This window comes from Periplaneta americana, chromosome 2 (assembly GCF_040183065.1).
Source record: "Periplaneta americana isolate PAMFEO1 chromosome 2, P.americana_PAMFEO1_priV1, whole genome shotgun sequence".
Classification (NCBI taxonomy): domain Eukaryota; kingdom Metazoa; phylum Arthropoda; class Insecta; order Blattodea; family Blattidae; genus Periplaneta; species Periplaneta americana.
The window spans coordinates 59,036,130-59,180,308 of record NC_091118.1 but is presented as its reverse complement, the minus strand read 5'-3'; the positions used below and the strand labels follow the sequence as shown (position 1 = coordinate 59,180,308).

At 35.9% G+C, this 144,179-nt stretch overlaps 1 protein-coding gene across 4 annotated transcripts; it reads left to right on the top strand.

Moving 5' to 3' along the window:
• Positions 1-83,334: 83,334 nt before the first annotated feature.
• On the top strand, positions 83,335-135,188 carry LOC138694037 (zinc finger and SCAN domain-containing protein 2-like). Of its 4 annotated transcripts, XM_069817728.1 has the most exons (5): positions 83,694-83,840; positions 84,298-84,456; positions 93,360-93,670; positions 100,029-100,372; positions 127,174-135,188. In XM_069817728.1, the coding sequence occupies exons 1-5, from the start codon at positions 83,724-83,726 to the stop codon at positions 127,344-127,346; spliced, it is 1,104 nt and encodes a 367-aa protein (XP_069673829.1). In that variant the 5' UTR covers positions 83,694-83,723; the 3' UTR covers positions 127,347-135,188. The 4 variants fall into 4 exon arrangements, with proteins under 4 accessions (XP_069673827.1, XP_069673826.1, XP_069673829.1 ...); XM_069817726.1 differs by lacking the exons at positions 83,694-83,840; positions 127,174-135,188 and adding an exon at positions 83,335-83,605 and having other exon boundaries at positions 100,029-101,048; XM_069817725.1 differs by lacking the exon at positions 127,174-135,188 and having other exon boundaries at positions 83,692-83,840; positions 100,029-101,048.
• Positions 135,189-144,179: the final 8,991 nt, after the last annotated feature.

The window sequence follows — 144,179 nt, the reverse complement described above, 5'->3', positions numbered from 1 at the left end:
GATCACGATAAGGACCATGACATGAACCACGGAATAATCACCATAAGGACTTCGTCAAAGACAAGGACGATGTTAAGACTCATGACAACAACAAAACAAAGACAAGGACCACGATAAGAATAACGACATGGGTCACAACAAACACTATGAAAAGTATCACGACAAAGACCATGACAAGCACTACCATAAGGTTCATAAAGACCAAGACAGCGATAAGGACTATACGAGGGAGAATACGGACCACTATAAGAATCACGATAAGGGTAAGGACGAGGACTACGATAAGGATTACGACATGGTCCACGACACGCACCACAAGGTTCAGGATGATAAGAACCATAACATGAACCACTTTAAGGACCGCGACCCTGACCACTTTAAGGATCACGACAAGGACTACGATAAGGACCAAGACCATGACAAAGACATGGAGTAAGATAAGGGCTATTAAAATGACAACAAAGATCACGACAAAGGCAACAATTATCGCGATAAAAAACATGACAAAAGGAATTAGGGTCACGATAAGGACTATGCCGGAGACAACAAGGACCAATGTAAGAAGCGACACATGGACGAAGACAAGAACCACGACAATAATCGCGACATGGACCACGATAAGAACCATGACAAAAACAGAAAGAACGATAATGGCCATTACAATGACACCTAGGACCACGACAAAAACAACAATGTTCACAATAAAAAAAATATGACAAAGGCAACAATTATCACGGTAAGGACCATGCTAGAGACAACTAGGACCAATATAAGGACGCGAAATGGACAAAGACAGAGACAACTATAAGAATCACCACATGGGCCACGATAAGGACAAAGGCCACGATAGGGACCATGACAAAACAAGATTGAAAAAGATAATTACCATTGAAACAAGCACTGTGATAAGGACCCAAAAAAGCAGAGAATAATCATAACAGAGACAACAATGACCACGATAAAGACCATGGCAAACACATCAAGGACCACTATAAGGACTTCGATTAGAACAAGGACCACGATAAATATCATGACATGGACCATGACAATGATCGCAATAACACACCATGACTTGGACTACAATAATAACCACGACAAGTATTACGACAAAGAAATAACGACCATTATAGGACCAACACAAAGACAAGAATAACAATGACTGCACAAAGGATCAGGACATGCATCGCGATACGGATAACAATCAGGACTACGACATGGACACAACAAGGACCATGACAAGCATTACGACAAGCACCAAGTCCACGATTAGAACCATGAAAAAGACAACAAGGACCATGATTAGGACTACAACAAAGGCAACAAGATGGCGGTAAGAATCACGAGAAAAACGACAAGGACTACGATAATCATTACAACATGACAACGGAAAGCATCACGGGAAGCATTACAATAACGACTATGATATGGTTCACGACTAGGAATACGAAAGAACCATAATAAGTACCATGACAAATACAAGAATTGTTACAAGGACCACAACAAGGACAAGGACCACAACAAGAACAAGGATCAGAAGAAGGATCACGAAGAAGACAGCCACTTAAGGCCACGATTCCACAACATAGCTCGGGTCATAAAATATCATTGCTTCTCTGTACCGAATGGCAAGTGCCTGCTGTGAGATCTAAATTTTATTGTCGACTGCTGCTGATGACACTGTCCTGTTTCGGTAGCTCATACGAGCACAGTAGCGAGTCGGTTCCACTGTATAACCGAAACGTCTACTGTTTTTACCGTCTTATAGTATATAGTACAATAAATGTTATTGACAACTTAAACATTCAAGATTTTGCAAAAAAATACTGCAATTCGTTACTTAACAGATGCGTTTAATAATTAGTATTAATATATCTAATTAGCCAATAAGTGCAACAATGCTTTTTCATTCAATCATAACATGAATGAAATTGAATGCACATTCAATTAATCATTATTGCTAACACGTAGATAAAATATTTAAAATCAACTGAAGGGGTGAGAATGAAAAAGTCCAAAGCCACACTTTTAACAAAAATTGTTTTATGCGAGTGCATTTGTTACACATATGGGAAAGCTACTAGGAAAATATTGTAATAATAACTCAACAAATGGCATAGCCTAAGGACTCTAACCCTTTGGAAAAGTTTGTCTGTGTGGCTTATGAATATTTTTTTATTTCATTCTAATTGTTAGTATTATATATGGTGTAAATGCATTCATTAGATTAACGTTTATAATATTATAATTTGCAATTTTGTATCCTTGGCGATCATTAACACTTAATCTCAGGGCTTTGTAAAACTCTATTTCAACGTTATTTAGCGAAAAAAAAAATCGTTGTCTAGACTAAAAATCGAACTCTCACTCTTCTACACAACACGCAGAAGCTTTGGCGTCTGAGCTATTGAAACAACACGAAAGTTTTCATGTCTGTGCGGAGTGTCGATCTTGTCATGAAGGTTCAAATGTCGATTTAAATACATGATTTATGTATATATTTATCTATTATTTATGTCATATTACCATACTTTTTGCAGTTTTTGAAGTGAATTTCGGAACGATGCTAGTAACAAACCAAATAGCTTGAATCTAAGTAACTCAATATTCGTTATCTTGTGTATCAGTGCTCTGGTCTCCGATCATGCGCAGTGTCTTACATCTGAGAATATTCAATCGTCTCATTCTTTTCTAGGGAAACTGTACTTTTTTGCCCTTTTCTTGCTTTTATATATACCTTTTTGCCTTTTTCTTTATATGACTACTCACTCAACAATACTGCATTTATTTCTGCGTTCGAAACTAAGGAAATTGCAGTTATTATAGATATGTGACACCCTGTTGCAATGCAGTGTTGTTGTTTCGCTTACTCCAGAATCGCCCTTGTCCTTACCCAGCACTGCTACCTGATTCCAGCACTGACATACCCCATTATTTCCTGGCTTAGTTGCCTCATGAGTGATGCCTTATTGATGTCACTTGTGAGATTAAAACCTGTCTGTTGACTAAACAACAACAAACATCAGCTATTAGTCGAATACATGAAGCGTTGGATTTCCACGCTGATAACCCGGTTCGAATCCCGGTGAGTCCAACTATAATTTGTGATGGACAAAAAAGGTGCTTGCTGGTATGACTTCGCGGCTCTACCGACGTCTCATTATTGTTACATTAATCATCGTCACACTGATTTTGTCCAATAAACGTGACAGAAGTTTGTGCGTTAATCTTGAAAAGTTGCTTGTTATTTATTGCAACTCTAATTATGGACGTAAAGTTGTGGATGAATAAGTACACGTGAAACAAGTCTATGGAACAGAGAAACTAATTTTCCAGTTAAGTTACTTATGGTCTTATGGATGTTTACTGTATGAATTATGGGTGATTCATTATAACTTCAATGCCTTTTATTGCCCTATATTTGTTATTTTTAGAGCCGTTTTAGGCGCTTAAAATACCATTTTTAGTGCCTTAACTTCCGATGTCTACTTATCATACAAAATGTTGGATAAAAAGTAATGGCAACAGTTCGATAATTCTGACATGGCTTTATTCACAGCGGTACAACATTTTCGTGCCTTCAATATATTCACCCCCTCTTATTTATCATCTTTTGCAAATGTTTGGAAGGCGTCGTACACCATCAGCGCGTCCATGTTTATTGATGTTCCGTATTGACCGCTCTATAGCACAGACAAGTTCATCTCTGGTATTGTACCGGGTCCCTCGCAGTGGTTCTTTCATTTTGGCGAAGAGATCATAATCGCATGGACTCATATCGGGTGAGTACGGTGGATGTTACAGAATCTCCCATTGTCAGCGGTGCAAGAGGTTCTTGACAGCAGCAGCGGTGTGACTTCTTGCATTGTCATGAGGAATGATGGGGTTCTGTACCACCAAGTGTCGTTGTTTTCTCCTGAGCGCTGGACGAAGGTGGTAGTGCTTCACGCAGACCCTGAGAACATTCTTGTGCACTACGACCTCGCACCACATCAATTTTGATGCAGGAACGTTGCTCTAGTTTTGTAAACATGATCTTAGGGCACTCGCACTATCCCTATGAAAGTCAACATTCTACACACTGCAGTAGATTGACAGAATACTGTCGCCGCTGGCTGCACTATCTCATCTAACAGTCCTTGTTCATGTCCACACAGCTGGCAGCACTCGAACGCAACATCGTCATGTGACAGCAGTGTTGCCATAACTTTTTATCCAATCCTTGATGATGTTTAACGGTGCGGCAAGTAGATTCCTCGTCTGGAAGCTCGGCAACGAAAGAACTATCTACCTAGACTTAATAGAGCCTTCACTTCCTAAGGCGTAAGCAAACAGGAGGAGTCACGCCGGAAATAACAGCGACGCGACTTATAGTGGTAACATAGAAAGTACGAACATATTATTAACTTAAATTGAAAATACATTTACATCCCTTCTATATAATCACCAGCGTGTTCCTTTATCTTTTGCCAAATCCGTGGTAACCGCTGAATGCTGAGGTTGTTTCTGTTGATCTCTCTGATGGACTGCCCTACTGCATGAAGCACTGATGCAATATCTGGAAACCCCTTGCCTCTAAGTGACACTTTAGATCAAGCTCGTATGTCCGTGCCACGTCTCGTCAATGGCAACAGTATGTTGCAGGAATACGTCCTCCTCGTTGTGGTATGTCTGTTAGTGGAGTTGAGTTATTGCGTATCGGTGTCATTTCTGTCAGATTATGACGAACCCAACTTGCTGCAATTTTTCTCATGTGTAAGGTTTTCTTCAGGATGTGCCACATAGATGACAAAGTCCAGTCCCGATGGATAATTTATTCTCCTACAGTCCAGTGATGGTCAACATCAAGGAGAACTCACACTAACTCCAATTGTTCGTCACAAATGGACGAGCGACCTGTGCAAGTCACTTGTGCCTTCTCATTCCGACCCGTACGAAATCCAGAGACGCATTTGCAACCTTCCGATATGTTGCTACAAGCTTTAAGTGACTCTTGATGACATTGGCGTGTATTTCTACTATGGGGTATCTCGATTTTTATCCACGATCGGTGTTCGAGTTTAGTAAACATGCTTTGGAGGAGTTAAAATAGTGCTCTACATTTAAACATGCACAATAACAACATCGGTTGTCATAGCAAACGGTTTTATCATTCAATACTTTGACAATATCTCCAACTACGATCACCAGTTGCCTCGTATCGCATGTGAATGACCATGATCCATTCGCGGCAATGTTACCAATACTTAATTTACAACGCATGTATATGTGATCAGGGATTATAGTTTTAATGCTGAATATTATTATACATTCTGCCCTTGAAAGTCACTTAAAAACAATGAATACCCACGATGGTTCCTTATGGAGGCAGACTAAAGCAGTGACCAAAGAAAGTGACAGAACTCCACAGTTGGTAATACATAGTTCTCAAATCCAGAACAAAAGATTACACTTTTTTCTGAACCATTACGTACTCTCTTTCAGTCTAATCCAATCATTAACACTGAATTCAACAAGTATGTTCAGGATTATGTTCTTCATCCTCTTCAGGTGTCACCCTTACTTGAATTCTTCAGACCTGCCCATAAAATGTTATTCGCTGGCAAGTTGAAGCTAAAATATGACGTGCTATTGGTTTATTTGGCTCTGATTGGCCAGTTCAGATCGAGCTTATTGTTGAGTTGTTCCTTCAGTGTAGCTAACACAAGTGTAGCTTTCAGCGTGTAGAGCCGGCATTAGTTTAAACTGGAGGGTTGTCATTTAAACTAAATACTAAAGTTGAACGGGTTTAATTTTGTACCAAATTTAATTTAATTTGAAGAAAATGCCCTTATATATTAACAATAAACATAAAGCTCTCAGGATTCAGATTCATTCTGTTGTCTATGTTCATAGGCGGAGAGAGAACCTTTTTCTTGGGGGGGGGGGGCAAAGCAAAACCATAGAATCACTATATAGGCTTAACGGTGTTATAGGGGACATCATTTACTTCCACGCCCGTTATAGCTTGACCGTATTACAGTATATCGGAATATGATCATTTAATAAAGGTATTTTCGGGGACCATGTTTATTACAGTGTTACATCCATATCCACGATGTTTAGGGCTTGAACTGTAGGTCTACTACAAATTATAATAGGGCGTAACTTAAAACAATCTCCCTCTTTTTCTCTCTCGTACAGAAACACATGCATGCATCAATAAAACTACGTAACAGTGCTAACAGAAACTTTTTATATGAAGTTTACCTTCCTGAAGATATCATATGAAATATAAATTCTAATTATTTTATTTAATCTCGTCTTTAAGTTTACACATTATACCAGGATCACTTTTCTTTTTTCTGCATTGTTGTGCAGTATGTTATTCATATTTCTCCAAGTGGCGGCCTGAACAACTGCAGACTTCTAACACATGAGTACAGGCTGTTACAAAAGAAACAATTCAGTGCTTCCATTCCTCAAAGAGGTATAGAAATTCTTATACATTCAGACGTTTAAAATAAATATTACAGTCCAGACACATGATATGAAGACATTAATTCATCAATTTAAGCACAAAAACTTAATCATAGACAAAAGCAAAAAATATCTTTTGAATTCAATATTTTCTAACGTTAATAGAAAAAAATGGAGTTCAGACAAGTTTGGGGGGGGGGCACTGTCCCCCATCCACCCCCCCTTAATTCCGCCTATGTCTATGTTTATGCATGTGTGTAAAGTGCAGTTAGAAAAATATACAGATGCCTAGACAGAAATCATGAAAGAGTATAATTTGAAGGAATGTCTTTTCACGGGAAAATATCTTATCCCTGTTGAAATTGAAATTAAAAATAAAAGTAGGTTTAGCCGTGCTCCACTAATCTTTGTTGTATGTGCAGCGTTTCTTCTCCGCTTCCAAACAGATAGTGACAAACAAAAGGCAAAGCTTGACAGTGAAAAATTTGGAAAAGCTGATCTTTATGTATTGCAAAGTGAATTATAATTGCACATTTTGAAATTTGTTTACCTAAATTTTGTTTATTAGGGAAAAAATAAAATTTTGAGGGCCTACTGTACTTATTTCAGCTTCAATATTGTACAAGCTTATTTCACATATTTTAGTGCCCTAAAATCCCAGTATCCTCTTACTGACATTCTGACTGAAACGTATAGGCCTATCTATTGTCAGGCAGTTGAGGAGGAAGTGTACGAGGTGTACGATCATCCACTCCTCTACATTTCTTATAGTGGCTGTTATTCGCCAGGTGGATGGTACATTGGAAGATTAGATGTGTGCAGTGGAAGACTTTTAGAAATAAATAGTGTACATTTGTATAACAGATATAATTAACAATAATGGATAATAATATACATGAATGATAAATGAAATAACAAATAAGTATGAAATAAGCGAATGAAAATATCACAAGTTAATCTGAACAAATATCAAAGCGATATCTGAATCGTGAAAGTTTAACTGGACTGGGCAAACATACTTATAGGTCATAATGCAATTTAATATGCCCATCTCTCAATAATCAATAACTGACCTATTAATCATCTAGTCATTAAAACATTCTCTGAATATATATATATATATATATATATATATATATATATATATATATATATATATATACGGTGTATGATAAGTAATCGACGATAATTTCAAATCCCAATTATCGTTCGAATAGCAACGGAAAGTCAATGCACTTGACTGCTAAATAGCGCCATGAAAACCAATAATAATCAAAATGGAGCAGGAAAATACTAGAATAAGTAAATAAGGCCCATACTATTCTAGTTCATTACAGCCTCAAATACGACGTAACCCAAAGATCGTAATCGTTACGCTACCACGCAAACCGTCTTGAAACATCAAAACCTCACATATCAAATCATATTTCATCACGTAATCCCCAATACAATATAACTTCATATATCACATTATATGTTACTCCACGTAATCACAATTACTTGACCCAAGGCGTATCACCAGCGAGCGATATCCAATATACGATCCAGCACAACCTCTCAAACACATACAACCAAAAATAAGAATATCACAACCCAAATTTACCTACTCCACTGATTACAAATCTGACACAAGTTATTAGCACGCTAAATCGCAAGATATATATCTGAAACAAGGTTCCATATAATCCGTAAATACTCAAAAGAAATATAATGACACCCTATTCTCGAACAATCTATCACGATAAACTTAAGTTACGAGAATAGAAAACAGTTCGAGCTCCATCTCCCGAGTGCACGTCAATTGCCTGAATGAAACTATCGATGCGGGCTGCAACTCCTTAGTAATGTTACCCATACGGCTTCCAACTCCTGAGTGATGTTATCTCTATGGCGTCCGAGTCCTGAGTGATGTAACATATGACTGCGCGTAGCCAAGTAAACTCGCTTTCCCCCTCTCCTCGTGAGACATAATCAACCGGCCGATAGGATAATTTGGATAAGAAATGAAAGGATTCGTCGCGCTATCTATAATATGTCTGAGAGCACTCTATCGGACAAAGTGACGTACTAGATGAACAGCTACGATGTCGGGCACGGCTCACAGTTCATCTCACTTGACGATATGTGTCTAACTAGTATAATATGTAGTTAGTCAGCGATGTGTGCAATAGAGGGGGAAAGAAACTGGCCACCCTACCTCATTATCTCCTGACCTAGTTGCCTCATAAGTGGTGTCTTCTTGGTATCACCTGTGAGGTTCAGACCTGTCTTCGGACAGTTGACTAAACAAACAAAATCCCAGGTCTAGAATATGACAGTCTCAATTCTTTACGCGAAACGATGTTTGAGGCACAAAAGATACGAATTGTAACATTTTGACGTGAATATTTTACTCTGCCGTCACTAGTAGTACCATGGAAACAGAATTTTGTGTGATTTTCAATAATATTGTCCGTGTCACTCTATACTCCAATGTTTCTCGAGGTGTTAAAATAAATTTCGGGATGAGACCTGAAAGAAATGGGAAACGGACCTAAGATTTACTTTCACATGTTAATCTACTCTTATCATATTTTCTATCCTGAAGTCTCCTGAGCGACTTATCTTCTCCAGGTTCTTGCGTCTGCTCACAATATAAAATCAAATTATATTCAAAATTACAAACACTATAACGGTCCAATTAATAATTACTTACTATTTTTTTTTACATTCCGAATGCGGACTGCTTTACATAAACTCGGAGAATGTAAATTAATTGCAAGTTCATAGGGCTAACAGCTCCAGCAACTGAGAACTGGTACCTGGTTCTAATGAGTGTACTGATTCTAAAATTAACATGGAGGCATAAGATAATTACTCTGCCTGCCATTAAAATTCACTCTGGTTCCATCCCCATTTTGATGGATTTGCTTGCTTGCTTGCTTCATTGATTGATTGATTGATTGATTGATATTTCCACACAATAGACATAGAATATTTCTGGTGTAAAATTTGAGTAGGAAGGCTTTAGTCCACCGCTATGGGGTAACGGTTATCATGTTTGATCGTGAAACCAGCGGGTACGGGTTAAAATCCTGATAGGGGCAAGTTACCTGGTTTTTCCGAGTTTTTTCCTTACAGAATTGAAGCTGGCTAACTTCCGGCATTGAACCCCGGACTCTTTTCGCCATAATTACACCTACCCTCTTTCATCATTATCATCTCCGTTACTTTTCCATATTTCTGGCTTCCTCCGATGTAGAAATGGCTGCGGGCTGCCTCCAAACTTGGTCATTAGTTGCTGGTGGTAGTGTTATATACCGTGGACTTATCCTTGGGACTCATATTGCTCGAGGGATGAGGGATTGAGGGACCGCGATAATGCCTATATGGAAAGGGAAAGGAATACTGTAAGCTGTTGACAGTTGTAACAATTCTTTTTTAGACCGAGTGTGGCCAATGTGCCCTTTGTTGATTACATGAGCAAATGTATGTTTATTATTGATTCAGAGATATAAAATATAGAAATATACGCGAATTATGGATTACAAACATTGAAATCAGATTATGATGATGTAGCCGGCACAATCAGACTTTCCTCATAATATTGCATGTAGGAAATATTTACTGATTTAAACTCATAATAAAACATTTGTTCGAATACTAAGTCAGAGTATTATTAGAGTCGCCTAGTGAATAGAAAGAAAAGCTAAGAAAATACATCATACACACATGCAAAACACTCTCTCTTTATATATTAGGGTATAAAAGATAATAATTAATAGGCAACAGTAATTTACGAATAAAACGCTACGATACATTCAGGTATAAACAACTGTGGCGATTCAAGGCTGCTTGACTTCGGGAACTACGGGAGTCATCAATTTCCAGTCTCGGAACACTCACAACCAGTCTTTACGTCAAGGACGCGACGTAATACAACATATTTAGCACCACCCACCTCAAAACTCCAGAGACCATACTGTTGTTTATGGACTCTGAAATACCTATTAATTTTTAAATAGAACATACATAATACTATGACACAAATCAAGCATTTGGCTTTGTGGTTTCTTCTTCCCATTCTTATGACAAAATTTGCTGAAATATTAATCACGCAGAAAATACAGTAACTGTTTCATATTGTGTCTTTCCTGAGCGTTATTACGAAAGGCATTCGTGAAAAGGATTCTGGAAACGTAGGATTGTTGGCACGTATGTAATATGCTGAAAAACATCCTCATTATAAATATTCTACTGAATCTTTGTCAATATCAGTCACTTTTTCTTGGGATTTCCAATGACATTTTGTAGCAGGTATTATTACACGTCACAGTTTTGTTAGACACTATAGTTTATTTTCTTACATCGAGAGTAAAATTTTCTTCTTTGAGGAAAGGTTTTCGAGTGAGATGCAAGGTTTTCTGTTCTAGTTTCTTACTCGAAACAGTAGCATAGATAAAGTGCACAGAAGAAAACAGTTTACTGTATTTTCTTATACCAAATATCATTGAATAAATATTAAGAACTTCATCTGTATATATATATATATATATATATATATATATATATATATATATATATATATATTTATTTATTTATTTATTTATTTATTTATTTATTTATTTATTTATTTATTTATTTATTTATTTATTTATTTATTTATTTATTTGTACAAGGTACTCTTACAATGAATAACGTGCAAAGAGATGAACACTACTTCGTCACTCGAACTTCTATATTAATCAATTCACAGCATCTTCATAGAGTGAATGTAGAGTGGTGCAGAATAGCAATCCATTGGGTTTGATTCACTATACTTGACAGTGAAGAAACACATATTTTCATAAGTACAAAATATATATATTTATGTTTCAAAGAAAGTCATACATTACAATATTACACTTAGCATATTACTAAGAACTAGGGCAAGGATTATGATGATTTTGCATATTTTTTCACACTGAATACAAATGTTGCTCGATATTACATTTACATATTTCACATAAAAATATGTGCATAAAACACATTTGTTAGTGCATTATTTTGCTTTTTTAAGTTAATTTGGTCAGAAAATGCATTTTTATTCATGTTTCAAATTTTTCATTCATTTCTAAAAGATTTTGAGAATAAGTATGAATTATTTGTTTGCATTTTGAAATAAAATGCATTCTTGAGGTTTGAGTGAAATTTTCTATCAATCTTAGAGCCACTCTCACCAAGAAAATGTATATGGTCATTCAAAGGTATCTTACCTACGAATTTATGTTCGTGTAAGCAAACTTTCTAACCACGGGATAAGTCTGAACCAAAGATAATAACAAATTGACAAACTTTGAAATAGTCCCGCTAGTTCTTAATATATGCCACCATTATTGTAGCGATTAAAAAAGTGTTGGGAAAATGTTGATGTAGATTAAGCACAAATTATTCCCATAATTGATAATATCAACAACGGTTAGCAGCTAAACCACTGTTGTTTTGCAGTCATCAGAGGGGAATGAAATATTGAATTCTATATGATGAAATATAAAAAGCCTGAAATCCCATAACGGCAACGGCCTCCCACAGGAGTGTAGGGTTAGCTGAAAGTCTACTACACTTCGGGAGCCAGTTCATGAGAGCTTACACTAGACTTACGAACTAAGCACATAAACAAACTATATAAGCTAAACACGAAAAACTATACAGACTAAACACATAAATTATACAAACTAAACACCCTTAAAAAACAATACAAACTGAACACATAAATTATAGTCTGAACACACAACTATCCACACTAAACACATAAATTAATTATACAAACTAAACACCCTCAAAAAACTATACAAACTGAACACATAAATTATAGTCTGAACACAACTATCCACACTAAATACATAAATTATACAAACTAAACACCCTAAAAAAACTATACAAACTGAACACATAAATTATAGTCTGAACACACAACTATCCACACTAAACACATAAATTAATTATACAAACTAAACACCCTCAAAAAACTATACAAACTGAACACATAAATTATAGTCTGAACACAACTATCCACACTAAATACATAAATTATACAAACTAAACACCCTCAAAAAAACTATACAAACTGAACACATAAATTATAGTCTGAACACACAACTATCCACACTAAACACACAACAAATTTTACAATTATACAGTCTTAACTCACACACAAACTAAACACACAAAAACCTATACAAATTGAGCACAAATTATAGTCTTAACACAGAAGAACTATACAAACTGCACACACAATTAATTCTATAATGCGGGTAGGCTATATTTATGTACGGCTGGCATCATTAACTATTGTCCTCACCATCTATTCATTGAAGCAATAACTAAAGTAGCCACACTTACACCAATAAATTATCGATCACCATCGATTAGTAGGGTTAGATATTCTTGATCGCCTGTGTACACGTAATATGAAATAAGAATAAATTTCATGTACCTACTTATCCTTTCATGTTGGCTATAGGAACTTGTCCATACAGTGTTCTACATCCATTTTTTCTCTTCTTCTTAAGCTATAACTTTAGAATGATGATATGAATCTCCCACAATGATTTGAACACCTGTTTTCCGGGGCCGGAACAATTTTTCCCTTGAAATTATTCAAATCAGCTTTACAGGGAGCATTACCTGAAAGACTAGATTTGCATAATATGTACGTCACTGTGTACGTTAACAGAAAACCACAATTCCAAGTCACACAGAGATTGTGTGCATTCGATGTGGGTCTCTGGCGTCTCGTCAGCCCACGCGAGTTGAGTGGATATAAAGGCAAAATTTGAGACAGTGTCGGGTGGAGTTCCCGGGTAGCTCAGTTGGTAAGAGCGCTGGTACGTTCAACCAGAGGTCCCGGGATCGATACCCGGCCCCGGAACAATTTTTCCCTCAAAATTATTCATATGTATGAATTGAATTTTTTAAAAGGGCTTATGTCGTCATGTTTTACATTTTCATTTTTATCGTATTTTCGAAAGTAGGCCTACATTGATGAACTCATCGTTTTTGCCTGAAAGGGTGCCAATAACATTGTTCTTTGGGTTGTTAGAGGCAAGTTAAAGTTACACTTTGTGTTAATTGTTCAGTAGTCAGTATAATATGCATCGTTTTAAAACTTTTCAGTTGACAGTGGAGATGAGTGCGAAAAGCTGAAAACAGAAGAAATATTACAAAAAAACAGCTGTTTCTGAAGAAAGAAGGAACAAAGAAATGAGATAATCAATTTTGCAATTTCTACTTATCCTATTCCACTTTGAGTACACACATGACAGAGTTGGATACATCAAAGTAACTAGTAGTATCAATTAATTAGCAATGCACGCATTCTTCACGACACTTCTGCGAGAATCTGTTCCTACACCAAACAAGTCCAGTCTACCCAGCAGGAATAGTGCCGATAAAACAGACAGAAGTCAGAAGTTTCATAATCATGTTGATGGTTGGCCGAAAGCGGAATAATTTATATATGAGGACCATCCATTTGCTTATCTAAGTACAATATAGTTTTAGGCTGGTATTCATAGTCGACACTTTCGATTAAAGTGTCCTTTGGAAGATGCAAAGTATCACTTTTCCGTTGCACAGTCGACACCTTGCTGCAAAGGAACACTTTGGATGAAAGTATAGTTCCGACCACACTTAGGCTGGTATTCATAATCGACACTTTCGATTAAAGTGTCCTTTGGAAGACACAAAGTATCACTTTTCCGTTGCACAGTCGACACTTTGGTGCAAAGGAACACTTTGGATGAAAGTGTAGTTCCGACCACACTTTGAGCCGAAAGTGGCACTTTGTATAAAAATGGCGGACGTCTTGGAAGTTGTCGATTATTAGAACGTGCGGAAGAAATGGCACAATTAGTGGACAATGTACAAATTAGAGATAGGCCTAAAGACAATCCCATGGAATTTTATAACGATATAGAATTAAAAAAAACGGTTCCGATTTAATAAAGAAACTTATTGAGATTGCTTATATTTTCGATGACTGGTTGACAAAAACGAATAATAGACGTTTGCCAGTGCCTCCAATAATACAGTTATTGACTGCATTAAAATTCTATGCTACAGATATGTACCATACATTAATATATATAATATTATATTTCAGGTATTTCTGTAGTAACATTCGTATATTTATAACCTCAATTCGATGAAGTGATATGTAGGTAGATATGCCTATATAACCTATTTTTTATTACTGAAACGAATTTTTTAACTTAAATAATATTAAACTAACTTCAATCTAAATTAGCATTGAGAGACCTCACGTGCCTGCCTTCTAAGCAGATTCCATAATTATATTGGGTTTAAAATGATTTTGATTTTTGTTGACTACCTGTGTTTTGAGATAAGATTTATCATGATGTTGATATAATCATTACTGTTTTGATACCGGTAATATATATTTTCACGCCAGTAAGCAATACATCTATGTCTCTAGTTCATGTGCAGTCATAACCTCACCATGAAAAGAGATCTCATACTATTAGGCCTATTTTGTTTTGCATTGTAGAAACATTTGGCATTCAAAATATTCCTGAACAGTAGGCAATAATGGAAACGAGAGAGAGAAAGTAGTAGTAGTAGTAGTAGTAGTAGTAGTAGTAGTAGTAGTAGTAGTAGTAGTAGTAGTAGTAGTAGTAGTAGTAGTAGTAGTAATGTGTTTATCTCATTCTTTTTTTTACTTCTATTCACTATTCACGAAAAAGACAAAAATGAAAATAACGATATATCAATGAAGCAGATACGTATAAAACCTAACCTAACGATATAAATTTAATGATTATATATACACAAAACTTACCTACTCAGTCCAACTTAACCTAACTATATAAATTAATAGAAGATATGTAGATTGTAGGCTATAAAAATCTAACCAAACTGTATAAATCAGTGGAACGGATACATACAAATCTAACTTAGCGACATAAATCAATGAAAAAGATATGTACAGAACCTAATCTAACAATATAAATTAATGGATCAGTTATGTACTGTACAAAACCTAACCTAATTTCACCAGCAGTATCACTAACTATTTAATAAAATGTTATATATCTGAATTGACTGAAATAATCTAAACTATCGGCAACAAAAACTAGAAACTGAAATAAAACAACTTTAAATATATATTATCTTCCTCGCGCAATCAATAGGCTCCCAATTCAAATCACAAGCATTGTAATTTGTAGGTTATACGTCATTAATTTGTTATTGTTTGTTCACTTGTTTTGAAAGGCATTGTGGGACTTCTATTACCAACCAAATTGTAACTCTACACTTTGCTGGCGTAAAGTGACACTTTGTGAAGTGCACTTCTTCAATCGTCTATGAATACCACTAATATGAAAGAGCCACTTTCGTCAAAAGTGTCACTTTGCAAAGTGGTGATATAAAGTGTCGACTATGAATACCAGCCTTAGAGCCGAAAGTGACACTTTGTAGAAAAATGGCGGACGTCTTGGAAGTTGTCGATTATTAGAACGTGCGGAAGAAATGGCACAATGTGGACAATGTACGAAAGCGCTACATTAGAGATAGGCCTAAAGGCAATCCCGTGGAATTTTATAATGATATAGAATTAAAAAAACGGTTCCAATCTGATAAAGAAACTTATTGAGATTGCTTATATTTTCGATGACTGGTTGACAAAAACGAATAATAGACGTTTGCTATTGCCTCCAATAATACAGTTATTGACTGCATTAAAATTCTATACTGCAGATATGTACCATACATTAATATATATAATATTATAGTTCAGATATTTCTGTAGTAACATTCGTATATTTATAACCTCAATTCGATGAAGTGATATGTAGGTAGATATGGATATATAGCCTATTTTCATTACTGAAACGAAATTTTTAACTTAAATAGATATGTACCATACATTAATATATATAATATTATAGTTCATATATTTCTGTAGTAACATTCGTATATTTATAACCTCAATTCGATGAAGTGATATGTAGGTAGATATGGCTATACAGCCTATTTTTATTACTGAAACGAAATTTTTAACTTACATAATATTAAACTAACTTCAATCTAATGTAGGCATAACTATCTTCCTCACGTGCCTGCCTTCTAAGCAGATTCCATAATTATATTGGGTTTAAAATGATTTTGATTTTTGTTGACTACCTGCATTTTGAGATAAGATTTATCTTGATGTTGATATAATCGTTACTGTTTTGTTACCGGTAATATATATATTTTTTTTTTTCACGCCGGTAAGCAATACATCTACTGTCTCTAGTTCATGTGCAGTCATAACCTCACCATGAAAAGAGATCTCATACTATTAGGTCTATTTTGTTATGCACTGTAGAAACATTTTGCATTCAAAATATTCCTGAAGAGCAGGCAATAATGGATATGAGAGAGAGAGAGAAAATAGTAGTAATAATAATAATAATAATAATAGCAGTAGTAATGTGTTTATTTCATTCTTTTTTACTTCTATTCACTATTCACGAAAAAGACAAAAATTAAAATAAAGGAAATAACACGATATATCAATGAAGGAAATACGTATAAAACCTAACTTAACGATATAAATTTACACACACACAAACACACACACAAAACATAACCTACTCAATCCAACTTAACCTAACTATATAAATTAATAGAAGATATGTACAAAATCTAACCGAACTATATAAATCAGTGGAACGGATACATACAAAATTAAACTTAGCGACATAAATCAATGAAAAAGATATGTACAGAATCTAATCTAACTATATAAATTAATGGATCAGTTATGTACTGTACAAAACCTAACCTAATTTCACCAGAAGTATCACTAACTATTTAATAAGATATCATATATCTGAACTGACTGAAATAATCTAAACTATCGGCAACAAAATCTAGAAACTGAAATAAAACAACTTTAAATATATATTTTCTTTCTCGCGCGATCAATTAGGCTCCCAATTCAAATCACAAGCATTGTAATTTGTAGGTTATATGTCATTAATTTGTTATTGTTTGTTCACTTGTTTTGAAAGGCATTGTGGGATATCTGTTACCAACCAAATTGTAACTCTACACTTTGCTGGAGTAAAGTGACACTTTGTAAAGTGCACTTCTTCAATTGACTATGAATACCACTAATATGAAAGAGCCACTTTCGTCAAAAGTGTCACTTTGCAAAGTGGTGATATAAAGTGTCGACTATGAATACCAGCCTTAAGTACTATGTTACATTTATTATGATATTAGCGTTTTCGGCATTATGATGCTATCTTCAGATCCATAATAACATGTAAAATTTATCGCGCTAAACACATGGTGGGTCATTCCATGCAAAAAAAAAAAAAAAAAAGTATGCTTTTGAACCATGATGTCTCAAAAGTTAAAAATATTATAGTAGATTATTTTGTATGTTCTACATATGAATTTCACGTAATATTATACTTCTATCCTTCAGCATTTAAAATATTGGTTTAGCAAAGAATACGGTTTCATTTATTGCAGTTTTCTTACTACGTAAAGCAAAATGGAAAAGTGATTTCAATGCAATTCGAAAGAGGAGAGCCCTATTTATAAATTCCCTCAAAATGAAAAAAATATATATATAATTTTTAAGTAGTTACCCGCCGTAAAATATTTTAAAATAATACAGAACACAAAATGCATGTGTTTCATTCTCTAGGGTATATTGATTCCACTGTGAAAATTTCAAAATATTGACTTACATGTCCTGTCAGTTTTAATAAAAATAACTCACCAGAACAAAGGAGCTCAGTAGTTAGGTTCTCCCGTCGTACAGAATATTGCGCAAACAAGGTCAGGGAGACGAACGTTTCATATTCAGGCTTCGAGACTTGGGACCCGAAACAATAAGTTTACTGTACGTGTACTATAGGTTGTTGACTCGCTGCAGGTAGTGAAAATGTAGACATGTGTTGATGTAACAACGTTGCTATTTAGAGTAGAGTAAGGTAGTATGGGGAAACACACACATATGCACATTCTGAAAGTAAATGTACATTATACAATGACGATGTCAAAAGAATGTGAAAAGCATTTATTTTCCTGTCTTTTATAAGCATTTGTGTTAATTATACACAGTGTTAATGGTGTAAATAAACGTGTAGCAATTTTAATTCCTTTTTTTATCCTATTGGTCGTCTTTATGAAGTGCAGTTACAGTACCGAATTGCAATGTACTACAAGATACATTTTCAGTGTCTCAAACGTAATCTTTTTCGGTTATCTGCCGAACACAGTTTGTACTGTGAAAAGATGGGCTCTACGTCGCATGACGTGATAGGAGCAAAACGAAAAATAAATAAATAAATAAATAAATAAATAAATAAATAAATAAATAAATAAATAAATAAATAAACCTAACAACATTGCAGTCTCTAAGAGACGATCCTTTACTCTCGGGTAACTCTATGTCCACTAATTTGCTGTTTATGTTTTACAATGTTCCATATCCGTTATTTTTAACCGGTGTACTTGGTGTGTCATTAATTCTCTTTGTATTTCCTCATCTAATTTGAGGGCTTCCGGCATCTCTTGCTCTGAATTTTCTAGCCATGTAATAGTTTCAGACCCACTTTGTATGAAAACCAAATTCTTCGTCAGAACCTTCAAATTCAGAGCGTTTTCCTTCGCGTATTTGTTGGCATTCATTCTACAGTTTACAATGGCGTCTCTTTAGTTTCGACGATACTTCATACACGGTGTCTAGAATATTTCAAATTATGGATAGCATGTAACTGCCACCCATTTTTCAGTCATCCGTATGACTAAAATATTAACGATATGGCGGTAATACTTGACAGTTTAATTTATTTTCATAATAACATTATTATATTAAAAGCTCAAAAAAAATCACATCACTAGCATATTCTTAAAATTTTATATGGAATGATCCTGGTTTGTTTTTAAATCAATAAGTAATATGTGGAATATGTACAATATAATAGAGTTAAAATATAAAATGTTCAATATTAAAATTACAAAAGACGTGACTGCTAATTTGATACATAGTGAAGATTTTGTAAATTTCTTCCGAGCTGCTACGAAGTACGCATCAAACTTCGTAACCACCATCATCACGTAAGTCTATATTTCAATTAAACTTTCAAAAATTTTAAGACAGACTAAAACTTTTATCTGATTTAGTTCATTTAACTCGTGTTACAGTAAAACTCGGCCAAGCTGACTTTCGCAACGTGACATAACTTTCTGCAGGAAGAACTTCACTTAGTATCATATAAATTATATTTTACATCAAGTTACTTCAGACGATTTAATTCGTTAATATACAGTACCTCCCGAGTCATAAACATCTTGCGCCGCTCCTTGTAGCGAAGAAGTCTGGAATTGGCAACGTAAAATAGAACTTCCATTATGAATGCAATGAAGCTGAAACAGTATCCTGACATCAGGAAATAAAATGATACTTTCAAGTGCATGAGCGACAGCTGCTGATAATCGCTTCCATCATCAGATACTTCTTCAAGGTCAGGATCAGTTATCGTAATATTCAGTATTTTTCGCATCCAAAGATTTTCTCTCTCCTCAACGACCAAAGAACTCGTGTAATCATTCATTACTTTGTCGAAAATACCGGCCTCCACCAGAGAAGTGACTACACTCGACAGTCTCTCCACCATCACGTCACCAATTCTCATGTACATCGTGAACAGTATTATGAAACCTCCGTCTTCTAAAGTACACATACGGTTGTTTTTGTTCCTGGCAATGTACAAGCCAGCTATAAACTTATTATCAAGAAAAGCAAAGTCACCCGCAATATCAACACGCCCAAAACAATAATTCCTGTCGTAGCATTCTTTCCTACGTTTTAACGTCTCGTTAAATTGAATGGTGTTCGAATGGGCGTAATGAAAATCATGAACAGGATCGATTCCAAATTCCATTCCAGAGGCCAATAGTTCGTCAAGACTTCTGATGTAATCTTTCATTCCAGGGTCCACAAGCAAACTGGTGAAAAATGTTTGGAATATCGTGCTGACGGCAAAACAGTAGCAAACAAAAAACAAGAATACTATTCTAAGTTTTGAAGTTCGAGGCAGTTCCGGCACTGATACACCCATCATCACACTCCACACATATTGCAAGCAATTAGAAACATACTTGTAACTCGTGAATTCATTTTGATGCACTTTCGCCAAAGAACGCATTACGAACGCAGAAATTATGAATGACGATAGCATCAGAATCCAAACAGATGAGGAAAACACTCTGTATATTGTTGTAACACGTGACTTAATTCTTTGACAAGGTACGTACCATATACCGGAATTGAAATAATATGGTGTGATAAATTCAGCCATAGCTACGATATCCGAATCCAATGGTATGTCTCCAATAGCGATATCACACCTATTCAGTAGTATCAAGTCCTCCAATGACAAATACAAATTCTTGAAATAGTCAGTTCTGACAGGTTTTGGAGGTGTATGTACTAATGTTACATTCAGTTTATCCAAAATAATTTCTAAGAAATACATCTCTGGTTCATCATAATACAAAACTTCCTCATTTTTTTCATTCTTTTTCCAAAGGTAATTCCGTAAACCTGTTGACACCCTCAAGGGGCAACCTTTAAACGTATACGGTACATTATCAACAATCACAATGCCTGTAGGCTCGGCCTTCAGATCATTTCCCAAAAATATTTCATTCGCGACTGTAGGTTCACTGAACACAAAACAACTCTCTTGTGTCTGTTGAGGCTTCCAGCTATATGTAATGATAACAGGATCAAGCATTTTTGAGTTCTCTGTTGGGACTATAACATGTGTATTAATTAGTTTATATTGTTCAAATAAATCCCACAGTATTCTGTAGGCAAGACTTCCTGCTTCTTTAACGTGAATTGGTACGACTATCAAGAACACAGATTTCTGGTTCCAGGATTTCATGACGGCAAGTTCTGCAAACTGTTCACTAAGACAGTCGAACCCTTCTTCAGAAATAACGTCGGCCGGAGTAACTATGAGGTAAATGTTGTGTTTTTCAATACTCTCCGTGTCCTCGTTTGACTGCGTTTCGTCGAAAGAGAACACTTGCAAGGACGTTTGTTCTTGATTGGATATGCTCCACAAGATTTCATCAATTATGTCTTCATTGTATGGAAGAAGATGTCGTGTAATATTTTGGCTTGTGGAGGTTCTGCAATACGACACAATAAGGAACTGGTTTGAGTTCACATTCCGTATAATTGTGTTTCTCACATATGTCACCAGATGCTGCTGTTCTCTCTTGAGGATCCCCAAACAATCCACTGCCTGTGATATTGCAACAGTGATTATTAGGCGGAATGCTTGCATGTCTGTAACAATATAGTTAATTTTATTATAGCGACTTGTCCTTATTAAGCTATACAAGATTAGTTTATTACTATTATATACAGGGTGATTCACTATTATATACAGGGTGATTTACCATCACTTACGGAGTTAATTTCCGAAGATATTCTGAGCAAAAACTGTCACGTACACATGTGTCTAATCTCGATATGTTCAGAGTTACACTAATTTAAATTTGTATGTAAAATATCATTATACTTTAGTTTTAAGGGTAAAAGAATATTGCAGATAAGGAATGAACTATTCAGAAATATCATTTCTTAAGTTAGCTGATATTCTGAAGCTAAAAAATGTGTTGAGAATTCCATAGTTGCTCTGTACATAATTTTCTTTTTCGATTTTTAACTACAAAATTACATTTTTCTTACCAATTTATCACAACAATTGTTAGAAATCACTCCGCTCTTGTAAATTTTTTACGACTGTACATTACGAAGCATAATTAAACTGTAAAGAATCAAGTTCCTAAAGTGGTATGATTTGTAACAATTTTTGTGATAAGTACGTGAGAATTATGTAATTTTTAGTTGAAAATTGAAAAACAGGATCTGTACAAAGCAATTAACAACACACTTTTAGTTTCAAAACATTGGCCAATAAAAGAAATATACTTCTGAATAGTTCATTCTCTATTCTTTTACCCTAAAAACTAAAGAAAAAAGGTATTTTACTAACAACTTCAAATTAGTGTAACTTTGAAAATATTGAGATTAGGAGACATGTTTATATGATATTTTTTGCTCAGAATATCTTCAGAAATAAGCTCCGTAAATGGCCTAAATCCTCGTGAATCACCCTGTATAGTCGCATGTCAAAACTAGCCAATCAATTAACTTTTAGCACTAAAGTCATGAATCATCCTGTATAGTCGCATGTCGAAACTAGCCAATCAGTTAGCTTCTTAGAATTAAAAACGTGAATAATCCTGTATAGTCGCATGTCGAAACTAACCAATCAAATAGTTTCTTAGCACTTAAGTCATTGTGGTCTATTTTCTGAAATTCACTAGTATTTCTAAATGTCCATGCCCAATTTTGTTAGACCATTTCATCGAAATCATTCCTAATATCTTTTTTTCTCATTGTTAAAATACAGAGTGCTAAATTTACAGAATAAGCTATATGTAGAGAAAAGTTTAATTTGTTCGTGTTTCTTTAGTCTTTATAAAAATTGACAAGACGATGGGTCAGCATTCTATCCACTTAAGTTATGAGAATGAATTTTTGTTAGGAAATTTTAGACTACCTAAAATATGTAGCAGGATTTGGACTATTGAAACCACTTAATTAACACTATCATGTACGAGTTTTTACACTAAGAGAACTGAAATGCTTTCAATTTTGAAAGATAACACTCAAGTTACACATTCACACACACAGCAATACAAATAAAACACAAAGCTGTTAGTAGCATAGTTTTTTTTTAAGTACGATAGATATGTAAAACCGAACTTGTACACAACTGTGGTAAGAATATTCAAAGACAGTATCCCTACAATACCGTGTTCGTTATCTTCCTAAAAAATTGCGAAAAACGGGAACAACAAAGAAAACATGTTACCAGACTGAAGAGTTATTATGGAAAATAAATATTAAACTAACAAGCAAACATTCTGTTGGGGGCAGATAAAAAAGTTATTTTTTTTCTTTCGCCATGTTAATAATGTCCAAAGAAGTGCTTATACAAATTTTGGTCACTTGACCGCAATTACGAGGGCCGTAAAGAAATAAGTTCGCCAGGGTTCGTTAACAGAAAACAACACAATTTCATTGGAACAGACGCAGCAATTGTTGAGCTATTTTTCAACATATTCCCATATTCCCCACCGGAATTGAGACATTTGTCATATCATGCGATTGATAGAGAGGTGCAGACGGCTGTTAAACGCTGGTTCTGATCCCAGGCGCCTGACTTTTACGACACAAGGATACAAAAATTGGTCCCATGGTATGACAAAATAATGTCTCAATTCCAGTGGAAGATTTGTTGACAAATAGCGCAACAATTGCTGTATCTGTTTCAATAAATCTTTTCATGCAATTGTGCTTTTTTCTGCAAACAGTCCTTGGGAAGATCATTTTCTGGACGGCCTCGTAATTGTGGTTGAGTGACCAAAATTTGTTTAAGCACTTATTTTGAAGTTATTTACATAGTGGAAGAAAAATATTAACATTTTTAACTGCCCTCATCAGAATGTTTGCTTGTAAGACATAAAATCAGCCCAGAAATTGTTTAATCATCTGGGAACTAACACTTGTTGACAAAAATTTTCTATACAGATGTCGACAACATGTTGCTGCTTATAGAATTTTCAACAATTCTCGCGACACAAGTTAATGGCCATTATTATCAGTTTATATTTTCAATAACAACAGGTTTACTTTGCGCGATATTACTCTCGGCGACGTTGGCTTCCTTTTCCTGGATGCAATTTAAGGTATGCAGCAGACACAGAAGGAAGTCTGGCGGCCCAGAACGCTATTAACCGCCATGCAGTAGACGCCTTCAAATTTCTTTCTTTTTTACCTTTTGAAATGTAATCATATAACTATTTTTGGATGTAATCTAAACTACACAAATTAACTACGTAAAGATTAAATTTTTGGTCCCACAGAATTATCTGTTACAGTTACCATTGGTTATTAATATCTTACTTTAAAAAATTCAAAATTATTTAATGGCTTTATACAGGCTGTTAAAAAAGTTTGTTTACAACATTTCAGGGATGATATAAGAGATAAAAAGAAAAATATTTCTTATGTGATCAAAATCTGCGGAGATGCAGCATTTTGCCAGTAGGTGTTATAAAAGAATAGGTAGCTTAGCTCCGTCAAACCACTTACCAGTTAGTTCTGTATTGAGTGTTTTATCTGCAACACGTTGTAAGGCGAATCGTGTTACAAACGCAGTGAATGGATTAAAAAGGTACCTTTGCATTCTACTAACATTATCATGGCCTCCTCCATCGCCTGACCTAATCTCTATGGATTCTTTTTGTTGGAGATACATGAAATGTCTGGTTTACGAGACCTGATAAATACGGTAGAAGAGGTGGTTGCTCGCTTTGTTGCAGCTGCAGCGATTATTCGACAAACATGTTTTGAGCGTAGTCTATCAGACAGTCCGTAGAAATCAGTTCTGTATATACATCTGTGAATACAATTTTTTCACATCACTGTATTCAGGTAACGGAGTCTGAACATAATCTCTTCACAACACTTATTAACTCGTGGCTCCGAAATGAAAAGTCTGAGAGATCTTTGTTACATTAAAAAGATGTTTGTTTTTACCTTTTCTATCATCCCTGAAACGTTATAAACGAACTTCGTTAACACTCTCTATAAGTGTTCAGTAATATTTAAGCAAATTCACTGTAAATTGAAATTGTATCGGTAACACAGCACAAGAACTGGATATCTGTCAAACGCTAGAAATGTGTAATGGAATGCAGTTAATTTTTATGAAAATTATTTTCAAATGTTTAAAGGCCTACTTAATCTCCCTGCATTTAATAAGATTCAACTATTTGACTTCAGATCACATGAAGTTTAAAATCATTTTTGATATTTCATTTATAATAAACAAGGAGAAATAGAGTTTGAATAAAACATTTGGAACGTATTAAGGAGAAACTTTGATTGTTTGACTGGATCTCAAAAGAAAATATCATTCAAGGTTTCTATTTTGCAATACTTACTTTGTCTAACAAAGTGACTCTTTGTACGAACCCCCTCTAACGTTAATGTCTTCAGTATTACCAATACCATTAAATTATCGTGCACTACTAGGACATATTCGTTCCCTCCAAACAGTCTTTGTCACAGACTCGTCGCTTATACGATATCGATTTCACAACAGTCCGGACAAATTAGAGAACTTTGCATGTTCTTTTCGCTGTTAATGACGTATGTGAAGCGTTTTAAATATTTTATTACTTATTTGTTGTGCATGCACGTTGTCTGACGTTCAAACCTATTTCACATTAGTAATCGATAGTGGCCAATAATTTGTTGGTATTTTTTTTTTTTTTTAAGTTTTAAGATGTTTTTATTAAAAGTACCAGGTCTCTTGGACACGTGCTTTTACAAAAATATGATTTTATAAATTGAAATGTAAATAGGTTTTGTTAAATAAAATTGATTACTAAGACCGTCAAGTCCACACCTGTGGAGTAACCGTTAGCGCGTCTGGCCGCGAAACCAGGTGGCCCGGGTTCGATTCCCGGTCGCGGCAAGTTACCTGGTTGAGGTTTTTCCGGAGTTTTCCCTCAACCCAATATGAGCAAATGCTGGGTAACTTTCGGTGTTGGACCCCGGATTCGTTTCACAGGCATTATCACCTTCATCTCATTCAGACGCTAAATAACCAGAGATGTTCATAAAGCGTCGTAAAATAACCTACCAAAAAAAATACCATCAAAGACGGAAGTATTTGTTTGAATTTATGTTATGTCTCTTAGTAAAGGATTGGCATGATGAAGTAGCTTAATTCTGTATGTAGTCTGTAGATCTTGAATATGCGCAACCAGGAAGGATATATGAAGTTCATTGTAGAGTTTGACATTGTTCGTGAGATAGTGTGCACCAGTGATTGTTCTGCAGACAGCTCTTTGAATTACTTCCAGACTCTTCAGGTGGCGAGGATGAGCTTGGCCCCATATCTCACAGCAGTAGTGGATGTATGATCGGATGACTGATGTATACAGCACGACTTTTGCTTTCCTTGAAGTCAGACTTTTCAAAAGTGGATAGAGTGCCATGTATATTTGAAATGCTTTGTCTCTTATGTTTTGAATGTGATGCCTGTAAGATAAACGTTTGTCTAGAAGTACTCCAAGATATTTAACTGATGTGGTAAAAGGTATTATTTCGTTTTGAATACTCAATTGGTCTATAATCCTGGGAAAACGTTTAGTAACGAGATTTTTCGCAGTTTACTTTTAACCTCCATTTGGTTGACCATTTTGTTAATATATTTAGGGCATTTTGCATGCTGACACAAGCTGCATGAATATTAAAATGTCTGGTAAATATGACAGTGTCATCAGCATAGAGACTATGTAGGCAGTCCGGTATTGTAGGCATATCCTGGACATAAATGGAGTAAAGAACAGATGCAAGAAAAGGTGCCAGAACAGATCCTTGAGGAACGCCTGCTTCGATGTTTCTGGAGATAGAGAGGACTGCTCCTATTCGAACTTGAATTTTACGATTTTGAACGTAGCAGATGAATGTAAATATCAGGGAAGTTTAATTGATGTAGTTTGTATATCAGACCATTGTGCCATACCTTATCAAACGCCTGTTCAAAGTCCAGAAAGGTAGCAACTGTATGACTATGTTTTTTTAAAGCCATGTTGTATAAAATATATCAATTTAAACAAAGCATCTGTGGTACTATGAAGACTCTTAAAACCAAATTGAAAGTGATTTATTCTTTCAGGTGAGTTTAAGATTGGACTGAGGCGATTTAATATTAAGCGTTCAAAAAGTTTACTTAGTAAGTTCAGCAGACTTTTGGCCTGTAGTTATGGGGATTTATTGGGTCTTTATCAGGCTTAGGAATAGCTATGATGTGAGCTGTTTTCCAAGTTAGAGGGAAATAGTGATAGCGTAGGCATACATTAAATATTTTAGTGATGTGTGTCAGTGCACGATTAGGTAGTCGTTTCAGTGCTTCAGTACAGATTGAATCTGGGCCTGGTGCTTTGTTATTTGGTAAGTTCTTAATTATAATTTTAACTTCCTTAGGGCCTACATGAGGTATGATCTTCGATGGAGGTCTTATAAGTATTTGTTTTACTTGTTGAGTAACATCCATAGTGAAATAAATTGTCATCTGAGAGTTGTGCATATGGGCGGAATCTATCATAGAAACTATTGGCCAGAATTTATGCTTTGTTCAGAGGTTCATAAATCATATTGCCTACATTATCTTTCATGGGAGTTGGAATTTTTGACTTAGATTTTCCAAGAAGTCTTTTAGTGAAAGTCCAAAAATCTCTTCTTCCCGGTGAAATTCGTTGAGCTTCGTTTGTAAATTCTTGAACTATGTAAGCTTGAATTTTCCTGCGTATTGCTCGCTGATAACGATAGTAAGCTCTCTTTGCCTGAACATCTCCAAAACGTTGCCAAAGGCGTCGTGCTTGATATTTAGCTTTGACGAGGAACTGCAATTTTGTGTTGTTATTTGTATTATACGTTTTAGGTAAGAAAGTTGTTGTTTCATCGAGAGTAGTCGTTATGGTATCAGTAAACATCTGTATTGCTGTGTCAATATCACATTTATTTTGAAATGAAGGATATCCTGGGATAGTCTCATGTAGGCGTTTGGTATATTCATGCCTGTTCATCAATTTAAAGTTTTTAACTAGTTTAAAATACCTAGTGATGCATCTGCCGAAAGTTATAAGCACCGGTATATGATCAGAATCTAGTGCTGTTAGACAATGTTATTGTATAGCAATGTTTTTGCCACGATATAGACATATCAAGAACGTCTGGGTGATGCGTAGCAATCCAGGGATATCTCGTTGGTTCCAGTGGTCCGAGCACAGTGTAATTGTGTGTTAAGGAATGATCTAAAAGAAGTTCGCCTTTCGGAGTATTGATTCTAGAGTTCCATGTCCTGTGTTTGGCAATGAGATCCCCGCATATAATGAAGTTTTTATGTAGCGAGATTAAGGAATCCAAATCATTTCTATCCAGACTATCATATAGTGGGTAGTATACAGTTGCATAAGACTTCTAAATCCTCAAAACTAATATAAATAGCTGTAGCTTCTAGTACATTAAAGGTGGGGATGATGAATAATCGATGTGGAATATCCGATTTGATGAAAATGGCTGTTCCAACACCATAACGTCGATCCCTGTCATTCCTATATATTATGTAGTTTCTGATTCTCATCTTTATGTTTGGTTTAAGATGTGTTTCTGAGATACATGCAATATCAATATCGTGGGAGTTTAATAGTTGTTTAAAATCAAACTGTTGACTTTTTATACCATTGGCGTTAAAATTAAGTATTTTCAGATCTTTACGAAACAGCTTATGCCTAAGGGCCATTTTGAGGAGAATTTGTGATCAGAGTGAACATAAATATACCAGAATTACAAAATTCAAAATTATATCTCACTCCAGTGATTATCAAAACAACACTATATTACCGGGAAACCGTTGGCACTGTCAAACATGAGAATAATACTTACTTACTGGCTTTTAAGGAACCCGGAGGTTCATTGCCGCCCTCACATAAGCATGCCATTGGTCCCTGTCCTGAGTAAGATTAATCCATTCTCTATCATCATAACCCACCTCCCTCAAATCCATTTTAATATTATTTTCCCATCTATATCTCGGCCTCCCTAAAGATCTTTTTCCCTCCGGCCTCCCAACTAACACTCTATATACATTTCTGGATTCGCCCATACGTGCTACATGCCCTGCCCATCTCAAACGTCTGAATTTAATGTTCCTAATTATGTCAGGTGAAGAATACAATGCGTGCAGTTCTGTGTTGTGTAACTTTCTCCATTCTCCTGTAACTTCATCCCTCTTAGTCCCAAATATTTTCCTAAGCACCTTATTCTCAAACACCCTTAACCTATGTTCCTCTCTCAAAGTGAGAGTCCAAGTTTCACAACCTTCAAGAACAACCGGTAATATAACTGTTTCATAAATTATAACTTTCAGATTTTTTGACAGCAGGCTGGATGACAAAGAATCTCAACCGAATAATAACAGGCATTTCCCATATTTATTCTGTGTTTAATTTACTCCCGAGTATAATTTATATTTGTTACTGTTGCTCCAAGATATTTGAACTTCTCCACCTCTTCAAAAGATAAATTTCCAATTTTTATATTTACATTTCGTACAATATTCTCGTCACGAGACATAATCATATACTTTGTCTTTTCGGGACTTACTTCCAAACCTGCTTCCAGTAAAATTTCTGTGTTTTCCCTAATCGTTTGTGGATTTTCTCCTATCATATTCACGTCATCCGCATAGACAAGCAGCTGATGTAACCCGTTCAACTCCAAACCCTCTCTGTTAACCTGGACTTTCCTAATGGTATACTCTAGAGCAAAGTTAAAAAGTAAAGATGATAGTGCATCTCCTTGCTTTAGCCCGCAGTGAATTGGAAACGCATCTGACAGAAACTTACCTATACGAACTCTGCTGTACGCTTCACTGAGACACATTTTAATTAATCGAACTAGTTTCTTGGGAATACCAAATTCAATAAGAATATCATATAAAACTTCTCTCTTAACCGACTCATATGCCTTTTTTAAATCTATGAATCACTGATGCACTGTACCTTTATACTCACATTTTTTCTCCATTATCTGTCGAATACAAAATATCTGGTCAGTAGTTGATCTATTATGCCTAAAAACACACTGATGATCCCCAATAATTTCATCTGCATGTGGAGTTAATTTTCTCAAAAGAATATTGGACAACATTTTGTACGACGTCAACAAAAGTGATATTACTCGAAAGTTACTACAGTTAGTCTTGTCCCCCTTCTTAAAGATAGGTACGATTATGGACTCCTTCCATTGTTCTGGTACAATTTCCTTTTCCCAAATAGCAAGTACAAGCTTATAAATTTCTTTAGATAATGCGCTTCCACCCTCTTGTATTAATTCTGCTGGAATTTGATCCATACCTGGAGACTTATAATTTTTCAGATTTTCTATCGCAATTTCGACTTCAGAAAGTGTGGGTTCGGGTATAAATGGCTCAGCAGTCTGTATTTCAATTTCGTCCCGATCGTTCCTATTTGTCCTATGTATATTTAGTAGTTGTCCAAAATAGTTTTTCCATCTGTTCAGGATTGAATGAGCGTCTGCAATCAAGTCACCATTCTCATCCTTGATCAAGTTTACCATTGCCTGATATCCATTCTTGAATTTCTTTATGCCCTTATATAAATTTCTAATGTTTTTATTTTTACTATTTGTTTCTACCTCTTTCAGTTTTTCCTTCAAGTAATCTCTCTTTTTATTCCTAACCGTAAGATTTGCTTCCCGTCTTTTATTGAAATAATTATCTCTATTCGCCTCAACTGGATCCTGCAAGAATTTCAATTTTGCCTCTTTCCTTCTTTCTACTACCATGCAACAATCTTCATCAAACCACGGTTTCTTTTTCTTAGTTTCATAATAACCTATGGTCTGTTCAGCTGCAATTTTGATATTATCTCGGATATTTTCCCACATGCTATTAACATCTAACTCTTCCTCCACTTCGTCGGAACTTGCTAATACGGCAAACCTATTTGAAATTTCGACCTGATAGACTAATGTTGCTTAGTTTCCTCGTCTTTTAATTTCGGAATATTCAATCTTCTAATATTAGCTTGTTGCTCTACTCGCTTGGCTACTGATAGTCTTTCTCTTAGTTCTCCAATTACCAAATAATGGTCAGAATTACAGTCTGCCCCACTGAAGCTTCGAATGTCTACTATACTAGTATGTCTTCTTTTATCTATCAAGATGTGATCTATCTGGTTATGTGTCAATCCATCTGGAGAAGTCCAAGTATATTTATGTATATCCTTATGAGGGAATGATGCACTTTTGACAATTAAATTTTTTGATATGGCAAAGTTGACTAACCTAACTCCATTGTCACTACTAGTTATGTGTAGGCTCTCTTTTCCAATAATTGGTTTAAAAATATCCTCCCGTCCTACTTTAGCATTGAAATCCCGCAATAAAATTTTCCTGTTCTATACAGACTTGTAACATTCCAAGTACCAAATCTCAAAACCTTATTTCTTTGCTGTTGTCGCGCCAGAGAATCAGTTCCATTCCGAGGCTTATTTGAAGGATTCGTAATAATCTGTTTTTTACGGTGATGGGTTGTTAGCCCTCCTCCCAACCCCCAAGCTGGAAGACCACCTCTCATCGGCTGTCCGCGACTACTTATTCAATATATTCACAGCTATCCTCCATATCTGGAGGCCGTCTCCTCGATGCGCAACCTGAGGACGCGCCATGCCGTGGTGATAGGGACCCACAATACATGGAACATAAGAATAATATTTATATTTAATCTACATGAACATTTTCCCAAATACTTTTTTATCCGTCCCAATAATAGTGTCACCTATTGAGAACTAGCCGTACTATTTCAAAGTTTGTCAATTTTTTTATATCTTTAGTTCTGAATTTTCCGTGGTTACTAAGTTCGCTTACACAAGCAGAAAATTGGAGTTCATATATCTTTGAACGCCAATGTACGTGAAGACGAGATAATTAGGTAGGCTTCCGATTTTAAACGTTTTCGTAAATTCTGAATGGAGAGGTTATTGATTCTAACTTTGCATTACATGCTTCAAGTCGTTTCACTTTCAGTTTAGTTCGTTCATTCATACAAAGCGATTTATTACATTCTGAACATACAGGCTGTAATTAAATTCAATACCCAAACTTCTAGGAAAGATAGAAGAGACCAAACAAAAGTTTGTTATTAAATGACTATAGGTTTGAAGCCTCCATGCGCTATTCGCTCTGAAAATCTGCAGGGTTGTTGCGCATAGTTGCAATTAAGATTGAATGAAGGGATTTTGACAAAAAGCTGAGACACGACAAACCTTATGTTTAGAAAGGAATAGTTTTATAGAAACAAAATATTTTAGGAATTATCACGCCTTCAAGAACACTTTCAAATGACACCCTATAGTTTTTTTTAATAAAATATCATCTAAAAAAAAAAACAAATTTTTTAATGTATAATATTGTATCCGTTTTGCTTAGAAGCATTATTGTTACGATTAATACGGTAACAATTTTATGTTTTGAAAGTTCCTGTGTTACGAAAGCAGTTTTTTTATGAAATCAACAAGATAATCTTACAACAAGCAAACGTGTCGAAATAGAGTGCGTAACTGATTCAGAGAACACACGCAACGTTTGGAATCACGCTAACGAACTACTTCAATACTCCGAATTTACCTCATATTTTAGGTCTAAAATAGTCAAGTGCGATAATAAACCTAGACTTCAGTATCGGTTGCAAAATACGTTTGGGGAAGAGGGTACTCAGAATTTGAAATTCCTTGTTTTCTCCTTGTAACGTACAATTTTTTTATAGGCTGAACAACCGTAGCCCTACGTATATAATCTAAATTAGAGTATTAGGTTAAAAAAAGCAAAAGTGACCCAAATTTGGCAATTAGCCTCATATGTAACTAATTTTTAAAAAAATACATCACTCAGTTCTTTTTTTAGATATATGAGAATTTTTTCTGTAGTAATCTCAGACCTCGAGTGACATTTTAGGATTACTTCGTGAATAAAATAAAAATGAAAATAATATATCCCTAAAAATAAATGAAGAGTCCACTGCAGGAATGATGGATGTCACTTTCTTGCCGAAAATGAACCAAGACTGTCAATGCATAGCTTAAGACATATAGAATGTACATAGAGAGTTATATGGCATTAACACTAATAGTCATTGTCCAGTAATGATCGGAAAATCACAGTTAAGCTTTGAGCGCTAAGCATTTCAAACCTTCAATTGTTTCTCCTGCAAAATGTATTCCAAATGACATCCATCATTCTTACAGTGGGCTCTTCAAATGTTAATAATTGTATATTTACGAATAATTAACCTATCCAGATATTGTGAAATTTACATAGATGAATATCGATTACTGCAATAAAGAAATTGGATGTCATTCAGTAATGCCAATTGCGAAAGCGAAATACAAGTTTAACAATGTTAATTAAATATCAATCTTGCATTCATTGCTGCATGCGTAAAGATAGGAGAAAGTTTAACCGTGTAGATGCATCTTAATGGATTCGTGCTCATCGATTTACGGGGAAACAGTTGGCGACACCGACTAAACAAAAGAACGACCAAGCGATAAATTGATATCGTGTTTGATCGTGAAACAAGTGGATACGGGTTCAAATCCTGATAGGAGCAAGTTACCTGGTTTTTTCCGAGTTTCTCCCTTACAGAATTGAAGCTGGCTAATGCTAACCGGCATTGAACCCCGGACTCTTTTCGCCATAATTACACCTACCCCATTTCATCATTATCATCTCCGTTTCTTTCCCATATTTCAGGCTTGCTCCGATGTAGAGTTGGCTGCGGGCTGCCTCCAAACTTGGTCATTAGTTGCTGGTGGTAGTGTTATGTACCGTGGACTTATCCTTGGGACTCATATTGCTCGAGGGACGAGGAGCTAAGGGACAGCGATACTGCCTATACGGAAAGGGAAAGGAATGCTGTTGACAGTGGTAACAATTCTTTTTTAGACCGAGTGTAGCCAATGTGCCCTTTGTTGATTACATGAGCAAATGTATGTTTATTATTGATTCAGAGATATAAAATATAGAAATATAAGCGAATTATGGATCACAAACATTGAAATCAGATTATGATGATGTAGCTGGCACAATCAGACTTTTTTCTTAATATTACATGTAGGAAATATTTACTGATTTAAACTCACAATAAAATATTTGTTCGAATGCTAAGTCAGAGTCTTATTAGAGTCGCCTAGTGAATAGAAAGAAAAGCTAAGAAAATACGCTATGCACACATGCAAACATTCTCTCTTTATATATTAGTGTATAAAAGATAATAATTAATAAGCAACAGTAATTTACGAATAAAACGCTACGATACATTCTGGTATAAACAACTGTGGCGATTCAAGGCTGCTTGACTTCGGGAACTACGTTCATTCACTTCATTCATTCATTTATTTTATTCCATAGATCTTACATGAGCAATGAAGCTTTAAGATGTGGAACATGTCAACATTTTACAATATTACAATTACAATTTTTACAAATTTTTATAGTTTTACAATTTAGTAATTTTCTACAATTTTTACAATGTTGTACAATTTTTTTTACATTTTGGCGAGATGTAGTGAGATGAAATGAGGTCCTAGGATTCGCCAAAATATTACCCGGCATTTGCCTTTTCGGTGGGGGAAACCTCGGAAAAACCCAACCAGGTAATCAAATCAAAGGGGGTAATCAAATCAAAGGTGTTGATGCCAAGGACTCGCCATAGACCATCCGGCTTCAGTCCCACGGCTGTGGAAAACCTCGGAAGAAACCAAAGTCCAAAGGGGGATCCAACCCAAGCCCGAACGCAGCTCCGGATCAGCAGCCCAGCGAGTCTGCCGACTGAGCTACATCGATGGCTCTACTAAAAGTATACAATACATAGCCAATCAGATTATTAAATTTACAAACGCAAACGATCATTCATAAGTTGAGCTATATTATAATACAAAACAATTTAATTAAATTTAAGGCATAAACAATTCAACCAGTTGTGATATACAGAAATTGATAATACATATCATGCAAACTACTTCAAATTACAAACACAAACAATATCAGTAGAGCTATATAGATTACTATTCAATTTAAAGCATATACAATTCATCGGCCAAAACTATACAAATATATACAATACAAAGTAGCATACTTTCATTAAGCTATACAAATTTGTGCAATTAATATCAAGTAGATTAATTCAATTTATAATCATAAACAATTCATCAGTTGAGCTATACATATTACCATTCAATTTACAGTAGGTCTATATACAATTCATCAGTAGAGCTACACAGACTAGTAATCATTTTAAGAACATATACAATTCATCAGCCGAACTATACAAACATATACAATTAAATTAGTTCAATTTACATACTTATTTTCGTTAAGCTATACAATTCATATGAAGTAGATTAATTCAATTTATAAGTTTAAACAATTCATCAGTTGACCTATACAGTATACTATTCAATTTACAGTACATACAATTCATCAGTTATGCTAAACAAAAAATACAATACATAGTAAACAGATTAAGTCAATATAAAAACATATTTTAGTTGAGCTATATAAAATTGTACATGTCATTTAAGTAGAATAATTCAATTCACAAGCATAAACAATTCATCAATTGTGTAGAAGGTATGAGTATGTAGAAATTTGGTTAATTCTTTTCTGAACCTTTTCTCGTTGTTCTTCGAATCTTTAAGATAATTAGGCAGTGCATTGAAGACTGTTATACATGAATAGCGAACTCCTTTTTTAAAACAGCTTAGACTAACAGAGGGTAGATGAAGATCTGATTTATGTCTTGTATTAAAATGATGAATGTCTTGATTAGTACTGAATTTATCTTGGTTCTTAATATACAGCATCATTAGGGAAAGAATGTATTCACAAGGTAAAGTCAAGATTTCTAAGTTTCGGAAAATATTTTTACATGAGGTCCTTTTATGCACACCGGTCATTATTCTTATAGCTTTCTTTTGTAAAACAAAAACGTGTTTAGCTTCAGACGAGTTACCCCAGAATATTAATCCATATTTCATTACAGAGTGAAAATATGCAAAGTATGACATTTTAAGTAAGTTTATATCACCAATAGTAGATAAGGATCTTAATGCATAACAGGCAGAGCTCAATTTACGAGTAATACATTCTATATGCGTTTTCCAGTTCGAGTGATTATCCAATTCTAAACCAAGAAACTTTGTGCTTATAGATTCTTTGAGATAAGTTCCATTTAATCGAATACTGTAGGAAACCTGAGCACTATTGTGTGTACTAAATTTGACTGCACTGGTTTTATCAACATTAAGTGCTAGTTTATTTGCATGGAACCATTCATTCATTAGATTCAGCACTGTATTAGAAGTGTTTATAAAATGATCGTATTGTTTGCTTGAAATAATTACACTTGTATCATCTGCAAATAAAATTACATGGGATGAATTGTTTATGGTCAAGGCTAAATCATTAATATAAACTAGAAACAACAATGGACCTAAAATTGACCCCTGCGGAACACCATGTTTAATATTTCTAAATTCTGAATAAGTAACTTTATGACTATTTGGTACATTACGGGAGTCATCAATTTCCAGTCTCGGAACACTCGCAACCAGTCTTTACGTCAAGGACGCGACGTGATACAACATATTTAGCACCACCCACCTCAAAACTCCTGAGACCATACTGTTGTTTATGGACTCTGAAATACCTATAATGTTTAAATAGAACATATATAATAATATGACACAAATAAAGGATTTTGCTTTGTTGTTTTTTCTTCCCATTCTCATGACAAAATTTGCTGAAATATTAATCACACAGCAAATACAGTAACTGTTTCATATTGTGCCTTTGCTGAGCGCTATTCCCTAAAGAATTCGTGAAAGGGATTAATGATACTTTCTGGAAACGTAAGATTGTTGGCACGTGTACAATATGCTCAAAAACACCCTCATTACAAATATCTACTGAAACTTTGTCAAAATGAATCACTTTTTTTTGGGTGGGGGGATTTCCAATGACATTTTGCAGCACGTATTACTAACCGTCACAGTTTTGTTAGACACTATACTTCATGTTCTTACATCGAAAGGTAAGATTTGAGAGTAAAATTTTCTTATCTGAAGAAAGGTTTTCGTGTAAGTTAACTTACTTACAAGTATTTGCGTTCTAGTTTCTTACTCAAAAGAGTAGCATAGACAAAGTGCACAGAAGAAATCAGTTTACTGTATTTTCTGATATGAAATATTATTGAATAAATGTCAAGAATTCCTTCTGTATTTATATATTTATTTGTACAAGATAGTCTTACATTGAATATCGTACAAAGAGATGAAAACTAGGTTGTCACTCGAACTTCTATATTAATGAAATTCACAGCATCTTCATAGACTGAATGTAGAAGATGGTGTAGAATAGCAATCCATTGGGTTTGATTCACTGTAGTTGACAGTGAAAAAAAAAAAAAAACATTTTTTTCATAAGTACAAAATATATCTATTTATGTTACATTACAATATTGCACTTAACATATGAATTACTAAGAACTAGGGCAAGGATTATGATGATTTTACATTTTCACTCTGGATGGAAATGTTGCTCGATATTAAATTTACATGTTTCACATAGAAATAAGTGCATAAAACACATTTGTTAGTGCATTATTTTGCTTTTTTAAGTAAATTTTGTCAAAATATGCATTTTATTTATGTTTTACATTTTTCATTCATTTCTAAAAGATTTTGACAATAATTATGCATTATTTGTTTGCATTTTGAAATAAAATGCATTCTTGAGACCTGGGTGAAATTTTCTATCGATCTTAGAGCTACTCTCAACAAGAAAATGTGCATTGTCGTTCAAAGATATCTTACCTACGACTTCATGTTCGTGTAAGCAAACTTTCTAACCACGGGATAAGCCTGAACCAAAGATAATAACAAATTGACAAACTTTGAAATAGTTCCACTAGTTCTCAATATATGACACCATTATTGTAGCGATGAAAAAAGTGTCGGGGAAAATGTTGATGTAGATTAAGCACAAATTATACCCATAATTCATAATATCAACAACGGTTTGCAACTAAACCCATTGCTGTTTTGCAGTCATCAGAGGGGGATGAAATATTGAATTCTATATGATGGAATATGAAAAGCCTGAAATCCCATAACCGTAATGGCCTCCTACAGTAGTGTAGGATGAGCTGACAGTCTACTACACTTGGGGAGCCAGTCCAAGAGAACTTACACTATACTTACAAAATAAACATATAAACAAACTATATAAGCTAAACACGAAAAACTATCCACACTAAACGCATAAATTATACAAACTAAACACCCTTAAAAAACTATACAAACTGAACACAAATTATATTCTGAACACACAACTATCCACACTAAACACATAAATTATACAAACTAAACACCCTCAAAAAAATGCAAACTGAACGCAAATTATAGTCTGAACACACAACTATCCACACTAAACACATAAATTATACAAAATAAACATCCTCAAAAAAACTGTACAAACTGAACACATAAATTATAGTCTGAACACACAACTATCAACAATAAACACACAAATTATACAAATTAAACATCCTCAAAAAAACTATACAAACTGAACACATAAATTATAGTCTGAACACATAACTATCCACACTAAACACATAAATTATACAAACTAAACATCCTCAAAAAAACTAAATACAAACCGAACACATAAATTATAGTATGAACACACAACTATCCACACTAAACACAAAAATCATACAAACTAAACACCCTAAAAAACTATACAAACTGAACACATAAATTATAGTCTGAACACACAACTATCCGCACTCAACACATATATTATACAAACTAAACACCCTCAAAAAACTATACACACTGAACACATAAATTACAGTCTGAACACACAACTATCAACACAAAAACACATAAATTATACAAACTAAACACCCTCATAAAAACTATACAAACTGAACACATAAATTATAGTCTGAACATACAACTATCCACACTAAACACATAAATTATAAAAACTAAACATTCTCAAAAAACTATACAAACTGAACACACAACTATCCACACTAAACACATAAATTATACAAACTAAACATCCTAAAAAAACTATAGAAACTGAACACATAAATTATAGTCTGAACACACAACTATCAACACTAAACACATAAATTAAACAAACTAAACACCCTCAAAAAACTATACAAACTGAACACATAAATTATAGTCTGAACACACAACTATCAACACTAAACACATAAATTAAACAAACTAAACACCCTCAAAAAACTATACAAACTGAACACATAAATTATAGTCTGAACACAATTATCCACACCAAACACTTAAATTATACAAACTAAACACCTTCAAAAAAACTATACAAACTGAACACATAAATTATAGTTTGAACACACAACTATCCACACTAAACACATAAATTATACAAACTAAACACCCTAAAAAAACTATACAAACTGAACACATAATTTATAATCTGAACACACAACTATCCACACTAAAAACATAAATTATACAAACTGAACTGCCTCAAAAAAACTATACAAACTGAACACATAAATTATAGTCTGAACACACAACTATCCACACTAAACACATAAATTATACAAACTAAACACCCTCAAAAAACTATAGAAACTGAACACATAAATTGTAGTCTGAACACACAACTATCCACACTATACACATAAATTATACAAACTAAACACCCTTAAAAAACTATACAAACTGATCACATAAATTATAGTCTGAACACAATTATCCACACCAAACACTTAAATTATACAAACTAAACACCTTCAAAAAAACTATACAAACTGAACACATAAATTATAGTTTGAACACACAACTATCCACACTAAACACATAAATTATACAAACTAAACACCCTCAAAAAAACTATACAAAATTGAACAGATAAATTATAGTCTGAACACACAACCATCCACACTAAACACATAAATTATATAGACTAAACACCCTCAAAAAACTATACAAACTGAACGCATAAATTATAGTCTGAACACACAACTATCCACACTAAACACATAAATTATACTAAATAAACACCCTCAAAAACTATACAAAACTGAACACATAAATTATAGTCTGAACACAATTAACCACACTAAACACATAAATTATATAAACTAAACACCCTCAAAAAACTATACAAACTGAACACATAAATTATACTCTGACTACACAACTATCCAAACTAAACACATAAATTATACAATCCAAACACCCTCAAAAAAACTATACAAATTGAACGCATGAATTATAGTTTGACCACACAACTATCTAAACTAAACACATAAATTATACAAACTAAACATCCTCAAATAAACTGTACAAATTGAACGCATAAATTATAGTCTGACCACACAACTATGTAAACTGAACACATAAATTATACAAACTAAACCCCCTCAAAATCTATACAAGCTGAACACATAAATTATAGTCTGAACACACAGCTATCCACACTAAACACACAACAAATTTTACAATTACACAGTCTTAATTCACACACAAATTAAACACACAAAAACATATACAATTTAAACACAAATTATAGTCTTAACACAGAAGAATTATACAAATTGCACACACAATTAATTCTATAATGCGGGTAGGCTATATTTATGTACGAATGGCAACATTAACTATTGTCCTCACCATCTATTCATAGAAGTAATAACCAAAGAAACCACACTTACACAAACAATTTATCGATCTCCGTCGATTAGTAGGATTAGGTATTTTTGATCACCATTGTACACGTAATATGAAATAAGTATAACTTTCATGTACCTACTGATCCTTTCATGTTGGCTATAGTAACTTGTCTATACAATGTTCTACATTCATTTTCCCTCTTCTTATTAAGCTACCACTTTGGAAAGATGATATGAATCTCTTACAACCATTTTCTCTTTACTTGTATACCTGTTTTTGTCTCAAATATGTAGACCAGCATCTAACTTTCACTTTCATTGTGTTGTGATTAGTCCCATCGACGAAAGTAATGTCACTTAAATTAATATTTTGCAAAGTTTCTTGGTGATGTACAAATCAAAGATAAATTATGCTACATCAAATCTAATTTCACATACCTTCCTACTTCCATAAAAGCTTTAGAAAATCGTGTGTTACTTAAGTGGAACAAATCACTTGTGTAAAAAAAACTATCTTTTAAGTAAAGTTGAAGGTAAAGTGGGATAAAGTGAGACGGAAGAAATGAATGAAGTATTGTCAAAGAATGTTGGGTATATTATTTTCTGTTCAATTGCTGACACTGTCTTGGGAAATCACTTTTCGCTAAATCTGAATCACGATATTGATTATAAATTCGAGACATTTCTTACTTTAAGTTTGCTCCTGCAGTGTCTCTCTCTATGAGGAGAGGAGTTGTTCAATAAAGAAGGAATTTTTGACCGGAAATAATCAGTCCTTTACGTTTTAAAATTTACATATCTCATGTTTGTGTATTGCAGTTCTGTGATTGAAAAAATAATTATTTAATCTTATACAAAAAATAGCAATATCCATCCAAAATAGACATTTAAATATAACACACTCTTTCAAATGAACGGCAATGACACAATCACTTTTAATACAAGAAATGTAACTATGCTTTAAATGACGTGTGATAATTTTGTATACAAAAGAAATTGAACATTTAGAATCTATTTTTGTTGATTTAAGTGCAATATTCACACTACATTTTTATTTCATTTTAGAATATATAAAGTCGCATTTTTATTTCCTTTAACAGTATTAAATTCCTAACGCTCATAATATTTCTAAAATTGAGTACCCTGACATTTAACATTTACCGATAAATTAACAATACAAACTGTGTTGCTAGATGGATAACATTACAAAATGTGAGTGTTCATTAGGGATTCAACATAATAAACCAATACACAAGGACATTAGAATTACAAATCAGACTTGAGTTCATCAATTAAAGGGATGGAAATTAGCTCACACAGACCTTGGTAGCGACACACAAAGAAACAAGATTAATGAAGCGAAATTGACCGCGAACACGTCTCGGAAGGAAGTTCCGATGATTGTTGTATTTGGGCTAGATACAGTAAGATCAGTAATGTGGGGAAGTTAGGCTATTATGATTAAAACTGAGAGTAGCTTACTGTATTCAAATTAAATAATATATTAACCTGGGAATTTAGGGTAATTGGCTACGTTGTTCCTTAATTTAAAAATGTTAAAATATGTTCTCGTTTCACGGAAAAACATTGTCTGTGTTGTTCCTCAATTTAAAAATGTTAAAATATGTTCTCGTTTCACGGAAAAACATTGTCTATGTTGTTCCTCAATTTAAAAATGTTAAAATATGTTCTCGTTTCACGAAAAAACATGCAAGTTAGTAGAGTTTTATAGTATCCTAAATTGCCTATTTGGGTTTATAGTGTATATTATTCCTTGGTGCGTTATGTGCTTATTAACCACACTTTAAGAAATTAAATTCTAAAACTATTTACAAAAATAAAGGACACAAACTCAACAATGCACATTCCTGTCATAGTAAAAATCAACAATCGACATTTTAAATTATAAACATATTTTTCAAGACTTCACAATTTGGGAACTGCCAATATGAAGCTGTGTTGGAAAGAGTGGGTGGAAGGAAGAGTGATGCTGAAACGGATCAGGAAGAGAAAAAGGAATTGGTTGTGTCACTAGCACTGGAAGGAATGGTGAACGGGAGAAGAGTTCGAGGCGGAAGAAGATGTCAGATGATAGACAACATTAAGCTATATGGATCATATGAGGAGACAAAGAGGAAGGCAGAAGATAAGAAAGATTGGAGAATTCTGGGTTCACAATGAAAAATCTGTCATGGGGCAGAAAAGTATGAATCAATTAAAGTAGTGTTGGTTATCAGTCAATCAAGAATAAACATAAAACTGTCAGGATTCAGATTCGTTTTGTTGTCTATGTTTATTCTTGTGTTTAAAGTGAAGTTGAAAATATATATGAAGGTTTCAGAACCATAGTGGGCCAAGCGCCATTTACTAAAACCGTAGAAAACAAGGTTCAAATGAAGTTATTACCATAATTTAATGGAAACATATAGCAAGCAATATAAAGTGTACACATTAAAACTGAATGATATATCAATCTGCATTAAACTATGGTATTCACTTAACTTTAACCCTTGCTTTCTCCGTTTTTAATAAATGGCGCTTGGTCCACTATGGCTCTGAACCCTTCATATAGATGCCTAGATAGAAATAAAAAAAAGAAAGCTTATGTGACAGTGCTTCCTATAATTCCAAGGGATAACTTTTCACAGGAAAATCACTTATCCCTGTTGAAATTGAAATGAAAAATGAAAGAAGGTTTAGTGCGCTCTTCTAATCTCTATTATGTTGAAGCCTTCCTTCTCCGTTTCCAAACCGATGTTGACTAACAAAGGACACAGTTTGACAGTGGAAAATTTGGAAAAGATTATCGTTATGTATTGCAAAGCAAATTATGAATTAATGTTTTGTATTCTGTTTGCTTAAATTTTGTTTATTAGGAAAAAATAAAATTTTGAGGGCCTACTGTACTATTTAAGTGCTTATTTCATTATCGTACAAGCTTATTTTACTGTTGGTGCCTAAACATACATATATTTGTGTTCTAAAATCCCAGGATCCTCTTATTGAGGTTTGACTGATATGTACATCTATTATCAGGCAGTACATCTCACTTGACGATATTGGTGTCAGAGGAAGAACAATGGTTTGTATGCATCTGAAGTCGGCGTTGTATGCAATGTAGGGGAAAAGAAACTGGTCACCCTACCCTATTATCTGCTGGCCTAGTTGCCACATAAGAGGTGCCTTCTTGGTATAACCTGTGAGGTTCAGACCTGTCTTCGAAAAGTTGACTAAACAAACAAAAGTCCAGGTCTAGAATATGACGGTCTCAATTCTTTACGTGAAAAAGGCACAAAAGAGAAGAATTGTAACTTTTTGACGTGAATATTTTACTCTGACGTCACTCGTAATACCATGGAAACAGAATGTTTGTGGTTTTCAATAATATGGTCCTTGTCACTCTATAATCTAATGTTTCTCGAGGCGTTAAAATAAATTTCGGGATGAGACCTGAAAGAAATGGCCAACGGACCTAACCCTTTCTTCCATATTTTTTATCTACTCTTAGCATATTTTTCTAAATTACTGACGTTCGCGTTATTCTTTGTAATGGAACTTTTTCTGGCATTGGCTTCGCGATCTATCCTGAAGTCTCCTGAGCGGCTTACCCTCTCCAGGTTCTTGCGTGTGCTCGAAATGTAAAATCAAATTGTATTCAAAATTGCAAACACTATAACGGTCCACTTAATAACTTACTATTTCTTCACATTCCGAATGAGGACTGCTTAACATAATTTAGCCACATCCACTTAAAATATTCTCTCTTAGTTATAAAACATCAATTTAAAGTCGGGGAATGTAAATTAATTGCAAGTTCACAGAGCTAACAGCTTCAGCAGCTGAGTACTGGTACCTGGTTCTAATGAGTGCACCGATTCTGAATTAACATAGAGGCATAAGAAAATTACTCTGCCTGCCATTAAAATTCAGTCTGGTTCCACACCCATTTTGATTTATTTGCTTGATCGATTGATTGATTTTGTTTTGATTTGAATTGGTAATAATAATAATAATAATAATAATAATAATAATAATAATAATAATAATAATAATAATAATAATAATAGTTTATTTAACCTGGCAGAGTTAAGGCCATACTGCCTTCTCTAACACTCAACCAGTTGATTGGTTGGTTGATTTATTTATTTATTATTTATTTATTAATTCTTTTATTCATTCATTTATTCATTCATTTATTCAATTACTCATTTATTAATTTATTTATTATTTATTCATTCATTTATTCATTCATTCATTCATTTATTCATTCATTCATTTATTCATTCATTCATTTATTCACTCATTCACTCATTTACTCATTTACTCGTTTACTCATTCACTCATTCATTCATTTATTTATTTATTTATTTATTTATTTATTTATTTATTTATTTATTTATTTATTTATTTATTTATTTATTTATTTATTTATTTATTTATTTATTTAATGTAACGATGGAAGAAGATTATTAATGGAAAGAAAAGCTATTGCAGAGTCCAAACCTTTGGAGTAACGGTTAGCGCGTCTATCTGCGAAACCAGGTGGCCCGGATTCGAATCCCGTTCGGGACAAGTTACCTGCTTGCGGTTTTTTCCGGGGTTTTCCTTCAATCCAATTTCAGCATATGCTTGGTAACTTTCGGTGCTGGACCCCGGACTCATTTCACCGGCGTTATCACCTTCACGTCATTCAGACGATAAATAACCTAAGATGTTGATACAGCGTCGTAAATAACCTACTTAAATACAATAAAAAGCTATAGCAGAGGCAAGGGCTGTTATCTTGAGAAGAATGCACAGCGTTCGATCATCTGAAGACTCTAGGTCCATATTTTATTTGGATGAAACATGGTTAAATAAAAACTACAGTATTCGTTGAAATACATATTGCAGGACTCCAAATCATGAGGTGTAACGAGGATATCTGTTGAAAAAGGGGGAGACTTATTGTATGCCGTGCTGGATCGGACAGGGCTCGTTTTGTTCCCGAAAGTAAATTGGTATTTGAGGCTAAAAACAACATAGACTATCATTCATACATTAATTCAGAACTGTTCAAAGAGTGGTTCGTGAAAAATTTCTTTAACATGCCTACATTTATGGACCAATGTCTCGAAAATATATATTTCTGATATTTTAAGAATGACTGTTGCACTGCTGTTAATCTATTTTGTGAAAGCGTATATTAAACATTAAGGGTCAAAGTCTTCATAATGTGCATATTTCTCATTTTTTTAAACAACGGTTTATTACACAGAGATGTAAACTATTTTTTGCAGGCACCTTATATTAAAAATTAGGGGTCAATGTCTTCGTAATGACTATATTTCTTCAAGAACGGTTATATTGTACTGGGGATTAATTTATTTTATGCAGATAAAACTTACGTAGTAAAAATTATATAGGTCAATGTTTTCATTCATGGGTATAGCACACAGAGCATGAAATTCACTGGAACTTCTCTTCCTATAAATATCTTATGACTGAACCAAAGCGGCAACTATGCATTGACCTTGATGTGAATATTCAATTAATTCTGACTTTAGTAACGTATTACCACAGTCTAGTATATACATTCACGAATCTTGAATTATGAAGGTAGTAGGAACAATAGATTGTGCCGGTACTATTTCGCATTGTCTGTGATGAGGCGATAGTAGCGATCCTAGTGGTGAGCAAATATCTATGGATGCATATTCCCTACGTATTGAGCTTCGTGACTGTAGTGTACTAGATGTGGTATTACACTAATCAGACTTCAGATGCATACAAATAATTTCTTCTTCCTCTTCTAACTCATATCATCAAGTGAACGTAGGCTCTACTGCCTGATAACAGATATATACACTAATACATTACAATGTTAAAGACAGCACATATTGTATTGCATTTAATTCTAGTATAGATGTTTCAAGAAATCCTTGGTACTTCACTAAATTCCTATCAATTTTTGTCTTCGACTGTTCAACATTTTCAACAAATATTAAATTTGCATGTACAAAAAATAAATGCAATTGAAAAATATAAATGACATTAATAAGAATTATACTGCAGGCTTCTAAAAAGTAAAAGCACTGTATCCTAATCAAGGATGAGTTATTAGCCATACTAGCATTGTCTACATACGTGTCTTCTTCCGTTTTGAAGCCACATTCGTTAATAATTCACACGTAAAGACGCACAAACTTAATCCAAGTCCAATGAGCAAGAAAACTACTGGTGACTGAAGATGCTCCAAGGACATAGGAACATAGTCTTCATCGTCGTCTATGGTTCCCATTCTTAATCTCGACAAATGGTTTACATCTTCAATGATTTTCCCTGGTATCCCGGTCTGAAGCAGACGACTAACAACGCCATTGATCATCTTTTGTAAAAGGGGATCAAACTTAGGTATGAGCCCCACTGGTTGCATCTTCAACGTTTCAGTAAATTCGTGAAATTTAGGTTTGTTACTTGAGCCACATAACTGACCGATTTGATAGTAGAGTTGTTCTGTACTTGAACAGAATGCAACTCTTGAAGCCGAGTGGATGGCTAATATTAAACCATCCCTGCTTGAGCTTGTAAAGTAACTGAAATCCGTAAGGTTAAAATTATCTCTCATATACGCATAAGGTCCGACACTGTCGAAAACGAATTCAAAACCTTCGTCAATGAGCTCTTCAACGCTGTTTATTTGATATTGTCTTCCAGGATTTATGAGATAAGTGGTGACGAATGTCTGAAAAACAGTATTCATACAGACGGAATACACCACCCATGAGAAGAAGAACAGACGATTTACTGTGGATTGAGGCCCATTTACTCCAATACACAGCATCACACTCCAACATATGATTATGCATCTTACAAAATTATTGTAATTGTCTCGTTCCAGTGGTTTCCAGTAAGAAAACAAACGTAGAACTCCGCCTGCAACGAATAGAGCTGCAATCCCACAAAGCCAAGTGGAGTATGTAAACACTCGAGACATGCTTGACCATCTTGGATATAGATCTGCAAGTGGCACAAAGAATGTCACTTTCACTGAGTAGTAATGTTTCACAAGGTACTGCGCATAGTGAATATCTCTCCAGGTGATACTGTTCGTGAAATAAATGCGATTCAGTTTGTCCATATTCTCACAATCCTGTGTTTGTATCTTCAAATAACTTCCTATTTCTCTCAGTAGCCTTACATCCACACCGTCATCTACTTTTTCAGTAAATGTAGTAGAACCAGTGTCTGTAATGAAGGGTGGAATAGACAAACCTTGGAGCGAGAGGCAGCAGCCATTAAGATTCTTCGGTAACTTATCTGGGTGCAGATCATTGTTAGTAACAAACTTACCTCCTTTTCCGTCATCCTTCCAAATGTCGACGAGCAAAGCCTTCATAATGTTCCCACAAACACCTGAAGGCTGCTCGTATGGGAGCCACGTATATAGATGTATAACTTCTTTGTCGGTCTGAACCAAAAGTAATAAATCTTTCAATTGAAAAGCAAACGTCACCTGTAGTAATTGAGGTAGCCTCTTCTTCCATAGCGCATCTTGTTTCGTCACGAGCAGATATCGAGCAGTTTTGTTCAAAAATCCACTGTTGTATATGAATCTGATATGTCTGAGTAAATGGCGCCAGTGGGAATCTTCCACAGTTTGGTCGTAACATAGTACTATAATACAGTACGAATAATCTGCCACGTGATGTACTTTGTTTGGAATAATGAATGAAACCGGCCACTGGGCCGCTTCTTGTACTTTTCTCAGTATATTAGAGGCATCGTAGTAACATTTTGCTTGTGGAAAATCTTTCCGTTGCTCATTAGTCGAATGAATCGTGTATCCTGTACCAACCATTGTTACTGTGATATTTGTTTCACTTACTGGACATACGTTTCTCTTCTTTAAAGGCATGTGTTTAGGCAGCACATCCTTCAAGATGAGAGATGCATCATATTCGTATTTAGTATTGGGAAATGAAAAAAACAAATGTTCATTTTTTGGAAATAATTTCTTGCTTGTATCTACTACAGCTTTTCCCAGAGCGTCATTTGAGTCGAAGTTTAGGCCTATTGAAACAACGTAGGTGAGAAGTGTCAGCCACAAACAGATCTGGAAATTAGGAAAATTATGAAACTTATTTACAAGGCGATTTAGGAGGGGTAGTAAATATATTAGGAAATAGTATTATTGGTCACTCAGGAATGTGACCTTCCTGACTGTGGATGCTGATTATTATAAACATCACTCTGATAAGCAATCCAGTAACCAGGTTACTACTCATGCCGAAAACATTAGTAACAATATGAGTATGGAAATTAAAATATACTAATAATTTTGGGTCCAGAGGAATAACGATCAAAGTCACACTTTCTTCAAAAAAGTTTATTCTATAATCTTTTCGCTGTAAGAAAAATCCTAATACAAACAATAGCACGTGACTGAAGTGAGGCTTCATTGGCTGCTGTTTGGCGCCATAGATTCTCAGTACATGTTCCCGCCTACTGTTGTACATTCTGTTTCATGTTAAACATTTCCCGTTACTCATCAAGTAGGCCTAACCTCACTACTATGCATTCATTTGCTTAGGAAACATTTACTTTATAATTACTGTAATTAAAACTCACATAACTTATTATATACATTTAAGACTATTTGTTTTTCTCCGCTTTTGAGAGGGTTTCTACTCTTATGTTTAACAACTACACACACCGAGGATGCAGAAGCCATACTTCAGTACCACGTGCTTATGCGAACAACTAGGAGCTCGAGTGACGCCAGCTTGTTACAAGAACAGACTACCTCGGTATTACTGTTGGTATTCATCCGCGTTCATAAGACTTAACAAAATATAAAAGTAGCTTTTCTTTTACATATCGTTTTACATATGAGTGAAGTTATATGTTTCATTGTATTAAACAACTAGAATTCAATTGTTTATTTTCAAATAATACAAGATGATAGTTTCCAAATACGCACAATATTTTCCTGCGTCGTGTGAGTGTTTCGACTGTGAGCCAATCACGGGTATGACAGCCACGTGCTTATGTTTTCAGTAGGATTTTTCTTACAGCGAAAACAGTATAAGTTACCGGTAATGCTGTGCCGTTTATTTTCTGGCAACTTGTGTTTTCAGTATTGATTTTTTCCTTTTCCTTATTTCCTGCACTTGTTTGTTTTACTTTCTAACTTTTCTCATAGATGGCTCCCTTTTATACGCCATTTTCTGTCTAACTTTTTGATCGATATGTAGAGCGAGATCATTCGATTAGTGATTCTTGATTCGGATTGGTTGATTCATTTCTGATCTGTTATTGGTGTATTTTGATTTGAAATGTTTCTGTTAATGTCGGGGTTTCCGACTGATCGGACCGGGAGAGTGATGAGTTAGCAGCGTTGCCAGGTCTCCGGAAATTTCCGGAGATCTTCGGAATTTTTTAACTTCCCGGAAAAATAGGAAATAATGTTGTAATCTCCGGATTTTTTAATGTAGGAAATTATTTACTTTTTTAGAAAAATCAATCTCTGGCATACATTAAAACTGATAGATGAACATTATATAGTTAAAGTTTTGTTAATATTTTAAATCTACGTATTACTCTGTGAAGAGATTTATTAAATCTACATACTTAGACTTCAACAAACAAAATTTGATAACACAATCCCAAGGGAAAAAATGGAACTCTCTGCATCAAAATCCACAGTTAATTCCCGATTTACCACGAAAGTCGTCTGTAGCTTCATTTAGATTGGCAACAGGCCATGATTGTTTGGCTAAACACCTGTATAGAATTGGAATATATCAGTCCCCTAACTGCCCATTGTGCAACTCAAACCAAGAAATGGATTCGGAACACCTCAAAATCTGTGCTTCATTGGCTGGTCATTATAATATCTTTGAAAAATATTGGAGTGCAAGAGGTCAAATGACTTTATTGTCAAACTCCTGGCATTAGAAAACAACAACAACATATTTTATAACTTGACTACTAATGTTTCCCTAAATATAAAATATGTAACGCGTAAAAATGAACATATCTGGTCTGGAGAAACATCTATGAGGAGAAGGTGGTGGTGACTACCAATCAAATTGGTGATTAAAAGAATTAAAGTAGAAATCTTTTTATTATAGGTTCATGTATTGTAATAGAAGGTTATAATAACATTTTATGTGATTTTCGAAAGTGCCTCCGGAAATTGTGGACAAATCTCCGGATTTTTTTCATTACGACCTCCAGAAATATTTTTTCAAGATCTGACAACACTCAGTTAGTCAGCGATAGGCGGTCGAGGGAGCGAGTTGGTAGACTGGTATGGCAGTCTGTCCGCGAGAGCAACCTGGAGGAGTAACTTCGACGTGGTCAGGCTGGGCCTGGTCGAGATCATCGGGCAGGTGCCGTGATATGAAAAGGATTTTGACCTTGTTGGGTCTAAGCGGTTACATGCGGATGGAACTTGGATAGGGGTTGCTGCCCGGAAGTACGAGATGCAAGTCAGACGGAAACTGCTGTGCTTGCGAGAACATTCTGGCCTCAGGAATTTGTGAGATTGTTATTTTTGTTCATGTTCTTTCTCTAAATTAATTTCGTTCATTTTCTAAGATTAATTTCTTTAGAAGTCTTCACTTACAGTCGCCAGTATCAGGTTTGATTTAATTTATATTGATTGCATTTCCTCCTGCTTGTATATAGTTCTATTGTGTGTCAGCTGACAGCAGAATTTATGATTAGTTACATTTGCTATGAAATTTTGTATGAAGTTCTAGATCTCCTCGACATTTGTGATGACTAATGTCAGTGAAGTTTTGTATTAATTTCGCAGTTCAGTTTCCGGCATGTTAAGAGTTAGTCTATTGCTACCTGCCGCATTTGACTATATTAGTCATTTACCTCTCGTTGCGTTTCATTTCTAGTCAATTAATTATATTTATATCTATTTAATAAATTTGCATTATATATATATATATATATATATATATATATATATATACTTTCGTGTTGCTTTTGTTCAGAGTTTATTATTATTACCTTTTTGTTAATAAATTATTAGGTAAATGTTTAACTTATATGTTGTCATTGGTGATCACTCTCGCCCACTAAGATGATCAGCCTTATTGAAACGATTTACGGCGGGGTTAGCCCGAAGGCTCCCGTCGCAACGCTTAGAAGCTCATTTACACTGTTATACTTAGGGATAGTACAGGGACATCACTTTATTTTTACCAACATTTTTGACATTAACCTGGCTATACTCTGAAATACTGTTTCCCCCTTCCATTACAGGAGTTTGATGTTACTAGTGCAATATGTAAACAAATCATTTTACTAGGTATAGGAGGAGAGAAAAGTAGTGTATCCATTTATGTTGTAGGGAAATACGATATTACGATTTTCAGTTTGATCATTACTTTTACGGAATTTATCAAAATACAGTAGAGTAGTAACATTTTTTTTCAAAAACTCAACTTTTCAGGCGGCTATGTTCATTTTGTAATGTCTACTTTATTTAGCATAGTAATTATTGATGTTAACATACAATATAGAGAGTGCATTTAAATTGAGGGGGGTCATAAGTAAAGGGCTATAAGTGCACTTAAGTTACTTTTGAGAAAATAGGGTTTAAATATTTAAGCTTTCGTAAAATCGGTGAATTTTTTATTTAAATTTTAATATGTGATGAGATTAAAATATCCCTTTGCCACTAAAATTTTAAATACTTTAGCTTACACTGGATGCACTTAACTCATGTTATTACAAATGTCACTAGCATTCCTTTGCTTCTAGCCACCTCAATTCAAAATAAGCTAATCTGAATTTTTAAACAAGTTGCTGAAAATGGTTGCCGTTCATTACAATGCAGGCTTCAATTCTTTACGCATATTATTAAAATAATTTTGAAGCATATTCTCTGAAATTGAATTTATCATTTCTCGAATATAATTTTTAGTACGATATTATTAATATAGGTTCTTTCTTCTATAGAAAACGCAACCACATTTCTGAAACACACTATACACTGCAGTGTTTAGCTTGAAGACTTTGAATGCAACAGCGGCCGTAAGTTTGTGTGTCTGACGGGAGCAAGGACATTAGTGAAGGGGTGGGAGTGAAGTACATTCAGAAATGCAGGTACAATAAAAATGCAAGTAAAAATAAAATGATGTCCCTGTATATATATATATATATATATATATATATATACTTTCGTGTTGCTTTTGTTCAGAGTTTATTATTATTACCTTTTTGTTAATAAATTATTAGGTAAATGTTTAACTTGTATGTTGTCATTGGTGATCACTCTCGCCCACTAAGATGATCAGCCTTATTGAAACGATTTACGGCGGGGTTAGCCCGAAGGCTCCCGTCGCAACGCTTAGAAACTCATTTACACTGTTATACTTATGGATAGTATGATTGTTATTATGAAACTGTATGAATCTTATATACTGTTTTTCACAAGAATTTCCCATTGAACACAATGTAACTACCTACATTCTCTGATATGGAAAAACGATCAATGTTTGTAGTCATTTGACACAAAATTGTGCGAAAAAAAAAAGTTAAAAGTTTGAGTTTTCATCTTACATCTTAATTTGGTGGTGGATATGCTTCATTATCAAAACATTGTGATAAGGCATTGTAGTACTTCTCGCAACTTCAGTATTTGCAAGTCTTTAAATTTGGCCTTTATTAAGCATTAAAAACAATGGTAACAAAATTTAATTCAACACCAATATAGTTTGGTCAACCTAACAGCATATTACTAACAACATACGAGTATTAGGTTCCTTCAAACATGTCAATAAACTATGTTCTTATTTTGTCTCACAAAAATTAAAGGACTTTGATCATTCTTCCATACAATTCAAGGACTTTAATCATTCTTCCATTTGGATTCAAATTTGTACTCCTTATATTCAGGACTCTGATCGCTTTTCTTCAATGAAATGACATTCAGAAGACAATACTTTACCTCCTCTAACAGATGGCACCATTAGCTCTTTTCAAAATGGACTTAGATCGTTTTTCCCTTGGACCCTTTAATTGCTTAATGTAATTTGAATTGTATTTAATAGCGTAACTTCTCACTTCCTAAGCACAAGAGCAATTAACGAAAGCTAATAAAGCATGCATATTTTTAGTGCACAGTATCGCTGCATCACATAATTTAACATTTCATATCACTAACTACCTTCCCTATGCCGCCTCACTTCCCGCTCTTCATCTCGTGAGTAACAAAAAATAGTATGGACAATTCTGAGCACAAACGTCCATAAAAACGTAGATCCAATTTTCAGTGGGTGTGGAGATAGTTTTTTTTTTTTCAACGTTACACATAACAAGCGGTACAAGTGGCAAGAAGGAAATGCAAACGACCTAATGATTACATTCGTTGCCTAATTACATGGTATCAATACATTTCAAAAGTTGAGTGTACTTTTCCGCTCTGTTGCAGAAATACAAATCAAATTAGTCCCTGATCACCGAACGGTCGATTTCTGATTTATTTTATTCATTGCGTTGGACGAAAGTGAATTTCCAATCAACTTGTCTCTATTTACTATACCTGTTTTTTTTTTAAGATAGGACATGGCAGTTAAGCGGCCGAGCTTGGAACTACCAGAGCTATGTTGCCAATATGGACTACCAAGCTGTTAGCTGATGGGAGCTAGCAATTGACGTTACATGACTGACATTAAAACATTCATTGACAACTGACGCGAAGGTAAAAAAAATCAACAGAAAATGAAAGTCGAAATGTATCAATGCTAACATTGTGTGCACAGTAAATATCGCCAAGAGAGGTATTAATTATTAAACTGTAAAGGCTGGTTTACAATAAACCGAGAACGAGAACTAGAGCGAGAATTGGATGCGGAGGATATGAAAGTGAAAAATTTTTATTCACAATAAACCGAGAACGGAAACGGCTATATATCGATGTATATCTTAGTAACGATATATGTATAAGTCGATATTATGCATTCTGATGTTATATGTGCATAATTGACCATTGACGTTCTATCATGAGAACAAACCAGCCCACATAAACGCAAACCAACTATAGAATTTATGACACAATATTTAAGAATTAAATTCATGCGGCAATTTGGTCACATATTCACGTAGCATACATTAAAAGTAATTCTACTGAATGTCCGAGTTAGTTTGAAACGATGGATGAAGAAGAAGTTCTATCTTGGCATCCGTGCTATAAAATACACGACAATCAAATAGCTTTATCATGGCAACAGAATGAATCTAGTAGACTGTGATCGGAAACGACAAGGCTAAAGTTGAAATATGGGCAACCTAACGTTCCCGTTCCTGGGCTCCGGCAAGCTTCTCGTTAATTGTGAATGCTCACATTTAAATATATTACATTTTAACAATTTTTCCGGTCTCGTTCTCGTTCTGATTCTCGTTTCCGGTTTATTGTGAACCATCCTTAACTTTGGCAACTCAACCGTTGTTACCATAGCAACGTTATGTGACATTCAGTTTTTTTTTTTTTCCGATCGAAACGCTACTGCCATGTCCCATCTTTCAAAAAACCAGGTATAATTGCTGATTTAAGAAAGAAATGCATTTGGCATCAGCGCTATTTAGAAACCATGGCCAAATTGATTATCTTTAAGAGGAATGAAACGAATGCATCGAACGGGCGTTGATCAAGAAAACAAATGAATCCTTTGCCGTTTTGTTTTCTATAGAAGTAAAAAAAGGCGGATTCCATTTGTATAGACTACATAATAAAGTAAAAGAAATGAACCAAACTGAAAACATGAGATGGCAAAATTTTCTGATAATAATAGAGCACTCTTATTAAACATCGTAGAAGACTTTATGAATGTAATATCAAATACGAAGACGGATGGTGTTCGGTTGAAGCAGAAAAAGAAAGTTGTAATTTTTCGGTCCCGATCGGAAGTCACGTCATTCACCATATGACGTCAGACTCAGATATCGCTTATAAATATTTATCGAACATATTATTGTATATTCATAATATCGGTTGAAAATTCTTCTTTTCTATAGCAGTTTTTAAACATCACTTGTATAGCCATATAGCTCATAATGTTTCATTTCGTTGGTTTATAATTTTTGTTATAGATTTCTGCATGATGCTTTATTGTTTTGTCATTATTAATTTATTCTTGCTCAGCATTTAAGTCAGGTTAAGGCACTATTCATTTTGTTAAATTTCTTTCTTAGGTACATCTTTTTTTCATTATTTTTTGTCTTTATGGCAACTTCTTGTAGAAGAAGAAGAATAAAATGATATAAAAGTCATTTTAAACAATATAACTACTTTAATTATTTTCTATATAAATTAATTTAACTTCACTATAAACAATATATGCTTAATCATTGATCAGTCATTAATCAGGGAAATCATCTGCTGATGAAATCCTATGGAAAATTGATTTCCGATCAAATACTGGTTGTTCTTTCTGCACCGAAAATAGAACTGATGGCCAATCAAACCCTCCTTGACCGCTGTTCATATCTGATCGGTTTTTCTGCAACCGGGACGAAGTGTTAAAGCTTGTCCATAATAAACAGTGAACAAGAACTAGAACCGCAGAACGTGAACGTGAAGATGTTTGATTCCCTATTAACCGAGAACGGAAACGGCTACGCATATTGATATGTTTGTCAATAACGATATGTAAAGTCGATATTATTTATGTATTATTTACCAATGGCATTCTCTCATGTGTACAAGCCATGCAACAGAAACACAGGTTAACCAACTTCAAAATTTATGGCATGCAATATTTAAGAATTCAATTCACGTGATAGTTTGGTTACAAATACAAGTAGCACATATTGAAACTGATTCTACTTAATTTCTGGGTTAGTTACAAGTAATGAGTGAAGAAGAAGTTATGTCACGGCCTCCTTGCTACAGAATATACAACGACCAAATAGCTGTTTGATGGGAACAGAATGAATCTAGTAGGCTGTGATCGGAAACGAGAACGACAGAGTTAAAACTAGCAAAACTTCAGGTTCCCGTTCCTGGGCTCCGGCAAGTTTTTGATAGTTGTGAATGCTCACATTTAAATATAGTTTTTATTTTAATAATATTTCCGTTCTCGTTTCTGTTTCCGATTTATTTTGGACCAGCCTTTACTTCTCTGTGATCGTCTTGTCATAATGCGAGAGACCACTTCGACCCCTGGGGTTTACTTTGTTTTTGTACACTTCGCCTTTCATCCATCTCCACAGACAAAAATCTTTCTGTCGTACATATACACATGTTCGCAAATGTTGATTTGCAAGGTGTTAAAGGATTGAATATGTGGTATAATAGGTTGAATTAATAAAATCTATTAAAGTTGTTAGCAACTTACCCGAAGCCACATTCTGTTCATTCAGAGTCCAGACGCAGGATTGTATTAAAACACTGCAATGAGAATGTTCAAATTCAATAAGCTTATACATAAATATATGAGGAGCATAGTATCAAGATTAGACAACTGCATTTTTTGCAATTTCGAGATATTGATTGTTTCTCATAGAATTTTGTGTGTTGAATGCGATTCTGAAACTGTTTAGGTTCAAAAACGGACAGAAAAGAGCGAAAATAGCACTTAATTGTGCGCTTTAGAATCGAAGTGTAGACAACTCCACTGTGGTTTGGTTTCAAATTAGGACAATTCATTCAGTAGCCAATGAGAGCCCAAATTCGTACCACCTATTCCCATCACGCATCGCGAATCCAACATGGCTGATTGTTTATATAATCGGTTTGTGGATGAATAAGTACTTTTTACGTAACTTTACTTTGAAACCGAGTTAGAAGAGACTTAGATTCAAAAGTAGACAATTTCACTTTAAATATGACTTCGTTTGGTTTCAAAAACAGACAACGCCACTTCAAACACCGCTTCATTTGATTTCAAAAAGACAACTCCATGACGAGTTTCAGAGATGGACAACTCCACTTTAAAAAACTTAAATTTCGACCTGAATATAAATTTTAATCACATTTTGAGACTAAAAAATATATTTCTATGACCCATGAGAATGTTTAAAAAAAATGTACGTATAACGATGACATTGGTTTCCAAGGATCTAGTTTTTCGCCTCTCCTGTAAAAAAAGCAAAAGTGGAGTTGTCCAACTTTGATACCAAGCCCCTCATACACATGCAATACATAAACCCATTATACGCAACATAATAGCGGCTGTAAACGACATAAACTGCTCAATTTTTATAGGCAGTACATTTCTGTCTACTGAACAAAATGACTAGTGGAATTTAATTACTTCTTATAATCGTATTTTTAATTTGTGAAATACCATGTTTTTAAGATTGATAGTAGTATAAAATTCAGAGAATACTGTTTACACTTAAAAATGATATTGACACTATGTCTATGTCACATATAAAATCATTATACATTCATATTGATTCTCAACTAACATGGCAACCTCATAGTCCTATAGATGCTGTTTGTTGTAGATTTTCAAGGGTTATTCATTTGTTGAGATATTTAGGATCTCTGGTATATAAAAAAATACCTGAAAAGTGCTTATTTTGCCTTTTTTCATAAATTCTGTTATGACATACAATATAACAATACGAGTAATGGCTCTGGAATTTCTAAGATTTTAAAATTACAAAAAGTGATATTAGAATAATAACCAATTCACCATATGATGCCAGCTGTAAACCTTTGTTTATAAGGTATTTTGATTGTAGTGAATGATGTTTGATATATAGAGAGTGAACCGTAGGTAATGTCATTGATTTCAGAGGGTTATTCTTTGAGGTATTTTAAACAAAAAAGTTAAATACAATTTTGAATGTTTTTGCTTCCTTCGAAATATTTCAAAGAACAACCCTCTGAAATTAATGATATTACTTACGGCTCATCATGTAAATAAGAAGAATCTTAGTATTTTTAATATCGAGTGTGATATCAGGCTGATAGTCCTAAACTCGTTACATTTCTTGGCATTGTTCTTCTTTGGTATTGGAAGTAACACTGTCTCCGTGAAATCTTCGGGCCAGTCGCCTTGCTCATATATTTCGTTGCATAATGATAGAATTTCCTTCTTGTCTTCACCCAAGTTTTTCACTAATTCAATGGAGATTCCATCAACTCCTGTTGCTTTCCCATTCCTCATTTCCTTAAATTCTAGTTCAAGTTCTTGCTTTAAAATATAAAATCCTTTTTTGCCTTCTTATACCGTTGCTTCGTCTTCTATAGCCAAGCCATTCGGACGATTCCCTATCTCATATAACTCGTCTACATATTTCGTCCATTGTTCAGTATTCCTGGTCTGTCTGTTATTTCATTTCCGATTAGCCAAGGATATTTCTTACACCATGAAATTTTAAATTTTCTATTTTGTCTTTCTCCATCTGCTATTTTAATATGTAAATGTAGTGTCGATATATCTTTGTAAGCTCATTTTTTTTTCATACACTCAACTTGAACTCTTCTAATTCTTAATTAATATTTGAGAAGAAATATTCGCTCCGGCGCCGGAGATCGATCCCGGGTCCTTGGTTCTACGTACCAAGCGCTCTGATCACTGAGCTACGCCGAATTCAATCCACAGCACCGGATCGAATTCTCCTCCTTCAATGTTTCACTTTGTGGCCTGACTCCAAGTTAGGCATATATGTTGACGTATATGTCCAAAGTCAACTGCCATTATACTAGGAGCGCACTCAGCTGAGTGACTTGTTTGGCCGGGATTCCGCAGTTAGTGGACAGTAATCTGTACAGACATATGCACTGCAGCTATGAGAATATTATAGATTTACTAATTTGTCCTACAGAATGATATCTGTAATATTGACAATTAATATTTGAGAAGGACGTAGAACCAAGGACCCGGGTTCGATCCCCGGCGCCGGAGCGAATTTCTCTCCTCAAATATTAATTGTCAATATTACAGATATCATTCTGTAGGACAAATTAGTAAATCTATAATATTCTTCTAATTCTGCAAGTAATGAGCTCAATGTTCTCTCAGTATGAGCCATTTTACACAAAATTAATAGGCACACACAGGCATGCATTTTTTATTAAAGTAACACTCAACAATGCAGCGCATTCACAGAAGACGAGCATAGCGCGGCTTATATCGCGGTTGAGGCTAGCCCCGCATCCTGCTACTGAGTCCTAGCGAATCGATACCACCTCCTGATCGGTCTTCCTTCAAGCTTGCGAGTGGCGCTGCTTCTGAAGGAAGGGTTGGAGTGAAACCAAATGTTACGATACATCATTATTACGAAATTACACTGTTACTAGGATAATAACTCAATCTTTTTGGGAGTAGGCTAAGTCCGAAAAGCCTCTTAAGAGCTTCGCCACTGCTGACCATTATATTTTTGACAAGATTAGTGCACTCGGTCATAAGATATAAAGTTATTTCTTTTATGATTATGATACATGACTTTCATGAAGCAGATACCTACGATTACTTGCAATCACACAACCACCAACCAGTTAGACGTTCCACGTAATTGTAGGGATATTACGAATCCCCTGCCTTTTTTTTTTATTTTTTAAACAGTTTCGGCTCTATAAATAAAATTGTTAAAATTGTTTTTCCATTTGAAGAGTCCACTGCAAGAATGATGGATGTAATTTGGAATACATTTTGCAGGAGACGCAATTGAAAGTTTGAAATGCTTAGCGCTCTAAGCTTAACTGTGATTTTCCGATCATTACTGGACAATGACTATCAGTGTTAATGCCATATAACTCTATGTACATTCTATATGTCTTAAACTATGCATTGACAGTCTTGGTTCATTTTCGAAAGAAAGTGACATCCATCATTCTTCCAGTGGAGTCTTCATTTATAATCACCCTGTGATTAAATAAAGGGGTAATCCATTAATAAATTTATATCTGACAATTTAAAAACCTCGACTCCTGGATTGCGTGTCCTATGAAAAATGCTATTAACTTGAACTGACAAACATCCCAAGTCCAAAATTTACCGAATTTTATTTTCACCTGATATATTTTGAATTTTGCATAGGCTACTATCTTGAAAAAAAAGATTATCCCAAGTCCAACTCTAAGCCTGTGTTTTTAATCATGCAAATACATTCCAGTGCTCTTAAGGTAAGCGTTCACTACATCGTATCGCACTCCTCGGACGAATCGCACGCAACGGATATTTTAAGTGCAGTGCGTTCACTGTAACGGCTCCATCTCATCGCCTCATCGGATTCCCTATCAGCTGTTTGAAACATGACGTCGTACGATATTTACATTGCTGAAATAGAGGAGTTGAGGTTAGGTCTATTAATTATGACTGTTAGCGAATAAGAATTTGTAATTGTTTCATGCGTCTTAATTGAAGAGGAAGAAACGAAAGAAATATTGGTTACATAATATATATGTAAGAAACGACTTGATTACTGTAATGGGAACGCCTCAAATTATATAATTCTTCGCAATTTTCTTCACGCGAAATAAGTTTTCCATCTGCCATTTTGGCGCGACACTGAACATGGTACAACATAACAGTAACAGTTGAGCAATTAAAATTGATTTATTAAAGAAGGCCATGATCGCACGCTTCGGAAAAGTTGCTCATCCGAGAAACATGGACGGATTTGCCGAGAGACGATGCGTGCGATACGATGTAGTGAACGCGGTTATGTAACAATTACACCAAAGATTGTCTTTTTCCGATCCGTGCGATACGATGCAGTGAACGCTTACCTTTACAATGCAACCTATTGAGTTTTCTTGCTCCCTTGAACCATTTACATCAGTGATGGACTTGGAATGTTTGTCATTTCAGATCTTAAATTATAGAAGAAATGGAAATGTAAGAGAACTCTGAATCACAAACCTTGAAAACAGATTATGATGTTGCTGGCACAATCAGAGTTCTTCTCACTAATTCAAGTAGAAAATATTTAGTGATTAAATGCCATAGAACATAATTCAATTCTGTTGCAATTCCAAGTCGTATGTACGGTTGAGGGATTTTACTCGAGTCGCTTCGTGATCGTAAATAAGAAGCAGAGGAAATGTTCTGAGATACAAAGAATAAGAGTATGCAATTACGAAAAACTTAATGTGCTGAAAACGCTTATTCTTTCAGTGTTCGAACTTTTCCATTTCTATGTGAAGTCTGAAATGACGACATTTGCAAGACATTTAAAAGTAATATAGAAATAGACAACTTAGCGATCATATTATGTCAATTGTTGTAACACATAAGTTTGTGTGCATTAGTACTCAAAGTAATATCCGTAAGTAATAGAACAGTAAATATAATCGTATAACTGTGAACATTATCCAACCAAGAAATTAACAGCATTAACTTCATTTCTTTTTTCATATTCAACTGTTACGTTCATTGTGTTATTCAATTATCGTGTAATTTTAGTGTTTTTCTTTTCAATTTTCCGGTAATTCCCTCTCAGAGTTAAATTTTTCGGCTCGAAAAATGTACAGCTTACAATATTTATGATGTAAAATTTGAATACCAAGACTTTAGTCCATCTCCGTGGAGTAACGATTAGCATGTTTGACCCTGAAACGAGAGAGATTGGGTTAAAATCCTGATTGGGACAAGTTACCTCCTTGAGGTTTTTTCCGAGGTTTTCCCCTCACTCAATTAAAGTTGGCTAAGTTTCGGCGTTGACTTCTGATTCTTTTCGCCATCATAATTATGCTCTGCCTCTTTTATGATCATCATCATCATCATCATCATCATCATTATCATCTCCGTTTCATTCCCATATTTCGGGCTTGCTCCGATGTAGAGATGACTGCGGGATGCCACCAAACTTGGCCATTAGTTGCTCGTAGTAGTGTTATGTACCGTGAGCTTTCCCCTGGGACTCACAGTGCTCGTGGAACGTGGGGCTTAAGGACCGCGGTAATGCCTACGCGGATAGATAGAGGGATCCTGTAGGATGTTGGACAGATCTTAAACCAATTAATTTTCAGACCGAGAGTGGTCAATGCGCCCTTTGTTGAATACATGAGCAAATGTGTAATTATTATTGTTTTTTTTTATTTTTTGTTATTTTAGTAGGTTATTTTACGACTCTTTATCAACATCTTAGGTTATTTAGCGTCTAAATGAGATGAAGGTTATAATGCCGGTGAAATGAGTCCGGGGTCCAGCACCGAAAGTTACCCAGTATTTGCTCATATTTGGGATGAGGGAAAACCCCAGAAAAAACCTGAACCAGGTAACTTGCCTCGACCGGGAATCGAACCTGGGCCACCTGGTTTCGCAGCCAGACGTGCTGTTACTCCACAGGTGTGGACTTATTATTGGTTCATAGGTATAAAATATATATATATATATATATATATATATATATAAGCGAATTATGAATAACAATCCTTGAAATCAGATTATGATTATGTTGATGACACAATCAGACTTTACTCTTAATGTCGCATGTAGGAAATATTTAGTGATTTAAACGCAATATAGTGTAAATAATGAAACATTTGCTCATTCAGAGGTCTTATTCGAGTCGGTTAATGAACAGGAAAAAAAACAAGGAAAACATTTTGATTCGCTAACAATAAAATTGTGTAATTATGCAAAAGTAAGAAAAATCTTATTCGTTGAGAAGACTCCTCCGTGAACGCATCGAAAATATCGTAAATTTGCTAGCATTTGAAACTTTAATTGCACAATAAATTGCAGCCGTAATTTACTCTAATTTTTACAGCGTTATAATGGATAATTTAGGAATATTTTAATGGTAATACATTTATTTCAGAAACGCAGGTTCTTTTTTTTTTCATTATTACATACTCTAAGGAAAAATGCGATATTCTTAAATTTGCATAATGTGGTTGACTAAAATTAAATTATGTTAGGAAGCTGAGGTTCTGTGTAGCTATTCAGAACTGCAGTATCATACGTTAAAGTTACTCTATTATTATTTTATTAACGTAAGAATTTCAATTATTTATATATATATTTCGGATTTATACAATTGTCGTTGCTTCTCCGTCCATTTCACTTTGTCTAAGCAGTCTTCTTGAAGAACCCTTTTCTTCATAGCTTCCATTACATCATCTCTCCAACTATGTATGTCTGGGCCGACATTATACCATCTTTCGTGGTAATATGTATACATTCTAATATCACAGTCTAGTATATACAGTCACGAAGCTTGATTTGTTGAGGGTACTAGGAACAATAGACTGTGTCGGTACTAACGTATTTCCATTGTCTGTAATGAGGCGATATTAGCGATCCTAATGGTTAGCAACTATCGATGGATGCACATTTACTACGTATTGATCTTCGTGACTGTATATGAATCGCTCCATGCAGAAAGGGCTTCAGTCACAAATTTTGAAAAAACGAGATATCGATGGAAATCATATCTTTATGGATGGTTCCATCAGCCTGTGCAGAAAGGAATTCAGTCCAATGCTTGGAAAGACAGAAACTGAAGCGTCAGTCTCAGAGTTATATGCAGAAAGGAATACAAAGTATAGACTGTTTTCCTTAGTTTTCTCAAAACCAGGTCTAATGGACTGAAGCCCTTTCTGCATGGGGCGATTCATATGTTATACTGTGCTAATATCTTCTTCGGGCATCTTAATTTGTCCATCCTTAACATTGTGTCCATATAAACTAACTGTCGTTTTTTGACTTCATCTATGATGGCTCTATTTATTCCCAAATGTTACCTTACTACTGCATTGGGAATTCTATCCATTCTTGTTTTTTATATCTTCTTAAAAAAATAATTTCAGTAACCAGTTGTTTCTTTTTAAATCTCTGTTTTAATCCCCATACTTCTGTCTCATTGCCATCACCAGAGCCCGGATTTTATGTACTTAGATAATTATTTTAATGCTACATATTTATGCACGAATAAAAGACAAATGTTGATGAGATACATATGTAGGAAGCTTGTCCATAAATTTTATTTTACATTTGTTTTAAATATTTGGTATAATATTACATATTTCAAACCATAATACATAATTCTACATATTTTGACATTATTTCAGAATATATAATTAATAATAATAATAATAATAATAATAATAATAATAATAATAATAATTTCTCGATTTATTTTACGTTTATATTGAATTATCAAATGCCGTAGCAAGAAACGAAAAATAATTTGAACGCTAGTACGAGTTCGATGCCACCAACAATGACTCGTTTTAAACGAAACTTCTTCCTTTCTTGTTCTCAAAACGCATCAGAATTTGTAGCAGTGTTGTTAACAGCGAGGGCGTGAGTAATAATCGGTGAGTGTGTTTCAGTAAGATTTTAATGATTTATTGAAAAAGAACCCAGGAGACACAACTTTTTCCACTCTATGCAAAATACTTAAAGGTAAGTGTGTGCAGTTCTCTGAGGAGATTGTTCCGAGTATCATTCCTCATCTGAAATACGCTCCAGTTACGTCGTGTGAAGTTGAGAGGTCGTTTTTCATTCATAAGAACATTCTATCAGACAGAAGGCAATAGGTGACCGCAGAAAATATGGAAAAATACTTAATTATTAATTGCGCCTAAAAACAACAATTAAATGAGGTTGAATCACATGTGCGTCTGTAATTTTTTCAGTTCTCTTTTTAATCAGTGTGCAAAAATATATTTAATAAAACTTAGATTTTAAGTTTCATATCGTCGTTGTTCCTGCAATAACTCCTATGTGACATATTTATTGATTTTCAGATTATTGCTCTGTTAAATAACTTAAATAGTGATACAGCAAATAATAAAATCTCTTATATGTAAATTATTTCTTTGTTTCGAAAATGTAAGAATTCACAGTCTCCTATTTACGGCTGCCATAGGATGAATAAATGTGTTTTTTTTCTTCCTGCTGAAAAATGTTATATTTTGCACATAGGAGTTATTGCAGGAACAACGACGATATAGTTTATTTATTACATATTTATCTACACGTTTTGCCATATTTATGTACATGTTTCTCATTTTCATATTACATAAAATCCGGGCTGTAGTCATCACTACGATTCGTATAAAGTAGCTGTATCAGGATAGGCATCCTTGGTCCTTGCGTTTTGTTTACAAACATTACCTGCTCGGAAGCGAGCTCCCCACCCCCTAGCTAAAACATCAGTAAATGGACAATACAGATGTTAATGTTTGTCAACAAAACGCACGGACCAAGGATGCCTATCTTGATACAGTTACTTAATTCGAACCGTAGCCATCACACTCTGGACCAAGCTCCTGTAAATTCTCCTCTTTTTACTCTTCCGTATATTCGTTTCTCACAAAATGAAATTTAAACATATTGTTAATCTTCTACCGCTATTAATTCTGAGCATAATCTCTCCATCACTATTTCCAACTTCATTAAGGGGGGATGTATACGATTTTACACTCGGATAAAAATTTGATCATAACACAGTTAGTTTTAGAGATAATGTATCCAAAATTTGCATGCATATAAATACACATTCAAGAACTATATCTTCCTGTTTTTAAGATGAAATGATTGTAATTTAATTAATTATGCAAATTTATATTTTTATTAAACCAATTTTGATAATAGGAACATTTTCTCAAAAACTATTGGTACTATGAACTTCATTTTTACACAGCATATATGAGGATAATAATGAAAACACCTGTGGAATAGAATTTTTTTTAAACTTCTTAGTTTTCAAGAAATAAAATTATAATCTCTACAGGTAATTAAAAAAAATAAAAATTTTTGCACTCATTAGTGAATATTTTCACTCAGGACAAATTTAGAAAAAATCTGTTCCACAGGATTCTTTAACTATATGCCTAAAATCACTGTACCAAATTTTATTAAAATACCTCTATTAGTTTAGAAGAAAATGTTCCTTATAAGTTAAAAATTTAAGTTACGGGGAAACAAAGAAAGAAAATTTAAACTATGATATACCTGACAAAAACTATTAATGCTGGCCATATCCATACTCATCTTCCTCTTGTAACTCTTCAGTGACCTTCCTTTTCAGCTGGTTCTCTTGTCTGGAGTGTCTGCTGAAGGACTGTGCTGATAATTCTGATGAAGCAATGCGGCGGTCTTCGATCATTTTCAGAATTTTCAGTGTATACACACCAGCATCAAATCCAAGTTTCTGAAGGGTCTTGATTCTTCCAACATTTCCATTATTAAACACAACACAAGCATCAAATACACCAATCCTTACTACATTAGATGAACAAAATGTTGTTTTGGGGCATCTTTTCCAAATCAATTGGTTGTAACTCTCATTAGGATTTTGGGTTTTTCCATGTGTGCACTTCATCAGGAGGTCAGGATTTGCAAGGAACTGGAATGTAGGCTTGATGGTCTTCGTTACTGCTTCAGGAAGACTGTGTCTGTGTATGTATGACTTGCCTTCTTCCTTTGCCTGCTTGAATTTGCACCACTTTATGTTGCAAAGTTCATGCGATGGCCTGTCATTGGTAGAGAGCTTGTGGAAATAAATGGCCCAGACTGCTTTCTGCATGGCTTTGACATCCAGTCCTACATTGTCCCTTATTGCTTTCCCATAATAAATTTGCAATGTGTGAATTTCTTTATCAGTGAGTCTTTGTTGGCCACCTAGTAATTTCCCATCTTCAAGCTTCTTTCCTTTCAGTTCACGTTTCAGTTTCATTAATCTGCCACCCATCCTTTTCTGTATGTGACCAACACATTCTAGCTTTTCAATTTTGCAATCTGGGCCATATGGTTTACTATCTAAAACAGTTTTGAATGAACTTGAATCCCCATCACCTAAATATTGTGTATATCTTACACTGTATAGTGTTGGGCTGCGTTGGAAAATTATTTTCATTCCAGCTGCTTCCATTCCTCCGCTACTACCTGTATGATTTCTCCCACAAAACATTTTATGTTTCTCTAACCACCTCTCTTCTTCCTGTATATCTGCAGTTGGTTTCCTGAGAGCACATGTACTGCAGTACTTACTCATTACCTGTAAATCTAGGATTTTTCCTGTATCGATACTTATTACAGATGTGACACAATGAAGAGAAGTGTGGCCTCGCTTCATCCAGGTGCCATCACATGAAACAGCCAAGTCAGTAACAGGACTACTATAATTTTCATCTCTGAGTTCACTGTTCATTACAACAGCTTCCTTAGCAGCATCTGACATACTGTTTCTACTCTCAATTTCTAGTGCATTGAGAAGATGATTGTTGAGTGCAGAGAACCTACTTGAGGGTGGAGGCATGTTCATAATACCACAAAATAAGTTTGTGCCCTCTCTTCCCACACCATTACATCTCATGGCATAACATAATCTACATTAGCTTCAAAAATATTATTGTGGGACGAAGAAGTTAAAAATGATGTGTCAGTTTGACAACTGTCACAAAACAAGTGAAGTTTACTTAAAACACCAATATTGTCTTCACTATCAAATAGTCTCAATGATTTTTTGCCACAGTTGGAACAAGCACATGATGAATTAATAATATTGCATAAAATCTCTAAATCAATAAGTCTGGTTGTCAGAGGCGGCTCCTCAGGGCAGGCAGGGTAGGCTAAGCCTACCTAAACACATTTAGAAAAACCTAAAAATGGATATTTATTAACTACCCCAACACAGTTGGAAAACCTTATATAATTATATACTCTTGTCTAGGTGCTTAGAAATTCTTCAATTAACTATGAATGGGATTCTTTGAGGGTTAGTTGGACGTTGCTTACTACTGGCAGTTCGATTTATGCGACAAGAATACACTGGACAGATCACGATGCGTCAGAAGGTAGGCAGAAGCGAAGTTAGCCGACCTTCCACGTAACTTCAAAGCTGGCCCTGGAGTAAGCATTAAAAGAGATCGCTATTCTAAATGCTTTCTTAGCGCATGCGTTCTATGCTTAAGCCAGCGCGCTAGAATTCTGCCTGCCCTAACGAGAACCCACGAGCATTATCGAACACCTACGATTTGCGAAATTTCTGTTTGAAAGTTTCACGAGTTGGAACCTAGATTGTTACGAGTAGTATAACACTTTTAAACAGTGTGTTTTAAAAGATGTTTTTTTAAACAATGTATTTTAGAAAATGTGATTTTTGCAAGTACGTACTGTATATTAATGTTATGTAATTTATGTGATTTATAGTTAATGTAAGTGATAACAATAATATTATATTATGACTGATATAATAAGTAAACTGTTACGTTGTCCGTTTTCGCGTCGTAATGACATTGAAAAGAGAAGTATTTTGGACAATGGACGACCCACTCCTGCATTAAGTACTACTGTTCATAAAGTCAGTGCTAAAGGTGCAAGAAAATTTAATCCTTCATGGTATGAAACACTATGAAATGGAAATATAAAAATTGGAGATTTATCTTTCGAAAAGGTGGAAAAATTTAAATATCTTGGAGCAACAATAACAAATATAAATGATACTCGGGAGGAAATTAAACACAGAATAAATATGGGAAATGCCTGTTATTATTCGATTGAGGAGCTTTTGCCATCTAGTCTGCTGTCAAAAAATCTGAAAGTTACAATTTATAAAACAGTTATATTACCGGTTGTTCTGTATGGTAGTGAAACTTGGACTCTCACTTTGAGAAAGAAACATAGGTTAAGGGTGTTTGAGAATAAGGTTCTTAGGAAAATATTTGGGGCTAAGAGGGATGAAGTTACAGGAGAATGGAGAAAGTTACACAACACAGAACTACACGCATTGTATTCTTCACCTGACATAATTAGGAACATTAAATCCAGACGTTTGAAATGGGCATGGCATGTAGCACGTATGGGCGAATCCAGAAATGCATATAGTGTGTTAGTTGGGAGGCCGGAGGAAAAAAGACATTTGGGGAGGTCGAGACGTAGATGGGAGGATAATATTAAAATGGATTTTAGGGAGGTGCGATATGATGATAGAGACTGGATTAATCTTGCACAGTGTAGGGACCGATGGCGGGCTTACGTGAGGGCGGCAATGAACCTGCGGATTCTTTAAAAGCCATTTGTAAGTAAGTAAGTATGGTATGAAACACATAAATGGCTAATAGGAAGTGAAGTTAAAGCTAAGCTGTAGGTGGTCACGTTTGTTATTGTAATCTAAAGAAGGTACTTGGAATCAGATCATATTTGTAACTCGGTAAGTCTAAAGAGACTTGAAAAGAATTTGAATGCAATTTCGGAAATGTTGTCTGAACAACAAGGGTTGCAAGACAACAGTATAACAATAAACCAGAAAAAAACGACAAATTATGAGACGGCCCATTGATGTAACAGTATTGTTATGTAAGCAAGAGTTAAGTTTTCGGGGGGCATGATGAAAGCGAGCTGTCATTGAATCGCGGGAATTACATAAAAATGTTCTGTAAATTTTGCCTACCCTGGACATTTGACTACGAGCCGCCACTGCTGGTTGTTTTGTCCTTCGCAGTGTCTTCAGTATGTATTCCACCACCAATTTTTTTACTTGAAGCACCAATATTGTTCACACTATTTCCACTTGTTGATTCCACACACGTGGGGCCAGTATTTGTTTTCTTCCGAAATCGTAAACTCCGGTTTTTCTTCACTTTTCTGAACACTCTTGGACTACTTCTAGGCATTATAAATAAAATTGAAAACTCTAATTAGAAAACTAAATGACTTATACTAAAGTAAACTGTAAAAACTCAGTTTTAAAGACGCATGTAACACCTCTGTTTACAAGAAGAACATGAAGTACACAGGATGCCATGTTACCACAGCCTTCTGGATGATAATAGCAAAGCTTTCCCAACTTCTGCATGTCAAATTGGAGAGAAATATTTGAGAAATCTTAGCATGCAGGCTTTCACGGCCGGTGTCTAGTTGAAACAGAGCTTCCGGGCTAAGATGCCGTGGTCTACTGGTGCTGACGTTACCAGACGTTTCGTCTAATTCTACGGCAGACATCTTCAGTGGTTAGGTATCCTCAGTAACACGTCCAATTACTTCCCCCGCCTATTCAGGGAAGCGATTGAAATCCATAAACATCCAAACAATTTCAACCGTAAAGAAGAGGGTCTGAAACTTAACAACTGCTGGCATCCTGTCCTGAAACGGACTCGTACAAAACCTGTGCACAGCGACGGTACGACGGATGGAAACCGAAATCCTGCGAGTGCTGTCCGCCACGATATTGAACACAACAACCAGCCCAAGGCCACCGCACTCTAGCGAGCGCGGACCGCCGCAACAACTGTGCGCCACGACCAGCCCAAGGCCACCGGGACCGAGCAGGTGCGAGCCGCCGCGACCAATCAACGCCACGGCCAGTCCAAGGTCACGATCTGACGGGCGCGGACCGCCGCGACAACGGAACACCAAGTCTCGGCGCTATAAATAAGGACGAGCAACCAGTCAGGTCAGCCCCCAACCCCTTGCAAGGACGCGTTTTGCGTACCTTTTAAATTTTCCTCCCAATTCTCCTTCGATTTTTCGATTTTTTTCGAGTCAGGTCAGAGAATCGGAACTTCTTTCTTGGACGTGAAAGGAGCAAGACGTGTCCTGAGACCTTCTGATTGGCGCACCAGCGAAAGCAGCTACAGCGGACAACCAACCAGATCCCTCAGTGCTACAGCAGCAAGCGAGCGCAGCAGCCAAGCAGCTCTCGGCCAGGGAGGCTCGAAGCGCCGAGCATCGTACTTCTGTCGGCCAGGCGGCGGACACCTACGTAATCGGCACTTCTTAAAGAGCAGCCTATTGGTTCCATTGCCGCACCGGCGCTCAGCGCGAAGAAAGCCGCGCAGCCTACGGAGGGCTGTGCGCACTAACTTCCCTAGGCCAGGCGGATCCCGGTTGGGGATTGGGTCCTCTCTCGAGGAGACCCCTAGCCGTCCTCGGCCCCTAGGCAGGCTTCCTGCTAGGGAGAGACTCTGTGCCTTCGTGCCGGAGTGACTGCCCAAAGGCAGGGCCTTCGGGCTAATTTGCTTTCCGCCCTCCACTCTTCTACTATTGCCCGGCCCTTCTGAGGGCTACGCAAATTTTCGTCCGGCCCTTATCAGGGCCAACGAAATTAGCGAACCAAACCGACGGTCCCCGGCGGGCTCCGCAACGCTTGTTGCGATCGGCTAACCGGGCTAGGCTTCGGCGACCGGTCGGGCGTAACTGCTGGGCTTCCACCCTTAGTGGGAAAGGGGCCTAGCAGGTTCTTGCACTGCGGACAGAGTGCCGCTTAGGTTCCCCCCCCTGACAGGATCGAATTTCTAATTCGAATGGCTCCAGTTAAGAGCAACAAGGCCACGAGCCAACCTACTGCAGGTGGCGTAAAGCGGTTGCTAGTTTGCACTAGCCAGACAGGGCCCACCACCTCCTACTTGCGCGTGTCGCGTCCCGCGCAGATTACTCCTCCGCCCAGGCGTCGGAACTTGCGATCGGCTGGACCTATACGGACACCGCCTGTCCCGGTTCCCGTTGCGGAGATCCTTGAGCTTCGTCCCCCTACCACCATCCCAGTCCCTTCAGGACTCCCACGAAAGCCCACCCCTCCCAAGTTAGCTCCCAAGGTCACAGAGGTGACACGTGTTGACTCGCCCGGTCCTAGCGGACTGAATAGCCGTGGTGTTACGGTCTTGGCTGATGAGGTGCCGCCGATTCCATCTGGGTCCGGCGCACTTCAGGTCATTAAGGCCAAAAAGAAGAAGAAGAAGGGCTCAGCTAAGACTGAGCAGGGCGGCATTCCTTCCGCTAGTGAGCTCACCAAGGAAGAGAGATCGGCTCTCTCTACCTTGGAGCAATTAGAGGCGGCGACTCTTCAAGTCGTGACCGAGGAGGCAGCACCCCCCGCCGAACCTGAGGCCCCACAGGAGACGGCTGCTGCCTCTGAGGTAGATGAGGCAGTTCCCCGCCCCCCTTCCCCAGCTCGTACTCACGTGTCGGAGAGTGAGGACGATGGAGATGATGTTGAGACTGCCCTCACTAGGCGACGTGGTGATATCCCACCCGTTATTATTACGCCAGCCTTCACTGGCTCGCTGGGCCGACTGAACTTGGCGTTCAAGGCCGAATACGAACCGTTGGGCTTATGCTCGTACAGGGCGCGCGGCGGGACGGCCGTGAAAACTGTTTGCGAAAGGGACTACGCAAATCTTTGCAGGTTCCTGACCGAACGGGGAGTAGCGTACAACTTGCTGCGCCCCAAGAACGACAAGCCTCTGCGATTCGTTCTAAGAGGAATAGATATCCACACAGATGAGGAGGACATCCAGGGCGACCTGGAATTCCAAAGCATAATCGTCCGGCGAGTGACGAGGATGCACTCATCAAGGACAAAGGCCAAACTCCCAATGGTCATTGTCGATGTGGAGAATTCCCCCGAAACCCGGGATAGAATGAGAGCCTTGCGTCAGTGCTGCCTGATGAGGGTAACAGTTGAGGACTACGTCCCCAGCAAGCGCCCGCCTCAGTGCAGCAACTGCCAGTGGTACTACCACACGCAGGCTAGCTGCAAAGCGCAGCCTATGTGTCGAGCTTGTGCACGCCCCCATAAGACTAAAGATTGTCGCAAGCCGCACTATGTCCCCGCTACATGCGCACTCTGTACTGGCGCTCACACCGCCAATTACGGAGGGTGTCCCGTAGCATTACAGGTTAGAGATGCCACGGAAGGAACGAGCAGGGCTGCCCGACGGAGGAGGGCAGAGCTCGAGGAACAGCGGAAGCTCCAATACGAGTGGCTTCGGCAGCAGCGGGTGGAGCGGGCTGCGAGGCAGCAGCAGCTGTTCCGAGAACAGCAGCCGCAGCCACAGGCTCGCGCCCCTGTGCAGGGGCCCCGTGCGGAGCGACGCACGGAACTCGGACCGGTCCGCCAACAGCAGCAGCAAACGCAGCAGCAGCAGGCGGACATCCCTTCGCTTTTGGAGGTGCCCGTTGCCGCGCCTCTGTGGTCCACCGTGGCAGCGACAGCCCCCCAAACTGCTGCCAATAATATAGGACCCCTTTCTCAGCGCCCTAAGCGCAACAGGGGCAGCAGAAAAGCTACCAAGGCTACCACGGTAGAGTCCATCTCCGCCCCTGTCCCACAGGCCCAGCAGGAAGCTATTGCAAGCACCTCGAAAGGCCCGACCGGTCAAGGCGCGACCTTGGACCAAGTTCAGCACTTGCCGAGGCGTTGCAGTTAGCAAACCCTAACCTCCCGCTCGCCCCAATATTAGAAGGATTAACCAGAGTGATAGTTCTCCTTATGGAGAATCCTATGTCTGCCCTCCCGGAGATATTTAAGCTCCTAACCTCCCTCGTTTCTCTCAATGGCCAGACGAAGTGACGGAGTTGCTAGGATGTGTATATGGAACGCCAGGGGCCTTAGACATGATAGACATGAGTTCAGGGCTTTCCTAGACGCTAATAATATAGACGTAGCATTTATAACAGAAACGTTCCTGACACCCCAAGTAAATTTAAGATGCGCGGGGTTTAAAGTCTATAGACAAGATAGAGCAGGTAGAAGAGGCGGAGGTGTAGCGGTGTTCGTTCGTTCTACGATCGCGCACTGTGAATATCTCCTTCCCCAGCTAGCGGCATTAGAGGCAGTGGCTATTAGAGCCTACATAGGCAGACTCCCCTTTCTGCTCATGGCTGCCTACTGTCCTCCGGGCATACTAAATGAACGCGATTTAGATATAGTGACAAGTCTATCCGATAGATTCGTAGTCGCCAGCGACCTCAATGCGAAGCACGCTAGCTGGAACTGTCAACGCCCCAATCGGCAGGGCGATAGGCTTTTTCTTAATTCTACAGGAAACGGATACGTCGTGATGGCCCCAAGGGAACCCACACACGTACCGGATGCTGCAAATCAACTGCCTGACATATTAGACATCGCTCTGGTGAAAGGTCTCACAACTAGAGCGAGACTAACAACCCTGGATGATCTTCCGTCCGACCACCTACCGGTGATAATGGAGATCATGCACCCAGTCGAACTCTCCCCAACCGCTGAGAAATTCAACTACAAGGCGGCAGACTGGGTGTTCTTTCAAGACCAGGTAGCCGCTACGCTTCCACCACTCCCCCCTGAAGTCACTCCGGCAGGGATAGATAGGTCAGTTAGCGACCTGACGGAGTGCATAAAGAAGGCAATGGTTGCTGCAATACCGAAACGGTCTTCACAACCGGGACGGATGCAGCTGCCAGCCTATATTAGAGACCTAAAGATCGCCCGCAATAGAGCAAGAACATTGTGGAAGCGTACTAGGTTAGATCAACATAGAATAGAAATGAACCGCTTGCGCAGGCGGATCAGTGAGGCGGTCCACGAAACGGTCGTGGATGCTTGGAAATCCAAGGTTGAAACGATGGACAGCAGAAACATGTCAGATGTCTGGCGTGTATCTCGAGCTCTGTCCAATCCGTCTCAATCTATTCACCCATTAGTAGTCGGTCCAGATGTCACGGCCTTTACTCCTGAGGAAAAGGCTACCGCACTGGCAGACGTGCTAGAGACCACTTTTCAACCCGTGGAACAAAATTTAAACTTGCCCCATATCAGAGCTGTTGAGGAATCGGTTCGAGACCTCCTTAGCAGGGAGCCGGAAAATGGGATACGACCTACGAACACCCACGAGGTCGCCCATTTCATTCGTCGCCTCGGCCCTCATAAGGCCGCAGGAGCCGACGGTATCCAAGGAATTATATTGCAGCATCTCCCAAGGTCAGCTATGAAGCGCATAGCAGAGATAATTAATAACATCTTGGCTTCCGGTCACTATCCCATTCCCTGGAAAGAAGCTCACGTAGTTCTCTTTCCAAAGCCCGGAAAGGATAAGACGAATCCAAGCAACTATAGGCCTATTAGTCTCCTCAGTTGTCTCAGCAAACTGGCGGAGCGAGTCATACATAGACGCCTCACTGAAGTAGTGTTGCCCCAAATCAGGAACGAGCAGTTCGGTTTCCACCCTGGTCGTTCCACTACACTCCAGGCACTCCGCATGACGGAGGACATTACCTGGGCTATGAGCACGTAGCGTGTAGTAGCTGCAGCTTACCTGGACATCGAGCGAGCATTCGACAAGGTCTGGCATGAGGGACTCCTCGTTAAGTTACTGGGCATGGGAGTCCCAGATGGAATGATACGCCTCATTTCTAACTACCTCCGAGGCCGTACATTCAAAACCCGTGTAGGCACTAGTTTCTCCACCCCCCGTGAAATTCACGCAGGAGTCCCACAGGGTTCCATTATCGGGCCCATACTTTTCAATATATTCATTAATGACCTCCCGTTTCGCTATATCCACGGCAGAAGTAGTCATCTGTATATCTATGCAGACGACACTGCCCTCTTGGCGATGGGCAAAACCTATAGATTAGCGTCCCGTAGGTTGCAGTCGATCTTAGATCACCTCCAGCCGTGGTTCCACGACTGGAGAATCAAGGTCAATGTAGAGAAATGTCAGGCCATACTCTTTTCACTAAGAGCGAGGCTCGAAGACATACCACCACCACCCACACTTTTCGGACGAGAAATGCCGTGGATGAACCAAATTAAATATTTAGGGATCATTATGGACTCTCATCTCAACTTCCGAGATCACATCCAATCCCTTCTTCGTAAGGCCAACGGGCTGATAGTTAGACACTATCCCATTCTGGCGGCCTTAACTCCTGACAACCTGAGGGTAGGACTTACCATGTATAAGGCCCTCATTCGCTCTGTCATTACCTATGCCGCGCCCGCATGGGGGTTTGCGGCAGTGTCCCATCTCCGTAAACTCCAAGTTGTCCAAAACCAGGTGATTCGACTCATTACCCATCTCCCCCGAGTCGCCTCGAGAAGAAAGTTCCATGATGAACTAGAGTTGCCAACCATAGACGAGTTCATTGCTCGACTGGCTAGGAACCTGTATGCGGAAGCTCGTGCTAACCCCAACCCGCTCATATCTGGCCTCGGCCAGTATGATCCTAGGTTACGGCGTAGACACCAGACAGGTCCATTAGCTATATTATTGAGACAGGAGGACAGGGAGGCTGGCGTTACTCCCAGGTTTTGGTAGCTACGACTCAACTCCATGAGACTCCTTGGATAGTGCAACCGCTTTAAAATGACCTTGTCTTAACTGGGCTAAACAAAATCCCTCCATAACATTATCTACTTTTGTTGATCGATGGAAATCTAATAGAGCCAATTGGCTAGTATATATCCATCGATTCATAGAGTCATTCAACCTAAGAGCCAACTGGCTAGTCTCTGATATTGAGACAACTCATCCTGCCTAAGGTTTTTCCGTGGTTTTCCTAAGGCGCTAAGACAAATGTCGGGATGAGCCCTAAAAGAAATGGGCCACGGACCTGCACTCATATCCCCATGAATCTCCCTAATTAACAATTACATCTCTCCCCCTTCTTCGCAATTGAGCCATCATATAGCCAAATGGCTGGTCTCGAAATTGAGACAAATCAACAAGGCTCATGACCTCCTACATAATAGCCAAATTGGCTAGTCTCTTATATGAGACAACTCATCCTGCCTAAGGTATTCCGTGGTTTTCCTCAGGCGTAAGACAAATGTCGGGATGAGCCCTATAAGAAATGGGCCACGGACCTATATGCCCTTCCCCATATATATTCCACCTTTATTATAAATTATGTATGCCCTAGTTCAGATAATATTAATAGTCTATTAAACATACGAGGTCACTCAATAAGTCGCAAATTGAAAGGACAGGGACCTCTCAAATTGCAGCTTAGATTTCACGGAGCTTATTCCGACGGCCTTCACCTGCTTTGTCATCGAACAACAGATGACAGCGTCTTGCCATCCTAACGGCAAACACCAGCCAACTCCTCCTCGCCCCGTTCCGTGATCAATTGATCAATCTCAGCCCCCCTCGCGTATGTGGTACCTAAGAGGTTACGTCCAATTTCGGCTTCCCCTTCAAAATTTTCTAGAGCTCCTTCAGTGGAGCAGCGTAACCCGGAGTGAGACTAGTGGCCAACAGGCTTGGAGCTCACATATTAGTTTTGTACAGCCCCCAACCCCTTGCAAGGACGCGTTTTGCGTACCTTTTAAAATTTTCCTCCCAATTCTCCTTCGATTTTTCGATTTTTCGAGTCAGGTCATCAGTTGCTACAGGTATCCCGAGCAGAAGACTTCGACCGAGGATACCTAACCACTGAAGATGTCTGCCGTAGAAGTAGACGAAACGTCTGGTAACGTCAGCACCAGTAGACCACGGCATCTTAGCCCGGAAGCTCTGTTTCAATATTTGAGAAACTCTGACTCTGGATGTCAAGAAGGGGGCGTGGCCCAGTGCAGGTTTTTACATAAATATATTTTAGATACATTTCCAGACAGAATTCAGACTTGAAATTTTGGGAATATATTCTCAACATAACAAACTAAATTATGAACCTATTTCTGAAAAATCGGTTTTTTGACACAAAACCGCATGCATTCCCCCCAACGAGATAGAAAGAGAAGACTATAGAGTGGCCATGTTGTCCTGTACAGCGCTCTTTGCGGTGCCACCGCGAAACACGGGAGATCTGAGCTAAGCGCCCACCTTTGTAAAAATTCGTCTGCTTACAATGTTGTTTAACGGAGGTAAGGAGTACAAAAAAACGAAGAAAAAACATGCCTGTTGTGTGTGCTGTATATAACTGCAATGTCAAAAGGAAAAAGACAACTGATATATCATATTTCATGTAAATTTTATGAAGTTAAGTCCATAGTTTTGTTAATTAGCAGCATTTTTTCATGCATAAATGTTGAACAACGCCCGGCATAAACAAAATAAATGGTTCACTGGTAATGTACTTAAACTAAATACGGATAAAACAAATACAATTCCGTTTCAGACCCAGTGAAAAACAAATAGCGATACAATATTAAAACTGTATTTCGTCACCGGCATCCTTTATTTCTGCTCCTTCTGTCCTTACTGCTTATACAAGAAGACGATGAGCTGTAGCTTATAAGAAGTAGGCCTATTTCGAAGACAAACGATTAATCAAATAAATGGTTCACTAGTAATGAAGTTAAACTAAATACTGATAAAACCGCTACAATTCCGTTTCAAACCTAGTAATAGCAATCAAATATTAAAATTGTATTTCGACAGTCGCATCCAAAATAACGCAAAACTCTGGGGTAGGTCGTATTGTTGTTAGTATTTTGACTGGAAGGACATGAAAGAACATAATTGAACACCCACGTGCAATAATGGGGTAAGTATGAATATATTTCGTAACTACTTACCCCATTATTGTACGTGGGTGCTCAATTATACACTAATAATTATCTGTGGTGCCACAGCCCTTGAAAGGCTCAGACAGACCAGCCGGCTGTTGGCCTCACGTTCACATTTCGATAATAATTATACTTTACTGTAACAAAAAAACTGAAAGCGTGTTTTGTCATGTTTCACCCACGTTACAAGCTTGGAGGTAAAGGTTGTTTACTACAGATAGGGCCTACTTTCATTCTATATCTTATGGTATAGTAAATAGTTTTGCAACGTGTAGAGACTGGGAAAACAATTTAATAAAATCATCCGAATCATACTCGTTCATTTTATAGGCAATCTTGCAGGTCGCATTTAAAAGAACCTAGGAATATTAACATTTTCTTCAGTATATTTGCTAGGACTTCTTGTCATACTACATGACAATTTTGCTTAGGTTATTCTTTTAAGCATTCCTTCTAGGAATAGCTCAAGTGTTTTAAATTTAGCGTACATAAGTTTAGATTAAGTTCCTGGCACGTATTTGACGAAATACTAGGTTTTTCCACTTCAGTTTAACTGATTTATGCAAACGAAATTAAGACAGCTGACGATTCTAATGTCAGTTATCACCACGCCCACTTTGTTTTCGGCGCATAAGTTCATTACCGACGGTCGTTCAATTTTCTTCAAACATGGCGGCGCAATGACCACTCTATATCTTTCTCTTTCTAACTCGTTGATTCCCCCTTAAATGTAACTCATAGATATTTGATTTTATTTCCTGTGATGAAACCTTCTCAATTTTTTAATTAATACTCAGTCCAGGTTTTTCGTATGTCTATTGAAGTTTTCTAACCATATACTTAATTTTATTATCCTAGTTAATCATCTTGAAGCCTCTATTATTTTAAAAAATGTTATTTATGTAATTAGAGCGATTGTTTAATCAAATGAAATTTTTTCAACATAACTAATTAAGGCCTATAATAATCTAGTTTATTATATTATTAAGAGCTGCCAGTAATTTAATAATGTTTTTTTTTTTTCAGAATGTTTCTTTGAGATTGTATACTGAAATGCGTAACAGCAAATTCAAAAATATTCCAATAAAAGTATATAATAGTAAGTAAAGAAATTCTATGTAACTGAAAAGTATATCTAACCTCTTAAAATATCCTCAATTGATTAGTTATAATTTTATAACGCTGTAAAAATTACGTAAAATTATGGCTGAAACATTTTGTACATCTTCAATTCAAATATTAATCGACTACATTCATAATTTTGTTATTTCTGCATGCGTTCGCATATGTACAAGTCACCTAAAGTATACAAACTTACTCATTTCTACGTAATGCTCTGAAGTGGCGTTTATTGAAGATATTAATAAGTAATGTAAGATACACAAGTGATCACGGTAAAATCATTTCCGTTATACAAAAGTTTGTGTGAATTGGGCTGTTACTGGAAGTAATATCCGTAAATAAGGAAGCAATATAGGCCTACATTTAACAATATGTAACGATATTCATGCACGTAATTTACTCACATTAATGTTGAAAGCTCTTTGTCTGATTATTTATTATTCTGATGTAATGTTAGAGTATTCTTATGTTTTATTTCTTATAACTCTGGTCTTCATTTAATTCTTCCTTTCTATAATACAGATTTTAAAAGATATAAACGACCAAAATTACACTGACAGTACATATCGTGTACAGAATGAAATGTCTTGTGAAATTTAATTATTTTTCATAATTTAATTTTTAATTTGTAAAATGTCATGTTTTTAAGATTGATAGTAGTCTAATTATTTGTTTATATTTCGACTGAACGTGAATACTATTTATGTGAAGATTAATTTTCTGGTCCTACTGAATAGCCTATGTCTGTTACGGTAACAATTAATATTCGAGGAGAAAAATTTGCTCCGGCGCAGAGGATCAAACCCGGGTCCTTGATTCTAATACCAAGCGCTCTAACTATTGAGCTACGCCGAAGTTCAACTCTCAGCACTGGATCGAATCCCTCTCCTCCAGTGTTTTTCCCTTTGTGGCCTGACTCCAAGTTTTACGTGTATGTTGACATTTTTATATTAAGTCAACTACCGGTACCATTATTATTAAATTGTTACCGGAACAGACGTATTATGTAGGACCAAAAAATTAATCTTGACGTAGATTCTTCGAGCAACAGTGCATATTACTGTGGAATCTCTGCCACCAAGTCACTCAACTGAGTGCGCTCCTTGTATAATGGCAGTTGATTTAATATAAAAATGTCAACATACATGTCGAACTTGGAGTCAGGCCACAAAGGGAGGAGAGGGATTCGATCAGATGCTGTGTGTTGAACTTCGGCGTAGGTCCAATGGCTAGAGCCAATGACGGTATAGTTAGTTAGAGCGCTTAGTACGTAGATCCCCGGCGCCGGAGCGAATTTTTTTCCTCTAATATTAAGTGAATACCATTGCCAATTACCTTGCGCCAAGATATATCAATATACAACCACAGTCTACTATATACAGTCGCGAAGCTTGAGGTGTTTTTTTTGCAAATCTCGTGATAAAGCGCTCCAAGCGGTTAGCAACTAGAAACAATAGACTGACAATGGTCGACTTTGGACTGTGTCGTATTCTATCGAGTGCTAGCTCATTGCGTATTTCACATTGATGCTTGTGAAATGTTCGTTATTGGTTGTAATGAAAATGTTAATGGCTAAAATATAATTGGAATAATAATATGGGACAAGGAGGAGACGTTTGTAGTGCTATGAATTGAAGCAACAGTAAGAGAAAGAGGCCAGAGTTATACTTTGTCCGATTTCCGAAAAATTCAGAAAGGTTCCTGGGTTTCCACAAGAATGCTGTGCAGAAACAAAACTCTTAATTTTGAAGTTCTTTGTGACTGTTAGAATACATTAAATTTCACAATGAAATGTTTCAGTCTAACCGAAAGGACAATAGATACCGGTTGAAGTTCTGTCACTTAGGCTGCTAAATTTCCAGAGAAATAAAGGTTAGGTCTACTTTTTTTTTCAGAGGATATATTTTTAATTGTAGCTATTAATTTTGTTATTATTTTGATGTGTTATTTTACTAAAGACGTAGAAGAATTAAGTTTGTTTTAATGGCATTTATTGATCACGTTTTATTTTCAATTCTGGTGGGATTATTATTGCTTAGGCCTATTTTTTTTCAAAGGATATGTTTTTAATTATAGCTGTTAATTTTGTTGTAATTTTTATTTGTTGCTTTACTAGAGACGTAGAAAAAGTCTGTTACAATAAAATTTATTGATCACCTTTTATTTCGAATTTTGGTGTGATTATTATTGCTTAACCTCATCCCACTTTGTTAACTACGTTAGCCTACACTACAAGTACCGGTACGCGTAAGTTACTCCATTAATTCATATTTCCATTATTATTGTTGTAAAGGGAAATGCAAATTAATATTTATTGGTTTCATAGTTAATTATCGCTATAATCTTGAATGAGTGAAACTATTATAGTAAATTTCAGTTCGTTTTGCACAAACAAAAATTGTATTACTTATTTCTTGCAGGTATCTTCGAGTTTAAGGTGGAATTTAATATACTTCATTAAAATAATAAATTAACTTTATGCATTTAATATTTCAATAATGGAAGGAAGGTGTTAATTTTTCCAAAAGAACACGACAACGAAAGTGTAACATATTTTCACACATCTGCTAGGAGAGAGATCTGCGATGATGAGGCGATAGTAGCGATCCTAGTGGTGGGCAACTACCCATGTTTGCATTTTTACTACATATTGAGCTTCGCGACTGTATATAGTAGACTGTGATACAACAGAGTAACAAACGACTGCTTCATCGTGCGTATCAGGCAAAGTAAATAAGGACTGTTTATTCTCATTGTAAAAAAGTTACATTCATAAAACACATTTCTTTTTCTGCGATAATCTTGGCATTTAATTATATAAAAATATTATTTGACTTTCTTCCGCAGTTATTTACGTTCTATGTTCGAGAGACCAATACCCAACGAGCACAGAATGTGCTCGTTGCCCATACCCTCTCTAACATGGCGTCGCTGCGTTTTTACCAACGAGCAATACCCTCTCCAACATGGCGTCGCTGCGATTCTACAGTCTCGTTTTCAACAGGAACTGCGTTCACCAACGAGTTAGAAAGAGAAACTCGTTGGCGTTCACGGATCATTCACAGATTGCGGGAGCTCACTGATGAGAAGTCAATTCTCTCTGGTTCGAGAATATCGTCATTCGAGAAAATCTCGATCTTTTTCGACGCCCTTGACCCAAGTTCGATTTCTCGAAAACTGAATTGTACCAACTACGTCAGCTTGGGTAATTTTTACGCATCATTTTACCCTAAAGTAATCATGTGTGATTACGGGTGAAGTAATTTAGGAGTTTTAGGATTCAAAGTATGGAGTGGGATTTTAGTTCCAATAACGTTTGTCGTCTTTGCGGATCTAAAGAAGAAAATTATGGATATATTGATGTGTTTGGTGAAATTGGAGAAGGGAGGTCATTGTGGCAGAAGATAAAGGATGCAGTACGAGTATTAGTAAGTGTTAATTTACACATACAAAGTATATGTACAAATATACATAAACAGAAGCATACAGTATAATGTACAAGATATGTGTGTCGTTGATGGAAATGTAAATTGTAGAAAGGAAGTAATGAACTTGTTAAAGAATGAATCACGGCCTACTAGATCGTACTTGTTACCAAAATGTCGGGGATTCCAAACGGATCATTGTGCAGTAGTTAAGTTCATACTTCTGAATGCAAGCGAAGTAGGCTGCTTGGAATAAATTTTGCTTTATTTATTTGTGTAGTTCAGAGAAACATATGGAGGATGCCGTTTGAGATGTATATAGACTATAGTAAACATTAGACCTAGTAGTGTAATGTCTTGCAGATGTTGAACTGACATTTTCCATCTCATGCTAAAAGTAACTTCAGAAAATAATATGTTAATCGTGAAAATATGGATTGTTTAAATTACGTATCTCAATGTGGCCGACCTATTTGCGGAATAGTTCTTAGTGGTTAACGCCTCCAATTATGCACAGAAACAAAACTAACCTAACCTAAATGACCGTGACGTCTTTAGGCAATGTACTGTAGGTAATTTCCGATGTCACAAGCCATAAGTTGGACATACGAGCTACGTAATCTTGATGATACATGTGTAATTATTACTTTACTCTGGTGTTTCAGGGAAAATTATACAATTATTTGAATTTTCAGGTACTAAAAGATGATCTGTTACCGAGATGTGTTTGCAATATATGCTGCGACAAGCTGGATTTTATATATGATTTTCAGCAACAATGTAAAGAGATACAAGAAAAATTAAGTAAAGCTTTGAGTGCTGTGTCTTCAGAATGGTCAAGTTTTGTGTCACAGGTACGTACGAGAAAATACTGCCAAAAGTTTTTTCCCCCACTATTGGTGGGTGTTTAACTGTTAGTCAATCATATGAAGATCAATTAACCGACAGAACCTTTGCCCAGGGTAGGCCCTACTCCACAGGAGACTGGTCTACGCTACACCTGCGATGAGATAAGATAATGATGGAAATTTGTTGGGATGCCACAGGGGAACCAGAGCTCTTGGAGACAACCCCTGTGTTATCTGGACCACGGGTTTACCCAACACAAGTTACAAATTGGAGTATGCTGGGGATTGAACCCGGATCTACAATATTATATCCAGCGCTCTAGCCACTTGATCACTTTGGCGATTCTGCTAGAAATATAAATTCCCGCTTAAAAATTGGTTAGAGTTGCTAACTTAAAAAAAAAAAAGTTTTGTCTCTTTTATAATTTTAATTTGTACCCTGGAGTGTGTTGCCTATTGCATGTACAGTACAGCAGGAATGGCAAAGAGACTCGTGCTACCTGTAAGGACTGTTTATGTATCTCATACCGAGGACGATGGAGGGATGGATGTACTGAGCAAGGATTGAACAATTGTGGCAGTGCGCTTTGTGTGTCATAGTTCAGGAATAGCTTTATTATTGAAATAATCTCAATAAATAAACAAATTGTGTCCCATCAGATTTATTTGCAGTATCATAGTAGTAGAAATAAATTTGCCTATACATGTACAAGGAATTTATTTTTAGAGACACGCATTTATTTTCCCAAAAATGTACAGACCTAAAGCATGTTACTTAAGGAAAATTAATTGAATCTTTGTGGCAAACAAAATTAAGAAATTAGAAGAACTTATATATATATATATATATATATATATGTATATATATGTATATATTTTTTTTACCAACAGAATATAACAAGACCAATAATTCTTATTCGATCAGAGTAAGTAGATATTTAAAATGGTTTGCACATTGGTCTAAAACAATAGGATTAAAAATAATACATTTGTTTAATTAAAACAACTGAAAATTTTTTCCATTTGTTTTTATTTTGGTAGGTGTCACACTGACTTCTAATCTCATGGACACTTTAAACATAAGTACCTTCTTACACAGCAGTAGGTTTGTTTGTTCCAGCAGGTAATTCAGAACGCATTCCGAACTAATACCGAACTTCTTTCGACGCATGTGCCAGTTGTGTATGGTGTCAAAACTATAGTTCGGGATTTTACATTGTTGGAACATTCCTTGAACTGTTCTTTCACGGCCTTCAGAGTTTCTTCTCGTATTAAAATTATATTCATCTTCCAAACTGAATTCGTCATAAAATATATCACTATCACCTTCCAAATTACTCATGATCGACTGTTTTTTTATTTTAACCTGTCTACTCTTGAAGCATTTTAACCTTATTTCAAATTAAACCATCTGCACATGCGTCAGCAGTTCAGAATTCCCAGTTCTGCTCTTAATTGAGAACCAATTTCACTCGTTCCGAACGACTTCTGAAACACATTGAGGGAAAGAGGGAACTGGGAGTTCAGTATCAGTTCGAAATCAGTTGTAGTCTTGTTGGAATGCATATTGAGGTACTGTGCATGAGCAGGCAGTTCAGAATCGATTCCAAACCGTGCTGGAACAAACCTGGAAGAATTGCTTTTTTGTTTCTTAATTTCATCTCATCAGCCATACAGGTTATAGTCCCAGAAGGATTGTTATACTGGTGACAGACTACAGTACTAATCGCGATTAGCACTTATCGCGATCAGGCCCGATGGCGATTACCGAAAATGTGGTGACACACTACTGTCTTCGCGCTACGAGTTGGCGCGGGGAGTAGATAGGCAGGACGGGGGAACTTTACGCTACACTCTGACCTGAAAACTTCGTCCACTTACTTGGTTACACGGGAACGGAGTCAGACATAAAAGATTCCGCATCTTCGGTGCTGTCGCTATGACTATCATTATCACATTTTTCAAAATTTATGGAGTATGATCTGTCCATGATAATCGTCTGTTTATGTTCCAGCCGTGTATATTAATTCGAATCTCTCAACAAAGCCATTAGCCCCACCGCCCCCATCCTGATGGACAACAATGAGGGTTCTGGACACATTTGCGGTAGTCAAAACTCCCGTAACATTTTTATCCTGCCAGAACTTGGGAAACGTTAAATTGGTAGGCCTATCTATCCGCATTTCGTCCAGATACAAAATCGGTTTTTCCACTTTCCTAAGCTTTCTTATTTGCTGTAGATATCTTCACGTATTCTAATTTACAGTGTTTTCCTCAATTTTTTTTGCTGCACACTTCTTCCACCTGAAATCCTTTTTCTTCAGTATTTGTCTTAATGTTGTCTTTCATTTCAAATCAATTTTCTCTTGTAAAAGGGTAGACGTTTGTTGCAGCTTGGTACTATTTTTTTACTTGTTATTTAACGACACTGTAATAACTACTAGCTTCTTCAGTGTCGATTGAATTGATGATGGCGAGATGGTATTTGGCGAAATGAAACCAAGGATTCGCCATAGATTACCTGACATTCGCCTTCCACTTGGGAAAACCTCGGAAAAAACCCAACCAGGTAGTCAGCGCAAACGGGAATCGAACTCACTCCCGAGCACAACTGCAGATCAGCAGGCAAACGCGCTACCTCCTGAGCTACGCCGGTGGCCCTCTTTCTTTTTCAAATAAAAATTCTCATTTATATCTTTTTTGTCAATCGAAGTCATCTACATTTGCGTTTCGGTAGTCTGGACGTTTACATTTTTTTTCTCCCTCAGGTGTCGACAACGCACTTTCTTCTGTGCAGTCTTTCATTTCATTCCTTATACGCTGTATTATTCTTGTGGATAGATTAGAGTACTTTTCTACCTTTGCTGTAGGTTTCGTAAGAGGAATGCAAAGGCACTGTTGTTCTTTTTCTTCATCACAGAATTATTTTGCACTTCTAATAATATTCCTTTCTTCGCTATAGATTGTCAATCCTTGTTTCCTCTTTGTCGACATATTTACAATAAACAAAAAACTGCTACAAACCTAAATAACAGTATACAATAACATAAATTCTATTAACTATATTATTATCAACACTATTAACACGAAAAGCAAAGGATAACTAAAGCAATACAAGATCTGTGGTATACTGAAAACAATTGTCGTGTTGAAACTAATAAAACACTACAGTAAAAACCCCACAATTATTTTCACAAAGTTGCAAAGACTCATAGACACGTGCAGTAGATGTTTGTGAAACAGGAATATTGCAGTGAACAGCGCGGTGCGCATGTGCGACTGTTTCCCCTCCGCCCCGTCTAAGTACCTCAGCCGCCTTCTCCTGGCGTGACAACAGTAGGTCCTGTCTGGTCAACAGCTGAATTACCATAGAGGAAACAATTTTCTCTATGTACAGCTGTCAAAAGAAAAAGTGGCCGCTCTCCTGAAACAAAGTTCCCTTCGGGTATCTTCGCTACAATTCGGAGACAGGCGATGTTACATGTTGTTGGACCACGTTGCCTGATATCTACAGTTATAATTGAAGTATTCTGTGTGTTATCGATAGCATAATGGTAGCGTTCAGGCCTCTTATTCATGAGGTCCTGCGTTCGACTACAACCACGTGCTTTTTTTATGTTCTTTTATGTTCTGTTTTTGAGAGAGACAAACTATACATAATGGCTCCTTTCTCTTTTACGATTATTTTAGTAATTAACATCAGGTTCATTAATATATTATGCCATGACTTTATCATTATGATATTGTGGCTGCAAATGGAAAGAAAAAAGATTTTATTCTCAATAAAAATATCTTTCGTGGCATAAACAAAACAAATTTACTGGCGTCAGCCTTAAAACATTCAAACAATTAAGCGTTCAAAAAACAAAACAAAAAGCCACAATTCAATATTTAGTCTATCTTCCTCTTATCTCGATCATCTTGCAGTCGAGTGGGCATGGAATTGACTAGTCTTTGCAAATAGTGACTGTTCTTAGACACGATATTCCAGGCATTCTGAACATACATACATAAGTGTTCTGTCCATGGGCAGGTCTTTCATTGCAAACCCAGCAATCTCCAATCTTTCCTATTTTCTGCCTTCCCCTTAGTCTCCGCATATGATCCACATATCCAATTGTCGTCTATTATTCTTTTCAACCTGAGACCCAACCAATTCCATCTTCTCTTTCTAATCAGTTTCAGCATCATTCTTTCTTCACTCACTTTTTCAAACACAATTTTATTTCTTATTCTGTCTGTCCACTTCACACGCACCGTTCTTCTCCACATCCACATTTCAAATGCTTCAATTCGTTTCTCTTCATTTCGTCGTAATGTCCATGTTCCTTCCCCATACAATGCCACACTCCACACAAAGCACTTCACTAGTCTCTTCCTTAGTTCTTTTTCCAGAGGTCCGCAGAAGATCCTTCTTCTTCTATTAAAAGCTTCCTTTGTTCATTTTTGCAGTTTTTCTTGGGAAGGATAGGCCTAAATGCGGTAACATCCCGTTGCTTTCCGCAAACCACTATCTCTTTCACATCTTATTAAATTCCAGGGGGCCCAAGCGTGGAGATGAGGAGAGTGGATTTGACTAATTGGGCCCACCGGACTTCACCAAAAGTCACAGCAAGGGTTAAATATTAATTCCATCAGGATATTTGACCCTATCAGGGATCGGGAAATCTCAATTAGCCTTTGCCCCCCGCATCCTGGACTAGCTTCTACGAATCATCAGAAAATCTTGGAGTGTGATTGGGCGAATTTTTCCGAAAATGTTTCCACACTTTTGCCCTCGTAGCTCAGCGGACGAACGTCGGAATTTAGATGTCAACGTCTCAGGTTCAATTCCTCGTTACTCCTTTTCATTTTATTGTGGTTAAAGATAGTATAATGTAATAATACAAAAAGAAAAACTAATAGCAGTATTATGCAACTGGATTTTTCCAAACCTAATATTATATTTATGTTATTTATATCGCTAAAGAACGATTACAATATAAATAACTTGAATATTATTTATATAGTATCACTAAAGAACGATAACACAATATAAATGATAAATATCGGTTTGTTTAATTAATATAAGATATTATATAATACGTATTTAATTATCTAAATAAAATAACCTATTTTACAGAGAAAGATGTTTATTTGTGTTATAATAATTACTTACATAAAATACAGATTATTTATATTGCGAAAGAACAATAACAATATAAATAACTTGAATATTATTTTATAATGCTAATGAAGGAAAACAGAATATAAATGATAACTTGAATATTATTTATATCGCTAAAGAACGATAACAATATAAAAAACGTAATATTATTCATATCGGAATTTCACAGATTTATTACAGATGTATTTAAGAAATTGTAGAAGAATAGTAATTAGTAACAGTGTCCTATTTATTCTTCTTGGAGCCAAATTTGTAACTTTTAAAAGTGTGGTTACTATGTTGAAGTGTATGTGTTGTAACGGATGCTTGATTTGTTATGTATGTGAGTCAGTTATGGGATGCTTGATGTCGTCGCAATGTCGTAATTATAGTTTGATTGTGTTTGTGTGACTATTGTGTATTAATTTATGATGTATGGTACGGAAAGATGCATATTTGTGTTATAGAAGTGTTACGTATGTGTGTTGTTAATGTTTTTGTATGTTTCAAATTGATAACTGATATTTGTTTTGCAATCGCAATGCCTAATTTACGGATTGTTTATGTTTTGTTTACATCGCGTAAGCTAATTTAATTTTCTTTTCCATTTCTCTTTATGCTTATCTTTTTTGTGTATAAAACTATAGCCCTAACATACATATTTAAATAGGGCTAACCCCCATTGGAGATACTGTAGCTACAATAGTAATAATTATTATTCATATCGTTATAAAACGATAACAGAATACAAATGATGACTTGAATTTTATTCATATCTCTAAAGAACGATAACAAAATATAAATAACTTGATATCCATCAAGAACGATGACTGGATATAAATGATAATTTGAATATCATTTACATCGCTAAAGAACGATTAAAAAATAAAATGAAAACTTGAAGCAGGCGCGAACCCAGAACCTTTGAATCATTAAACAAGCACTCTACCGCTGGTCTGCGAGGAGCAGATATGGAACACTTTCATAGTTCCGGAACTGCTTGTACAAGCACATGCATCGTGTAACATCGCCGCGACCCGAAGTGGACTTTGAAAATATTCGCTGTTCACGAGTGCGGCCACTTTTTTTTTTGACAGCTGTACATACATATATGTTTGTTTCCCTCCTGGACAACACCTAAAGTTCATACTTTCTTTTGATGTTTGTTCATTTTTTTTTTTTTCAGCTTGATATGGGAATTTATTTGTTAAAATTGTTATATGCTTTACAATGTAAACTGATACAATTTATATCATTACTATTTATATTATTTTGAAAAGAGATTTTATAACCTATAAAATTTATATCTTGCCAAAAATTTATATTATTTTGTTATAAAACATATTTTTAAAATCAACCTTAACCTCAACTATAGTGTCGTAATGGAGACTGAAATTGAAAATCTGAAAAAGAAACCAGTTCCAGTTTGTAATCCATTATTTATTGAAATGAAACATCCTTCAGCAGCCTTCTATTACTCTCTATATATATGAAATATGAATAATTCGTCTGTCATTTGTTAATATGTTTCTTTTTACTTTTCTCACATCTGCATTAAATTTCTCCACTACGTCTAATAGTAGCCAAATTCATTTTCTAGCCATTCATTTTCGTTTCTATTTCATATAAGACAATGGAAGGGGTAACAAAATTTCACAGCAGAAGCTATCATGACTTCCTAAATAATATAAATCAAGGTGATTCAAACCAAAGATTACTAAAATGTTACTTTCCTCCACTGGGCCGTGCCTCAGCACGAAATAGGATTTAGCTCCTGATCGCAATTGGGACAGTGATACACTACAAACCCGATCACGATTAGGTCGATAATTGCGATTAGTGACTGTAGTCTGTCAGCAGTATTACGGTCCACAAAAGTTTTCAACCCATCTTTTCATTGGACGTCCAGTTGTGTGTCTTAATTAATTGAATTGAATTTTGTTGTGAGCAATGTTTCTTAGTTTATTGTTTACTCTTTTAATTTTTTGTGTTATGTAAGTGGTATAGGAAGTGTGGAAGATTTTGTTGGTACAGTGAATTTTTTGGGGGTTAATGTTGTAAATTTGTATTATCACAAGCTGTGGTTTTTATAAGATTTAAGAAAGTGACGACTGCATAGATATATTATAGAACACATTTCAAATATGAAATGTAAAATCCAAAAATTTTAAATATTTCTAGGTAATTAATTCCATGCAATATCATGTCAAATGCTTCCTTGGAATGCTCTCATTTTATCTTTACTTTTTTGTCTCTGAAGCGTTTGATGTCTGTTGTTCTTGAAGCTTCAGGACACAAAATCGAAAATGTGCATATTTAGAATTAAACAGTGTGACTGAAGTTGAAATATAGGCTACAGCAAATTCTATATTTACTGTGTGGAGTGGACTTTGTGTGCTTGACAAATAACAAGGAGATGCAGAAGAATCTCTTGTACTATCATAAGAAGTTTGAAAATAGAGACATGTAAAACCTTAAAACTTCATGAAAATTTCAAAGAATATACATACATTATATATATTCTTATATGAGGTCTCGCCATCCTCATTGAATAATCAGTGACTACAAATAGCCATACTGTAAATATCTATTAATTTGAGAAAAATTCGTTCCGGCACCTGGAATCGAACCCAGGACCTCTCAGCTGTGTGTGTTAAGTGCTCTTTCCATCTGCGTGCTTTATTTTGTCTCTCTATCACTGATAGTTGATGTTCAGAGGACTTTTTCTCCTTCAGTTTGGTGGTACAACTTGGTAAAACTGAAAAATTGGCCTGAATGTATACAATATATAAGACAAAATATATGATCTCCAGCCGAGAACAAAATAATATGGCAGATGATCTAGTAATTTGGAATTATAGATTTGAATGCGTAAAACACTTTATTTATCTCGGCTTCTTGATAAATCATAATAACGATACCAGTATTGAAATTAAGAGAAGGATATCAGTAATAAATAGATGTTACTATGGATTCTTAAAACATATTAAATCCAAATTCCTAACTATTCAAAGCAAAGTCAGAATTTATAAAACTTTACTCAGGCCAGTGCTGACATATGCTTTGGAAACATGGGTTATGAACAAACAGGATATTAGGAGACTCAGTATTTTTGAAAGAAAGACCTGTTAAAGTAAACAATGACTGGAGAATCAGATATAACAAAGAACTATATGATCTGTATAAGGAACCAGATATCATAGCATTCATAAAGATTGGTCGTTTACAGTGGGCTGGACACCTTATAAGAATGGAGGACTTGCGACCTGCAAAAACAGCCTTCATATCTAATCCAGGAGGAAGTAGATCCCGTGGTAGACCTAGGGATAGATGGGAGGATAATGTAACTGAGGATGCAAAAATTATTGGAACACGAATGTGGACAGTTAAAGCTAGAAGCAGAGAAGACTGGAGTAAATTTCTGAGGAAGGCAAGGGCCCTCAATGGGTTGTCAGGCCGAGGCCGATGATGATGATGATGATATGTCTCTCTCTACTCTAAGAATCGTATAGAAGCTCATGAGCTCTTCCAACACAATGATGATTTTGTCCAGATGTTATAATTATTTTAATCAAATAAAAAATACTGGTCAACTTCTAAATTTAAAAAAAAATTCACCTTACTATGCTTTTTTTTTTCTTTTTCTTGATTCAGGTAGATAGACATTTCGTCCAACTGCACTATCCTTGTAAACCAAACTGTCGTAAAGTGATATCGAAAGTCACCTACAGATTTGTTTTAAAAATCAGCTTTTGTCTTACAGAGTCCACAGAAATCTGGGAACAGTCCTCTGCCACAGTACCTGTTGTCCGATGCTGATGTGATGCCCCATTTGAATGCCTCAGTTCCTGGACATTGTGACACAGAGCTGACACAGGCATCTACGGATTTTTTTGCGGAAATCTCGAAAGCCATAGATGAAGCAGATGTTTTGCCCGAGTCATTGTTTCTAGGGGATGTAAGCAGTGGAATTCACACACAAGATGACTCCCTCAGTGAACTGGCTAATCTTCTACACTTCCAGGCGGGAGGACTTGGACATACTGATGTTGCCTCTACTGAGAGCAGTGACAGGTGAAATTGAGTGTTACAGAAAACTATTTATAATGATCAGATTCATGTTTTTATAGTAATATATTTTTTCTTTCTGTTGTATTATACAAAGTAACAGGTGTCATTTGGTACAGTGGCATGACCAGGTAACTCACTTAGCATTGAGTCAGAATATCAGCTCTCGGCAATAATATCTGTGACTTGTACATTACATTACATTAGATTGCACATGTAATTAATTGCTGGAACTATCCAGCATTCTCTCTAATGCACATTTCACATCTTCAGAAAAGATTTCTAGATGAACGACTGTTGTCTTACAAGACTTCAGTTTTAACACTGGAAATATCACCGCTATGGAGTAATGGTTAGCATGTCTGACTGTGAAACTAGTGGGTCTGGGTGCAAATCCTGGTTGGGACAAGGTACCTATTTGACAGGGGTTTTCCTCAACCCATTAAGAGGAAATGATGGATAACTTTTGGCACTGGACCTGGACTCACCTTTCTAGCATTATCACTTTTATCTTATTCAGATACTAGATAACCATAGCAGTTGATAAAGCATCATAAAATAACCAACTGAAAAAAAACACGAGAAAGATGGGAATTCTTTGCCTACCTATTAGTATCAGCCCATCATTATGGCGGATAAAATATTTCATTGCAATATTTTGACTTCTGCTATTCTTAAATGTAAAAAAAAAAAAATAAAAAAAACACTGCTTATTTGTTTTATTTTCATATCATTATTACAATTTTCTACAAATCTTGCTTTCTAAAATAGTTAATAGCGATGTACATAATGAACAAACGAATTGTGCGCAACCACTGACTAAGATATTTCTCTTTACAAATGTACAAGCTTCTCATCATTTTATTTTAGCAAAGTTACGTGAAGCCACAGCGTAGCTCAGTCGGCTAAGACCCTTGCGATTCGAAGTTGCGTTCGGGCATGGGTTCGATTCCCGCTTGGGCCGATTCTGCTTGGGTTTTTTCTGAGGTTTTCCCCAACCATAAGGCAAATGTCAGATAATCTATGGAAAATCCTCAGCCTCATCTCTCCAAATATCATCTCGCTATCACCAATTCCATCGACGCTAAATAACCTCGTAGTTGATACAGCGTCGTTAAGTAACCAAGTAAAAAAAAAAAAGTTACACGAGAATGATCATTTCAGTTCAAATAAATAAAATTATATATCCTGCATCAGTGGTCTCCAATTGACTTAAGGGGTGAGTTATTCCTACATACATGGTGTTCTGCCAAATGGTAGGTCTTCCATTGCAAACCCAGCATTCTCCAACCTTTCCTATTTCCTGCCTTCCTCTTTGTATCCGCATGTTAACCATATATACTCGTATCTTAATGTCTTCTATCTTCTTCTGCTCTGAACTCCTCTCACATTCACCATTCCTTCCAGTGCATCCTTCAGTAGACAGTTTCTTCTCAGCCATTGACCCAACCAATTCCCTTTTCTCTTCCTGATCAGTTTCAGCATCACTCTTTTTAACACAGCTTTATTTCTTATTCTGTTTGTCCAATTCACACACTCCATTCTTCTCCATATCCACAGTTCAAATGCTTCTAGTCACTTGTCTTCACTTTGTCGTAATGTCCATGTTTCTGCCCCATCCATTGGCACACTCCACACAAAGCACTTTAACTAGTTTCTTCCTTAGTTCTTTTTTCAGAGGTCTGCAGGAGATAATTTTTTTCCTATTAAAAGCTTCCTTTGACATTGCTATTCTCTTTTCGACTTCCTGGTAGCAGCTCGTGTTATTGCTTGTAGTACACCTCAAGTATTTGAAGCTGTTCACTTGCTCTGCTGCCTCATTTAGTATTTGCACGTTCACCTTCTTTACTCTTCTTCCGATAACCATTGTCTTTGTCTTGATTGCATTTATCTTCATCCCTCACAGCTGTCATTTAGCTCCACTAGCATATCCCTTAGTATCATCTCTTCTTCTGCTAACAACGTCATATCATCTGCAAATCTTATGCACTCCATATTCTTCTTCCTCCTACTATTATTCCTCCTATGTTCTGAAAACAGTTCTTCAATAAATCCTTCAAGTAGATGTTGAACAGGGTAGGTGATAAAGGACATCCTTGTCGTACTTCTCTCCCTATTCATATCTATAGAATACACTTAACTCTTTTTTTTGTGGTGAAAGAATTTCTTAAATATTTATAATAGTGTCCGAGATATAACCTTCAACTTTTGCACATGTTGCTTCACTGCCCCTTTCTATTTTGTTAAACTTAAGCTAAAATTGAGATTACCCTAGAATCCTAGTATGGTATATATAAATTAAACTTTCGCATTATTCCATATGTTCCATATGTTCCGTTTCCAATACTCTTTCAGGACTTTGTTCTAGACTTGGATACTTCCTAACTGTTTCAATTAACTGCCTGCCCATATTCACAGCAGTGGCGTATACTGGTTAAAGGGTTTGGGCTACCACTGACCCTATTATTACACAAAATATATTTTAAAATCCCTATAATAAAATTTATTACATATTTATGTGAATTTGAGACGTCTTGATTTGGGACGAAAATACGTTGATGACTTCGTCCTTGAAATTACAGTTGGGCCACTTGCAAAGTTTCTGTAGAAATGACTTTTCAATGGATATTAGTGCCAAGCCGGATAAACGTTCTTGTGTATGAGTTGATCTACAGTAGGATTTTATTCTCTTCAACGCAGAAAATGTTCTTTCTACCAATGCTGACGTAGCTGGTATTGTCACAGTTAATGTTGCCAATTTAAGGACTTCAGGAATAACTTGGTTCAGCTGGTTTTAATATATGGCAGATAATATTTCATGGATAGGTTTGTTCGAAAAATCAAAGACTTCTGCTGAATATATTACACTTCATTCATTTTTCAAACATACTTGATCAAAGTGATTGTTATAGGACTGAAATAATTTGTTTAGTGCCTCATTCAGGAAGTTTTCTCTATAAGCAGAAAATTTTTGAGAATCTAGAAGATGTGTGAACTGAAGCTTTCCATAATCAGAAAATCTGTCAGTAATTTCCATGTGCATACGATCTACTGTATGCTGTAGTACAGCTGCCTGTATTTCAATTCATCATCTCCTTTTCTTCGCTTTAATGGTGGTTCCATTGTATTGGCTAAAGAATTTTAATTTTCCATATTACTCCATATGGACGGAAACCCACTACGTCTGAACTCGGATATAGTATTTTTTTTTAACTTTGATACCTCTTGCAAGTAGTATGCTATGTCTAGACTTTTTGTCTGAAGAATATTGTAGAGCACATCTGTATGTGCGAACACTCTAGCATAGACTTCAAGAAGAAATATATTCTGAAACTGTGTGAAAAAATTCAAATATCCTTGAGCCTGCACATTTACAGCATCATCCCAGTTTTCTTCAGAGTCATTACAAATGATATTTTTAAAGAAAGCAGTCCGTTTTTCTCTGTATTCCTTTACTGTATTTACAAGCCGAGATGTAAAATTCATTCTAGTTGGTGCTACTTTTGGGAGTTTCTTGTTCATAAATTCCTTGAGTTTTCTGATCTTTTAGGAGATGATGAGAAAAATGCAGCTAAACCCGACAGTGTTTTGAAAAAAATGCGGCATTCTGGAATGGATGAAGTAGTTTGTTGCAAAACTAAATTGAGAACATGGCTGTAACAATGGACAATTAGTGCTTGAGGATACTTTTCTTGAACTTTTGTTTTTAAGCCATTAATATTTCCCGCCATAACTGAAGCACCATCGTATGTCTGTGCAGTTAACTTATTGCCGACATTGTATTCTGCTATAACACCTTCCATATGCTGAAACAAAGCAGCAGCAGTTTTGTCCGAACTGACATTTGTGAATCCTATAAACCGTTCTTGAACATTGGCAGTACTGTCGACGTATCTTAAAACAGTGGACAATTGACTCTGATTAGAGCAGTAACTTGTTTCATCAACAACAATGGCCACAAAAGGTTTTATGTTCTTTATCATAACCCTACTTATAGCAAATATTAAGTCATTCTGAATTGCGAGAGAAGTACCACGAAATACTGTTGAACTCTCAAGATGATTGGCCAGTAAATGGTCAAATTCACTTAAGGAACTTAAATATTCAATATAATTTCCTATATTGTCTGATTCCACACTCTCGTTATGACCCCGAAAAGCCAATTCTTGTTTTCCTAGAAAGCAGACTGCGTTTATAAGATGCAGTAAAATCTCCCGATTTGTTTTTTTTTTTCACAAGAGCATTGTGTTGGTTGATGTGTAGAGCTTTTTGCTTATCTAGCTGTAAATCTATTCTTGTCTTCCCAAAGTTTGCAAAGTTCATGCTACTACAAATATGAGCTTTTGATTTGTCGTATTCTAGGACTGCTTTTCGAAGGGAGTTCATATTAGAAAACCCCTCTTTTGACCACACATTAGTTTCGCGGCTAAATAACAAACATGGCCAGCAAAATAGTTTAGAAGTACCACACAACCAATTCCACTTACCATATGATGTTGAAGTGAAATGGTGTGTGTACTCTCGCTGTTTTTCTTTTACGTCCATGGACAAATTTAACTCAGGAGTTGGTCTTTCCATTTTCACAATTTCAACCTTCTCATTGTTATGTACGACGGTTAAAAGGCACTTTTAATAAACCTTCTATTACACAGTCATTTTCAACACAAACCTCTCCAGAAACTTGTTCTGCCATATTTTTCACAATATCACTTAATTGGGAAATTAAAAACTTAATAATTCACAATTAATATAACTCTTAGACACTCGAACAAATCACAGATTTAAAATAATGCACTGCAAGAACACAATCACATTCAATTGCTAGCGTACTAAGCGTATTGCTGCTTCGCGCCTTCGAAGAAACCGATCACGAGAGCAGCAACTCATCCGCCTACACTGCACGATAGAAACAGTAGGGAGCGGGGGGGACGGGCAGTTGTGCTACAGGACAGGACAGCGTGCGCGGTACTGTCACAGGCTACCTCACGTAGCAAGCGGTTTCTCCAGCGATGCCGCCTTGACAACTTGTTTCTTTTCGAGAGCAGAGAGCATATAAATCTAACAATTACTTTAATTTTAATTACTATGGTAAAACTAATAATACAAAATTGTTACATTATGTTATATTATAAACTTTTTCTTTTGTAATTTCCTTGGGCTACCGCCGGTAGCCCCGGTAGTCCGCAAAATACGCCCCTGATTCACAGTGTGTACACTGGGCTGCAAACGAAATGTTAATACGAAATTATATAATTTTCATGAGATTAGTTTTTTTTTTAATGTAAATACGGCTTTTATAACATGTTCACATTAGTATTTAATATGAATTGATTTTAAATTATTTATTTACTTTTATTTTACAGTTGAATACCCGGCCCCAGAACAATTTTTCCCTTGAAATTATTCAAGTCTGCTTCACAGGGAGCTATTACCTGAAAGCCAGATTTGCATAATATATACGTTACTGGAGGTACATTAACAGAAAGCTACAATTTAAGTCACACAGAGTTCTGTGCACTCAAAGTTGGGTTTCTGGCATTGTGTCAGTCCATTTGAGTTGTGTGGATATAAAGGGAAAAATTGTGACAGTGTCATGTATGGTTCCTGGGTAGCTCGGTTGAGCATTTGTGCGCTAAGCGAAGGGTCCCGGGATCAATACCTGGCCCCGAAACAATTTTTCCCTTGAAATTATTCAGAGCAATAATCGTTATTATTTTCTCAGTAAACGCGAAATACGGAAACTAACGTACTGTAGTACACATGACGTACAACAATAATTTATTCTTCCCAAACATAGCACTGATTGTGATTTCCTCTCTAACTGTTACAAGTAGTAACATTTTCCAAAACAAATTACATTTACAGCAATGCTATGTTTACACTTAAAACTCTTAAACTTCCTATTACAGTATGCTGCTTACACATGCAGTACGTGATCATATTCACTTCCTTCTAAAACATTAATGGAAACAAATCTGGCGACAATTGCATTGTTGTGGGAATGGCAAAAACTGCGACAATTCAAAATGTGAACCTTCATGAATCTGTTAGACTTCATCTGCTTATACTGGTATTTATTTAAATTTGGTAGCTTCTTACCATATTTTTTTTTTATTATTGGTTATTTTATGGAATGAAGGTGATACTGCCAGCGAAATGAGTCTGGTGTCCAATGCCGAAAGTTATCCAGTATTTACTCTTAATGGGTTGAAGGAAATCTCCGGAAAAAAACCTCAGTTTGGTAACTTGTCCCAACCATGATTTGAACCTGAGCCTGATCATTTCAGTCAGGCAAGTTAACCGTTACTCCACAGTGGTGGATTTCACCATCTTAAACATTTGTGTAATATGATTGTATTTGCAGGTGCAGCATACAATTGGGAGAACCTCTTGAACTTCTACAGAATGGTGAAATAGATGCCAGCATTTTGGCTGAAGATATTACAATAGATGAAAATTCTCCAGCACAAGAACCATGCACTGAAATAAATACAATAACTGATATCAGCAGTCCTTCTCCACAAATAAATTTATCTACTTTCCTGAACATGGGAAAAGATACTCAGAATGTTGAGGAGGACATGTCACTTAATAGTGTTGCTAGTTACCCTTCTGTATCTACATCAGATGAAATCTCAACACAGTGGTTTGGTAGGGAAGAAAATGAAAAGTCTATTGCTGCTGCAGACAAGGAATCTCAGACAAGAGGTGAGCCAATAAATGTTCTAATTAGTAATATTCAGCCACGCATAGTTCGAGTACGTGTAACACCAAGCTTGCTGGTGAAGCAAGAGGTAGAGAAACTGTCATTGAATGAATTCAGATGCCGCATATGTGGCAGGACGTTCCGGTGGAAACATCAGTGCGAACATTATGTTCGTGACCACATCGGAGACAAACAGTTTCACTGCATGTGTGGTAAGTCATATTCAACAATGTATGCTTTGAAACGTCATGCTATAATACATGACAGCTCATTGTCTTTCCTCTGTCAGCAATGTGGTAGGAGGTTTAAGACTTCTAACAATCTACAAACACACGAAAAGATGCATAACATGCCAGCGTTTGAATGTAACGAATGTGGGAAAGCGTTTCAGTACAAGCAGTCGCTAATGTTCCACATGCAGGGACACCTCGGTAACTTTGAGCATGTGTGTGATATTTGTGGTTGTACTTATGTTAAAAAAAGGGATCTGAATCTCCATATGAAACGTCATCGTGGGGAGAAGCCTCACCAATGTCCGACATGTGGTAAATCATTCCTGAAGAAAGCCAATATGCAAAGACATTCTCTGTTGCATATTAAAGATGCTATTAGGAAAGGTAGTTGACCCATGTCTGGATTTATTCTGCTGGATTCTTCCAAGCTGTAAGATGTTAACTTGTTAAAACATCAGCCTTTGCTGTTGTAATGTCTCCAGAATGTATGCAGTTTTATATGCATTTTATACACAGGGTAATTTCATTCTTCCGTTATAACTCTTCATTTATTGGGTGTATACAAAGAATTTGTTAACCGAGGGAAATTAAAACTCGAATATTTGGATTACCAGTGACAGCTTTATTTTCCTCCTGGCAGAAGAAAGCTTTATTCTTGCAATTAAACTTGTAATACTCTATCAAAATCTGTATAGTCTACTTTTATACAGAAAGTTCTCACCAAAAATTCTGAAGCTTCCGTAGTCATTTATTAACATATTTCCGAATTCTATGACCTTTCACTGACAGAGTGATTAAAATATTTCGTCTATCAGCATTCCTCATTACTAGGGACTGTACTTTGTCCCAGAAAGCTACAAGATTAACTGTTACTGGAGTTTTTAAGTGGACTACTTGATTGACTGCTGACAGGACTCTTGTTTGGTAAAGTTGGACGGAACAAAACATAAACCACTTTAACAGTTACAGGATTGTTTCCGATCTCTGATAACGAATTTGAATGACATCATGTGCATCAGGAATCACACCGTCAGCTGAATTGCAGTGAGAGGTGACAGACCAGTAGTGAGTGATTTCGTAATCAGAGTGCACGGTGTATCACAGTAGCAATGCCCAAGAAAATCGAGCCTTTTTGGGAGGGGTACATAACAACTCTTTCTGATGCCAAGTACAGTTACGTGAAAATCATAGGAGCCTGCAAAATAAAAACGTGGTTTCGTTATTTCCGAGAAAGACATCATGTGTGTACCTGATAAGTCTGTCAGAGCTCGGATGGGATTAATTCCAGAGTGGAAAAAGCAAGCAAATCCACCCTCCATCACAAGTCGCCACACCCCATGAGATGATACAAATTAATTCCATTCGAGCTTTACCAATCTTATTAAGTACACAGAAGATGTCTTTCTTGGAAATAACGAAACCGCGTTTATTTCAGGCTTCTTTTATTTTCACTTAACTGTACTTGGCATCGGAAAGGGTTTTTATGTACCCCTCCTAAAAGGCTCGATTTTCTTGGGAATTTCTGCTGTTCACTCTGTCTATGAGATCACTCGCTACTGGTCTGTCACCTCGCGCCACAGTTCAGCTGTCGTATGACTCCTGATGCACATGATGTCATTCAAATTTGTTATCAGAGATCGGAAACAATACACTGATATTTACAATTTAAATTATTGACACTAGAATATGCTATTTTTACGAACACAGATAAAACATGGCTGACATTACTAATTTGAGGATACCGATAGTCTTTCCCATGTCATGTCAGCCACTTAGAGTTTCTCGATAATAATTGAATATAAGAGTTGGGACACAGAATCCAAACATGACCTACCTTGTTGCATAATCCAGTAAGCACATCGATCTAATTTAAGTTTATTTGAATACATATGTGTACCTAGATTTTATTAGGTAATGGAAGTTTTGGTTGGACCAGCCAATCAGGAGTATGCTTATTGTCCCAACTCTTACATTGTTATTATCGAGATACTCTACAACTATTTAGCCTGTAGTGCCATCTAAAGTTAAAAAATTCATTAACACTTTCGGTTTGTTTTGAAGAGAAACACAATTGCGATAATCTTCTTAATAGGCATAAAAATAAATGAATAATGAGAAAAGTACAGTGCATTTGTAGCTCGGCCGGACAGTTCCGCAGCGGCCTTGGACTGGGTGAAGATTGGCTCGCCTGCCACCAGAGTTACACGTAAACAACCGGCAAGTCATGGGTACGGAACACTAACTACTCTACTAACTTCAGGCTTACCTGCATCACAACAGATGATGAAAGTGATGACCTTCAACTCGAACACATTCCCTATATCTCCGAAAACAATTCTGGTTCACTCGCAAAAGTTCATGTTGACTGATTGCCTGTATTTCTCTCGTAATGTTGTCCTTCAATTCTTGTAACGTGTGCGGATTTGATGTGTACACTTCATTCTTTAACATTCCCCATAAATAAAAATTGTATGGAGATAGGTCAGAGGAACGAGGTGGCCACAATCCTCGACTAATTATTCTGTCACCAAACACACTTCACAATTCATGCATAGAATTCGCAGTGGTGTGCGCCATAGCTGAATCCTGCTGAAACCAGCCACTCAATTTTTCATTTCTTGTTAGTTGTGGAAAAAAATTATTTAAAACTGAAGTTACGTAAATGTGTGAATCAACTGTTGTCGAATAATATGGAACCGATAATTCTACTCGCACTCACTGCACACCAAACCCCAATCTTTGCAGTGTGGTGAGGAACTTCATGAATAATATGGGGATTTTCGGTAGCCCAGTATCTATTGTTCTGAGTAGAAATGTGACCGTGAAGATGAAACCACGCTTCATCAGTGAAGAACGTTAAAAGTGGGTCCACGTCGCCATTATGAATGGGTTGCAAAAACCAATTGCAATAATTAACCCTACTTACAGGATCTTGTGTTTGTAAAGCATGAACTACAGTTACCCTGTACGGCTTAAGTTTCAGAAGTTTTGTTGCCACAAAAGCTGATGTCTTGGAAATTTTAACCTCTTGTGCTAAACGTCGCAGTGATTTGAGGGGTGAGTGCTCTAACTGGGCCCCTACTTCATTAAGCTTCTCTTCTGTCAGTACATGGCGTTGCTGAACACGTTTCTTCTTCAAAAAAGATCCTGTATGTCTGACTTTATTGACAAGGTCATGAATAATTGACCTGCTAGGAATTCGAACACCTGCAAACAGATGTTCAAATTCTCTTCGACACCTTCTTGCAGAAGAGTATTTCACATACGCATCATAGAGAAAAATATGTTGTTCTAAAGTGTACTCAACCATTATTAATAGACGCTTTATCATCACGAGACAACACAGTTTTACTCACAACACGCGCACAGGCGTCTTTCCCTCACGACAGATCCAACTCGACTGACTGGCGTGTCAGCGGTAGCTACAGCGCTACTCTGGCAGCAAGCGCGCCAATCTTCACTCAGTCCAAGGCCGCCTCGGAACGATCCAGCCGAGCTATGAAAGCACTGTATATACCTATACTTCTAATTATATAGGTGTGAAATGTGAATAAAATGATCAAAACAGTATCAAAGTGAGCAATGAGGGCAAGTTATAATTGCAAAGTTAGTACATTCACTATCATCAGTGTCTTTTTATTGATATTCCACAATGAAGCGCAGTGTCTAAATTGCATTTCTGATTGAGACCTCCTCTCCAGTATGCCAAGTCATTGTCAGCTACTTGCCATGCATATAATATAGGCTGGTGCACATAATTGATTACAAATTATGGAATGTATCTTTATGTCGAAGTGTCTGTCATAAGGCTTCCGCTGGCTCTTATCTAGTTGAAGTCTCACAAAGTTTACCAGTCTTCTGAAATAAACTTTATACTGACGGAAACAGTACACATCCAGAGACTGAACATGTGATATTTATTCATCCATCATATTTCTGTAAGATAGATCTGCCACAATTCTACATTACCACAGATCTGCCTTACTTTACAACTTAATTCACGTATGCCAAGTCTTACATTACCCTAAAAACAAAGCCTTACATTATCCTAAAACATTACACATTACTTGATTCGCGACTCACTTTATAGTCACTATGCAACCTGCAATGTGCCCGTTAAGCTCAGGTAAGCAACATCTCTTGTTTACTATCAGTAGAACACGAGCACAGTGAATAGACATAGCTACATCAATTGTGTAGCTGTGGGTCATCTTATTTAGTGATTGGATAGTAGATACAGTTGCCTTTTCTCCCTTATAAGAAAGATACCCCGGGACGAGACTTGGTAATTAAAACCATTTTGATCCATATTCCAAATTCATTCAAACAAACCAAAAGTATAATTAAATTTTTTAACTTCAGATGGTGCTGCAGACTAAATAGTTGACTTGGCACGGGAAAGACTATTACCCAGCATCCTCAAATTTGTAAGTTGAGACATTTTGCATCTGTGTTCAAGTGTTCATATCTGGAGGCATCCCTTGTGAACGAATTTGGAATGACACTCTTCAATTGTAACTCACCAATAAAATAGGTAACCTCATTTTTCCTGCTTAATCTATCTAAAAGTAATAAATGAATCCTAAGCTATTCACAAAAACAAAAGACTTGTTTTTACAGGAAAAGATCCCATCGTCAGTAAGATCTGTCTTATCAAATATTAGAAATGTTGAACTGTTTTAATTACCTAGGCAATTCTTTTGTGTGTATGAATGACAACAATCTTAATAGCAAATAATAAAGGTCATAGACAGAATTCAGTCATGTAACATCTTAGTTCAAAAACAGACAAGACTGTCTGGCCCGTAACATTGAAAAATTTTATGTTTTAGAAGTGCATAGCAGCTTATATAAAATGAGATCACAGGGGATATTAAGAAATAGAACTTCAATAAAATAAGTAATAAATAGTCCCGGGATTTGAAGGCGCTAGAAGAATTTATGTTTAGACACCTAAAATAGACTCGTAAAATAATAAAATGGACACTTAAAATATAGTAGCTCTCAAAATGTTTTCCCTTCTATTCAGAAACATATCATTCGAACTCATATAATTGATTAAAACAATAAATCAGTGGAATAAAACACTTATTCAGATTAAATTACCTAGTAAGAAGAGGACAAACATTATCAGTTGATTGGTATACCTAAAACACTTTCATTCATAATTTGCTTTGCAATATATATGACAATAATCTGCTCTATATTATTCACTGTCAACATTTGCCTTTTGTTCGTCAATATAATTTTGAAAGCTGAGAAATAACACTTTACTCAAACAGAGGTTTGGGGGGCATGGCTAAACTTGCTTACATTTTTCATTTTGGAGATCTACATTTTCCCCATCCATGACTTGATTCACACGTCTCAGTATTGAAATACACTTACTTTTCTTTGACACACTAGTCCACTGAATTGTGTGGTAAATATAACCAGCAGTACCAGTTTGTCGCAATTGGAGAGTTGTGAAGAAGCAGTTTACAATTGAAAATGTTAATTGCCTTTAACAAAAACACATTGCACAGTTAAAAACAGTCTTATTCTTGTTGTAAAAATGTTATAATAAATCATTCATTATGGAGTATGTTGGCTCCAAGCCAATTTCACAAAGTCCCTCCACTCTATTCTGTCTGTGGTAGATCTTCCCAGTTGTCAACTCCCATCTGCAGACATTCTTTAGTGATCTCAACCTTCCGTCTACTTCTTGGTCCTTCCAGAGATATTTTTCTTTAGAAAGTCTTTGAATATGCCTTCTTTACACTTCACTTCTGTTAGCATCATATGAAAATTGATGATTTCTTAAATGCACGAAAATAGGCATTTTAGGCACTAAAACTGTAATATAGGTGTCATCAATCCAAATACCTAGGTAGGCATTTTAGGATCTATAAAACTCTACCAAATTTAATGATTTTTCATGAAATGAGGACATATTTTAAAATATTCGTATTAATGTTTAAGGAACAAAATAGGCATTAGCCCTAAAATCTCAGGTTCAGTAATAAAATAAATTATTTATAAACCATAAGTAGGGAAGGATCCCAAAACAAGTCGTAAAGTACTGTCATTTCCCATAACTATGGTCCTAAAACACAACTATGGTCCACGATACAACTATTCAAAGAACATTGCAGAAGTAACATAATTGTTCATAGATAGCTGCAGTGACTTGACTTCAAACTACAGTACAGCAAAAATATAGATAAACGAGGTACTACATTATAGATCATAGTTGTGTTTCAGGACCATAGTTATGGGAATTGATGGTACCTCTCAAGAGAAATAAAATGTAATTAATTGTCGAATGAGACAAAAATAAGCCATATGGCAATAACACTTATTTACCAGATGGTGATGGAAAAGAGAGAATCTGTCAGAAACTTATGTGATATCGCAACCATTTTAAATCAGTATTTAACTTTCGAAAATGAATATAATATTCACAAAAAATGCTGTCACTTAACTTTCCTAGTGTAATCATTAATGGAATCCAATATATGCAGATAAATTGTAGTGCAGTAAACCCTCGATTTAATGGAATATTGGGGGCAAAGGGGTGTCTATTAAGTCGCGAATTTAAAAACAATAATATTTAAAATGCAACACTATAATTTGAACATATTAATGTTACGTGTTAAATGTACATACCATTTTTCTAATGCTAACATCATAATAATAACAAATCACCACGTCACACAGAACGAATGTACATTTTTATCTCACAATGTATGACGTGCTTTGACTGTTGATCAATCATAATGATGATTGTATGGCAGACAGGATCACATTTTATCTCACCATTGTGGTCGCAGAGACAGATACAACCTCTGACATTTCTAGTAAAGCACATGGAATGTACTGAGCCAAAGCACAACATTGCAGCTGTACAAAACTAGAAAGATATTAACAGTTCTCTCTCTCACATGCAGGAAGGAAGCGACATTGTAAAGTTGTGTGGTAGTGTGGTGTGACTAATTGAGCCTATCGGAACTGAGCAGATGATGCGAACTCGTAAATTTGTATCATACAGACTCTTTGACTAGACAGATATAATAATAATAAAAGAGTGAATGTGAATATGGTACAGTCTGTAAATGATATGCAGTATAAACTGCAATCAAGATTTCATTCTATAAATTTGGAGTTCTACAGTTTGGCATTCTGGATTACCTTACAAGGGTGGACCCAAAAGTAACCGGAACCGAACTGTTGCGCACACATGCTATGTAGTTACGAGTTGTGCTGTTAGGTGGTGTTAGTTTGGGGTCTCCTGCGACCGTTGGGGTCATTCTGAGTTAAGTGGTTTGTTTGTGGTGCTGTGTTGTTTGCGTTCCTGTTTCAACCATTTGGCGGTTAGTGAGATGGCTGGCCACAAGGAACAAAGAGTGTGTGTGAAATTTTGTTTTCTGTTAAGGAAAACTGCATCCGAGACCATTGGGATGCTTCGGCAAGCCTCTAATGATGATGCTTTCGGGAAATCACAGGTCTACGTGTGATTTTCCCATTTCAAATATGACAACATGTCAACTGAAGACATGCCATGCCCTGTGCGTCCTTCGATAGGAAGAAATGATGAAAACATTGCCAAAACGAAATGTGCATTTGATGAAGATCGTCGAAAGACCATTGACGAAGTTTCTGAGCAAACGAACCTGTCATGAAGCACTTTACAGCGAATTTTAACCGAAGATTTGCACATGAGATGGGTGTCTGCAAAATTTGTTCCTCGCTTGCTCATAGATGACCAAAGAGAAAACTACGTGAGAGTTTGCCGCGACATGAAGAGTGAAGTGCAGAACGATCAAAATTTTCTTAAAAGAATTGTGACTTGGGATGAGTCTTGGTGCTATGGGTACGATCCAGAATCAAAGCAAGCATCGAGCCAGTGGAAAACTCCAAATTCACCACGACCCAAGAAAGCACGTCAGGTGTGAGCCAATGAGAAAACAATATTGATTTGTTTTTTTTGATGTGAATGGCATTGTCCACAAAGAGTTCATTCCGCCAGGACAAACAGTGAACCAACATTTCTATTTGGATGTGTTACAAAGATTGTGAGAGGGTGTGCGAAGAAAACGGCCTGAAATGTGGAGAAATGGGAATTGGTTGCTCCACCACGACAATGCTCCAGCCCACACAGCTCTGACGGTCCGACAGTTTTTGTCAAACAACATGATGCTTGTGCCTCACCCACCTTACTCACTCGATCTGGCTCCGTCGAACTTTTTTTTTGTTTTCACAGATGAAGAAATGTCTGAAAGGAAAGCAATTCAGTGATGTGGATGACGTCAAAGAAAACATGCTAATGGCTTTGAACAGTATCCTGCCTCAAGAGTTCCAGCACTGTTTTCAGCAGTGGCAAAAGCATTGGGACAAGTGCATTAATGCACATGGACAATACTTTGAAGGGGACTAAAGTAATGTGAATGTAGAGTTCAATAAAAATACAAAAAAACCAACATTCCGGTTATTTTTGGGTCCCCCCTCGTACATCATGTAATAATGGCTCGTGGTAGTCCGTCGAGTTAGCTCTGAGGTAGCACATCTGCCTCCAGATTAGCCAGCCCGGGTTCGATTCCCAGCGGGGTCAGAAATTTTCTCTGCATTGCATATGAAAAGAAGGCATATGTCACTGTTGATAGTGATTCGTCCGTCAGATGGGAATGTTAAGCCTGGCAGACCTTTTTGTGCTATTCAACAGGAGTAGGCTACATGCCAGCACCGGGTTTCCCCTTCTCCCTTCCTCACCATCATTCTCCTCACCCATTCCCTACACTACACTTACACTCACCCTAGTACACGATATAATTCTTCACAGACACACATCATGCATAACGTGGCCTGCTGAAGTGCTGTGCAACTTGAAAATGGGTCACAGTCCTGCCATCTATCCGCAATATGTGGAATCCGAATCATTCAAGTAAAGTGGGTAGGCATTAGACACACACACATAATGTCTCGTGGAGAAGTGTCAGGCCCACATAAATCTGAGCGCCACAATGTTGGCGAACAGCACAGAAAATAATGAAGTGTGTGATTTATCTGAAGCAGACATTTCAGATATTGATATCAGTAATAATCAATTAGGTTCATTTCATTTTATCCTGATGACTTAAATAGGGCGAAAGATGATAGTGATTCTATTTCTAACGTTCCCACAAGTGGATAAAAAATTAATCCTTTTGCAGTGATATCGCTAAATAAAGTTGTGTTACTCAAAATATAGTCAGTGATTAAACATTCACATTCACACAGGCAATATATTGAATTTTCCGAGGTATACTTAAGTAAAAGTTTGTTTTACAGAACCATGAGAAATGATGAGAAACAACAAAAATAGTGTCAAGTCTCTCTATTAACATCTTGTGGCTATTGATTTCTTTTTTATACATTGCATTTGTAGCTCGGTTGGACCATTCCGTAGAATACACTGCTTGACATTTAGCCTATTATACGTCATTCTAATATAAAACTAATAACCAGATATTTTTAGAAGTGGGTACAATACAAAGCTCTCATAAGACTTTCTATGGGCTGTGGACTGGTGACCTGACCTAAGGTTCTAGTCTTATTCCAGTCCGGCCGATCTACGAATGCACTGTATTTAAAACAAATTCTTTATGATAATGTGCAGAGATGAAACACTGCCATGGAAGATTCCACATCTCGTAACGAAATTTGCATCTTGTTTAACGTAATCGGTAATATAAATAGCAACAATACTTTCTGTGACACAGTAACAAAGGTTAAACTGTTCCGAATAAAACACCTGGCTACCACATGCTGAAAACAGTTGGCAATGCCGACCTGTCGCCATGGACTCTGATTGGCTGGTTTCAGTGTAGGTGACGCCTTGAAACTGCTGAACTATCAATACCTTTCTAGTTTTGTATAAACTGTAAACAGTATTTCCCCTTCCCTCACCCTGATAATAGTCAACTACTGGACGAGGGTATTTGGGCAGACACATAAGGACAGAAGGAAAGTTAGGAATGTGTGGCAATGTCATGTGCACTTCATGTGTGACTTGCAAGTGACATCTATTTCCCATTGGTTGAGGGATTTGGAGAGCTGATGGGAATTAAAAAATTTGTTATGGAGCAGTAAAAAGTTGCTTCTTTCCCTGCGACAACAATACATAAGGCGTACTTCACTGGCCACAACTACTAATAGTAATATATAATTTTGAAAGAAGTACCAAAAATTTCCGCAAACATTGTGTTAAATCGAGATTGGCTCTATTTCTTTTCTATACCATTATGCCAGCAGCATTGGAAATGTGCGTTGTTCTTTGTGCAGTGTAGTGCAGTGAAGATCTATCAACATTTTTATTTTGTTCTTAGCATGTGATCTCTTTGTCTTAATTCTTTTGATTTTTCTTATTTACTCAGTTTTCTCTGTTCACTTTGTTATTTATGGACATAAAATGCAACTGAGAAAAGAAGTGAACTTTATGATTATTATTATTGTTATTATCATCGGTTCAATTTCCAGTATCTCTATTGAACATTGTGACTCCATTTTTATTAGTACACAAACCACGATAATAGCTGATTCTTCTAATACACAAACTACGATAACTGATTCTTCTAATAGCATGTTCGTTTATTTTATATTTCCTTAATATTTGAAGTACAAGAATCTTGGGTAAAACCATTCAAATGGTCTGTACTAGAAGCATAAAACATATTTGTGCCATATTATTAGGCTGTTCAAGATACAGAACGCCTGCTTATTCCTATTACGAGATATGCAGTATGTTAATTTTAGATTATTAGCAGAGAATATTCTTATAGTGAAGTGTAACGTGAGTCATTATGGTCCATGCACATCCAAAATATGTACTGGTAGCCTGTTCACTTTGCAGCTTCTGGAATGGCACTATAAAGGCTTCTACAATTTTGTAGCTAAGAATCTGATCTTTTTTTCTGTGTATTGACTATACCACTCTTAACAATTTTATGCATGCATTTCTTTCTAACTCTCCAACTTATAAAATATATATGGCATAAACAAAATAATTAAAAAAAAAGTTATGATTATTTCACGAATTATTTTTTCCTCTGTAATCTGGGATTATTATCTCTTTATAACATAGCAGTGGTGCTGTATGAAGATATTCAGACTGATTGAATGAAATTTGTATGAGGGTTAGAATTTTGAAAATTCGCCCCTCCCCCTCCCTTTTTAATTGAATTATTGAAAAAATAAGTGTGTGATGAAAGTCAAATTTTGGTAACTGTTTGATTGCTAAGATATACAGGCTGAAAGTGAAATAGCCCTGCAGATTTTCAGAGTGAATAGCTCATGTTGTATGTAAAAAAAAAAAAAAAAAAAAAAAAACTATAATATCATATTGACGGAAAGTTCATATAAGTATATTTTTTTTTTTTTTCTCTCAAAATCTGTGCTTCATTGGCTGGTCATGATAATATCTTTGAAAAATATTGGAGTGCAAGAGGTCAAATGACTTTATTGTCAAATGTCTTGCATTAGAAAACAACATTTTTTTTTTCTTCAGAAAAAAATGTTTTTTTTTCGCAAATGTTTAAGAACTAGTAGTATTGTGATCTTTGTCCATATCAATAGGAAATCTAATAAAGAATACTTTATCCCTCCGGCGTATTTCAAATATCTTGGAGCAACAGTAACAAATATAAATGACACTCGGGAGGAAATTAAACACAGAATAAATATTGGAAATGCCTGTTATTATTCAGTTGAGAAGCTTTTATCATCCAGTCTGCTGTCAAAAAATCTGAACGTTAGAATTTATAAAACAGTTATATTACTGGTTGTTCTATATGGTTGTGAAACTTGGACTCTCACTCTGAGAGAGGAACATAGGTTAAGGGTGTTTGAGAATAAGGTGCTTAAGAAAATATTTGGGGCTAAGAGGGATGAAGTTACAGGAGAATGGAGAAAGTTACACAACACAGAACTGCACGCATTGTATTCTTCACGTGACATAATTAGGGACATTAAATCCAGACGTTTGCGATGGACAGGGCATGGAGCGCGTATGGGCGAATCCAGAAATGCATATAGAGTGTTAGTTGGGAGACCGGAGGGAAAAAGACCTTTGGGGAGGCCGAGGCATAGATGGGAGGATAATATTAAAATGGATTTGAGGGAGGTGGGATATGATGATAGAGACTGGATTAATCTTGCACAGGATAGGGACCGATGGCGGGCTTATGTGAGGGCGGCAATGAACCTTCGGGTTCCTTAAAAGCCATTTGTAAGTAAGTAAGGCATATTTCAATAGCATGGATAGTTTTCGTATAAATTTAATTTTAAAATCCTCTAATTTGAAGCCACTGCATAGTGCAAACAAGTTACAATGTCTTGGCAGAGAAGAGCTCACTTCTGATACATAGTTCGTTGATCTCTTACATCTGTAACACGAGTAGCGTATGTTAGCGGCAATGTTGCTGGACTGCTAAAACTTCAAACTTAATTTCCTAATTAACCGTGCATTTAATCACAAAACGTAATATAGGTTTTCTATTCATTTCAGTGTACCATATCATTCCTTTCAATCTGCAAGGTTATTTTTACTTCCACTCTGTATATGTGTGTCAAGAATGAAATGTAATAATAATAATAATAATAATAATAATAATAATAATAATAATAATAATGTTTTTTTTTTTTTTCGCTGGCAGAGTTAAGGCCATAAGGCCTTCTCTTCCACTCAACCAGCCTTAATCAATACAATACCTATTTAAATTACAAATATTTACACTACACTTAAAAGGTTCTCCAGCAATATTCTTCAGTTTTAATGACTAGTACACTACATATTTATTTAAATTTAGATAAACCTATAAGGTAAAGTAGTAACTTAATTTATGAGCTAATTTAATTCAATGAATTATAATTAATTTAGGAAATTTCATTTTCTCTATAGTCCTTGTTTAATTATTCATTTCTCTTTACATAGCATCTTCAAAAATGCCATCAATCTCGATGCACTTTGCAGTTCATGTAGCCATTTGAGCTGGTTCGCACATTCCTTAAGCATTTAAAATGCGGGCAAGCAATTTGTTCCCTTGTTGACTTTGCTCTTTAGCCAACCCTCCAAACAATAATCTATTGGTGTAAGGTCGGGTGACCTCGGTTGCCAAGAAATGACACCGTGTTTGCATACTTTGCATGTGTAAAGCCTCATGACATTCTAACTTAACTACACAGAAAGTACTCATACTTAGTAAACTGCTACAATCTTGTCAACACAGACTTGAAGTTGGTGAGCCAGAATGGTAAAACTCATCCCTCCCCAAGCTCACATGCAAGTGGCCAACATGACGAAGGCAATAGTACAACCTAATGTCTTTTGGTTGTATCTGTATCAATGTGAGCAATTATGCGCAGGAAGAAAAGGAGACTAATGATTGTTATATGTTTATATAATGTTTTCCTTTGTCACCTGTTAATGTATGGCTCTTTCCTCCTGAATTATTCTGTATACAAGAAAATTTGCCATATTTTGTAAAAAAAAATATGTGCACTTAAAAACTTTGCTTAAGATGGGAAAGTGGAAGGTTTACCAAACACATAGGTTCTAATTTGGCTATAGGTCCACGAAACAATACTGTGTGGTACTAAGAAAAATTTGAGTACCGTAGGATGTTGAATTCTTTTGTACAGTTGGTTTTTTCATGAGATCAAACTTTTGATGGCATTATGGTCTTGTATGCTTAGGTAAGCAAATCATTGGTTGCTATCATAACAGTTCCTTAATAATAGGCTCCAAATGTAAGGTGAAATTGTTACACTCACCACCCACAGCATTATTATTCTCAATAAAAAAGTGTGCATGTTTCATTTTGACTCAGTATACACTTCAACTACACATATAAATAGCAAACTCTATGGTTATGCTGTCAAGTGTCATGGTTTCAGACCGTTATCACAACCACATCTTTCAGTAATTTACAGAATCTTTAATCTACTGAGTGTCCAAAAAGTTCCGCACCATAGGAGTAATCACACTATGTGTTCTATATGTGCTCCACAAAGCTCCACACATGTCTGGAGGCGAAACTGCATGTTTTTTAAAACATGGGACACAAAGGCAGGTGATAGCGCTGCACTCATCCTCAATCCTTTGGCATAGATATTTCATATCTCGAATCTTGATGCTGTAGACCTGTGACTTAACATTTCCAGAAGGTAAAGTCCAGTGGATTCAAATCGGAAAGCATGGATCCCAATCGATGGAACCACTGTGATCCATTCAGCAAGAAAATTTACCATTCAAGTATACATAAAATACACGTTTTGTCCTATAGTGTGGGACTTTTCGGACACCCTACTTTTTCATATGCAAATAGTAATTATGCATTCCTAGAGAGCCACAAGTGGGCCTTAGTCACGTAATCAACATGGCCTGAGACCACTTGAGACAATACAGAACAAATAAAGAACATACGTTTTATTTCTTAGTCATGTAGAAGAGAGAAAAATATTTACTTTTGTAACTGGGAATCAATCTGTGATTGGTAACTATATTCTACCAGTAAAAGTGAAATACGAAATACTATTAGATCTGAAAATGTGGCCATCTGTCTGTTGGCAGCCAGTCGATTTTTTATGACCTGCAATTGTGACAGTTGCAGGTAAGAAACTAACAGTTAACTAACTCCACTTTCGTCTTACATATTTATATATTTTTCAAGATTTTTTAATGTAAATGATAGTACCTAATTTTATTTTGTTGGTATTTATACAGCTTCTCGAGTATATTTTGCTATAATTTTCTGCATAAAATATTATAATTACCCATATATGAAGAGTATGTATTAGTGATAATCTTAACTGATAATAATTCTAGTAATTTCATGTTTCTCATATGATTTATTTACTTTTAACATTTACACTATCTTGAAGAAAATATGTTACAATGTAATGTACCACAATTTTTTTTTCTTACATTTATTTGGTACTTTTTGGTCGTTTGTCAATATATGATCACATTTATCATAATTTAACAAATAGTGTTATGTCATTGTTGGCATATGGAGGGCATGAATCTTTATTTAAACATGCTTTCTGTAATGGCTCCTACTAATTTCATTAAAAAGGTTTAACGTAAGGTGGAGGGCTTCTTAATAATATAATAATAATACATACATACAAAATGTATCAGATAAAATGCTACAAATTGAAAGGTTGGATGCAAAATACTAATATAAATGTTAAGGAGTCCATAGCTTGTCTATGCATTGATACTCTTCACTACACTATTATATTTATGCTAAAATACAGGGCGTTTCTAAACTCGTAATGATAAATTCTACATTATTCGTTAAGAGGAAATATTATGATGTTTCTGAGATAAAACCTATAGGTATTAATGCATCCATACTATGTTATTGGGGGGAGGGGGGGAAAGAGGATAATTTCATTTCAGTGTATTATTTAATTATTTGCAGTAGATGTTTAAAATGTCGATCACATTGCCACAAACTACACAGCACTTCATTACAGATAGAGATTTTTGTAATAAGAACAACATCCCACCACTCTGAAAATGAGTTTCACAAACATACTATTAGGCCCGATTGTATAAACCATTTAATCTTAGATCAGAGGTTAAATTGATCCTTGTTTCAGCTGAACTTGGAATTTTGTGTTGTATAAAGTCTAATCTGAGATTAATTTGTCTCAAACTAAAGTCAACTTTGACTGAAGAAATTTCTCCGATTAAGTTAGATGATCCAAGTTCAGTTATTTCTTCTCTGTTTGAAATATACGAGTGACAGATTGTGCAAATAAAATATCCATTATTATTAATATTAATATATGATAGGTACATTTATATATATTTCTTTCAATTTCTTGCCTTAATACACAAACATTCTTATATTTTATAAGGCTCTATCGTGTTCAGAAGTATCAAATAACATAACCTATAATTATATTATGTTTATAACAACCATTAATTATTAATGGATATGATAGGTACATTCATAAATGTTCAATTAACTGTATTACTAAACGAAAATTGTCGTTTTATAAAGCTTTATTATGTTTAGCAGTATCAAACACCATAACATGATAACAATTTGGAGAACAGTCAACCTTCTTCTTATTGTGCGCCATTATTTACATTGCACAAAAAACCAGTGTCTCCAACAGAGTGTAATATGGAAAGTCGCCAAAAAGTAGTTGTAAAGTCGCTAGATTTCTCATTATCAACAAAGAAAGATTAAATTTTGTCACTATGGGGTGCTAAAAAGGTCACTAAATCCCTATTTAAGCAATATAAAAGTTAAAAGAAATTGTTGTTGAAAAAGAGTTAAAGTCGCTAGATTGGCAACACTGAACAAACCTGTCCGCGCATCACGTATTTCACCTGTTTATGCGATGTTGCCAAATCCTTTTCAAGTGTACTAGATTGCATTTGAACCAAGGTAATTTGATCACAGAAAAGTTTTATACAATAGAAGAAGTGTCTGAACTCGGTTCACTTTTCGATCTTCGATCAAAGTTGATCTTTAGTCAGGGAGTTTTATACAATTGAGCCTTAGTATACCTTAAAAGGAAGTTCAGGATTGTTGTTAGGTCAGGTGATCTTGCTGGCCAGATAACAGGTTCAACACAATCTATCCTACCCTGAATATTGTTTTTTAATTCTTCTATTCTACCAATATGCATTTCATTTACGCATATGATCCCCTTCGATGTTTCCTATAGATAAAAATCAAACATTTAAATCTGGCGATCCTGCAGGCCACAGTCTTCTGTTAATTATGTTATCACTGAATATGTCTCTTATTGCTTTCAGTGAACTTTCCTTCATTTCGAACTTTCTTTTACATTTTATATAGCTTTTATACATCACATAACAATCATAAATATATGCTGTTTAAATTGTACTGATTTATTTATTTATTTATTTATCAGAGCTTCCTCAAATTAGAGGCTGCCATTAGACAAAGCATACAAAACAATACAAGAACAAATAGATGATGAGAGCTAAAAGAGTAAGAAAAAAGACAAACACACAAACAAACAATGGCAGTTTACAGAAGAAAAAAAAATTTCAAGTAAATAATCAATGAAAGCTAAGAAGGAAAAAGAAAAATGATAATGGTGCGTCAATTTTTTTCCATACACTGAATTAGAGTCCATATACGTGGTTCCATAAAAGTTTGAGTGACTAACGACTTCCAACATGTTCCACTGGAGTCAAGTTAATGATTTCATACCTTCATTATGTTAGATTCATCCATATCACCTGTAAACTGGCAAATAGGGTTGCCAACCCTCCCGTATTTGCTCCTGATTTTTAACAGTCTCTTGGCTCCCGTATTTTTTTCTCTCTTCAAACTTTTTTTTTTTTTTTTTTTTTTTTTTTTTTTTGCATAATGCAAAAATCATTATTCTAAGTATTTGATTTTGCCTTGAATGATGATTGTTTATATGATACATTTTGTTGTTCATTGTTTATATGATAAATTTTGTTGCTCAAGATGCATTAAAATGTGCAGTGTGTGAAAATGTGTAAATCTTGCCAGAAATGGGTTTTAGTGCTCATCTGTTTAAGATCAAACAATATTAATATTATAAATTTGGAAAAACTGGATGGTTTTGTTGTAAGCATACCAAGCAGTAATGCTCATATAAAGAGCATCTTTTATCTCGCGAAGAATAAATAATTGGACTCAAAACAGGAGCACAACACATCTAATCAAATCAGAGCTGTAAACTGCAGTCAACTTCAACTATTACGCGAGACAAAATCTGTCTCAAAATACTCTTAATTTAAGCCTAGCTGCCGAAGTGTAGAATAAAGTTGTTTTTTAATAACTGAACGGAATAATTTGCCAGTTTTCTATGTGAGATTTTGTCGATTCCTTAGTCTCTCAAATTTTCTTTTAAGAAAGTTGGCAACCCTATCAACAAATAATACTTCTCCTCCCAACAACAGAAACAAACAGCAGACAAAAATATCAGGGTGACTTGTAAATAGGGAACTCTAAGAAAATGGAACAGAATCTTATTTTTTGTTGTACGAAATATAATTACAGTTTTTTTAATATTCTGTAAAGAAATATGTTACATTAATTAAATTTATTAAACACAATATATGGAATTTGGAACAACTGGATAATATGCACTGTAGAGCAATGTCGGTAGTCGACATTATTTGCTGGCCACTAGTCACCGGGCCATACCAAGCCGTGTCAAACAAAAGAAAATCGAAATGGTGGTAGTAAAATTCGCGACTATATTCTTAAATAAATCACTCCATTAGTCAAATGCAAGGTTTATGCAGTACAACGGCAGTGTTTTGAATGCACTAAAAGAAAATGTAGCTGTAGTAAGATGTTAAAGTAGGTTATCAAAACGAAATAAAGGGGGGAAAAAGTGTGTTTCACGGAATATCATTCAAATGACGGAAAGTTAATTTCCGGTTAATGTTTGCCAAAGCATTAAGTACGTAATTATGACCGCATTCCCATTTTATTTCTGACCTAGAGAAAATACCTAGTCTTTTACGAAAAAAACTTCTAGGAGCCATGAAATTATTCACTGCTTTAATTATACTATCGTTTATCAATATTACGAAACAAAAACTGTCCGACTAGAAACATCGATAACGAAGAGATAAACCCATTCGGCTATGATGAAACAAAAGAAAATGCGAGAGAGATTTTAGTTCGAGATAAAATGGACACACAGTTTTGATGATCATACTCTTAGTAATTGGAGATTGCTTGTAAGATCTGTCTTAATTTCCTATGTAGGAATGTCGTCCAAACATATTGGTGGTCCAGGGAAAATCATTGAAATAGATGAGAGTAACAGTGGTGCTATCTCTCAGTAATGTTCAGAATGAAGAAGGTGAAGAGAGAAAAAAAAAACAAATTTCTCCTTCTAACGACGCCACAGACCAACGTCATGTTCTTATGTTGGCGACATTGTGTATTTAGTTAAATTTGGTCATAACCGTAATGGCACAGTTCAAAGCTACCGTGCTAATTCTCCAGTTTAGCGTGAAATTCAATGTGGAACTCTATCACCCTTTGAAAAGTGCGTGTTGTGTTTGTTTACATCAATTATCTCGTAGCTGGGATGGAGTTTTTTTTTTTTTTAATTCATAGGCACTGCTGAAATAATTCGAAGTTCTGACCATTTCTAAACATTTTAAATCTGTATTTATTTTACATAAAAGTACAAAATCCACCATTTTCTTACACATGCCAAAATATCTTCCAGAATACATTATTACATAAATTTCAAATAAGAATACTGTAGGTCTCATCCAGAATCCTATTTGCTGGTCTGATATCTGCATTGTCAAAATTATTGCCTTACATGATCTTGTATGTATATTCCCTGGCCTCATATAACTATGTATCTACATATCAGGCAGTTTAAAAGTACTGAAACATTGCTTGGCTGGTCAGCAGCCAAAGTCTCATGTAATTGAATAATTTCAAGGAAAAATTGTTCCGGGGCCAGGCATCAATCCTGGGACCCTTCGCTTAGCGCATGAATGCTCTACCGACTGAGCTACCACAGGAACTATACATGACACCATCACAATCTTTCCTTTTTGTGACAGTGTCGTGTGTAGTTTCTGGGGTAGCTCAGTCGGTAGAGGATTCGTGTGGTAAGTAAAAGGTCCCGGGATCGATGCCTGGCCCCGGAACAATTTTTCCTTGAAATTATTCAAACCTGCTTTACAGGGAGCTACTACCTGAAAGCCAGATTTGCATCTCATGTAATTGCCGGCATTCCCTTCCATGAAATCACAGTTCTTCCCACATGTAATCAATCCTAAGTTAGATTTCATTAGAGTAGGACAGTTTTGTTCTGCAGTCGTGAGATTTCATTAGAGACTACAGTAGTGTTGTGCAATGGCGAGAGTTTCACTGTGTCGTCATAGATTTATCTTGAAGACTTTCTGTATGCCAAATGCAGAGAATTGTGTGGCAGAACGAAACAAGCATTTACACATAAATTTCTAGGCAGCCCATGACTTGTCCGTTTTCTTTTCTGATCAGTTACAGATCTATTTTATTAAAATTATTCACAGACTTTAATATTGCTTTTGTGTTGGAACTGGCTTCCAGGAAATTTACGTCTTAATGCTTGTTTTGTTCTGCCACACAACTTTCTGCACTTCATGTATGTCTTCATATTGAATATATGATGATGCAGTGAATATTTAACTTTAGCACAAGACTACTGTAGGAACTTTCTAATGAAATTGCACTCACGATTGACTGCAGGTTGCACCCATCTAATAATTCTTTTTATCATTTTATCTGATACACACTGTAGTCTTAATAAGCTTGAGGATTATTAATAATAATTGTAGTTATATAAGTAATATTAACCATTGATTATTTCTAGATACTTGAGGAAGGAGCAAAACTTTTCAAGATCTTACAAGACAAATGATTTATGTCTGAATAAATTTGGTAGTTTCTTGCATAAATTCTACTATGAAAAGTCGATTATATCGATGTTTGTTGAAATTTGAAAATTGTAAGCTCTTTTAGTGCTAAAAATATTTAACTTTTTTTGCACATCGAAAAATTTAAATTTTTGTTTAGAAATTAAAATTCATATTCTCCACACTTCTACTCTCTTAATATGAAAAGGAAAAACTTAATTTCTGTATAAAATGTACCAACTCTGACTCTAACCGTACCACTATTGATTTATATCATTATTTATCTTTATTGTAATAATTTACAAAACCTACAACCATCAGAGTGGCCTGCCTAAAATGACAAAGTATGCCTGACAGAATGTAATAATTTTAAATAATAAAAGAACATAAATATGAATTTAGAGTACCTATAACAAAAGTATGTTGAAATTATGTGCTGTTATATAAATGATATTTCAAAATCTGAATAGATGACTTAAGGACCACTCATTGTTTTGTTGGGCTGTAATAAATTCACCTTTACAGAGATTTAGTGACATGTTGATGTGAGAACAGTGCTAGATAACTTTGGCTCATATGTTTCAAGGATCAATTTCTGCTTTAGTCTATCATAACCTTACCACTAAAATAGAGTTTAAAAATCTAGATTTTAAATGAAAAAGAATATTTATAGCTGTAAATGGCTCAAATGAAATTTCTAAGACTGGTTTTAGGATTCACATATTTAGATCAATGATTATATACATTAATATTTAGATCATTGAATATATATATTTTTGGTAAAATATTCATTTTTCATAAATATCTTCATGTATTTCCATATTTTACATGATTTCTCCGCCATCTGTTGTTAACATTCCTATAACTACCACTGAACTACGCTTTCCAGATTTTGTAAGGAGACACGAGATGTTTTTCTTAAGTCTGATTAGTGAAATATATTACTAGTCAATGATATGTGCAATGGAGAGGGAAAGGAACTGGTCACCCTACCCCACTCCTGGCTTAGTTACCTCATGAGTGATGCCTTATCGATGTCACGAGGTTGCAACTGTCTTCAGTTAATTGACTAAACAACAAACAACAGAGATTTTTTCAGGAAATACTTGGAAAACCCAATCCATCCATTTCACAAACATTCCGGAATTTCAAGAGCAAGAGTGAAATCTGTAAATTCACCTTTTAGAGTTATTGAACTTGTAGCATCAGTGAAGTCAAGAAACCAAAACAAAATGACATTTGCTTATATTTTCGAATCCAGTGAAAGTCTTTCCATTGTTGCCATGTCTAATTTTATGCCTGTAAATTAATGTTTCAAATGTGTTTCAACCATCAGTATGGCTGTCTAATTAATTTCTCCTGTTTCTGTAACATCATGGGTTTTTCATTATACAGAGCTATTATTATCATAGGTTTCAGAAAAGAGTGGCCGGCTAGCCACGCCCTGTGTGGTATGCACTGCGTGCTAACCGTTCCTCCCGTGCAATCGAGCTCCAGTAGCCATATGGCATTCAGTGTGCTTAGAAGTTGTGTAATGAAACTCTCGATTTTCAAGTATACAACGTTAGTGTATAAAGTTTAGTGGTTATTGTGTATTTAGGTAATGCCTAGCAACAAATTCTCACTGTGTGAATGTGTGTATATGTACAATACGTACATAAAAGGCAGAAGGTCGTGTGCGAAAACAAGACGAAAATTTCGAATAAAGTTTCCAAACAGACCTGTGCCTTCTGCCAAAACAATTAGACGACTCGCTAAAAGATTTAAAGAAACAAGCTCAGTGAAGAATAAAAAATCAAGCAGAAAACATATTGTTCTTACGTGGAACGATTGTCACTTTATTTCAAACAGGATTCCACCACTGCTGATATAGCTGCCGTGTCAATGAGGGAACTGAGGCGTATTTTCGATACAAGACTAATCAGTAATAATTTGTGACCTCCACGAAGCCCAGATATAACACCCTGTGACTTTTACTTATGGGGAACACTAAAAGGTAGAGTTAATAGGAAAAATCCTCATTCTATAGATGAACTAAAAGACTATATACGAGAAGAAATCCAAGCTATCAATGATGTGGAACTTCAGACTGTTGTTCATTCGTTTATCAGAAGATACCAGTTGTGTGTGGCAGTAAATGGGGGCCATTTTCAGCAACAACTGTGAGCATGATAAGTCCAAATTATTGAATATTTATTGTTAGTACTGTTACCGGTGTATATTGGAGAAGCGCTGGAGAAATGGTTATGCTCTCGGCAGATACCATGCAGGGTGCGGCCGGCCAGCTACTCTTTTCTGGGACCTATGCTAATAATAGCTCTGTATAAAACAATGTTAACTGACAAAGCGTAATCTTTTGCCAGAAAATATAGAAAAGTTACCTATGTTATAACCAGTGCTGAGTCCAGCCAATGTAAGAACTTTCTACATCTTGATTACACAACTTTTAACACTTCGGAATATGTATGGTAAGACTTTCCTGTGTAGTGTAGAGTCTTTGAATCTACACCATTTATCAGAAAAGAGAGAAAGAAAGTTCTTCGGAATATGTATGGTAAGACTTTCTGTTAAATATCAACGTACCTCGTTTACATGTTTCGACCTATTTATGGGTCATCTTCAGAACTGGTCGTTGTTGGTCTTGGCGCCACTTGTTCTGTTTCCTGTGTGGGTGTGTTCCTGTGGCATAGTGTAGAGTCAAAGAGTGTGTGTTTTAAAGTTGAGTTGTGTGTTGAGAATTTCGTTGGGGTGTGTTTTTGTCTGTCAACCCTAACAACCCTAACATAATAGACAACATAATACGTAAAACAAAACATAATCACAAAAAACATAAGAATACAACAGAAACACAAGAACACAAAAAATACATCACACTAACACATACAAAATTGCAACCTCATTCAAAAAATTAAATTACAACATCGCATACAGAAAAAATAACACTCTACAAAAACATCTCAACACACAAACAACACAAACAAACAAATACAACCACATAGGCGTATACAAACTCAAATGTAACACCTGCAACAACTTCTACATAGGACAGACAGGCAGATCGTTTCAAACACGTTACAAAGGACACATCACAGCCATAACAAAATTACAAAACACCTCCACATATGCAGATCACAAATGCTAACCACACCCACAGAGACATCAACACAGACATGGAAATACTACACATCCAACCAAAAAGCCAGAAACTAAACACACTAGAACAATATGAAATATACAGACGCACAAAAACACACCCCAACGAAATTTTCAACACACAACTCAACTTCAAAACACACACACTCTTTGACTCTACACTATACCACAGGAACACACCCTCACAGGAAACAGAACAAGTGGCGCCAAGACCAACAACGACCAGTTCTGAAGATGACCCATAAATAGGTCGAAACATGTAAACGAGGTATGTTGAAATTTAACACAGGAAAATCTTACCATACATATTCCGAAGAACTTTCTTTCTCTCTTTTCTGATAAATGGTGTAGATTCAAAGACTCTACACTACTAAAAACATAAAATGGATTCATACAAGATGTAGCAAAGCTTATATAAAATCCAGAAATATGAATTGAGAAAGAAAACTAGATATCTCGATTTAAACTGATTAGAAAACTAGATATCTCGATTCAATCTGATTAATAATTTCAAAGTGAACTGTTGCCTTGATCTTGAAGAAATCTTCAACAAGAAAGATATAAATCCTGAAGAAGCAAAGCCATTGCTCTAGAAAAAATTAACAGAAGATATTCAAAAAAAAGATTATCTGTATATTTACATGGATGTCTCTATCACGGATCAAGATGGATATGGAGCTGGAGCAGGAGTTACTTGCTTATACTTTCCTATTATAAAAACGTTGGTAGATATATAACAAATTATGATGGCGAAGTTGAAACCATTTATACTAATCATTTCAAAACGTTTGTTTGAGCACACAAATGCAAAACCATAGTTTTCCTGTCCGATTCTAAAGCTGCAATTCAGACCTTCACTTCAACTTGGGGGGGGGGGGGGGGTATTAGAGAAATGCTTTGTATGGTGAAACAAATTCAAAATTTAAACAAGAACTGTGGGGTGAATAGTAATGAGAAAGCTGTTATGTTAGCCAAGAAAGGAACTAAAACCAACATAAAAATAAACTACAAACTTTCATATTATGAATCTATTAAAAGGGATATAAAAAGGAGAGGTAAGTGCAACCATCACAACAATTTAGTAATGGAGCACCAGAATTCAAGATGGAAAAATTCATTGAAAGATTTAAAATTAATTCCGAATCTACCTAAAAAATCTGCTGTGGTCATGTTCAGATTGGTTACTGGTCATAATGGCCTCAGTAAACACCTTCATTGAATCAGCTTACTGTGTTAGAGGATATAGGAATGAAACACCTGGTAAATTATTGTAAATCTCTTGAGAATTTTGTGGATCTTACGTCCAGATATTGGGAAGCAAGAAGGAAGATAACTTCATTGTTAAATCCTGAGCATTAGATACACATACACACACAATCTCTCTCTCCCTTTCTCTCGCTCCCTCTCTAAAAAATGTTATGTTTTATTTAACGATGCTCGCAACTGCAGAGGTTATATCAGTGTTGCCGGATGTGCCGGAATTTTGTCCCAAAGGAGTTCTTTTACATGCCAGTAAATCTACTCCTCTCTATCTCTCTCTCCACCCTCACTTTCTCTCTTCCTCTCTCCCTCCCTCTCTCTTTCTTCCTTCCATCCATCTCTCTCGCCTCCTCTCTCTCTTTTTTTTTTTTTTAAATTGAGTTAGTTCTTGCATTCAGATAAGGATTTGATGATGCTGACAAACTGTTTAATTATACAAATTTATTGTATTTTATTTGATAGCATATTAAATATAGGTAAAACTATTGATCTCTTAAGGCTTATTTTGTAAACAATTATGTAAACTTGCTCTCAATGGTTTATGAACAAAAGCATTGAAATATTTATTTCATATTTTGCCAAAATAAATTATTTTCATAGCAAAATTTTCTTATTGTGCCAGTCTCGCTATGATGATAAATCTAGAAAGTAACCTTATGACTCGCATAATGGTGATGAAATGTCTAATATTGTTATTTACCATTCTAGACATTCATGTAACAAATATTTATGAAAGAGTTGGAATCAGAGTTGGAGATTTTATATACAAGTCAACAAATCTTTTACAGTTCCAGTGTTTATGTTATGTTACTGATTAATGAATTGCTTGTGTATATTTTAAATTATTGGCGTTTTCTTTCAATGCTGAACATTAATTTTTTATTTAGTATAGAATTTTCACTGATTGAATGGATGCATTTGATGCCATATTTATTCACACATATCTCAGATGTAATATATTAGTGTAAAATATTAATGGATGTTAGAATTAAGGGCTAAGGAACTGCAGACTATAAGAATATGTAACAATGACAACAGTAACAAAGGACGGAGTTGAATCTATTCATAACAAGTAAGATAACTGTAAACTTCAAGATTCAGCAATGGTTCAGAGAAAGGGTGAGTTAGCCAAAGTCAGAATAGATGATAATACCAACAGTTTTGCATGCTTATTGCTGCCTTCTTTCCCCTTTCCCCAATAGATACATGAAGAAAGCTATAACAAGAGCTCTGATGTGCAAAATGAATTAATATAACATCCAGGATCGTAATATTAAGCCACCGGCGTGCTCAGTCGGTTAAGGCACTTTCCTGCAAGTCTGATATTGCGTTCGGGCACAGGTTCGATCCCTGCTTGAGCTGATTACCTGGTTGGGGTTTTTTCCGAGGTTTTCTCCAACTGTAATGTGAATGCAAGGTAATCTATGGCGAATCCACTGCCTCATCCCGCCAAATATCATCTCGCTATCACCAATCTCATCGACGCTAAATAACCTAATAGTTGATACAGCAACTGAAATTTTAAAAATCGTAATATTATATAGTGACATCCTTCAACAATATGCTGTGTCCGACAATTTTTAAAGCACTTAATTTCCTAGGTAAATGCAAGTTTCAAGGAAGAAGTATATTGCACGCATATCTCTTGCTTCCACAAAAGAACTTACATCCATTCTTTTGTAGTCATCCCATCTGTGCTGTAGAATTCACTCCAGATTTGTCTTCCTTTTTCGTTCAGGATTGTCACTGCCTCTGCGACTGCCAGAGTCGAAGGTATCTGTAGCTGGATCCGTAGTTCCTCTAAGTAGAAGGGTTTCATTAATAGCACGCATGCCAGTCTTGATGGAGTGTATTTTGACATGCACAGGACTCTCTTTAGGTACGTTGCCTTCACTCTTTCTATGGTGTTGAGATTGGTTCTTTTCAGGTGTTCTTTTAGGAAATGCTATCTGTTTAGAACCTGACTCTGACACTGATCTAGCCAGCTTTGACATTGATGTGATTACTATCAACTCTTAATAAAACTAGTCAAACCTTCACACAATGAAAGCCAATATAACTATAAACCCTATTGCAACAATAAATTTGATTGATTCCAGCATACAAGTATGGTATTTTCTAATTTTTTTCAGTATGTTTTATCTATCATTACAACAATGGTGAAATTTTGGAGAAAATCCAAATAAAACTATGAAAATATTATAATATTTATTTTTTAATTTACTTCATATTCATATTGAGTATTTCACTTTTCACTCTCTCAAAAATGTTTTCTGTTATTTCATCTATCCTCTTTCATACTTAGTTGACCAATCTTGGCATATTGTGCAAGGAGTGTCTTATAACAGAACTCTACCTGCTTCAAGGGTGCTTGACCCTTAACAGGATTTGCCTTTATGGTTCTTACCATTGGCGCCTTTCACATTCGAGTATTACTTGTTGATGATGGCAGGTTTAGCACAAAAACAAATCAGTTTGGAGACTAAATCAGCTGCATTTAGTGATTTAGATAGGGGATTGAAACAGACTGAAGTGGCTAAATGGTATGGGTTTGCACAATCAACACTTGCAACATTAATAAAGAAATGCAAGGAAATAGAAGACAGTGTCGCAAGTGGTAAAATTAATCCTGAACATAAGCGTTTAAAAACTGCGGCAGCAGAAGGTGTTGACATTACTACGTAGAAGTGATTTAATATCTCTAGTATATCACTGAAGCATCTGATAGTACTTGAAGCAGTAAGAAGCACATTTGTTGCTAAAAACCATAAAACCAAAAAACAGGGTGCAATTACCGTTTTTTTAAATATGCTTCAATGTTAAATGTTATTTTATAGCATGTAATGTTGTTTTATATTTATTTTTACTATATTCTCTATTAGAACATCAAGGTGCTTAAAATTTCATAACCTCTTAATACAACAATAACTCTCATATAACAATACAATTTTTATAATCCCTAGTCAGTAGTATTAATAGAGAACTACTACTACTACTACTACTACTACTACTACTAATAATAATAATAATAATAATTAATAATAATAATAATAACAATAACAATAAAGGATATAATATGAAACAACAGCCATCTTGAATATTAATTGTTTGTTTTACTTGCTGCTTGGAAGGAAGGAAAAATTCTGCTTTTCTAAAAATGTTATTGATAAATAATTATCCTAATTCTGGGATTCTTCCTGTCTTGGTGAAGTAAAAAATTCCCCAGGGGACATAGCATACGATTTCTGGTCAATTCTGTCAAATTTTGGGTGTTTTGGAACTCTACCCACACTGAATTTGACATCCAGTCTTAGAAAATAGCATTACGTGGCCCCGAAACATTGGATGTTTATGTAGTTATTACACTATGCACGAACCCAAGATTTCGCACCACATAGAACTGCTTGAAAGCCATAATTCATATTATAATGTAAAATGTCTGCATGTATATTCATTGATTTCATTTTGCATATGTAATTGGGCTCTTTATCCTGACTGAAAGGAGGTCTATTTTATACTTGTACAGATATCACAAACTTAATGTAAAATTATAATGGCTTAACTCACCCTTGTTTCTGAATTTCATTTGAGCAAAAACTGACCAAAGATATGTAAATACTGTGATACTTGTAAGAATCTGCACTATATTTTCGAGATCTCTACATCTCGAGATGAATTCCTCTGAATAATTATATAATAGTTAAGTTTATGATTCTTAAATTGTGTCAAGCATGTGACAAGATCAAAGGGATATCTCAAATTACAGGTGAAGAATAAATAAAAACTTTAAATGAGGACTCTTTTTACATGTTGGTTCCAGTAGAAAGACTTGGAAAGTCTAAAATAAATTTATTTCCATCCAGAAATCGTAAACAAGATGTAAAACCACACGTGAATTATACATTGTTGTTGATACAATTATTATATTAAAAAATCTGTTTGTTAAAGAGTAGAGGCTGGATCACAATAAATCAAGAACAAAAACGAGAATGAGAATGAAAACGGAAATATTGTTAAAATATATGTATTTAAATGTGAGCATTCACAATTAACTATTGTGAATGCTCACATTCAAATACATTTATTTTAACCTTATTTCTGTTCTCGTTCTCGTCATTTCCATTCCCGGTTTATTGTGAACTAGCTGTAAGTGTATTCAATTAAACCTAATTGACAATTAACCACTAGCGGATGGTGGGTTTGAAAGTTGAGGAGGCCAAGACGTGAATGATGAGAATATAAAAATATAAGGCCTGTGATGTACCTCATTACCAAGAGCAGAATTTATAGATTTTAAGAAATTAAAATTAGGTTTTCCAATTTATGTTTTAGGATTTTAAATCTTATGTTTAGGAATTTATATGATTTTACAGGGAAAAAATAAAAATTAACAACATACTGTTAATATATTACAATGGCTTGGTAAAGATTGCCACTCTTTGGGACACTTTAAGTCCTAACCTACGAATTAGGTCTTTTTAGGTCATATTACATATTACATAAAACGAATAAGAAAAACAATATTTCGAGAGTAACGAGATAGCAACAAAATTGATTCGAACCTAAGAATCCGGGGCTTGCTGATTACTATTACGTAGTCTAATTTTACAGAAAATTAACTGGACATTCCTCTTTCTTCGCAAGCCGATCAAATAGGTCACAACATACTGAATAACTGCTACTACAAGAAGCTAGAGACAAATCTGCATTTGTTTCTAAACTCTCGATATATTTAAAATAATGTATAAGTAAATACATCTCGTAACACAAAAGAATAAAATGACAAGAACACCCGCAAACAAGAGAAAACTAACAACACGTCACTCAATTTTCTAAAACCTGAAGAGAGAAAAAGAGAGAGCTTCCCAATACAGCCGAAACCGGCCGTAACTATAAGCAGTACAGTTGTCAGCGGTGGGTAGGACGTCTCGAAATTGGCTCCCTTCGCGCATTCTAGTCAAGTTTAAACACTCCGCTAACCAGCTATCTTATTGGTTGAACTGCTGTTGTCATGGTTACCGGGGAGTAGCGTCATGTAGCCGACTCCTCTCTCCCGTTCTCGCATAGACACTGCAGGCTGCTAGATGTCGACTATACAGGTTACAGCACTATCTGTTATTTTTCAGTACGAATTATTTGTACTATCTACAGTATAGCGAGCAGGCATCGCCAACTGAATGTGGTCGACTTTACGTAACTTACATCTTAGTCGTAGTGAATAGTAAAATTAATATAAAAGGAAAAATGTTCATCATTTGTTGTAACTTGTCTGTGATCTTAATTCAGCTGAAATTATTACTATCATATTGTGTTCTGGTAAAATATTAGGGGAGGCTCGGCCTCCTTTGCCTCCCCTGAAAATCCGCCGCTGCAATTAACTATTGTGAATGCTCACATTTAAATACTTTTATTTTAACATTATTTCCGTTCTCGTTTCTGTTCCTGGTTTATTGTGAACCAGCCTTAAGTGTATTCGGTTAAACCTAGACCTCTCAACAAAAATATTTTTTCTAGAACAGTCATTGCAGTTTTCTCAAGTGGTTTAATTATAAGGCATATAATTAGAGTGAATTGCTGAAATTGCAAAATGGAACTTAAAGAATGGAAGGATTACAGGAAAGTATAGACTCAGAAATGGAACAGTGAGGGAAAACCTGAAAGTAAAACTTTTAATTGAAAGAGGCTTGGACTTTTTCTATTGCTGATGAGTATAGGAATTGAAGACACTGTTGCAAAAATTGGATAGCTCCACTGGCGCCAACTTATATGGGCCCATGGGGCCCAAGCCCATCTAATAATTTATCGTATTATTATTATTATTATTATTATTATTATTATTATTATTATTATTTGTTATCGTGATACGTGGTGGACTGGCTGAAATCAGTAAAAAATTCAAAAATAGTAAGGATGCATTGCTGGTGTGTACTTCATTCGTCACTCTTACCAGTCCTACCACTAATCAGTACCATATTGACCTAAGAATAATACTAAAGAGTTCAATATTTAGAAGTTGATTGTGTCGAATTTATAGTGCGGAAAAGTGCAGTTAGGATAAACGTATTTGCAACACACTACATAATGGTGAGACAACGTTATTATTTAAAAAAGAAGTGAAGTCCCCAAATTTAAAAAAAGTTTACATAATTACAATGTTCTATTTAATTACTAGAACTGGGTAATCGTGCATAAGATAATGCTGAGATGATTTTGTATATAATTACAGTTACTAATATGGGGAAGGAGTTTTATTTGGTAGTAAAAATTGGTATGATATTTACAAAAAAATGCAATAGAGTATTACCTACAAGTAAATAAAACATAAACCCTGAACTTTATATTAATCTCATACATTTCAAAATCGTTCTCAGATCTCAGTTTTATTAATTTTAGCATTCTGTGTTATATCTGTTGTTATATACTACCTGTAATTACATCAATATTATGAAAATTTATATCCTGATACATGGAGGGGAGGATATATGACAATGTTTTGTGAATTTTTAACTGAAGTGTTTGAGCCAACCCAAAGTTTTTCAAAAGTTGGCGCCACTGGGTAGCTCCACTGGGTAACTTTTCAGGAGAAACAAAAAGCTGACTGTGGAAGGATGTAATATTTTAACCAAAATTTTTGCATTAGCTTGAGGTAGTTCAGCAAGAAACACAATTTTCTCACGATGTGTTTTAATTTTTTCATTTGCACAGTTGTGTCACAATCACAATAAAACTGTTGGAGCTGCCTCCTTTTTGCACTGGAGAGTAGTTATTTGATGATACAGTTGGATGGTACGTATTTTGTTGCTACTTCTTTTAAATAATTGATTAAATGGCGATCTTACTCGTGTTAATTGTGTAAGCATGTGCGGCTTACAGGTGTTTCGGTGCTTTTTCACACCATCCTCAGAGCCTACTAGATCTCGGCGTCATCTCGAACTTTGCTGCCTGTTTTGTGGGTGCGTTTGATTGTTGAAAAGTGTTGAAATGTGGAGATCTAGTAGGCTCTGAGGATGATGTGAAGAAGCACCGAAACAGCTGTAAGCCGCACATGCTTACACAATTAACACGAGTAAGATCGCCATTTAATCAGTTATTTATATTCAAGTGTTAAAAGTAGTGTACGAAAAATTCAACATGGATACTTCTTTTACTTGAAGGTGCTTTGGTCACTTAAGTGGTAGAGATCCAGAATAACGATGCAATTCTTCATTAGATAAGGTCAGTCTAACATCATGTTTTGTAGAACATAATGTTGCTTTACAGAAGCATTGGCAAAAGAATATCATTCTTGTGTACTCCAGTACACAATATGAGGATAAAGCAAACTTGTGTTTCCTCTTGTTGACCACAGTCTTCTTAAATAATGAACTGAAATGGCTATAAAGTTAAGATCATTTCTTGGGTTTTGGAGCTACCTCTTTCTTGCTCTAAATGAAAGTTGGAGGCAAAAGTTTTTCTCATTCTCTTCATTACGAAAGCATGAAGCTACCTCCTTTTGCACCAGCTGAAGCATTTTATATATACCGATCTTAACCTGCAATCTGACAGAAAATGGAATTGCCGGTACCCCCTTTTTGCACAAGTGTCTTCAATTTTCGATATTTCAGAGGTTAGCTGTACCTTAATCATCAAGTAAAAGGAGGAGAAGAGACGAGTATGGCGCTCTTTGGGATTATTATGAATAGCTAAGTACACTTGACTGACCTTTAATATCATTCATTACCGGTATTTTAAGAAAATGGTGATGTGGATCATAGCCACCAGCATAGCTCAAACATTAGCACATTTGCTTGCTGATCCAAGACTTGTTCTCTTGCATGGATTTGATTCTCACTTGGGCTGATTACCTAGTTTGGTGTTTTCCGAGATCAAGTAATCCTATGACAAATTTTCGGCCTCATCTCACCAGGTATAGGTCTTGCAAGTACGGATTACCGACATAAGGAATGCGAATCAAACACTGTGATAAGAAAGAGTGGGCGAGAGGAAAGGTCACGAGATAACTTGAATGATATTCAAGAGTACATTTGGAAGAGAAATAACATCGATAGAATCAGTCTTGCATTGTGATAGTTACATTACGACTTTAGTTTGTTCCATTGCATGTGAATACGTGTATTGTATCGCACGGTATCATTATTTCATTCGTAAACATATGTTGCACGTTTAATTTGCTTCGAATTTTTCTCTTGCTACGTTCTTTATTTCCATAGCGATGTCCTCATTTGTTCATCTTCTTGGAAGAGACAGTACTTCCATCGGCTCTCTCCTCTCCCCCCTCGGTGTGCCTACATACACACGTTAAAATAGATAGCAACGCCACCATTGGTTTTCAGTAATTGTTTCTTGCGCGAGCTATACCATCTCGCTATCACCAATCTCATCGATGCCAAATAACCTAGTAGTTGATACAATGTTGTTAAATAACTAATTACAGTCAACTTGGGATATAGTGAACCTCTGCGGACTTGCATATTTCGTTCACTATATCCGAAGTGTCTCTCCCCTAACCTTAAATGACAGAAATTAATGAAATTGTGAACAAGAAAATAAAATATTTCATTTTTGTGGAATGGATTACACATCGCCATCATCATCTCATCGTAGGTGCAGTGTAGACCAGCCTCCTGTGGTGCACCCTGGGCAAAAACTCTGTTGGTAAATTGTCTGTACAATTGACTTCATGTGGGTGAATAACGAACAGCCAAGTACTTGTCATTAGTAAAAAAGAACACTTTAATCTTGTATTCTAGTATCGGTAATTTAAAACTATACAACATTGGGTAATTTTCCCCTTCTTGCAGTCAATTGCATGTTGAGTTACATGCCCTTGCATTGCTTATGTTGCATTGGTTTCCTTTGAAGCTGGCAGAGCTCTCTTTGGAGTCTAGTTTACAAGATATATTGATATCTTACGAAAAATTTTGAACATGGCCTCAAAAGAAGTGCTTGGTTTAAAACTAATAAGCTCTTTACTTGAACTCGTTTTTACAAATGAAACAGTCTGAATTGATCATAATTATGGCTAAGACACATGCGACCAGTAAGCTGAGTTGTATGCAGTTGATTTTTTTTAAAGCATTTTATGAAAACGTATTGCGGAAGTGTGAAAGGTTTTATGTATGCTAACAGTCATTTCTGTGTTACCATATTGCACTGTTGCAAACAGTTTTCTGGGAACAGTCACGCTACTGTTGAAAACTGCCTTAATTCTTATTACGGACAAATTTTAGATGTATTGACAGTTTGTGGTGATATCTTCTTCCCAATTTGTATGCAGAAATACTTTTTTTTGTAGTGTAAGTACATAAGTTTTCAATTAGTAGATAAATCTCCTGTAAGAATTGAGATATCTCATTGATTCGTATCTGTTTTTTTGACAATTCCGTCATATATACATACAATACAGTAAACACATGCCATCATAACCAGTTCTTGAATTTGATAAGAGTATATTTATTTACTTATTTATTATTGCATAAACTGTTGAATGTTAAACACACTTGCTGTTAGAAGCAGTTCTGTTTAGTTACCCCATTTTTATAGCATGGGCCCTTATACAGCCCCGAAGATTAATACATTTTATACACTAAAACATGCATAAATGTTTGACAGATGAATAAGCCACGCAGAAACCTGGCTAACACTGCTTTCCTTTGCATCTGCAGTATAGTGCTGAAACTAAGTTTTGCTGTTGATATATAAGTAGATTGTAATTGTATACATTGTAATCTGTGAAATAAATTGTTTTGTTACTTTCTGTCTCTTATTCAGACCTTTAACCCTTAGATATCCATCCAGTCAACTTTTTTTTTCAGTGAACATCTCCAATTCTGTATTAATATGTTCTGTTTAGAGGATTGTTGAAGATGCATGTGTTAAAATGTATATTAGTATAAATCAGGAGTCAGCAATGTAGTACACACTGTGCCATGACCAAGGCCTGATTTACAATTTCAGAAGCTCAGAGCTTAATTTTCTTTGTGAGGCCCCTTCTTTTCATATATGATAACTAGATCCGACGGTAATTCGGAAGGCGGTTGTCTGCTAGCATTTGTGTCGAGAGAGACAGATAGAGAAAGCAAGGCATTGTACATTGCCACATCGTACTTCACGAGCACATGCAATACAAATAGCGCAGGAGAGAATTTAAATTATCAAAAGACAATAATGACCTTAGCCATTGATTACTGTAAGCATGACACCAAACATACCCTCTTTCCTTCACTAACAATATTCTTTGCACGGTTCTCAATCCCGCACCACATGCTTCTGCAGTCGGTTCTTGCATGTTGGCAATGTTGCTGCCAGCATCAAGATGGCCAGCAGCGTTCTGCTCGTTAACGTTTTTAAAATAATTATACACCTTAAACACTATTTTCCGCGCCTGCTTGTGTAATACTTGTCTTTTTACAGTCTCTTCTTCCATTTATTTACCTTACATACACACAGTAAATGTTAGTTTTACTTATTCAATGTATTGAAACACTCGCACGTGAACAAACGAACTCGGGAAGTGCTTGTTATAGACTGATTCTGATTGGTTCTACTGTACAAGCTTGTAACGTCACATACCAGAAATGCTACGGCGCATATAGAAGCTAACCGCCTTCTGAAATGCCATCTAGTCTAGGCCTATCTTATTTCAGTTAAGTTCTGTTACCTATTTTCTTTCACCATATATTTATTTCACAGAGGTTTTTATTAATTCTCTATTTTGAGAAGAGAGATTAAAAATAAAGTGGTCCCATAAGGTATCAGTGATTGTGTGTGACCACAAGACAGGTCAGAGCTGATTGCATTGGTTGTAGTACCTGAATGTCCACACCTGTGGAGTAACAGCGCGTCTAGCCGCGAAACCAGGTGGCCCGGGTTCGATTCCCGGTCGGGACAAGTTACCTGGTTGAGGATTTTTCCAGGGTGTTCCCTCAACCCAATATAAGCAAATGCTGGGTAACTTTCGGTGTTTGGACCCCGGACTCATTTCACTGGCATTATCACCTTCATCTCATTCAGACGCTAAATAACCTAAGCTGTTGATAAAGTGTCGTAAAATAACCTACCAAAAACAAAGTACCTGGATTGTCACTTGTTTCCTCTAGTGCAGTAGGCCTAATTCAGGAGTTTGAAAGCAATGTTCATTTTTCCTAAATTATGGCTTAGGCTTATACAAAGAAAAAAAATACCTTGGCTCTCCACAATTTAGTAGCTGTGGCGAATTGTTTGTTGTCTCTATATGCCAAAATCTTCATTAGTCCGTGTTAAAACTTTCTAAACTTTTTGAAACTGAAGGTCTCTGTGGGTAAAGGAGTTACCGCTAGTAACATTTGAACGAATATACTGTTTTTCCTGTTGTTGAATTTCATTCAGTAGCTCTCCGTTTTCTTTTAATGGTTCTTAACTGATATGGGCTTGAGAATTCCGTTTTTAATTACGGACATTCCAATAAAAACACTTTGACATTACCACTATATACCGATTAATGATCCTATGCCAACAAAAATTAGATAAGCTGCAAGGAACATAAGCACTAGGTGCTTGATTTACCACTCAATACAATGAAAAGTGACAATGTTGTTGACTTTAGCTGCTGAATTCATAATTAACCATTTAAATAGGCCTACTGTTACAATCTGAATAAAGTGTACATTGTAGCCTACTCTTACAAGTTGAACACATGGCAATCAACTTAAGACTCTAAACTTAAAACAATAAAGTGATTTTGTATGCGTTTTCTAACCTAATAATCCATTACGTAATTATTTATTTCCTCGATTCTGATTGTCAGTTGGCAGAGTTATTGTCTGTTTCATTTTTCATTAAAAAAAAGCTTGTTCCTGGATTATGAGGCCCTGAGCAGAGGCAGCATAGGCTCCTGCCTAAATCAGGCCCTGACCATGATGCTCTCTGGATAGATATTAGACGGCCACTTTGTATTTTGTAATTTATACAGTACTTACTTACTTACTGGCGTTTGAGGAACCCGGAGGTTTATTGCCGCCCTCACATAAGCCTGCCATCGGTCCCTATCCTGAGCAAGATTAATCCATTCTCTATCATCATATCTCACCTCCCTTAAATCCATTTTAATATTATCCTCCCATCTACGTCTCAGCCTCCCCAAAGATCTTTTTCCCTCCGGCCTCCCAACTAACACTATATGCATTTCTGGATTCGCCCATACGTGCTACATGCCCTGCCCATCTCAAACGTCTGGATTTAATATTCCTAATTATGTCAGGTGAAGAATACAATGCGTGCAGTTCTGTGTTGTGTAACTTTTTCCATTCTCCTGTAACTTCATCCCTCTTAGCCCCAAATATTTTCCTGAGAACCTTATTCTCAAACACCCTTAACCTATGTTCCTCTCTCAAAGTGAGAGTCCAAGTTTCACAACCATAAAGAACAATCGGTAATATAACTGTTTTATAAATTCTAACTTTCAGATTTTTTGACAGCAGACTGGATGATAAAAGCTTCTCAACCGAATAATAACAAGCATTTCCCATATTTATTCTGTGTTTAATTTCCACCCGAGTATCATTTATATTTGTTACTGTTGCTCCAAGATATTTGAACTAATCCACCTCTTCGAAAGATAAATTTTCAATTTTTTCCATTTCGTACAATATTCTCGTCACGAGACATAATCATATACTTTGTCTTTTCAGGATTTACTTCCAAACCTATCTCTTTACTTGCTTTCAGTAAAATCCCCGTGTTTTCCCTAATTGTTTGTGGATTTTCTCCTAACATATTCACGTCATCCACATATACAAGCAGCTGATGTAACCCGTTCAATTCCAAACCCTCTCTGTTATCCTGGACTTTCCTAATGGAATACTCTAGAGCAAAGTTAAAAAGTAAAGGTGATAGTGCATCTCCTTGCTTTAGCCCACAGTGAATTGGAAATGCATCTGACAGAAACTGACCTATACGGGCTCTGCTGTACGTTTCACTGAGACACATTTTAATTAATCGAACTAGTTTCTTGGGAATACCAAATTCAATACTGCTTGTTTGAGGCTTGAAAGTAATCCCAAAAATTATGATGCAGTATAAACCTAGAGGACATCGTCAACCAGGAAGACCTTTAAGAAGACTGCTAGATGGGGCCGAAACAGGTCTACAGAGGCCTAATTCGTGAAGGATGATGATGATGATGATGACCAAATTGAATAAGAATATCATATATTTATACAGTATATATAAAATTTGAACTGGTAATGGAAATTAAGACCAAACCATAAAGTCTCTAAGTATGTGTTATATAACTTAAAAGGATTTAATCTCAGGATTTGGAGAAAAATATTTTCTAAGAAACGTTAATTTTCCTACACCTCCTTGTTGAGTGTTAGAGAGGTTAGGATTCATTCCAGTTGAATATTGATTACTAATAAAGTACGGAAATTTTAAATGTGGAATGAATGAATGAATGAATGAATGAGGGGGGGAAATGGGAGGAGAAACTTCAAAAGGGTATACGTGAAAACGCATCCTTGCAAGAGAGTTCAGGATTGAGAAAAACTGAATATGTAAGCTCCAAGCCTGTTGGCCACTTGTCTCACTCATGTAAATATAGCATAAACAACACTATCTTATATTTCGTAGGAAAACCGAAACATTTGCAGTCCCAGGCACACTTTTTCAGGACAGGGGAACAGATATTAGTAGACTCCGGATTTTTATGTAATATCAAAGAGCAAAATATGTACATAAAAATGTAGTAAATATCGGGGAAATATGTAATATTAATAAAATATGTAATTTTAAATCATTATGTATCAATACATTAAATTCACAGAAATGTCGTAACAATATTAATGGTCAGTTGAAGTGGGAGGATGCAGCCTGGGAAGTCGATTTTCCATTTCCATTCCATTGTATAGCTTGCAAATATAACTTGTCTCTGTCACAATCTATGCCTTTTCTTGTGCCTTAAGATTTCCTAGAAAAATATTTTTGTGTCACACACATAATGGTACTTTGACTTGCCTAACACAAACCCCTCACTAATAGCCTACTTTCAATTTGTAACAAAGTTAAATGACCATCCCAGATTATGAGGAAGCATTAGTGCAAATGTATAGAGTTGAGACAGTCCGAACTACTGTTTTTTTTTTTTACTGCTGAAGAGTTGGAATCTCCAGTTTTATGTTTATGTTTATTTTTAGAACTATTGTCTTAAGCCAGCTTCAGAAATTGAAGTATTTTCTATAGTTGTGAACAGAACATAATGACGTCAGTTCCGAGCTCACCCTCTTTACCAGTATTGTGTACTATAGTGAGAACAAAGGCGACCCTCCAGGTGGTGGTATGGGACAAGGACGTTAAGATTTATCTCCAAGTAAGTATGAAAGAAAATTCAATACTTTACACTGAAAAATGAAACGAATTTAATACAAAAAATTAAAAACTCAATGACTGCCTAGATATGTACAAAAATGTTATTCTTTACGTAATAATATGTAATATTACTAAGAATATGTAAAAATATATAAAAATACGTAAAATTAAACTAAACAATAACCATATAAGAACCACAAATCGCCGACATTTGTCATTTTCAGTAATCTACAAATAAAGGAATGCAATATGTAATTACATAAAATCCGGGCTCTAGTTATGACCTTTATATTTTGTCTCTCTTACTTAATTGAATCGTGAATTGGAGAAATCCCACATTTCCATTTGAGTAAATTTTTAGGAGACACAAGCAGCTGATTATCTTCAGAAGCGTTTGGTATTTTGAATTTAGCGTTTTTTTTTTTTTTAAGCATAATAATAGGATGTGTGTTTGAATACATGAACTTGAATATTTTTATTTAGTATTTTCTGGAAAAACTGAATTGCCTGGATATATGGGGTTTCTGCAATTCATGATTGGTAACAGTTGAGACATTGACACGGGAAAGCATGTAAGTCACAGAAAATAAAAAATCCGGTTTTTCATGGATAAGATAGCACGAACCCACGCCAGTGGCATGGTAAAACCAGTATGTCGCTAGCAGAAACCGCTTAGTTTCAGCAGCTCATCAAAGATGGCGTTTTGTAACAGACTCACAAACGTTTTTTGCTTGTCCTGTAAAATTTCGTTTTTGTGACTTACAAGTTTTCCCAGATCAATGCCTCAATTATTTTATTCTTTTAAAACAATTTGTAGTTGAAGAAGGTGGAGAAGGACAATTTTTACATATTCTAAACTGTAAATATATATTTAAACCAAGAAATTGAAAAGGTACAAAACATACAAAGATAGAAAATTTATTTTCCCAAATTCCTTTAAACCACTCATTTTCAACCTCTTGCTATGACACACCACTGTGCTGCGAATGATCTGCTGATGTACCGCTAGAAAATGAAAATAGTGAAAGCTGTCGTAGCAGAATTGAAAAAATAAATGTGAAAAGGGTAGTAAAAAAGTGAGTCCACAAGCGTCAACTTTCAGGAAAGTGTAAATACAGTGTAGGTGTGCAAGCGGCATAGAAGAGAATGACTGACGTGCGGCCAGAGTTGGCAGATCAGTAAGTTAGAATATCGTACCAACCTTGAATTGAATTTGAATATAAGGGAGGGAGCATTACGATCCACCACTTCAGCCTTATTAGATCTACTGCTCTGACCCAAGCTAGGCACATTCTCAAACCCATCTTGGCAGACAAAACTTTGGTCTGCTTGATATTCAGATTCCCAGCAAGTAACTGCATTCATCCCTAGACCAGCCCCCTCCACGCATCGTCAGCCGGTGTTTGGGGAATACTATGGAACTATGACAGAATGGAGAAATGTGTCGTTGTTATCTAATGCTGGGCTTTGGCAACGAAGCCATTAGTGTTCTTGCTCTCCAATATTTTTCTGTGGTGGATCCATCAGGTAGAACTTCACAGGTTATGAGATGATCTTCAGTCATTTCTTCTTGTTTGTTGCATAGAGGGCAATTTGGATTTGTGTAAATTCCTATTTTATTCAAGTGTTTGGCCAAATAATCGTGTTCTGTAAGCAGTCTGAATTTTGCTACTGCAGATTTACGTGGGATTTCTGGAATAATTTCTGGGTTTTCTTATTAAAATGCTCCATTTTTTATCTTTGGCTTTGGTACATAGTGCTTGGTTTTGCTTGATTTTATATTTACTTTTAATTAGTCTTTTGATGGATGTAAAAGGTAGGCTTGTATTTGTATTCTGAATTAAATTGGATCCTTTTTTGGCAAGAAAGTCATCAGTTTCATTTCCAGCAATTCCACAATGTGCAGGTATCCATTGCAATTGAATTCTTTTCTGTAGTTTTTGAAGTTGTTGGATCATTTTGTGACATTCTTTAATTTGGATTGACATCATTTTATATGAATTTATTGCATATAATGCTGCTTTAGAATCAGAGAGAACGACAGCATTTTGAAATTTATCTATTCTGTACAGTAGGTGTTGGAGTGAGATATGAATAGCCATTATTTCTGCATCAAAATTTGTTGTATGATATCCTGCTGATTGATAATGAGAATAACGCACATGTAATTCCTGATCCTGAGTTGTTATCGATAGTAGACCCATCTGTGTAGATATTTAACCATTCTTCTGGTGGGTATCTATTGTTCACAGCTTCTAATGCTAGTGCTTTTAGTACAGGATGGAAGTTTCAGATTTTGTAACTGATTCTTCTAAATCTAGTTGAATGTTAATTGGTTCGAAGGTTAGAGGGTTTTCTCTGCTTAAAATGTTTTCTTTAGATTTAGGGAGATTCAATTCTGTTTTTATTTCCGTGACTTTGGAGAGGAAACTTGTTTGTGAATGGAGAAATGTTGACGAAATAATGTGGATGCCTAGTATGAGGAGATGAGAGAAACCCAAGAAAAACCCTACAGCAGCCTTATCCGCCAGAAGTGTTATTATGGACCAACCTTAGCCCTCCTGCTACCAAGGTTTATTACAACTTACTAATACCAAGGAGGATAATACAATTACCCCCATCAATATCATATACCGTAAAGTGGGGTGACTTTGAATGCCGAGGTGACTTTGGACAGTAATTTAGCGCCCTTGTAAATTAAATGCTGTACCCTATTTCGAAAAAACTGAACTAATTTATTGACAACTTAAACAGTTTTTTCGCAATTGGGTACAGAATTTAATTTAGAAAGGAGCTAAATTACTGTTCAAAGTCACCTCAGCGTTCAAAGTCACCCCACTTTACGGTACTAATCTTTGTTAAACATTTGGAATATTTAATAATTTGTGTATTATTGATTGTAGACCTCCACAAAGTGTAAAAATGTAAAATAATCGTCCTATTTAAAAAAAAAAAAAACACACAGAGCAGTTCAAAAGTTCCATTCCATACTGTTGAAAATGTACAACGAAATTAAAGAACTTTATATACTTACTTGCAAATGCTTTTAAGGAACCTGCAGGGTCACTGCCACCCTCACATAAGCCCGCCATCGGTCCCTATCCTGAGCAAGATTAATCCAGTCTCTATCATCATATCCCACCTCCCTCAAATCCATTTTAATATTATCCTCCCATCTACGTCTCGACCTCCTCAAAGGTCTTTTTCCCTCCAGTCTCCCAACTAACACTCTATATGCATTTCTGGATTCGCCCATACATGCTACATGCCCTGCCCATCTCAAACGTCTGGATTTAATGTTCCTAATTATGTCAGGTGAAGAATACAATATGTGCAGTTCTGCATTGTGTAACTTTCTCCATTCTCCTGTAACTTCATCCCTCTTAGCCCCAAATATTTTCCTAAGAACCTTCTCAAACACCCTTAATTTCTGTTCCTCTCTCAAAGTGAGAGTCCATGTTTCACGACCATACAGAACAACCGGTAATATAACTGTTTTATAAATTCTAACTTTCAGATTTTATGACAGCAGACTAGATGACGAAAGCTTCTCAACCAAATAATAACAGATATTTCCCATATTTATTCTGCGTTTAATTTCCTCCATAGTGTCATTTATATATGTTACTGTTGCTCCAAAATACTTTAATTTTTTTCCACCTTTTCGAAGGATAAATCTCCAATTTTTATATTTCCATTTCGTACAATATTCTGGTCACGAAATATAATCATATACTTTGTCTTTTCGGGATTTACTTCCAAACCTATCGCTTTACTTGCTTCAAGTAAAATTTCTGTGTTTTCCCTAATCATTAAAGAACTTTATATAGGCCTAATATGTTACTGGTGATACTATAATATAACATACTGGTATACAGTAAATTTAAACTTGTCTCCCATGTATTTCAAGATAAACTCCTCAACGCTATATAGTTTTGATGTAGTGGAAAAACAGGTACAAGTTGTGAATGTCACAGTACTATAACACAAATTGGAAATCTTTTCAATTATTTGTTGAAATTTAAATGTTGGAATACAATCTATACAACCATGAACATCTCCAAAACATTTGTTTATAATAAAATACAATTCTAAAAAAGTCAGTAAAAAGTTCTAAAAGTAAGGAAATAAAAATATCATTCCAATAAAACAAATTTTAGTTTTGTTGAATTTCAAATGTTCGAACACCACCTATAGCTACTGCAATGAACATCTCGAAAAAAGGCTTCACTAATAATTATTTCTAACAAAATCACTTTTATAATAACAGTATCGTAACACAAAAAAAAAATTGGAAACCAAAGGTCATGATAATATAAATAACAATATGAATAATGATATAAATAACACGAAAAAAATAATTTGGAACCAAACAAACGCAGATATGAAGAAAATTAAGCT

What these genes read in the sequence shown, in the direction of transcription:
- LOC138694037 (XM_069817726.1), top strand. Translation starts at nt 83,465, where the DNA reads ATGGAGTGGGATTTTAGTTCCAATAACGTTTGTCGTCTTTGCGGATCT. An exon ending in AGGATGCAGTACGAGTATTA is followed by an intron (nt 83,606 to 84,297) that starts GTAAGTGTTAAT and finishes TTGAATTTTCAG; the next exon opens with GTACTAAAAGATGATCTGTT. An exon ending in GGTCAAGTTTTGTGTCACAG is followed by an intron (nt 84,457 to 93,359) that starts GTACGTACGAGA and finishes TTTGTCTTACAG; the next exon opens with AGTCCACAGAAATCTGGGAA.